General features: G+C 41.3%; 5 protein-coding genes and 1 long non-coding RNA gene across 10 annotated transcripts; 2 read left to right on the top strand and 4 right to left on the bottom strand.

Annotated features, from left to right (window-relative positions):
- The first annotated feature begins 3,645 nt into the window (after positions 1-3,645).
- Positions 3,646-48,958, top strand: rps6ka1 (ribosomal protein S6 kinase a, polypeptide 1). 3 transcript variants are annotated; one of them, XM_026152936.2, is made up of 22 exons: positions 3,646-4,298; positions 11,472-11,516; positions 38,295-38,411; positions 38,586-38,667; positions 39,595-39,675; positions 39,839-39,918; positions 40,154-40,260; positions 41,021-41,058; positions 41,428-41,570; positions 41,655-41,725; positions 42,327-42,415; positions 42,547-42,611; positions 42,720-42,822; positions 43,031-43,161; positions 44,423-44,548; positions 44,714-44,803; positions 44,900-45,058; positions 45,969-46,130; positions 46,236-46,312; positions 46,408-46,525; positions 46,636-46,773; positions 47,058-48,958. In XM_026152936.2, exons 1-22 carry the CDS (start codon positions 4,236-4,238, stop codon positions 47,178-47,180), a joined length of 2,208 nt encoding a protein of 735 aa, XP_026008721.1. In that variant the 5' UTR covers positions 3,646-4,235; the 3' UTR covers positions 47,181-48,958. The 3 variants fall into 3 exon arrangements, with proteins under 3 accessions (XP_026008721.1, XP_026008722.1, XP_026008720.1); XM_026152937.2 differs by lacking the exons at positions 3,646-4,298; positions 11,472-11,516 and adding exons at positions 34,510-34,669; positions 35,670-35,723; XM_026152935.2 differs by lacking the exons at positions 3,646-4,298; positions 11,472-11,516 and adding an exon at positions 36,648-37,145.
- Positions 48,959-62,546: 13,588 nt separating this feature from the next.
- On the bottom strand, positions 62,547-64,280 carry LOC145422416 (uncharacterized). Its single transcript, XR_013903700.1, has 2 exons — positions 63,775-64,280; positions 62,547-62,965 (listed from the first exon to the last, which is right to left on the bottom strand). It is a non-coding gene; the product is annotated as an uncharacterized LOC145422416 (long non-coding RNA).
- A 6,770-nt stretch (positions 64,281-71,050) lies between these two features.
- Positions 71,051-72,025, top strand: LOC113012696 (TMF1 regulated nuclear protein 1). The gene has a single exon (XM_080294112.1). It carries the CDS (start codon positions 71,196-71,198, stop codon positions 71,829-71,831), a length of 636 nt encoding a protein of 211 aa, XP_080150238.1. The 5' UTR covers positions 71,051-71,195; the 3' UTR covers positions 71,832-72,025.
- A 5,143-nt stretch (positions 72,026-77,168) lies between these two features.
- On the bottom strand, positions 77,169-98,460 carry asap3 (ArfGAP with SH3 domain, ankyrin repeat and PH domain 3). Of its 2 annotated transcripts, none has more exons than XM_080294110.1 (26): positions 98,042-98,460; positions 94,454-94,526; positions 91,907-92,052; positions 90,422-90,496; positions 89,547-89,596; positions 88,420-88,543; positions 87,374-87,459; positions 87,038-87,113; positions 86,044-86,130; positions 85,688-85,797; positions 84,959-85,028; positions 84,749-84,836; positions 84,335-84,383; positions 83,400-83,566; positions 83,169-83,302; positions 82,972-83,063; positions 82,659-82,839; positions 81,660-81,745; positions 81,437-81,552; positions 81,288-81,355; positions 80,371-80,478; positions 79,986-80,193; positions 79,577-79,868; positions 79,267-79,483; positions 78,951-79,082; positions 77,169-78,646 (listed from the first exon to the last, which is right to left on the bottom strand). In XM_080294110.1, exons 1-26 carry the CDS (start codon positions 98,165-98,167, stop codon positions 78,572-78,574), a joined length of 3,036 nt encoding a protein of 1,011 aa, XP_080150236.1. In that variant the 5' UTR covers positions 98,168-98,460; the 3' UTR covers positions 77,169-78,571. The 2 variants fall into 2 exon arrangements, with proteins under 2 accessions (XP_080150236.1, XP_080150237.1); XM_080294111.1 differs by having other exon boundaries at positions 78,506-78,646; positions 78,955-79,082.
- Positions 98,461-103,049: 4,589 nt separating this feature from the next.
- e2f2 (E2F transcription factor 2) lies at positions 103,050-115,131 on the bottom strand. 2 transcript variants are annotated; one of them, XM_026152940.2, is made up of 7 exons: positions 114,321-115,131; positions 107,971-108,070; positions 106,349-106,568; positions 105,523-105,684; positions 105,135-105,249; positions 104,817-105,015; positions 103,050-104,204 (listed from the first exon to the last, which is right to left on the bottom strand). In XM_026152940.2, the coding sequence occupies exons 1-7, from the start codon at positions 114,594-114,596 to the stop codon at positions 103,930-103,932; spliced, it is 1,347 nt and encodes a 448-aa protein (XP_026008725.1). In that variant the 5' UTR covers positions 114,597-115,131; the 3' UTR covers positions 103,050-103,929. The 2 variants fall into 2 exon arrangements, with proteins under 2 accessions (XP_026008725.1, XP_026008726.1); XM_026152941.2 differs by having other exon boundaries at positions 104,817-105,012.
- A 5,990-nt stretch (positions 115,132-121,121) lies between these two features.
- On the bottom strand, positions 121,122-123,118 carry id3 (inhibitor of DNA binding 3). Its single transcript, XM_026152736.2, has 3 exons — positions 122,716-123,118; positions 122,312-122,385; positions 121,122-121,893 (listed from the first exon to the last, which is right to left on the bottom strand). Exons 1-2 carry the CDS (start codon positions 123,013-123,015, stop codon positions 122,332-122,334), a joined length of 354 nt encoding a protein of 117 aa, XP_026008521.1. The 5' UTR covers positions 123,016-123,118; the 3' UTR covers positions 121,122-121,893; positions 122,312-122,331.
- Between the last annotated feature and the right edge of the window lie 871 nt (positions 123,119-123,989).

Below are 123,989 nucleotides of genomic sequence, written 5' to 3'. Positions count from 1 at the left end.
CACAATCTTAGATAGTTGTTTGTTCTTGCTGACTTTGGTGTCTGGGATTGTTTTTGTTTTAATATATATTTTTGTATAGGCATGTCCTTGGCCCACCTACTGGCCAAGCCCAAATACCTGGGCTACAACTTCAAGCCTCAACATGCTGTTTTTTTACTCGACAGTGAAGATTTGCTGTTTGTAGACCGGAGAGGTGTTCAAGCTGTTAGTGTAAAAAAAAGTGTCTGTGTCATTTAGATCTATAACCTGTCTTCTCTTCTTTATTCCTCACTCTTTTCTTGGAATAACTGTAACCCACATAATTTTGTTAGGGATTATTAAAGTATTTTGACTCTGCTTGATTTTCTTTTATAAATTTCTATGCCCAATCAGTATTGCCAGTGGGCTTTATCCTTAGTCATTCTGTCCTTTTAACTATTTCTTAATGGAAATTCCACAGATGTTTGAAATATAATAAATCTTTCTTCTCTTTGTTCATGATTTGTGCATGACACAAAGCCAGGATGTATTTTCAGTCATTACAACTGCATCTTGTCCTTCTCTAGTCAGTCAGCAGAGATTGAATAATTAGCTTTGCTTCACTATTGAGCAGCTAATTAATTTGTTCAGTGCAGTAATTTCCTGGTGTCTCTGTTGCATAATCAAATTAATCCTTTGGATTAACTACCCATAAACAGAATTATACTTAACCTTAGATTGTTGCAGATCTACTCATTGTTATAAAGCTGAGTAGGAAAGAAAACATAAAACATAACTGTTTAAAATCTATTAACCTTACATATATCATTTGGTTATATGTAAGGTTGTTCCAACATACACACATATACAAACAGAAATATACTAATACTGCTACTAATAATGTGTTGCTAACCATTTTTCCTGTGTACCTCCCTAGTTTAAGAATAAAGGAGTTGTTAGAAACCCATGTGGTATCAGTCTTGTGTAAATAAAATAGGCTATGTCTACTGTTTATTTTTATTATATGTCGCATTTCGACAGCAGAAAGAAAACGTTTAATAAATGCTGAAATACAGTAAATACAGACAAAGTGCTTGGTTCACTCAGTTGATGTTAAAGAAGCGCAACACTTCAAAATACAGATAAAAAATTGATGTACATCTATGGCACAATAGTAATGTAAACATACAAAAAATTAAAAGAGCAATAGAAATAATAAATCAGAGAAAAGCAAAGGCAATAGATAAGCAGATTTATTTTGAGATGCTTTTTCGAAACCGACTGCCACTTCACAATTGGAGTATCCATGTATTTGCATTTTAATTGCCCTGTTTACAGGGACTTACATAACACAATTCATTGTTTCTCCTTCCGCATGCTCGGTCTCGCTCTCTCTCCTTTTTACCTCTGTGATTTCAGCTCAAAATGAAAATGAGGTTAATCAACAAGGTCAGGTTTGTATCCGTTTGTCTACTTTGCAGACAGCCCTTTAGGGGGGGCCGAACAAGCCATCTACTTTACTGCTTCTTGGCTTCAACAGCTCAACAAACACGATTTAGTCATCTTTCCAATAAGCTAGTCTTGCTCCGCTGCACGTGCATATGAAGCTGTATAGAGTCATATTGCCCATTTCCTGTTGAAGGTGGGGGTAGGGCATTCCCAGAGTCACTGGATGGGAAACACCTCTGAGTCATCTGTGTAAGATGTGATATCACCACAGCATCATGAACAGAATAAGAGATTCCTTGTAAGTTAGTATAGCAGTGTACAGCACTCCTAACACAAAGACAGTCTCGACTTTCATTTGTTCGGTTATTTGTTTTATCAGGTTTGCCTCCTTTGTTGCTTATAATTTGCAGTTTACATTGTATTGATTTTAGGTCATCCGCACTCTTCCTAAATCTCTTGATGCGACCTTTCAACCCTCTAGATAATCACTTTATTTCCTCCTATAAATTGCCTTTATTTACACCCCTCACTTCCACTGAAGGCTCACACCAAAAATGTCATATAACACAGGATGAGCCGTGCACAGTGGCAAACCATCAGGATCATTCGACTGGTATCCTTGGAGAGGTGGAGAGAGAGAAAGAGGAGAGAGCGACACTTGCCCAGCACATAATGGTCAAGGAATAATGAGGAGAGGGAGGATGAGAGATGATGAAAAGAAAAGGATGGTCTGTCGTATGGCTTCACTGACAAACACCATTACGAGGTGCCATGAGCTTTCTCTTAGCAGCTCTTTTTACCACGGGAGACAAATCAATGGGTTAATGCAATCTCTGGGTGAGCTGTGACTTTCTATATTGCATACAATGTCAGCATGATGCATAATACTCCACTTAGGAAGGGCGATGTCACCTTTTGGTCACTCCTTGATGGTATGAATTTGTTACACGATAAATAGGCTACACATAACCACTGCGATATTTGAAGGGAAAAGGACAGTCAGCATATTCCCTTCCCCCCCCCCCTTTCAAACCCCTGTGTGTGGCAATGTTTGTGTGGGTATATGCATGTGTATTTTTTATTGTTGTTGTTGTTGTTATATAGTATGAATATTAATAGAAAACTGCAGTAACCCTTGAGACATTAATTAGTGTGGCAGTTTTTCTTGAGTAAACAGAAGAGGTGCTGCCAACAGGTTAGAAACAAAGTGCAGCTACACAAGAGAAGAAGCGCTTCCTTCTCTAGTTCATTTCTTTTGTGTTTAACATCTTGTAGCACTTAGATAAACAGGCTACATCAATGCAGCAGTAGAATTTTAGACCTAGATAACGCCGCCACTGAAAGAAAGGTGCCAAATTGTGAGCAATTTTCCATTCCACTTAATTTTTTATTTGTGTTTCTGTGAATGCATTGCCTTCCCCATCTTGGTTTGAATCAAAAGTTTATCAGATCCACAACACAAGGCGTTTTTTTATGCCCTCCAGTTGCCAATAGTAACCAAAGCTGGCCAAGAGCAAAATCCACTTAGCAGTGAATGAAGCGGAGAAGTGTTGAGGGTGGAGGGCTGTATTATATCGCTGAAGATTACAAGGACCTTCACAAGAGCTGTTGTCAATGAAGAGAATGCTGCATCAGAGTAATGGCCGGAAAGAATAAAACACCACCGGTCACGACCTTTGATTCTAGTCTTTTCTGCTCCCTTCTCTTGAATTCTTTACATCATTGTGTAACCACAAATGTTATGTAATGTTTGCAACGGTGCATGTCATTTTTAGACCCAGAGGAAGTGATGATGCAGGTCCAAAAGCCAGTGTGCACTAAATGTAATTTCATTGAATTAAAAATTTGAGAGGCCTGGCTGAGGAAAGCAGTGCCATTCTGGGTAGGAGAACTCTATTGGACTCTGCACTGGCAAGTCCATCTGTGATCAGTATATTGTGCAATCCAATATTCCTCCAATGCTTTTAGCTGATGGTGATTTAAAGGTTCCTCTTTGAAAGGCCAAGGATCTTTACTCCTCTGATGCACCTGCTGCACCACATCATCAAAGAAAGCAGGCCGTTCCATCGGCAGCAGGCTCCCGGTACGCATTACGTAGTTGCAGATCCACTCTCTACCAGATGATGGCGCGATCAGACTTGGGCGGAACAAGCACAGAAGGGGGCTGGATAAAATCCTGCCGGAGCCTGCCAATAACAGCTCGAGTTGCATCCCCGCTCGTACTACAGAGCCACACTGAGGTCTCTGCGCGTATCGCATAGCGTTAGGAAGCTGGCGGACAGAAAGAAGTCTTGCCGTTCTGACTGGATGAATTCACGAGCGCACAGGAAGACGTAAATAAAGATCCGATACGGCGTCGATTGCAAGGACAGCCCGTGCTCCGGATAATTCCTTTAGGTGGCATTAGACTCTCACACAGCCTCATTAAAGGAGCTTGGATCAGTGTTGCTCTCTGCGCTCTTCTCTCCCGCTTGTCAAACCAAAATCCCGAGCAAGCCAACGCTCTTACCTGAAAGGACACGCTTGCTTTGGGTGTGTGTTTGTGCTGTTTCCAACAGGATAATCACTTTCAACAAATACGCACGAGTTACCCATCGTCGCCGAAGTCAAATCACGGGGATTACGTTTGTTTGCAAAGCTCTTGACTGCAGAGACCGTATGTGTGTCCCCCTCCGCTGTGTAGAGAGCAAAGTGCTGATAAATCTCCTGTGACTGGACTCGGGACCTGAGTGAGGAGCTTCTCGGAGCTGCACTTGACAGGAGCGGTTGGGACGAACCAGGACTGACCAAAATTCGCACCTGAGGGGGAAACTGAAAAACCGGCGAAAATGCCTCTTGCACAAATCGCGGAGCCATGGCCCACAATGGAACTAGTGCAGCTCGAAACGGAGGTAAAGAGAGGTGACAGTGTTGGCACTGGGTGCATGGCTTGGGCGGATTTTTTGTGCGTTTTTGCGCATTTTGTTTTCAGATTAAAATAGCCAACATTTGCGTGTGCTTTTTCACGAACAACCCCACATCCACTGTGTTCACCATTCACTACTTTCTATAAAAAGTGATTGAGAGTAAAGTTACTTGAAACGACTGAATAAAATGTGTATTTGTAATTGGGGTAACACAAGTTTTGCAATCAGACTGACTTGTCCATTCAAAAATCTTCACTGATATTCAGGTTTTTGGGAGCGGTAAAAGAACCAATCCAAAGCTTTGCCGGGCTCCCTTAACCAATAGAAAAATGCTTCATTATTATCAGTTCATTTGAGAGCTTTGGATTTCCCTAAAAGTAGCTTAAAGACCCCCACCCCCAGTTTAATTCACCTTCTAGTCAGTCACTGAAGCTCACGATCAATTCAATTGCAAAGCTCAACTCCACAGGGTAGATTAGTTTGTCGTGCCGTGTAAAGGCTCATCTTCACACTCTCTCACTGTTATCACCTCTATAGTGGCTTCTATAGATCGCTGTTTGCGGTATATAGGGTAATCACAGTGGGAGAAGCTGTAGCCTGATTATGGTGGGTGATAGATTTCAAGTCTAAGTTTGACTCTTATAATTTAATGCTAATGAGTTGCAGGTTAAACTGTAAACATTTGTCCGGCATAGTGCACAGAAACAACCTGCTTACACGAGGGAGGATGCCTGCTATCAGATTTGAATGCTATCTGGTGTCCATCTGTAAGCCCTAGGGAGGTGCACACAATATAAAATAAGCTATAAAAAAGTGCACGATACACACCCAAGATGCATGTAAAGCAATATAATCAAAAATGCATGCATATCAGTGTTCAGCATGCTTTTTCCTCATATTTCACTTCAGAACTTATAGAATTAGGGAAATAGTGAGAGAGATTTGTAGCCACAGTGTTGTCCACCCTCCTGTAATTGTGTTGTTGCATTATTATTAATGAGCACTTCAGGTGCTGCTTGCAAGCTACCACATTTATGGTTATGAAGGAAAAAAAATCAGACTGCAATCTAGTCTAGTCTCTCTAGTTTGCTGTGTTTTAAAACAAAACCTGGCTTGTAGTAATGATACTGACAGTAGGCACAGTCTGGTTGTTTGGATTTGCTCTTTTTAATTACCCCTGCAATTAAGTGGGTAAAGTGATGTGATGCTCCTGTTTCAGGTGCCTGATCTCTACAATGAATAGCTTTGTGCATACTACTGCAAGTCTCCTCAATCAGCTTTGCGAGATCTGTCATTTAGAAATGAAGCTCATTTTTCTACCTCTCAGTCTGCATAATCATTCTGATGTGATAGCAGTGGGAATTTAACTTGGTTAGAGAAAATGTGAAGTTGTCTAAATTTGCTCTATTAACCTAACTGCAACACAAGAAATATCCCAGACAGCTTAACAAGTCTTCACAAATTAGACCCCTGCAGTTAATATGAAGATTTAGAAATTGAAAAATCTCCCCCTACAGATTCAGTTACGGCAGTTACTGTTGGAGGAGAGAAATATGAGTCTAAGAGTATAATGAATGGAAAGAAAAGTCTTTGGTTAACATTCAAACAGAGTCATCTTGACATCGTTTGTTCACGAAGGCACCACTATTGACAGTATTCTGCAGCATGTGAGTTGGCTGAGTAGCATATCACAGCTGAACAGATGGTGGTGCAGAGCCTGTGAAGAGTGCTAAGTTTAACGCTGTGAAAATGCCCTGCCTTTGGAACGTGTTATAGTTACAACTCTGTGAATCAAATCTGTGCAATTCCTGGTTTAAAAAAAAGTGTGTGTGTGTGTGTGTGTGTGTGTGTGTGTGTAAAAAATAAAAATAAAAAAAAAATAAAAATCAGGATATATATATATATATATATATATATATATATATATATATATATATATATATATATATATATATATATATATATATATATATATATATAATTTTATATGTATATCTATATTTTGGTGTTTTGTTTTGTTTTTTTGTTTTTTTTATTGTGTTTCAGCGTTGGTTACTGAAATCCAAGATCTGTAATTGGTTAGATCAGACAAACACTGCCAGTCAGGATGGGATCTCTGCCATTTATCTCCACCAACCTACCAACCAGCTGCACACTTTGGTTTCAAATAGCTTTGGGATCAGATTGATTGAGCAGAAAGCTTGAGTTTTAGACAGGAGGCCGTGCCAGTGAACATGCGAGTCATATGGGCAGATGGAACAGACAGAGATACGCACTTTTGGATGATTTAGAAAAAAAAAAAAAGGGAAAAAAAAACCCACACAGAGAATGATGTGCTCTGATACACCAACTGATGGGAAGTCTGTTTTCCCTTCATCACTCATAATAAAAGTACTTGTGTTTGGAGCTCATCACCGTGCCATGAATGGAAATTGGTTAAATTCGCTTTTGTGCTTTATTCTGCGACCAAGCAAGCAAGAGAGAAACGCGTGAAGTGAGCGATTTGGGAAAAAAAGTGTTTGATTGAGACCTTTTATGCCATATCTGTTGTGAATGAACTTCAGTGATTCATCCCTGATAAAGGCACTTTAACAAATATGCTCATGCTGTCCCAGCTGAGTCACTAGCACCTGCATGAGCCCCTGTCACTACTACGTTGAGGCAGGTCCACCAAAAGTTCTGAGTCATGCTTATGTCAGTATTTGGTAATTGTGGATTTCAAATAGAGGAAAAACTGCGCCGATCCAAATGAGTAAATTCCTCCACTCATATTCGACATATTTTCCACGTCGACCTTCTGTTTTGTTTAATTTTTAATTTTTAAGTTCACAAGATTTCCCTCTCGCTTCTGTGTCAGCTCAGGTTTAATAGCTCATAAGTGCGGTGAGATGTTGGCAGAAAGTTGTCATGTACAAGCTGGCCAGGTTGGGTTAGAATGTATTTCAGTCCAGATCTGGGCCCACATCTGTTGGCTTAAAATTAAAATGTAAACATGCGTGTTTATTTATAAGAACTTCTCAAGCCGTGGCTTACAGAGCAGGATTCCACAAGCTTATGTGGCGAAGGAGGTTAAAATAAGTAAGATTGATAGATGGAATGTGTGCTGTTTCCCAGCAAGGTGTGGTCAGCAGTGTGCTGTCAGGTTCTTGAGAGTTCATTTCACATTCATGCTTTGCTGTGTGTGTGTGTGTGTGTGTGTGTGTGTGTGTGTGTGTGTGTGTGTGTGTGTGTGTGTTCGCACTGGCGGGCTTGGCTGCAGCTAATCTGGGTGTGATCTGTGGAGCACCTGAGCACCTGGGAGTGGAGGAAGGCATGTGATAACATAACCCTCAGCTTGATAGGTTCAAAGAAAGATTGTGTTCTAATACCTTTTTTGGTTTTTAGAGGTAAATATTAATCAAGTCACTAAAGTCTGAAGTGTACATTGCACAGCCTCAGCCATACCTGTAGGCAGTAGTGCTACTCTCTATCTTTTTAAGGTTGCCGACTTCTGAAAGGAACTACTTGGCACACAGTAAAAAGGAGAAACACCTATTATCCTTTTTCTGGAACTGACTAGAAGCTGTCAATATTCACTGATGAGATTACGAGAAATTATTTCAGATAGTATTACAGGCATAGAGAATAAGTGGTTATTGTATTTCTTAGTTGCCTAGTTACAGGGCTGTACTGCTCACACTGTAAAACGTGGACTTATCTGTCAAACTCACACAGACCAACAGTGCTCTGAGATTTTTTTTAATTTGCCTAATCATACAGAGTCCTGTGAGAAAAATGTGAATTTCTGCTGTCTGGCTCAGACTTGCTTAACACGTTGGTCTTTAAATCGGTTTACAGCATGCTTGTGGTCTGAATATTTCTCCCATTGCACATTTTTTTGCTTCTGTGTTTGTATTTAAACGGCACACTTTGAGCATATTTATATGCCCTTTTTTGTGTGCCTGTGCTCTCACTAAGGAAACCCACTGGGGGGGAAAAGCACCATTAACTGGGCCACTTGGATCAGCCATGCAGTGCTAATGAGGTTGAAATGTGTTGAGCAGCAACGTCAGAAAGACGATGCGAACCGCACACACAAACTTACACAGTTACATTCACACAAATAGAATCCCCAATCCTGGTACAAACAAAGCTAGCCACACCGATATAGGGAATACCAGAGTAAGGCGGGGAGAGTTCCTTCAAAGTAGCCTGATGTGTCTATTACACCAACAGACTCTGCACTTCCTCAAGATTTCCTTTATCATTCCTTAAACACATCTGGGCCTAACTTTTGACTGTACTTCGCCATTTAATTGCTTCCATTTTTCAGTTTTCTACCCTATCCCCTCACATTACGGCTATTAAAATCTTTATGAGTGGTGCAGTATGGCTAAATTAAATCTCCCCCCCCTTGATCATGATTAAAGTCCAACTTGTAAAAATTCCTGGAGGTGTACAGAGCTGTACTATCCCTGCAATTTAGAAGTACTACTGGAATAAAACTCAAAGCAGAAAATGAGCCATCTCATTCGGTCGGCAGGCACATCCAGTCTTACAGAACGGGAGCGAATGTGTTCTGAGGTATTACAGCGACAGTAAACTAAATCCACAGTCTGCGTGCTTTCTGTCAGAGGGCCTTTTTTTTTTTCTCCTTTCAGCAAACGAGAGTAGCAAAGCTGCTCTGCTGTCGCTGCCTGTGCCTATATCTTAAAATCAAGCTGTATTAATCAGCACACACAAGAAATTTCCCCTACTGCACTCAGCGTTTCTATACAGGAACAGCCAGAACAGATAAGTAAAAGTAAAACAAAGCTGTAAGTGGTGTACTTTACAGTTAAGTGTTTAAGGAATAATTGTCTGTTTTGTCACCTTTTACAGTTTTTTTTCTCTATTTCCTCTTATTTAATAAATAAGTAAAATAAATATTTAATGTACATGGGTATATTATTGAGCAGGTATATTTATTTAGCCTTTATTTAATGTCTAATTTACAAGAGAGACCTGATTCAGACAAGCATTAAATCATAGCAATAAAAAATAAATAAAATTGTTTAATGCATGTATACATATATGCTGTTTAAGTCTACAGTTAACAAAACAATGTATTTAAACAGTATTGGGCAAAAGTCCTGAGTCACCCCTAATTTTTTCATATTTTTCCAGGATACTGGTAAATATGTGTAACCATACTTGGAAATACAGTATATAAGACATAAGCAGTTTGCACAATTCTAATAAACTTGAGAGTAAATCTTTGTTATGACTGCCTTCATTCTTCAACGCAGCCTGAACTTTCTTAGACAAGCTTTCTGGTAACTTCTTTAAGTTGTCTCCAGGAATAGTTCTCCAGGCTTCTTGAAGGATATATCAACACTGTCCATCGGATGTTGGCTCTCTTTTCTTCTGTTGCCTGTAAAGATGATCCCATACTGCCTCAATAATGTTGAGGTCTGGGCTCTGGGGAGGCCAATCCATGACTGATCTCCAGGTATGCTGTAATTGCATTGGCACTGTGTTTGAGATCATGGTCATGTTAAAAAAGAAAGTTGTTCATCAAGCAATCACATGCTTTCCAGCTGGTATTTCATGGTGGATCAAAATCTTTTGGGACTTTTCTGTGTTCATAATTACATTTTGGTCTATAAACCAGCTCTGCACTGGATAATGAGTCTAATGATCATCAGAGTAAGCACCTATAGAAAGAAACTCCCAGGGTTGTTCATTTCAATACAATTTACGTCCTTTCTGTTTATTGCTTGTCATTGTGTTGACTCCCTGTTGTGTTTTCTGCAGTCTGAGGGAAGAGGAAGACTGCATCAAGGAAGTGAACAGTCTCATTCTGAAATGGGAAAAACAAAGCATAAAGCGGAAATGGGGTGGGGAGGTTTTTTTTTTTTAAGTCCTCACTCATGTGTTTCCTTAATCACTGAAAGCATTCAGTTATAAGGAATCTCAAAAAGTAGAGTTTAAAGTACACAGGCCCTGAGCATGAAGGGTGGATCTGATGAAAGAGTGGGATCATGCAAGAAACTGAGGTCAGGTTATTTGAACCTAGCAGTGCAGTGTCACATTAAACAGAACTTAATAGAACTTGCCTTTGAGATAGAACTCTCTTCTAATGCAAAATGCAGGAGCTAGGAGACACATTTTCTGACGAGACAGCCTCTGATGAACATTAGTAATGCCGGAGTGCACAGTTAATCGCTTATGCCATTAAAATGAAGTTTGTGCCTATTGTGGGTTTTAAGCTATATCAAAACAGTTTTAAATAATAACCAATTTCATACGGGTCTTTCATTTTTGCTAAATTGCACTGACTTCTTCTGTCTCGTTAAAAATGAAAGAATGCAAAAAAATAATATGGACATATTTGTGTAGATATCGCCATAATGTCAAGATGTTATGAGTCGTAACTTTGCATATTAATGCAGTTCAGTTATTAAACTTGCATACAGTTGCAACAAATTCTAGACTGGCGTTGTGCACCTCAGGCCTGGATACCTGAGATAAAGATGAAAGAGTTTAAACACACTATTCTGTGTTTTGAAGAGGTGTTTGAACCTCATGCAAGCTCTTATTAAATGTCTAAATGCTCTTAGCCAGCTAGACAGTCGGTCTTCGTCTGCCTGGCCTCTCTGACCAATGATCCTGATTTGGACTGACATCATCGCAGCCCCTGCTATGTAAAACATTACATCACTCTCCTCTTGTTATCGTTCTGCTGTGGCTTTTTCTGTCTCTCTCTCTTTCTTTTTTTTTTTTTTTTCTTTTTTTTTTTTTTTATCTTTGTTTGCAGTGGAATAAGATCCACATCTAATCAACTAATCTGTCTGAAATCCCACCATATGTTCAAAGTTAGTCACTCACTTCTTCTGTGGGAACAGCATGTTGATTTTCACAATAGCTACCATTGAATCATTGTTTTCCAAATACCAATGATTACCCTTTTCAGTGAGACTTGCCTACTGAGGATATGCAATTGTGTGTTGGCCTTAGATTATTAGGTTTGCTAGTGAAGGAGCAAAGTGCTGGATACAGTGGACTGCTGCCGCCCACGCAGTCTTGCAAATATCGCCGTGCCTCGCTTCTTCCTCCTTTAGACCCATCCAGACACATGTGATATATGCACTTAACATCCACACTGACCGACTTTTTCTCATCTGCTTGTCTTGACAGAATGGACAGAGCACTACAGAGGATGGAGTCACAACTGCTGTCAAGGTAGGTGGCATTTCTGGAACAATGACACGCACTCGCACAAACATGCACAAATGTGACTCAATATTCATGCAGCTTAACGTCCAATAAATTACAGCGAGAACTTGGACGCAAGTCTTGTTTTGAATTCTTGGCTTTTGCGCGCGCTCTTCTGTGAAGACGAGCAGCAGAAGGCGAAATTCCATCAAAGGGCAAATTTTTGTGCGAATCTTCATTTTGAGCCGTTTCCATCTCTGTAGCAAAAAAGAAAGCCGTGGCGCTCTGTCACGTGTCAGGCGTTTGCAAGTGTGTGACTGTGCGTCGATTTATTCATTTAGCAGTCGCATTGACAGCCCTGAGAGGGTATTAGCTGGCTCAAGTTTGATGTGTTGAATATTCCCTGAGTGAGGCTGATTGAGCAGCAGTCTGGCTAATGGGTATAGTGATGAGTCTGGTTGACTAGAATAGAAAGGCCATGTAGTGTTACACATAGTGCACGTCCTGATCTGGCCCGCTTACATGCCAACATGTCATACAGGGACAAACGCACATCAGCTCGCACTTACAGAAACTCGGTGAAAAAACACTGCGTCAGCCCTTTGTGCCTCCTGGTTGGCCTCTGCCCCGTATTGTCCGGCTCTGAAATATGATCCCGCTTCCCCTTGCACTCTGTTCAGTCATGTAGCAGAGGACAAGGAAATGTTTGTTCTTGCGTAGCTAGCCTCTTCTTTTATGGCCTCACTCTCAAGGGGAAGAGCCTCTAAAGAGCGTGTCGTCTTTTCTTTCAGTGCAATGTCACAATGTGCTGTGACCGTGGACGAGCTGAATAAGAAAGGTTTTTGCTTTAGGAGTCCATGCACATATGCCACACTGGGCAAGGCAATTAACGTTTGAGGACAAGAATTTAAAAGAACAAAGGATTGTTCTTTTATCTATGAATTTTACTACTACGTGATCAAGGATTGGGGATTTTTGTGTGTGTGTGTGTGTGTGTGTGTGTGTGTGTGTTTACGCATACAAGAAAATGGCAAATCTATGCAAGTTTACTCCCCAAAAAATCATCTTTGTGCTCGAACCACTCTGTTCTGCTCCTGTGAACTACATGAGGACAGATTTGTCAAACCCTTTTTCTTTAAACAACTGATTTTTCATTTTATCTCCAACTTCCTTTAAATAATGAACTTGGAAATGATCATGCACACTGTGGATATTATCTTTGTACCTCACTGAACTTGTAATAATAGCAACCCAGACACCAAAAATGAAACCAGATTTGTCATGTCACAGCACATCTGGCCACATGAAGTCATTATTGGAAATTGTACCAATCCAGCATATTAGATTACTACATCCCTAATCATATAATGTCAATATGAGTCTCCAAAAAGTGGCTGATATTCAATTATGACTCAGTCCTGGTAAGCACTGTGATAATTTACATGTTTTGCTAATTAACCGGTGCATTCCAGTAATCTGATCAATTATGTAATCTCTTTAAATAGGCTGCTGGATTTTTCTCTCCTCTGACTCTGCAGCAGTGCTATCTTGTGCTTCTTCCACACCATGATAGATGATCATGGGTTTTTGGTAATATGCTGAGAATAATGGACCACTATATTAGGAACTCAACCTGCTCTCGCTCTTACCTGGGATGCCCAGCCGATACCTATTAATCTCCTTGATGCCTTGAGCTGTCTTTGATGCTTCAGACATAGTTACACGTCTCATCCTCCTAGCGGCATAGTGAATTCGGGTCCTTGTCGAGCTCCTGCTTGCCTTAGACAAGTTTTCATCTAAAGCTGGCGTAGTGATCTCGTAGTGCCTTCTGCATCTCTGTGTTAGAAAAACTACAATGAGAACACTAACTTGGTGGAGTCTTTAGGAGATGGGTTTGTTAGCCCCATGTAGGGTTGGGCAGTATAGCCTCAAAATTAGATCACGATATCTCATGATGTAGGAAAAAAACAATAACTTTTGAATGCAGCTGTATTTGCAAGTGTAAGGACGTAAAATACATTTTCCATCTTTTTCTCTAATGAGCTACTGTCAGCTGTCAGTGCTGACATACTACTTAATTAAAATGTTAATCTATTGGAACAAGGGGCCAGCACAAGAGGAGTCAACTGTGAGTACAAACGTATTTTAATTAAAAGTATAAACTGCTTAACACTGGAGTTCAACATTGACTAAAATAACTTGACCTTGTAGCTCGACAGGAACCCTAACAATGTTGTCCGATAATAAAAACTGAAAAATATATATATATATTTTAACCTAATTTAATGTTTTCTTTATCTTAGGCTTTGGGACTTGAACTTTTTGTATCCACACAAGTAATTTCCATCAATGTTTGCTCTTACTGTCATAGGGAGTGCAACCAGCTGGTGCAGCTAGCGAAGCCTGGCTTAGTCATTTGTGTACATTTAGGTCACACATCACAAGCTGCTGGTATCTCCTCCTTCGTAGCCTGGTTGTACTTGACGGTTTTAGTTTTTTATCATTATTATTTTTCTTTTGAAACAAATGTATTTTTTTTCCCACGTTAGGTTTGTATTTCCTAGTGAACTCTGCTTTCTTGGAGCTTGCTGAAGTAGCTCTTTAAGTACTAAATCATCATCAGAGGCACTCTTGCTCTCAGACATGCCTGGGCTTGTCTTACTGTTATGCCTACTTGAGAATTGGTATATAGTGTTAGTATAGCAATGATATCGCTGTTTGCCTGCCGTGGTTGACCCTACCAGGGCTAAATCTCCACTAGTATGGTTTCCAGAATTCAAACACTTTCCTCAAGCCTACCCATCATAACATGGTAGCAGCACATGGCCAGGAACTAAAGATGAAGAGGCTAAAATGGCTTGGCTGTGTTTTATGGATTCAGAGAATTTCAAATGCTGTCTTGAGATGGGCCAGTGTTGGAAAGTGAAAGAGGGGCAGGCCGAAGACCATCTGGTGAAGGATATAGATGGCAGAGTTGGAGGAGATTGGATTTTCACGAGGTGAAGTAAGTGCTCAAGCCCAAAACGGTTTCAAGTGGACAAAAAATATTGCAGCCATATGATCCACCAGGGAAAGCATGCTCTACTCTAGCATATTAGCAAGACTTGGAAAGCTTTTCCAGTTTCATGAATGATAGGATTGGGAAAATATTAGGAATGCTGTTTTATGTGATCATTTTAGGTGATCATTTGACTAAAGGTTTTATTGCACAGTCAACAAAGCTAAAAATGTAAGTAGTATGTAAATAATGAATCACACCGTGAAATGCTAGATGTTGGTGGGGTTGAAGGTAGACCTCATACCCAGACTGTCATAGCATCGCGCAGGCAGAGCAGTTGTAACCAGGCGCTACAGCGATCAATACTGAGCTGCTCTTTTAATGCTGGGAATCTGATAATGGCGGCTGTTATCTACTCTAGCCATGGGAGTTACCTGCCTCCAGCAGACCTAATAGAGGAATGGATGGTGTGAGAGAGGCAGGGTTTAGAGGCAACAACTGAGAAAGAGAGAGCACAGTGTTGGGAAAGAGAGCACCTGTCCTTGTCGTTCAATGATGTTAAAACCTATAACAGGCTTTAAACAATAACGTGATGGTCCTCAGCATTAAGCCGTGAGTGTTTGGGTCTGGGGGTGGTGAGCTCAACTGGGTTCTCTCTCTAATGAGCGATCTGCTCTCTCCTTTGTCTCGTTGTGTAAAAGCTGAGCGACATATGATTCTTGCCTAGTAGAGCTTCCCAAGCTATTTTTGGACCCATTAAACTGATAGTAATCATGATCAATATCTGTCTCTCTCGGTGAAGCAAGATGAAACTCATTTCTTCTTCACACTGACACAGATAATCAGTTTCTTTATTTACAAGTGGAATGTTATTAAGTAGATTGAATTAATCCTGGAGGCCATAAGATGATTAATAATAGTTAATAAGAGCAAAGAAAATTGCGACGCACTTTTGTTCAACCATCAGTCTAACATAATGATACGTTTTCTCAAGGAGAAAAGAAAGGAACGCAGCAAATCCTCATATCTGAGATTCCAAAGAGAAATAATATTTTGCTACCTAATTGACATAAATGATACATTATCTCAATTGCTACATTAGGGGAAAACAACTCTTATGAATAATGAATAGATTATTTAGCCTATACTATCAGCACTGGCCTTCTCTGTTTCATTACTTTCTGTCAAAGCAGTAAAAGTTATTTCTTGTATTATTGCATATGCTTTAGACCAGCTAAAACTAAGAATTCCAATACTTTGATGTGACATTAGAGTAGCAGTTAAAAAGACAGCCTTTGTATTGGTGTGATGATATCAGACAGCTGTGGACAGTCACCTGAGAAAGGAGGGTACTTAGTCGTGTCGTCGCAAGGGGATGATCTTACCCAGCAATTTAGTGCCTGGCAGGGTGCCAGGCTTTCAGTGATCTGCTACCACAGAAGTGATGCATTTGGCCTATTTCTAGCAACAGATCACATCAACTCCATTGCCCTTGAGGATGCCAGTGAGGAAGATTTGTTCAAAGAGCTGAAACAATGAATAAGACAATAACAACCTCAAACAGAAAAATTGAAAAAGGCATCGCATACTGTGCAGTGAGTGATGAGAGGTCTACCACAGGGCTGTCAAAAGAAGATAAAAACTAATTAGCCTGCCGAGCACGCAATAGGTCACCAAATCCATTTCAAGGAAAAAACCAACCATGCTCTGTTTCCACCTTCTCCAATGAGATATTTTGTTTTCTAGAAGTGTAAGGAAAGTAACAAGAATCTCCCATTTTTAACGACGTTCCTCTATTGGAGGAGCTGATTTACTTGCTGTGTGTGTGCGTCAGCTTAACCCTCCTAAGCTCATAACTGTTTTATCAGGGATTTGTGGGTGTGCTTTGATTGATAGCAGCCTGAAATTGACAGCAAACAACCCACAAACTGCCATTAGATTTGGACTCCGATGTCGGGAAATCATGATTGGTGCTGGGCATCATGATCTTTTCACAAACTTCAAACTATTGACACAAAAAGGCCGTACTGCTTCATATTTTTCCAAATCATCCAACTTTCATTTCAGGGGAAGCATTTGGGGATATGCTTCATATTTTAACAGTGACCTGCCATTAAAATGTATTTATGTGTATATTTTAAAAAAATATTTTTAGGTTTTATATTTTATTACCACAACAATAAATCACTGTGACCTAAAGAAGTTGTTATACTTCCTGAGTATAAGCCAAAGCAAATGACAGCCAGCCCAGCTGAGTGATAAGTAGATAACACATAATTTTCTGCATTCCTGTAAATGGTGGACATTTTCTGAGATAGTTATTACAGCCAGAGAATTTTTAATTATAAACAAAATCAGTGTGAGTGAGAGAGAGGGGGGTGAAAGATGAAAGGAAACTACTTCAAGGATGGAAAAAAATGTTACTGCCTGCAGCAAGGTGGGATGTCAGTGTTTTGTTGACATTTTGGGTCAGCGTGATTGAAGTGCAACAAAGGAGTGGCGTCGTCACACCTTAGTCGAAATTTGACTTGTAATTAAACTCGTGGGCATGACATTTAAATGTGCGCATCTGAGGAATGCACTGTGTGGTTTTCTGACATTCAAAATAAGCTGTTTGAAGATGTTTCATGGGTGTTTTATTGAAACAGTCATCCGTGGGCAAATGCAGAGTAACATTCACTATATGGTCAGGAGTGTGTGTCTGTGTGTGCACTTTTTTGTCTGACTTCCACTTCAGTATGAACTCCCACCTACCAAGCCCGAGGGCAGCAAAGCAGTAAAAGGTATTGCTTTTTCCATTGGTGTCAGTGACACTTTTTGTTGTCCCTAATGTAGGTAATGACTTTTTACTGCAGCTAGGTGCTGAGCGAGTGGTATTTATGCTTCAGTGGCCGAGGGACAAGAGGACGTAGCGGAGCGCAAGCGGGAGCGAGGAGATGTCAAGAGCGTGAGAAGAGAGGGAACGGAGGGAGGAGAAAACCGCATAGGACTGCAGAAGTGGAGTACAGAGAGGAGAGAAAAGAGGGGAGGAAACGGGAGGCACCTCCTGCGTAGCTCTTCATCAAGTCAGTTAGCTGGGGTTCCAGACACAGTCATAGTTCTGAGCTTTGCAACTAAAGAAAAACTCATATTGCAGTAAACTCAAAAGGAATCAGTGGCAGTAACTCGGCATATCAAACACACTCTCCGGGTCTTTTGGGAAATAGATGCACACACACTCAGGCATCTCCTTGTTGCAGTGTGCATTGGTGCATTGCGATCCAGTGTACCTGCGGCTAATTTGCCCTTTGTTGGATAACCACAAGCGTGCACATGCAATGCTTCTTTGCAAATATAATTATTTGTGTCTTAATATGATGGACATCCTGCAGCAATGGTGTTAAAATGTGTTCAAGACCGATTAAATATTTACCAGTGAGAGTGCGTAGGCAGGGATTGCAGCTTACATGATTTGTGTTTTGACCTCTGGGCTACTGTAGAGCTCAGCTGGGCTAGCGAGTCAGGAAATGGAAAGATGGCTGATGGCTGCGTAGCCTTGTGGCATGTGTTTGTATAACTGTGAGCCTCTGTTTGCACATGCATGTTGTAGGCATGGCAACTGCTCTCCCCATTTTTTTTTTTTTTTTGCAAAGCTGACCTTGGACTTGATTTACGTGGCTCTGCCTGTCCCCCCACATTGAAACACACCAAGCTCACCTCAACAATTCCTACACAATAAGTATAACAGATTTATTGCAGCATTTTAATTAGCAATAAAACTCTACAGGCAGTCAGACTGGTGAAGACTTAACCAAGATCCCAGAACTGCAGTGTATATGAACTGCATTGCACTGTGCTTGGATTTATGTAAGGGTAAAACATGTTCAAATCCCTGCCTCTTTGTTGTAGATGAATAGTTGTTGTTGCTACTGTCAGTCACATTAATTAAGACAATAGAAGATTCTTGTGGTAGTTGGAGCCATATATAAGCTTGGGCGCAAAGAAAAAGAGAGGAAGTGGGAGGGGAAGGAAACATAATGGGAGACAAAAAAGAGGATGGAGAGACTAAACTATACAACTCTTTCCTTTTACAGCAAAGAAGGGAGTTCATTTTGCAGTGTGCCACTCAGAACTACAGAAATATTCAATTCTTTAAAATCTCACCAACACTTGTTCGCTATGGGTGGGAGAAATTGAGTGGGTTCAGCTGGTCATTAAAGAGCATATGTTGCAGTGTAGGATAAAACAAAACAAAACAATTATAAGAACTATGGAATAGACTGCAATAAGACAGCCATCACCACTTCCTCTTTATGCTAAATATGAAGCTATTATCAGCCTAAGTTAGCATAAAGATTATAAACAAGTAAACCACAATTGTTTGTTTTACTGTTTGATATTGAGATGTAAGGGTTTAATTAGCAAGCTGCTGCAGAGCCAGGCTGAATGCTGATTACCGTTTTTAGCCTCTAAGCTAAGATGAGATAAGCTATGATAAGCTAACCATTTGTAAGCTAAAGCTTCATATTTCTGTGTTCTTTGAAAGTCTCAACATGAAAAAAATGGGCATATTTCACAAATACAAAACTGCTTTTGTTCGAAGTGAAATGTTTTCATATAGTTTCTCTTCTTGACTTCTTATTTATACTCTTTTATGGGGGATATTTTTAGTAGCCATACCATTCCTTTGAGGGCTTTCAGTCTGGAAAATTCACTTGACTCTCATCAGAGGGTGCAAATACAAAGGAGAAAGAAAAGGTAACAGCATTCCTTTTCTTAGTTCCTTGTCTGTTTCTATCTTGCTACTTTAGATGCCTCCCTTTCTCCTGGGATGGCATCCCTGCAGGGGATGTCTGCATTATAATCTCTCATTGAGATGCATTCTATCTTCTTAGACTGCTCTACTTCCTTTGGGATTTGGTGACTGGGATTTATGTTTAAAAAAAAAACAAAAAAAACATGGCCATGTGGTGTTTTGCAGAAGAGGTCTAAATTTTACCCCAGGCTCCTATTGGATTTTATTTTCACATCTGAATGCTGTGTTGCATTTCTGTTAAACTCCATGTAGTGCTAGATAGTGGAAGATTGCAACATGGAGCACACGTCAGTTTCCTTGTGTTAATTAATAACACAACGCTATCTTAATAAAACTCTACAACCATCTGTTCCATGTGTTCCTGTTTGCCAACTTATAATAAAGGCAAACAGTTATTTGCAGATACAGCAGATCTCTGATCCTGCATTTGAAAATGTCTGATTTTTGAGCTCCTTATTTCTTTTTTCAACTCTGTGTTGTTAGCATGTCTTGTCTCGTCCCCTCCTACCCTTTTTACCTTGAGAAAGAGCACTGCTTTATTCAGCTGTCCAATAAGAATGCAGACTTTTGACTGGCATACGTTACCTCTGCTTAACAAAAAAAAAAAGAAAAAAGAAAAAAAAGAAGCCATGATCGTTTGTTATTTTTCTTGGCCTTTCCAGGTTTGGAACATAAACGCCATGAAATATGTAAGAAACTCCATAAATACTTAATAAAATGGACAATTAGTACAGCAGACGGCTACTGAGCTGTACCTCCAGCTAGAACCTGTGTTTGCTGTGTTTAATTTTTCAGAGCTTGAAATGTGCATCACAAAGAGATAGAAAAAGCATTTCATATAGTGCTTTTCTATATGGGCAAAGTTTGACGTTTCTTAGAAAACTTGAGCACCATCTTGCAGAGCGCATGAAATCTTGCCAGAGGAGCAATGCATTATACCGGCATCTGCTTGGCTATGATCCCCAGTGAGCAGAGGCCTGTATTAACAAGGTCTGGACAAGCCTTGGAGCTGCGCAGAGCTAAACACTTCACATTCCACTGCAGGGTTTGAAGAAGGGGTTATTAACAGGGTAGTGCGGGTGGGGTGGGAGGGGGACTGGGACTGATTATGTCACACTCTGCTTTGGGACGTAGCCTGAAATGCACACCTGATGCTTTAGTGTGGCTGTGTAGGTAAATTCGCAACACTTTAGTCCTGAAATCAGATTAACTTTACTGATATTTGCTTTTAAATCAACTGTGTACTCTCATCTTCCTATTGCCGAATAAACACTATAATGTTGCAGCTTTCTGCATTTATTCATTTCTGTTGAATTGTAAATCTACTTTGTTTGTATTTGTGCAAATGCAGGGTGTTAAAATGCGCATTTTCCAAAATATTTGTGTTTCGTCTGAAGGATGCGACAACGGAAAGAATAAAAACTGTCCAGGTTTACTGGACTATTGATGGCAGCATTGTGACTCAGGCTCAGAGGTGACGTCGGTTCCCATCACAAATGTTTCTCCGGCACACACACACTTTTAACAACCAGGGTTGTGTGTGCATATTTGGTTTGCATGTTTATAGCACTGTTTTGCTGACAGCTCTGTCATTGATCACACTTTGTGATACGACATCTAGGTGGAAGCCTTCAGCCATGCACACACTCATACACATGCATTGATACAGCACAGACACCGATACTGTGCTGTTTGTCTGCTTCTAGTGGAATATTTTATTCTTTTTGTTTGTTTCCGTTGGACTGCTCATCCTTTTCTTGTTTCTTGATGCCAGATTGTTTCCCGTTCATACGTGACTCACAGAGTTAACAAGCCTCTTGAGTGTGATTATTAGTTGACAGAACTTATTGCTCTTTCCAGTCCTGCTCTGCTTCACTTTATTTTATTTCCTTGAAATTATAATTTTTTACTCATCATATCTCATCCCGCCTACAGCAACAGTACAACATAGCACACCACCATTTAAACTGACTAGAATAACGCACTCTCTGGGTGGGAAGCTCGCTTCCTTGACTCTCCTCTATTGAGATTTTTGCCTCCATAAACTAGCCATCTTAATTGCTTTCATTTCCAGCTTCTGCTACACCACTACTGATGATGTGCGACGTAGCAAAAACAGAATTGAAACGTAGGATTGAAATCAAGAGACGGCCTCCGTAGCTGGATCGTCTCTGGGGCCAGCTTTTCAAGTCAGGATACGATACTTCAATCTAAATACATTATCTCTACATGACTGTATGTAAAAAGCATGTGTAGAAACGTATATAAATATAACTAGCAGTTGAGAAGTAGTAGCACATAATTTGGGATTTTTTAAAAATATATATTTATATTTGTGTTTTTGTTTTTTTTTTTATGTGCAAGTCCAAAATTAGAGGAGAATGCCTAAATTTCTGTAAAATAAGCTAAGGCTTCTTGTCTTTACTGTACGCAGACTGACTGTGTACCACCGTTTACCTGAGGCCCATTCAGCAAAGTTCTCATATTATGCTAATTAGCCATGTGGTTGTGTTGCTTATGCTAGTCCTTGTGAAGCTGTGGTGAATCAAGCGTGGCTAAATCATGCTGATGTGGTAAAAGCTGTAATGTGTAACTGAATAGTAAACTGGAAATGCATCAGAATAAGCAAATTTTTTTGTTTGTTTGTTTATGATGCAGTCATGAATGCTCCATCAAAACAAAATAACACTTTTTTTTTTCTATTAATACTGAAATATTCGTACATTGGTCTTCTTTTTCAGTCAGTCAAAAATCAAATTAATACAAAGTTAAAACGGTTCAGTGTCATGATAAAGCAGAATATAGTATTGTAGCTGATTTGAGCTTTGTGGTATGGCATGTTATCCTGCTAGAAGCAGTCATCAAAATATGTATATGCTATAGTTATAAAGGTCATATACCATTGATACAGGGCGATGTAGATTCATAGATTGAGACTTATCGTATTAGCAATATATTTAAAATCTTCTCCAAATTTTAGTGACTTCTTGCGATTTGTAGCCTCAGTTTCCTGTTCTTGCTGTCACCCGGTGTGCTCTTTAGCTGCTGTAGCGCATTTGCTTCAGGGTTCTATGTATTTTTCATTCAGCGATGCTCTTTTGCTTACCATGTTTGAGTTACTGTTGCCTTCCTGTCAAGGTATTTTTACCCAGAGAACTTTACTCAGACCTACCCATCTGGCACCAACAACCAAAGTTACATAAATCACCTTTCGTTCCCCGTCTTGATGCTCAGTTTGAACAGCATGTGTCTTTTTTGTGTGTCTCTCCTTTTTTTAGGCTTTTTAAAGCCTTTTATTTGGATTTCACCACGATCAGCATTTCATTAGCTATTGGTGAATAACAAGTGCAACAGCCAAATATTTGGGTGACATCAAAATAATGATCCATTAAGCTTACATTAGAGCAGTAGGAATAACTACCGTATTTCCCGGACTACAAAGCGCACCTGAATATTAGCCGCACAAGCTAAAATCAGGGGAAAATCCTGTTTTGTACATACATTAGCCGCACCTGACCAAAAGCCGCAGGTGTTTCAATGTTGACTCATCATATGTAAGAGAATATGCACAAAGGGAATTGTCAGGAAAGAGATGGCTGTTTGGAGACACACCCTTTTATTAATATTTTGAAAAACAAGTTATGGGTACATATTTGCACATGTGCTGTGCTTCATAAATGAGTAACAAATGTATTACATAACAATAACCTACAGCACACCAGAAAAATAGATTCGGACTACCTTTTAGGCTCAGGTGCAGTGACACGGCTTTAACAAGAAGAAAAGTCAGTCATTCACCACCATCTTCCTCTTCTTCCTGCGCACTAAAACCACCAAAGTCCTCTTCTCCAGTGTCGGATACGAACAGGCTCAGGATGGCTTCGTCATCCACTCTCAGCTTCTTTCCTTCGTTGTCACTTTCAAAACCAAAGAAATCCTCATTGTCATTGTCAGTGTCGGAGTCGAACACCCTCTGAAGGGCCGTGGCGGTGTCCTCCTCTCCATCATGCAGCAGTCCAGCCCTTCGAAATCCGTTGGTGATCGTGGATGTTTTCACACTTTTCCACGCTGTCAGAATCCACCGGTGGAGTTGAGCATAACTTGCTTTTCGCAAGTTTATCGCCGCTCGTCATCCACGACTCCCGCTGAACGCGTAGCGCTACTTTGAAGTTTGTTTTTCGCGCTACTTGTACGGCACTATGTTGCCTGGCGGATGGACATGTGACCAACATACCACTCTTGAACCCCGATCCTTCCGCCAGGCAACGTAGTGCCGTACAACAGCGGAACAAACAAAACAAATCGTCTTACGATATCACAAAAATCATGGAAAATCCATAGAAAAGCCGCACCTGACTAAAAGCCGCAGGGTTCAAAGCTTGTGCAAAAAGTAGCGGCTTATAGCCCGACAATTACGGTAGTCACATGAAGCACATAAAAATTAGATGAAGCCTCTTTTTTTGTCATTGTTGGCTATATGGTAGTTATACATGGGCTATTGTGCTTGAAAAACACCATCTGATTTCCTTCAGTGTGAGGTCATCTCGTGTAAATTAATAAAGTAAAGTGCACTTGAGGCAATATATTCCAAAATTCCCATTAGTTTAATGTTATTTGGTTGTTTTTATTTATTTATTTATTTTTTACCAGAAGGGGTTAAAATGCTGGACTTTCAGCATAATTTGTGGTAGCTCTTTTAAAGGGCTTTTCGGCCACAGACTGCATTGAGATTGAGGCATCACATACTGTGCTCCTTTCTGTTCCTGCTTTTAGCGACAAAATCAGCACACTCCCAAAAGATTTATGCATCCTGTCACCCTGCTTTGCCAAAGTCCTCAAATAAAACGAACAGGCCAGCATTTTCTAACTCGCTTTGAATATGCATAACTGAATATGATGAGACTCGATAGGCTTCTGAATGGATGCAGAAGTCCCATTCAGTTTACCTTGTCACATTGTTGTGACCTTTTGCAAAAGATTTGTTTGTTAGTAAGACGCTGAATGCTAACACTTCAGTTTTTTTTCCCTTTTTCTTTTTTCAGGCCAGCGTGTGATTGCTTTGTGTGTATTTGCATAAATGTGACAATAGGCCTGTGACTTTCTTTGCATACTTTCCATAACTTACAGTTATTCTTTACTCATTCATTGTAACAACACTTAGCTTGACCCGCTGTCCTTTCTGCTCTCATAGGACTCGGTGTGAATGAATGGAAATAATATTTCATTATGTTGTTATTTCTCATCTATTCTTCTTTTTTTTCTTTTTTTTTTGGCTTATTTCTACGTGTTTAATTACCTTGGTGATATGATTTCATGTCATCTGTTGTGTCACTGTAGAGTCAGTATAAAAATGCTGACATAAAGTTGCACACTAATGATGTTACACGTCAATAAACCTCTTATTGATACTATAAAAATACATAAATGGCAACATAAGTATTATCAGCACATGATTTTTCAATTTTATCATTTTATTTCTTCAGTGGAAGTCACGAGCACATGACTTCCACATCTTGCAACACCATTTTTTTATATTCCATTTCATGCGTGATTATGATATGAGGTTTCCGTCCTAATTGAACATTTGTCTAGACGCAGCTGAAAGATAAAGGCGCAGCAGATAGATGAAACACCACAATACAGAAGCTTCAGTTAGTGTTGCTCAACTGTAAAGCGGCTCTGCCTTAGACTCTGAAGTACGAAAAACTGCAATTGCATAAAGGGGAAAGCTAAAAACCGAAGATTTAAATAATAAATTGGCTCTTTGAGGAAGGGAGTTTTGTGTGCGCGCTGTGATAAACTCGATGCGAAGACATTTAGATACATATGAAGAGATATTTTCACGTGACGGCAATCGAGTAAGATGTCAAAATAAAAACGCTGCAACTGTTTCTGTTACTATATCAACCTAATATTACTCAGATGCTGAAAAGCTCTAATCAACCTTTTCCGAACCGTGAAATTAAGTCAACTTTATGCTGAAGAACCACCTCAGCTCAGGAAACCTCTTTAAAGACGGTCGATATGATTGCTGTTTTGTAGACGAGCGGAGCCGATGGCTCTGGCTGAGGTTCCGCAATTGTCTGAACTTCACAAGTAAGCCACATCCTGAAAGTTTATGTCAAAGTCTGAGACAAGACTTTAAGCAGTTGTTGTTCCTGTGTGTTAATAAAAAGTAGCTCGGGCCTATGAGAGGCACAGCAAGTGACCTTTACGAGAAAAGAGAGGTTGAAAAGCCTGGATTATGGAATGGAAATTAAAGGATTAGTAAGTGAGCTGCATCTTGTTTTTTTATTTTTGAAATATTTAGTTCTGATTTATTTAACTGTGTACGCACAAGTGATTTGATTAATTAAAATTAGTTGTGTTTCTTTGGGATTTTTTTCCCTCTTTCTTGAAGAGCACTCTTCAAGAAAGCAACTTCCTACTACTTTCATATACTATGTATAATTATGCATGCTATTGCTGGTATATTTAAGATAGGCGACCACAGACTTGCAATAAATTGCCGCAGTGTGCTGCAGATTCACTGTGATCACGCATGCAGGCAGCAGGCACACTCATTGCTCACTTTAAAACAGAAGGTACAGTGTTGCATGGTTTAGAGTCTTTATCTAAAGTGCATCACTTCTCTGGAAGTTAATTACAGCTCCTCCTTCAAGCATCTGTTCTGCAATCGATCCCATTAAACTGCGTGAAAAAGCTCTCTAAGTGGTTGAGAATAAGGTAGCTCGAATTTTGATTTGTCATTGTCCAGAAAGGAAATACACATGTTTCATTCTTGTTTTTTTCCAGAAAAGAATTGTGTAAAAACCTTCTTATCACAAAGACTTGATCTTATCAGGCTGCCCATATGGGTGTTGGCCTGGAAATGTCAACTTTCTTTTCTTTCCCGTGCTCTCAATCTGTTTGATTTTCCCTGTTTCCTATTTGTCTCTCCACCCTGTCACATCACACATAGAAATGTGATTGTAGGTGTCATTTTCAGAGGCAACAAAGTCAGGCTCATTTGATTATTTCACCAGCAGGCCGACGCTGAACAACCGGACTTGTCAATTGCCTTCATTTCTACGTCACGCATTTTGAAAAGCCACTGTGATGATAACAAGTGCAAACAGCCTCTGGATTCTGTTAAAGTGGGCTCTGCTGTTCTAACGGCACTCTGGATGATATAAGGGAGGGAACCCTGATGACGCACACATACACGTGTGCGCATGGACGAACGCACACAGCCCTGCTAAATGAGAAAAGCACTGAGGCTTGAAGATGCCCTCCTTCATTCTCTCTCTTACTCTGCCCTTCATCATTTACCTGGTACATTCCAGTACATCATCCCCTTCCTCTCTTCCTCATCCCTGTCTTCCATCACTACTTCTCTGCACTCTTCAGCAAAGTGTAATTCATCATCATGTCTTGTAGTTCAGATAAAGGCCGACTAATGATTTGTTAAGCTTTTGTCCTTGACTCATCTCCCTTTAATCAAACTTGTGTTATGAAGTTTCTCAGTCTAACTTCTTTTCTATGAAGTTAGTTGTTTTCAAGGCTGTTTTTGCTTTTTTTTTTTTTTAAAGCGACTATGTCTAGAAGTCCTTTCTGTGACTATGAATCCTTTTTTTCTCTCTCTTCTTGAACAAGGTCATCCAAAGTATTACAGAAAGGATGTTTGGCATTGATGAGCCCGATTGAAAGGGTTCAGGTAAACTTGGCTTTCCATGAGTGTTAACAACGATGTCTGGCTCATATGTTGTGCATAAACTACTCTTGGTGTTCGTTTTCATGGCAAGTTAGTCAGTTAACAAGATTCTTTAATGGAAAATTGACTTCATTACGCAAGATGGACTTTGTGCTGAGACACAGCCTTGCACACAATCATCAGGTACAATAAAAAATGATCTATTAGCAAGGCTTATCCACACAGGCCCACGCAGACACAAGTAAACACGCAAAAGCGCACCATCATTCACGTCTTATCAAGTCCCAGTCATGCAGTTGTTTATGCAGCAGGTTAATTGAGCCTCTCCAGAAGGTTTTAATGCAAATTAAAATGCCCCCCTATTCTTTGTAGTAGCTAACAGACGCTGTTATGATTGCATGTGCAGACCCAAGGGGAAGGTGTGGTTTGTGTGTGTGTGTTTGTGTCAAGCGGGTATCCTCTTATCTGAGTTTGTCATCAGCAGTAACAGATGCAAATTGCAGTTTCAGTTTAGGTGCGTTAGAGATCTGATGAGCATATAAACAGACACACACACAAACAGAGACACTAGGAGATGTGGTTTGCAGCCTGCCTCTGTTCTAAAAGGGGGCTCTAAATCTTTGGATTTTGTCATACACATGGGAATCTCTGTTACCCTCTCCCTCTTCTTGATTTGCAACTATATAGCTGATCTCATTGCTCGGTTTTCATAGGATGGTGTTACACAAAAAGTGTTCAAGGTCCAGTTTTGCCAAGAAAAAGAAGCGGTGAAAAACACCTAAATGTTTTTGGAAGTTCAGCATATGTTACCTGAAAATTAATATTAAATTTATATTAGAGGCCTCTGTCTGCCTAATGCCACAAAAAAGTTTTTTATGTACATGCACTGCAGCCTTGAACTTTTGTAGGCATTACCCGATGGAGGTGCAGGTGAGAAACCAAATGTGCATTGCAGTCACAGTACGCATTAAACACTATTTAACCTGTGTGATTCTAGTCCACGTGATGTCTGATTGTGCCCATGTGGAAATAATCCATTCGACCAGTGAATTCATATCGAATGATTAGGCATTCTGTGCCTAAGTGCACTACTAACTTTGCAATCAATTTGAGAAGTGATTAACTAAAGTAAATGTAGTGATTCATCAAAATTACAACATTATGCATGTGTTTCACTGGCACATTGTGTTACCTAATGCAAGTTTTTTTTATGATAAAGGATCAACTGATCATTTAAAAAAATGCAAGCCTGTTCTAAACTGTAAGGATGTGACAATTAGGCATCTAGATCTGATCTATTGTACAATAGAACAATAGTTTGATAAGGGCTGTATTTCCCCAAAAGAGAAAAATCACATTTGACGTTCAGAGATGAAGAAGAAGCAATGAGATATTTTCAAAGTAAGCACTGCTCAGAAAGAGATACTTGATTAAAATGGAAATCTAAGGCTAACTTTTAACGCCTTAAGTCCAATTTAGAGTTTAAAGTGTTTTTTAGATGTGCATCTAATCGATATAGGATGTCTTGCTGAAGTTGTGTTTTTTCCATATTGTAAAACCTCTTGAAAACAGGTTTGTTATAGCTTATTAAAAATTGCATGAAAATACAGGCAGTCTTAGTGCAGTTTAGTTCATGCTACACTGGTTAGTTTTCATTATTGTCGAGAAGTAATGCAACATGTTGGAATGATGTAGAGCAGACTGTGGTGTTCATGGTCGGCCTCATGAAATCACATCTATTTCTTTAAACAAGGGATCCATCCATCTTTTCTGGTCCTTTTATCCAATTTTTAGTGTCATATTAGATGTGCTTTCTTTCAAAAACAATGTTGTTTCTAACTTTTTGGTAGTTTACGTCAAAGCTGAATCAGAATTTCAATTTCCTTATCATTCAACTTCTTTCTCCCTTTTCAACAATCTTGCCCGACCTGAAGGGTTATCATGTGTTGTAGCTGTTTCCCTCCCTGTTGATCTATACGAATGACAAAACAGATTTAAAAAAAAAAAAAAAAAAGAAAGAAAAGTCTTAACTTGAAGCAGATGCCCCTCAGATGCTTGAGCCATCCATCTATTCACTTCATCCCCTCTGTCATCCATTCATGTCTGCTATTGGCCTAGTCGTCATGGTTACTCTGCCCTCAGCGTCACTAAGCCCCAATTGTGACTTGTGCTGCCAGGAGGAGAATGATAATGCATATAAACACAAGAGCAGACTCACACAAACGTATACTTTCGTAAATCGTAATGGGTGTGCTCATTGGGATTTTCATTCATATACCAGTTGGGTTTAAAGACACACACACAGAGAAAGTGACAGTCTGTTTCTCTCTTTCTATCACATTCAGACATGGTCATGGTAATACACAGGGATGCTCTGACAGAAAGTCAGCTCCATTAATCATCCAGTCTGTGTGTGCACTCTGATACGTCTGTGTGTTCTGAAAGGTCTCTGATATTAGAGTCTCAAGCTACATAACCTTTAAAGGCCATCATCGTATATTACCTCCAAAATAAACATAGTATAATCCATTTCATGCTGCATCGGTGATAAGTAGAAGACATTTCTGGCATCAGATTCCAAACTGAAGTAGAGTGTGAACAGGAGTGCTCCATTTGTGAAGATGGAGGCTGGCAAGTGTTACCTGGAAGCATCATCTAAAAAGATGTTTCCTATGTGAATGGCCTTGCCTCTGAAACTACCTCTTGTCTTGCAAAGAGGATGCTGGGAGACGGAGACTGCAAAAACGCAGTTGCCATAGTTTCACACTTCTGCCTCTGAGGGTCAATTAAGGAAAACGTTCCGACCATTTCCACTCATCCTTTATAGTTCTCATCAATATGGATGCTGATTGTGTCGTCTCCATGCTCTGCCCTTTTGCACCTCTCTCTCTCTGTCAAGTTAACAAAAACTATCCTTTTTTTCTGTCGGTTTATCTTTTCAAGTTAAAGTCTTGTATTGGTGTCCCTCTGTTCCTGCATTTAAATACCTACAATACATACAATACAAAAAAAGCTTTGATGTCTGTCTGTATGTGAATTTTGGGGGTTTATTTGGCATTTGGTTGAGCAGATTTCTAAAGGGGAAAAACCTGGGACTAAGCAGGAAGTGCAGATTGAGTAGCACTTGAAGTTGCTATTTTAGATGTTGTAGAAATGTTTGTGTGATGACACACAAATTATAGATGAGTGACAAAATGCTCAGGAGATGTTGAGGTTTGGTGTTTCTGGCTTGTACTCTTTATTTATTTATTTTTTATATATATTTGCAACCAGGTCCAGAGTGCTACACATTTCCACCGCAGCCATGCAGCTTAGGTTTAACATCGATGACCTCATTGTGTATATTCACTCTTCCGTCTCTCATTTATCCTTCTATCCCGCCCCTTTGTTCTCTCTAAATCATTTCTGCCATTTCTTTTCGTTCTTTTCTTAATGCATTTATTGACCAAAGCTCCCACTGTGGATATTACACAAGGCCGTTTTAACCCGATGTCAACTGGCCCATTGAACTGCCAATCATCTGACGGCTATCCATGCTGCTGCTATAAATATTACAGATGCCATGACAGGATTTCCTGCAGTATCTGTGCTAATCCTATACTCCTGCTGGGACATTTCCTCTGGCCTCTACCTTCCACTTGTTCATGTGATTAGTTGTTTTAAAAGTCTATAGAATGTTTCTCCTTTTTTTTACACATTTGCTGTTCTGTTGTTACAAAAACTGCATCCAATCAGGAAGTAACGTGGCAACCAGAAACCACAAAAAGGGAAAGACATTCAGCAACTTCATTTGAGCTGAGTTGCTGATGAGCAATTGAAGAGACTACCAGTGAGATTGCAGGATACTATTGACTGACATATAACCTGGTAGTAAATACATTATAGGGTTACCTAGGCAACAGGAGGCTGGAATGTCCACAAGAGACTGATCGTCAGCTTCAAAACAACGCGTGATAAGCAAATCGCCTTCAGTGTGGATGCAAATTTAATGATGCCATGTTGTGTAGTGTACTCTGAATTTGGTTCTTAATTACAAATCTCTCTCTCGAGAAAATAAACAAATAAATACATAGCTTAAATAAGTGCTTTAATTTGGCAAACATTCCCTTTGTAGTAGGCTTCCTGGGCTGCACTGTGATTTTCTTGTGTTTTCATCATGCACTGGATCTTGTCCACTTTATCAAAACTGCAACCCTTCAACTTCCTTTTGAGGAAGAGGGTGAAGTCACAGTGAGCCAGATCTTGCAGTGGTGACCAAAGAACTGTGTTTGCAATGGATGTTGTGCAGTCGAATTTTATGTGGACAGACTAACACTTGGGGGCGATTCACAGTGCAAAATCCAGTGGACACCAGAGGAACAGATTCTTCTGGTAGGACTAATGATCTGATCTACTGCCTTTAGGACTGCACACTTTTGACTCTTTAACTAAGATCTGCTCTTTAGGCTGCACATCTGCTATATTGAGATAATCCATCCCACCTCACAGGTGTGCCACATCAGGATGCTGATCTGACATCATGAGTAGTGCACAGGTGTACCTCAGACTGCCCACAACAAAAGGCCACCCTGGAATGTGCAGTTTTTTGCGCTATTGGGGGTCTGGGGACCCAGAACCGGTCAGTATCTGGTGTGACCACCATTTGCCTCATGCAGTGCAACACATCGTCGCATGGAGTCTATCAGATTGACAATGTGGCCTGTGGAATGTTGGTCCACTCCACTTCAATGGCTGTGCGAGGTTGTTGGATATTCGTGGGAACTGGTACACACTGTCGTATACGCCGGTCAAGCACATCCCGAACATGCTCAATGGGTGACATGTCCGGTGAGTATGCTGGCCATGCAAGAACTGGGACGTTCTCAGCTGCCATCTGCCCTGAACAATGTGAACCATGATTCATCCGTGAAGCGCACACCTCTCCAACGTGCCAGACGCCATCGAATGTGAGCATTTGCCCACACAAGTCTGTTACGGCGACGAGCTGGAGTCAGGTCAAGACCCCGATGAGGACGACGGGCATGCAGTTGAGCGTCCCTGAGATGGTTTCTGACAGTTTGTGCAGAAATTGTTTGGTTGTGCAAACCAATTGTTCCAGCAGCTGTCTGGGTGGCTGGTCTCAGACGATCTTGGAGGTGAACCTGCTGGATGTGGAGGTCCTGGGCTGGTGTGGTTACACGAGGTCTGCGGTTGTGAGGCTGGTTGGATGTGCTGCCATATTCTCTGAAACGCCTGTGGAGACGGCTTATGGTTGAGAAATGAACATTCAATGCACGGGCGACAGATCTGGTTGACATTCCTGCTGTCAGCATGCCAATTGCACGCTCCCTCATTGCTTGTGGCATCTGTGGCATTTTGCTGTGAGACAAAACTGCACATTCCAGGGTGGCCTTTTGTTGTGGGCAGTCTGAGGTACACCTGTGCACTACTCATGATGTCAGATCAGCATCCTGATGTGGCACACCTGTGAGGTGGGATGGATTATCTCAATATAGCAGATGTGCCCACTACCACACATTTGGACTGATTTGTGACCACTGTTTGGGAGGGATGGTTATATTGTGTATCTGGAATGAATTTTAGGTCTCTACGTCCATCCCATGGGGAATGGGAGCAGTAACAAAGGTGTTGCGTTTATATTTTTGTTGAGTGTATATCTGTTTGCAAGTCATGGGAACTTGCTTATGAGGGTTAAAATTCGGGTCCAGATGATAGTCAGAACAGACAGTATGTGTCGAGCTTAAGGGGCTTAAGTGGTCGTGATTTTAGATTGTGGCTTGAATTCTGATCTTTTAAGTTTTCCTCCTTAAATAAGCAATAAACGATGAAGCGAGTGCAAAAAATGTCTTCTCATTAATGACCCGTAGAGGGTTGTACACTAATATTTGAACTGAATGGTTAGTTAATCACGTGCAAGTGATGGGAGTATTTGCCAATATTACTAAAACATGTGAGTTTTAAATGAAACTAGTTCTACGTTCACATACATATTACTCAGGTTTAAGTATCAGTGTTTGACAATTTTTAGACATTTTTATACATTAAAAGTTGATTTAACCTCAATCAACTGATTATGCAGCTGCAGATTTTAATGAGGGTGCAACATTTCACTACAAGGACTTTTATTAGGCATTAACAAAAGAAGCAGTTCCTGTTTATAACCTTAAAGCATTTTTATTAGAAATGCCTAAAAATATGGTCCATGCTGCCTACAGTCTCTTTTTGTCTTCAGTTCTTATATAATCTCAGACTCTTTCGTCATTGTGAGGGTACCGCTGCAGTGTGGTTTTTTTTTGTTTTTTTGTTTTTTTTTTACCCCTCTGAGTGTGTTTGCTCTTGCAGGCAAAGTCTAGTGTGGGTATTTGTTTTTACAGATGAATGTTTAGACTGCTCCGTCTCCCTCTCTGGACCTTCCCGCTTTCACTCGTCATCCTCTGTCTGTGCAGTCGGAGCTGTCTTGCAGTTGAAAACGTACAGGTGCTTGCGCTTCATTTTCCAGGAAGGAGCAGAAGCTACAGTGCAAGACACAAACACTAGGAGAGCAACAGCCTAAATTAACTCCTTCTTCCAGGCTCATGCACCATTTGACCAGTGACTTCTCTTTTCCTCTTGACTCTTCCTCTTGTCTTATTTTTTTGTAATGATTCTCTCCTCTGAACTCTGCCATCATTTCGAGCTTTGGTGCGTTGCTTTGACGCAAGACGTGACTGTTGTAGGGTTTAAACTCGTTTGACCTCTGCTGCTGTGAATGGACAGTGTTTGGACAGCACTCCAGCCTATCATCTCCCACATGCTCCCTTTCTGTCCCACTTTGTCTCCCTTACTGTAATTGGTGTCAGAGCCAACACTAGGATTTGGATGAGGCATGAGCTAACAATGTGAGCATGCCCTTACTTGGCTAAAGCTCCTATCTTATGACATCCTTCTTTGGAACACCTACCAGTGGACTGGCTGCAGACCTGCACTGGCCCCTTGTGTTAATCAAAGGGCATTACACCATATCTGTCTCTCACAGTTGACGCATCTGTTCTCTAGCAGTCTGAAAAGGTGATCAAATGTTGCATAAGCGGACTCAGAGAAGCATTTGTGTTAGCTCGTTTAAGCTTCGATTCGACCAAAGATTATCATGACTGTAGGATTCTCTTATTGTTAAACTTTTACTGTGCCCTTTTTCAGGCTTCGTTAGACTTTTAGTCAGATGATGTGTCAACGGAAATTGAAAACCTCGCATGATTGCTATCTTGAATCTCAAACTGAAGAAAAAGCATGAAGTCAGTTTCCCCACTTTTTGCCTAAAATGACACAAAAGATTCAAGTTCTTCTCATTGTTTCCGTAAACTTGTCCTTGAAGCTCTTGTATAGACTTCTGATTCATTTTCCCATTGAGAAAGAGCTATTTCCTGCTTGAGTTGAGCCTTTTCCTTCTACGCTGTCCACAGCTAATCGGTCCCCTGCTCATATGCATTTTTTATAACTTTACTTCCCATTTTGCTTAGCATACAGGAAGGTTGTATCTGTTGCGGTATTGCATACAGAGTTGTTGGCTAACTGACACAGGCTGACATAGAAGCAAGTGTCTAAGTGTGACTGTCACAGAGGTTCACTGACACCCAGTGACAGCATCAGTGACATGGAAGTATCTGGACACAGACATGTGGAGGTTCTTATTCCGCACCAAAACCCGCATGGCAGAGGCAAGTAGATGCTTTTATTTCATGTGTGCGTGTTATGAACCTCCGCTTGTTACAAAGTGGGCAGCTGCGTGTGAGTGTGGTCAGGTGAAGAATGTGCTGGGGACTTGCCGAAAGCTTTAGGGAGTGCTTGGTGTGTGTGTGTGTGTGTGTGTGTGTGTGTGTGTGTGTGTGTGTGTGTGTGTGTGTGTGTGTGTTGCGTGATATTTTGGGAGGGATGAAGGGGTTTCCTCTGTGAGGGTGGATGTGAGAGTTTTCATCTTCCCAGCTATGAATTGACGGGAAACAAAGGAGGATGTGGATGGAGGATCTTCCACCTCCTCCAACCTCAAAAATCATAAAAAATGTTATTTTCAATGCTAGGGTTAATGCTTCACTGAAGATTCTGCCTTTTCACTCAACCGGTGTAGCAAATTTAAAAGTTAGATGCTCAGTTTTTTCATCTTTGCGTTTTGGCCAAGTCATGGTATTAATGCAATCAAACTGAAACTGATCTGCAAAACCACAAAAAATATGTGTGAGGCCATGAAGTGTGAATACTCTTTTTCTTTTTCTTTTTTTTTTATCTCCCACACACCATGTGACTTCATTTCAAAAGACAGCTGTTCCTGAGTACTCTAGATTCCGGATAACACGAGAACCTTTATAAATAGTTAGTCATAACGCTGAATTTCAGCTTCTTCTCTGCAACAGCTGTCATGCTTGTAAACTCAGCTCTCCTGTGTAGTTGGTTATCTAGTTATCGAGCAGGAAGGATGTGAGATCAGTTCAAGAAAAGAGGAAGTGAGAAGTAGGAGGGAAGAGAAGTTTCCTGTCACTAATGTGGCCCTATTCTACCCTCTTCTCTGTGTGTGTGTGTGTGTGTGTGTGTGTGTGCGTGTGTGCATGTGTTAATGAGATGTACCTGCAGCAAGCCTGTATGAAGAGGTACAAATGTACCTGTTGCAAAACCCGTCATGTTTTACGTAACTCATGTTAACTGCTCCATTCAAACACTTCCTAGAACGAGTCTCATATCACCTGGATAGAGAGGGACTATGCCACTATTAGAGCCCAGGTAAGCTCTCACCACCTGTGTACTGTTGCTTTTAAATCCGTTCATTCTGCAGCTCCTCCCTCGCTAAACAAACATTACATCCTGCTTCATCCATGTCACATTGTATTTCCTTTTTCTTTTTTTTTCTCGTCTCCCCACCCTCTGGAAAATGTACTCTCCCATCACAAAATTGTTAAGCAAATAACCTTTTCTGAGCACAGGCTGCAGTGCAGGTTCGCTGCCAGCCAAGTAACGCTGCTCTTTGGTCAAGAGGAGTTGACTCATGCTCTATATACAGGCGCGTAATGGCGTATTCTCTCAGGTTAAAGAAGTGTTTGCTGTATAAACGGCAATAAAGTGAGCAATGGAGGAAAGTAAGAGGATCTCAAGACCACTTTACGAGCAGCGAGAGCTGTGTTAGGAGACAGGATGAGCAGGAACAGGACTGTTAAGAGGGGGAAGAGAGCAACATGCCTGGCCACAGACAGGAAAATCTCTGTCATCCAGAGGCAGTGAGTTGTCTGAATCCTCTCTGGTGTGTTGACACCGAGAGGGGACACATCATCCTCTCTCTGCCATCCTCCTCCACGCTGGCCTCTGTGTTGAATTATGGGTAAAGGGAAGTGGCACAGAGTTGGGTTCTTGAGTCTGTAAAATTACTGATAATGCAAGCAAATTTATTCAAGAAAGCATTTAATTGGCATTTTCTTTTTACTTTTTCTCCACCTCTATCTCTTTTTTGTGCTTCTTTTGAGTTTCAGTGTACTCCTGTTGCTCGCTTGCTCTCTCTCTCTCTTTCTCTCTCTCACTCTCTCTCTCTTTCAGCCGCACACATGTGTGTGTGTGAGAGAGAGAGTGTGACAAGAAGTTGGGTGCAGGACTGTGAGAATATAGCAGGCTCTTCCTTCCTGCTCGCTTCGGTTCCAGTTCATTTCAGCTGCAGTCATTCACCGAAGGCACACCGGTCTAATCAGACAGACACAGAGGCAGGGAGCGAGCAAGGACCGGAGATAGAATGGAAGAGAACATGAAGATGAAGCACTGAAGGAAATTTAGCAGAAGGCCTCTGCAGTCGACTAAAGAGCAGAGGCTGAGAGACTTTTCAATATTTATCTGCAGTCCACACAACGAATCCTAACATGAAAGCACAAACGATCTTAAAGTGTGCTCTCGGTGAGATGAGGTGAGATTTGAGATGATTATATGAGAGGTAGAAGAGTGTGTACCTTGTTATGGATGAAGGTAGGATGATACAACACTCTGGGAAATGCTGAGATGGAGAAGGACAAGAGAAAGTTCAACCTGACTCGCATGCTGTCCATCTACTTGTTCAAAAAGAACAAATCCTTGACTGGCAGCCCTGCTCACTGTAACACCTACAGACCCACGGCGGCAACGGACAACGACACTGGCACTTTACCTCCGCCGGAGAACCACTGGACGGTAAAGTGACACCTCCTGATATTGACATCTCGATCAGCTTTGAGTAGTTAAGTCGTCGACAGAGCGTTCAGTGGCGTCGTCTTAATGAAACTGAGTTTTAAGAAAATGAGGAGAAAAGAGGGATTCATCAGCACAGCAAAGTGCAAACGAGGTTTTGTATTCGCTCTTGTCGCGGTTGTTCAGAAAACAAGGTGCAACTGAAAGCCTGCTGTGTTCAGCCAACTCTGGTTTCCTGTTGTCAAATTAAGTCCCAGGCTGCAGTGGTCTGTGGTGATGGCGGTGGCTGTTGTTTTGTAGAAACTTTTAAAAAGCTGAAAGAAGAGACTGCTGAAAATATGTCTTTCATCACTTCTTTGAAATATTGATTATGCAACGGTCAGCTGATTGCACTTTATTTTTTGTTTGGTTGTTTTTTTTAAATAACTTGTAATTGCCAAGTGTAACTTTATTCAGGATCCATGGTAATAGTGTAAACCTGAACATGCCTATAAAGGAGAAATTAGGAGCAGGACAGCCCAGATGTTCTGCTTTCTGATCCCTGAGATTTGGATTTCATAGGCAGAAGTAGGGGAAAAGTCTTTCCCCTGAAACTGCACTGGTGAATCTAAAATTCTCCCAGCAGGGTACCTACTGTACTTTGCTTCATCACAGGGCCCGAGGTGTGAAATTCAAGGAAGATTATCAAGGGAGGGGAACACTCTTGAAAGAGAATTCTCTGCATCGTTGTTATTGTTGTTGAGTTTTGGGTGAGGCTGACACCAGGTCAGCTGCGCGTGTTCATGTGGTGGAGCTATGAGCGGTGTCAGCTGGGATCCACCCAGTTGTGAGAGTGCGCTTGCTGTGAACTTGCTTTTACACAGATCTACTTCCACTGAATATTTACACCACCAGTTCCCGTGTGCTAAAAGCAAATAAACGCATCGATAAGCAACTGTTTGTGCTCACGTGCACATCTCACTTCTTACCATGCTTCCTCTTTTTTTGAAATGTGTTATATTGACAGCAGGAGGCACCTCCACAGGAGAACTTATCTTTGCATAAGCAAGCGGCTTGTGAAATTTTTTTTTTTTTTTTGCAGCTGTGCAGTATTGCTGTCGTTCTGTGATCATTGACTGCTTTCCCTCCGTCTGTTTTCTTTTCACTCTTTAGGAAGATGGAGACATCAAAGAGATCAACATCACCCATGTGGTCAAGGAGGGCTCAGAGAAAGCTGATGCCTCTCAGTTTGAACTGCTCAAAGTCCTGGGACAGGGATCCTTTGGCAAGGTAATTTGCTTTTACTCTTTCGGTTTCTTTCTATTTTGACTACATGTCTATTTTTCTCTTCCTCCTTTGCTACTCTTACTCCCCAACCTACAAAAATCGTTGCATCTTTAACAGTGTTTTTGGTGTTTGTTATATTTTTGGGGGGAATTTTTTTGAAAAAAAATTATTTTGCAGGTGTTCCTGGTACGAAAGGTGACTCCTCCCGATGCCAACCAGCTCTATGCCATGAAGGTCCTCAAGAAGGCCACACTAAAAGGTACAGCAACGTCAGGCTTGGCTATGGTCGTGAAATTTTAAGAATTGCTACTTTTCTCTGTTTTGGCTTTTGGCTTCATTGACAGGGAAAAAAAAACAAAGAAAAGTGAGTGAGTTGGGTTTTTTTGTTTTTTTTGTTTTTTTGTTTTGTTTTTTTTTTGTAGAGCTGCACCTTTTACCTTTCCGGTGATGTTGATTTGAAAAGGCCTTGTGTTTGGCAACTTCATTTTTCAAGTGGTTGTTTAGTTTCATATAAAAGGGTGTATGAATTTCCTGTAACACATGCAGTGGTATGTGTGCATAGTAAGACCACCACTGCTTTCAGTGGGTTCCTATGAACAGGTGTTGTGGTCTCACCTTCTGCAAACATCGGGGCATCAGATTTCTTCTCATCATCTCCCAAAATCACGTGGGTGGTTCTGTGCAGCTTTGCAAATTTAACAGGGACCTGTTACTCTCATTTAAATCTCCGTGTTTTTATTCTTTAACAGCTTTTCATGACTAGCAGGTCAAATTGATCATAATTCGCCTTATTTTGGGTGTAGCTCCTCTCTGTCTGAAATTCGCTATTTTACATTCCTTCCCTTTTGCTTGAAGTCAGCTTTTTTCTGATTGGCTGCCCATGGTGAAGTTTTTAAGCAGCAGCTGAGTTAATCTACTGTGCTCAGAGTCGCAGTTGCATGCACAAAATCCCCAAATTTAGGTCATCATTAACATTCAGCACTGACCCCATTATTTAAGTTTGGCTATGCTTTAATTTGAGGATCCTCTCCTATTGCAGCTTAATGAGTCCAAGTTGAATTGTACTCTCATCAGCACCAGCATTTAGTGTGTTGTAGTACTTTTACCATACTCTGTGCTTACGTACAGACACGTTATAAATCTTTAATGCATACTATCACACTAACCCTCGATCATTGGCCTTCAGTCAGAGACCGTGTGAGGACCAAGATGGAGCGAGACATTTTGGCAGACGTCAATCACCCATTTGTTGTCAAACTGCACTATGGTGAGTCAGCCTGATGCTTTTGTTAGACTCTGCTTCCCTTCCCTCTTATTAATGTTATTTGATGTACTGACTTGATTTACTGTTTTATTACTTCAACTTCCAGAAGCTTAACTCATGCTTCCTGATTTACAGTTGAACTAAATGTGAATTTGTGCATCTGTAGCATTCCAGACTGAAGGGAAGCTGTACTTGATCCTGGACTTTCTCAGAGGAGGGGATCTTTTTACTAGACTCTCCAAAGAGGTAAAAAAAAAGAAAAAGAAAAAAAAGAAGTGACTACTTAGTGTTGTTATGCTGACCTGAGGTCAGGATTTCTTTTTCTCAGTCCTATGTCCACTTATTTATCCTATAAACTGATATGTGCTTACCCATTTATTCTGCATTGTGTCACTCTGCGGTGTTATGCTCTCTTATAGTCTCATTTTCCTTTTCTTTGTGTGTCACATCCTCTCTCTTCTTTGTCTCCTTTACCCCTCAGGTGATGTTCACAGAAGAGGATGTGAAGTTTTACCTAGCAGAACTGGCATTAGGACTGGACCACCTTCATAGCTTGGGTATCATTTACAGGGACCTCAAACCTGAAAAGTAAGAGTGGAAAACCAAGCGTTTTGCATGCCATGCTGCAGGAAATGTATAATGACAAATATATATAAAAATATACACACAGTGCATCAGTCATAAACGTCTCCAAGTTAGATTAATCCAGAAGAACAGCATGCATTTCAGTGAGTGTGGGAAAAGTGTCTTCCCTGCTGCAGACCTGTAGCCACAACCCCAGACAGCAGTGATGACTTCAAAGTGCAACAATTTCCTCCTGTCATATTTCTATTGCACTCACTGCAAAGTATTTTTTACTTGTTGAACCCTGCACCATTTTCATTAGCTTGTGTTCCCTCACTCTCTGCTGTAATTGGCACATCGGTACTTGTTATGGTACATTGCTGCCACCAGCTGTCGATGCTTGTTCCTCAGCGTGTGCTGTGCACAGCACTCGATCTCATAGTATGCATGTAAGACCCGACACCGTCGCTAATTTAAAGAGCCGGTGATTCATTTATGTGTTGCTTTTTTAAATTTTGGTGCTTTTTAATGCTAACATGTTGTATTGAAACTGAAACGTGTTTTTATAACTTTGACCACCACATACGGACTGCTTTATTAGCCTTCAGTTGTTTTTAAGGGTACCTAATGATCCGACAGCCGAGTATACTTTGACACCAAGACATACTACAACTGAGCAAAGCATACAGCAAAGAAAAGTTTACTTTGTACAATCCAGATGGGTAAAATGTTCAGACTCTGTAAGATTTTAGTTTGTCTTATATGTGACATTGTTTTCTCCTAGCATTCTTCTGGATGAGGAGGGACACATCAAACTCACAGGTGAGCCTCCTTGTTGTTTCTTTTACATCTACCTCTCACTATTCATTTTGCACACACACTTTCCTTTCCTCTACCACATTGACCTTGATTCACAGCAGTGATGGCTTTATCTCACTGACTCGTATCTCCATAACATCCTGTATATGTTCCCCAAGTTAATTATAATACTTTATCTTGAATATCTGTGATAAACCTCTTTAGAATCTCTTATCCTCAACCAGAGGAAACGAATGATAATTAAGAAGTCGCCTTAACAGAGCTCTTGTGGGAAAACTGTTTCATGTTAAAGCTTTTTGTAGCTATTATCGTGCTGCTATATAATATAATATAAGGATCCAGGTCCTTGGTTAATGTCTTGTGTGTTTTCAGATTTCGGCCTGTGTAAAGAAGCCATTGATCATGAGAAGAAAGCTTATTCCTTCTGTGGCACTGTGGAGTACATGGCACCAGAGGTCGTGAACAGGCAGGGACACACCCACAGCGCTGACTGGTGGTCGTTCGGGGTACTAATGGTAAGGAGGAAAAAACGTACTGGCTGAGCGTAAATATTACGTAAATAAATATGCCGATTACATTTTTTGTGTTTTCTCTCCCAGTTTGAGATGCTGACGGGGGCGTTGCCATTTCAAGGGAAGGACCGCAAAGAAACCATGAATCTCATTCTGAAGTGAGTACCACCTGGATTCAAGAACATCACTCATTTTTTCTTTTCTTTTAACTACTTACTCATGTCCATCAGCAAAAGCGTGTGAGTGGACTAGAGCCTATTCCACCTCACTTTGGGTGAGAGATGTGGGCTACACCTTGGACAGGAAGCCGGTAAATTACAGGGCTAACACAGTTAGACAGCTGAGCAGGCACATTCACAACTACATCTGAAGTCAATTTACAATGACCAGCTAAGTAGCTCTCAAACGTTTTGTGGCACGCCCCCCATTTGTAGGCTGAAAAAAGTTTTGGTTTTTTTTGTTTTTTTTTCTCCCTCGCTCAGGAATCCCTTTTACCAACTTATTTTAATTCAGTTGTTTTCCCAGATTGTCCATGCCCAACCTGCATAGGCGGTCAGGTGGGGTATGACGTCCTAAACAGGCTCTCAGCTTAAGAACTAACCCGGAGAGTAAATTTGCAGGCACATGGAGAACACGGAAAAACTCAATTCAACACAAAAACCTGTTGCCAAATGTACTTATTCCAACATATTCCAACTGCCTCATTCTATATCCGGTGCAATAATTAAAGCTGGAAGCCCTCTTTGTGTGTTTGTGCAGGGCTCGTCTTGGAATGCCTCAGTTCCTGAGTGCAGAGGCCCAATCTTTGCTCAGGGCTTTGTTCAAAAGGAACCCTGCCAACAGACTGGGTTAGTATCAGCTCTGGAACATGACTTTGACAAATGACGGTACACACTCTATCTGATTTCACAGGGAAAGGCTGTGCTTTACATTGGTTTGTAGTTTTCTATTGTGATTGATTCTATTTGATGTTTTGCAGGATCTAATGCCGATGGCGCTGAGGAGATTAAGCGGCACGGTTTCTTCTCAACCATAGACTGGAATGTGAGTTCTGTGTGATTACATATGTGTTTGAATTTATAGCAACCATCACAGGTGGCATTCAGAACTTCAACTGCACAGCGTGAGTTAAGCTTCTTTATTCCTTTTTAGAAACTCTTCCGAAAAGAAGCAAAGCCTCCGTTCAGACCAGCGGTCGCACGTCCGGATGACACTTTCTACTTCGACTCCGAATTCACCTCCCGCACACCTAAAGGTCGAAAATCAAAAATCAATACACATTTTTTTTTATTTAAAGGAGACACAGCAACATTGGGATGCACTAACATATTTGTGATTAGCTGTGCTTGTCAATAATACCTCAATGTGAAGTTTTTATAGCAGTGCCTTTTTTGTTTTCTAACATTACTGCAATAAACCTGTCTGTTTTTCCGAAGCCTTTATTTTTATTTATTATCCTGCAGACTCCCCTGGTGTACCCCCCAGTGCTGGAGCTCACCAGCTCTTCAGAGGCTTCAGCTTTGTTGCATCAACTCTGTTAGAGGAGGATGGTTCATCAGAGCCAGTGCAGGCCCCACCACATCCAGTGGTTCAGGTCAGTAGCTATTCACTCTTGGGATAGATAAATACTGGATACTGGAGCCTGTTCTGGCAGGACACAAAGAAAACCAAGAAATTTCCCCTATGACTCCTTTGGCAACAGTGGGAGGGGAAAAAACTCCCTTCTAACAGGAAGAAGCCTCCAACAGAACCGGGTTTAGGGAGGGGCAGCCATCTGCTGCGACTGGTTGGAGGTGATGGGAGGAAGTTAGGTTAACTGGTCATTTAGAGTGTCCAGTCAACTAAGTGCATGTCTTTGGACCCTGGGAGAAAGTCGGAATACCTGGAAAGAACAAACTCATGACATGGGAAGAAATTGCAAACACCACACAGAAATTCCCCGGCTAGATGGTGGTGAGGCAGCCGTGCCAACCACCCCACACTGTGCTGCCCGCAACATGATCAACAGTAACTCGACACACTAAAACTGAACAATGGAAGATTATAATAATATTGGCTGGTGTGATGAGTGTGAATTCGAATAGTAGGGTTTGGCACACTTCAGGCCCCTTAGTTATTCTCACATTGTATCCATCTTCTGATGGCTGTTATCAGCAGGAAAACAGACCACATCACAAGGCTCAAATCATCTCAAACTGGTTTTCTGAACATGACAGTGAGTTCATTGTGCTCAAATGGCCTCCACTGTCATCAGATCTCAACCCAATAGAGCATCTGTGCACTCGAAAATTTGCAACATGGGTGTGCAGCTGGAAAATGCGCAGCAGCTGTGAGATTAAATCATGTCACTATGAACTAAAACCGCTGACGAATGTTTTCAGTTCCTTGTTGATTCTATGCTATGAAGAACTAAAGCATTTCTGAAAGTAAAAGGGAAGTGAGCCTAGTAATTAGTACCTGATGAAGTAGTCGGTGAATATGCCCATGTACTGTAATCTAAAGGTGTGGACAAAGTTATTTCAGTGTGTTATATTTCTGTCGAGTTCTGACTGCTGATGGCATGAAATAGAGACAGATTCTGTGTGTACGGTGTGCGAAAGGCAGACAGGAACACGATTAGAAAGAAACGACTCAGATGAGGTACACGGCTTCAAATCTTGTGTAATGCCTGGCAAAAGCAGTTTTTCTACTGCGTGTGTGGTAGATTTGAAGAGACACTTTGACAAAGAGGAAGAAATTGACTCCAGAAATAGATTTCAGCCCCTTCCCCAACATCATCAACCTCCCCCCACATGAGCTCTTGTCAGTCCGTCACTCCTCCAACGCTCATCACAATTTCAAATCTTCCTCTGCAGCAACTACACGGGAAAAACGTCCTTTTCAGCGATGGCTACGTACTGAAGGAAGATATAGGGATGGGCTCTTTCTCCGTCTGTAAACGTTGTATCCACAAAGCCACCAACACTGAATACGCTGTCAAGGTATGAACACATAAACACACACACAGGGAAAAGTTAGCTTGTGAATACAGGACAGCAAAATCTAACAAATATGTTTTTCAGTAGTTCTTCAGTAAAAGAAGGAGGAAAATATGCAGCCTTTCAAAAACATGATCCTAATGCCGTTGTTGTGCTTTTGATTTCCAGATGATTGACAAGACTAGCACAGACCCCTCTGAGGAAATAGAGATTCTGCTTAGATACGGACAGCACCCTAACATCATAACACTCAAGGATGTGGGTCTAAACACGCACTCTGTCTGACAACCTTTGTTCGCCTTGGGTGTTGAGTGTAATAAGACTCGCTGATGTTTGTTTGTCTTTCTGTCGCAGGTGTACGACAACGGTAAGCAGGTGTTCATGGTGACGGAGCTGATGCGTGGAGGAGAGCTGCTGGATCGGATCCTCAAGCAGAAGTTCTTTTCGGAGCGAGAGGCCAGCGCTGTGCTACACACTATCACCAAGACTGCTGAGTACCTCCACTCACAAGGGGTGAGGACCACTAAGACCACTAGGACTTTTAGTCCTGTTTTATATGTATGTTTTGTCTAAGGAGCTTGAAAAGAAAAGCCTTTTGGACTTCTTTGAGTTTCTTGAAGACGTTTCACCTCACCTGAGAAGCTTCTCAGTTCTAAGGTCAAATGGTGGAGAGTCCCAGATTGAAGTCCTAGGGGAGTGTCCCCCGAAGAGGGTCATGAACCCCCTTGTTGATCCTCTACCTAAACGCACGAGCCAAGGTGTGAAAATGGGTGTAGGTCACAATCAGCCAAGGTTTCGGGTGAACCCGCTGTGAAACCTAGCCCCACCCTATCATGTGACTTTGAGGTCAAATGGCATTATTCTGAAATGGCAAACCTGTGAAGCACACAATGGGTTTTTTTAAAATTATTTTCTGGAGCTGTATTTGAGCAATAGTGTTTTATCAAAATAACTGCTGTGAAATAGCTCTGTCTTTTAGAAATATTAGTTAAGGTGCTATTAGAGTTTAGTTATTTGATGTTCATTTTGCTTTTTTAAGAAAACTGTTGAATAGTAGTGCCTTTGAAAACCAGGCTAAAGTCTTTACTTTTCTTTTTCTTTTTACTTTTTTATGTTTCCTGATGTTTAAAAACTTACAACACATGTCTACTTTTGTTTACTTTTTATGAATTTCTAGCTTGAAGATGTCAAACTGTGTTCATCCTTTTAATTATTTTGGTTTAGTAACAACACATAGGGGAATAATCACTTGAAGCACCTCGGTAAATAATTCAACTTCTGATTAGAATAAAATTGAAAATAATTTATAGAAGACATTTTTAAAGCAGATAAAAATGGGAAAGAATTCCACCCAAGAGTGTTTACTGACACTTTCAATCCTAATTTTCTCCCTCCATTCCACTCTTGCCCTCTTGTGTTTCAGGTAGTGCACAGAGACCTGAAGCCCAGCAACATCCTCTATGTCGACGAGTCGGGGAATCCCGAGTCAATCAGAATCTGTGACTTCGGCTTTGCTAAGCAACTGCGTGCCAACAATGGCCTGCTAATGACCCCGTGCTATACTGCTAACTTTGTAGCTCCTGAGGTGAGCAAGTGACGAGTGCGCTCGCAAGACATACTCACAAAAGTCAAGGTTCCCCCAGTCATTGTGATATATAGTAATATGTGATTCCTTCTGACTCTGCTATAGGTGCTGAAGCGTCAGGGCTATGATGAGGGATGTGACATCTGGAGTCTCGGGGTTTTGCTGTACACCATGCTGGCTGGGTTAGTAGGAACACTTGAAATCATTCTTTGAACTTTGTTCTCTCTCATTATTCTTTGCATTAACCTTACCGTCTGTCTACTTTTGTTCTCACCAGTTTCACTCCATTTGCCAACGGACCTGAAGACACTCCAAATGAAATCCTGAACAGGATAGGCCACGGCCACTTCAGTCTGACTGGTGGTAACTGGGACTCTGTGTCTGATGCCGCCAAGGTAGGAGTCAATATTTGTTAGACAACTCTTTTACTCCCTAGAAAGAATTTTTTGTTGTATTTGCGTCAACCTACAAGTTTTCCATAATATTATTATTTGGCTTTTTCTAGGACCTGGTGTCCAAGATGCTTCACGTTGACCCCCATCAGAGACTGACTGCTAAGCAGGTTCTCAAACACCCATGGATTGTCCGCAGAGACAAGCTGCCCAACAGCCAGCTCCCACACCAGGACCCCAAGCTGGTCAAGGTAACAAAACTGCCTGGAATCAGGTTAAAGGAATTCATTGATTCATTGAAGTTTTAGTAGTTGAAACTCAACATGTAGAATGATTTTTATATCATATCAGTTCCTTTTAGTGTCACCAAAATACCAATATGATTGTACACTGCAATATACTCGCATCGTGTGTTGCATTGTCGATTAGAAAACACAAGACGAGCGGGTTTTTTGCATTGCAGTAAATCAGACAACATATCAGTAATTCATACTCTCATCTGGGCTTCAATCATGATGTTGCTCTTTATGCACAGGGTGCAATGGCAGCCACCTACTCCGCCCTGAAGAACTCACAACCTACTCCAGAGCTCAAGCCCATTGAGAGCTCCTTCCTTGCTCAGAGGCGTGTTAAGAAACTTCCCTCCACATCTCTGTAGAGACTCTGAATAGCCAAACAGGTCACAGGAGTCTGATCAAAACCACACCTCCTGGCTCCAAACCACCCCGTCAGCTTGCTCGGGGACTTGGTGTCGACCCGCCAATACCAGCCAAGGAACACTGACTGTGGTCCTGCCCCCATCTTGTGACATCAGTTGTCCCGCTCTAGCTATCATCCTCCTTGTGTGGGCTCGCCAGCTGCAGCTGTTAGCCGATCTCCTTTTGCCTATCAAAATATCATGACGATGGATGGGGGCAATGAGGGCGAAAAAAAAAAAATGTAAAAAAAAATGGGTGCAGGTTTTTTGGCAGATGTTCTGGCGCCGTGTGGGTGTTTGTGCGAGTGTGTGAGCGTGTTTGTGCATGACCCGCTACAGAGTCGATGCAGCCCTGTTTTTGATGGTGACAATGAAAGTTTTCTCTTCTCATCTTTGCTGTAATTGGTTGTCATTCTCGCTGCACGCCTATCCATCTGCCTGTTTTTTGGTTTTTTTGCCGTCTGTCCGTTCTTTTTGTAGGGTTTTTGAGCTTCGTATTAGCGGTTGTGCTGCCAATTCAACCTGTGCCGACAGCACAAAACCACAGTACTGTCCAAACTGCTGTTAAATGTTTCTCAGAGAACGTTATTGATATGAATATTAAAACATTTCTGCCATAAATGCCTCTTTGGCTTTGGTACAGCCAGAATATGTGCATTCTAGAAAATGTCAGTTGCTGATGTTTTGGTTAGTGTCAATCTATGCTTGCGTTTTGTTTTATGGAGAGTGTGTGCGGACGCGTGCGTGTGTGTGTGGGCGTGTGTGTCAGTTGCATGACTTGCAGTGTGTGTCTGTACTGTCTCGCGGGATGCTGCAGAGTCATGTGCATGGTCCGGTGATGTGGCTTTCTCGTTTCGCTCCTATTCCTCTTCTCTGCTTGGTCAATCTGCTGGCAACCATTTGAGATGTCTGTTATTTTTATTACTATAAAAACTAGTAACATAGATGGCTTTCTGTGAAAGAAACCCTGCCCAAGGAACAATGTGGCATGTTAAAAATTCTATATTTGCATTGTTTTCTTTCTTTTTTTTAGTTGTTTTCACTGTGTTTCTTGGATAATGCCTATTGAATACTGTTTCCTGTGTTGGTTGTTTTTGCTGTCGATTGTTTGTTTTTTTTCTCTTTATCCAAAGAAAGTAGTGATTTAAAATAGTGAAAGACATGCTGAGCACATCGCAGCCTGTGGACTTGATGCCGCACAGGTCTCTTCTTCTGTTTAATAAGTCAGGGCTGGCTGCTGTCTTTACGGAAATAAGCACTTGTTAAAATCTCTGTCAAATCACTGGTTATAATGTCACACATACTTGCCCTTATTGTGGATTATCTTTTTTTCATTCATTATATTGGAATTCCATTTGTTGATTATCTGACTCGTTGGTATTTTATTGACACTGAATACGAGGCCTAGAGTTAAAGGTGTCTCAGTGTAAGCTTCTCCACGGAGTAGGTCCTGCTTTTAGCTCAGTGCCTAGGCCTACAGGTGAGGCGGAATGTCTTGCATGGAAAGCACACCGTAAGGATAAGAAGATGCTGTGCATGTGTAGAAGAAAAGACCTGTGTGGCTTAAGAATCTATGAAGCAGCTGTCTTACCTCAAAAGAAATCAAAGTTATATTATAATTCTTGTTTGGTGGCAAAAAATCTCCCTCCTTTGTCAAAATTTATGGTAAGATGTTATTGTATGATAAAGATGAAGATTTTTATATCTTACAATATTAAAAATCGAGTTGCTATGACAAAGTGTCTGTCTTGCTTTATTGTTTTTTTTTTTTAACTTCAAGTGACATTCAAGTGTATAAAAAAAACACAATTCCCAGATATAGAAATATGAAAAAATATCACATTTTTGAAACCTACAAAGAACACATAATACTGTAAGAGCAGTAGTACTTCTTATAACTAATAATTCTTTATGCATACAGTTTTTTGTGAGTAGCTGTTTTTCATCCACAAACAAGTATTGGTGCTGGACCCATCACTTGGTTATGCTGCTGTTGGCTCAGGCTGCTGACTTCCTTACACTGAGTACTTCTCCACTCCCGTCTTCTCACTCCCCAGTTGTTTACACAAGAAAACTGCACCCAATTAAAATGTCATCTCTCTCATAATGTGTGCCGGGGGGCTCCCATGATGCACTGAGTGTTTCCTCTTCACTGATCTCTTTCCACACTGTGTGTTTATCCACCATTTTGCATTTAATTATTAGTAACTATTAAAGTCTGACTCTCTCCTATAGTTCGCCTTTTGTCCTGTCTCCCTCTGTTCCTTTCTCATTTCCCTCACCCCCATCTGGTCGCGCTAGACGGCCGGACCTTCCATGAGCCTTGCTCTGCCAGAGGTTTCTTCCTGTTAAAAGGGAGTTTTCATTGTCATCACGTGCTTATTCACAGGGGGTTATGTGATTGTTGGGGGGTTCTTTCTAATGTTATAGATACCAATCAACGTTCCCTCTAAGCTGCGCGCGTGCGCAATTGCGCACGGCTGGCACGGTCTCTGCGCACAGGAAAAAAAAATCTAACCTGAATTGAAATTAAAATTAATACTTTAATAATTCTGTTTTGCAGTGTTAGTCAGTAAGTGACTGGCTGCTCCCGTATGGGATTAGAACGATGCCACTTTATCCCATAGTCCAGCCAATGATGCGATTCACATTCGTATATATGCAGCTAATCAACGTTGTTGACAGGCTATGACAGCGTCCTTATGTGCCGACACCGGTGTTTTAGCAAAGCGGCGTGGCTGATGTGGAGTGAAGCCACGTTAATGACAATGTGTACAACCATTGGAGACGTGAGCAGGACAGACGGAACAATTGACGGGAAAAGTGTGGACTTTATACCAGTTTTTAAATTGTGTAAAACCAGAGTTATGATAAAAAAAAAACATGCAATGTTTCGAAAGCACTCTCCGCCTGTGCCCAAAACCCAAAGAAAACCCCACCCTTTCCTATTGGTGGAAAAATCTACCATGTCGACCAATCAAAAAATGATATGGCAACATGGCATTTAGTTGTTTAGGAAGGGGGAAGTTTTAGGAGTGACGGCAGTGTTTTGAGATGTGAGATATTTGCGATGTTCAGCGCAAATCTTGTGTAGTTGGTGTGTAGTGTAGTCAATAGTTTTCTTGTGTGTGTCAGAACAATGAGGCGACTACTGAATGTTACAGGAGTGATAAATCTGCTGTTGTCAGGCTGTTGTTCTCTTTTATCTCATAGTGGACATAAATTATTTTTGGAGCGGCACAAATAATTTACATGGCATCAAATTTGATGCAGAACAGCTGATTGTTCTGTAAATAGTTTGAAATGTTTATTTAAAAAAAACTTGGCTGCATAACTCAGTTACCTTTTTGAAGACGTAATGATATAATTAACTGCCCAACATTGGTCATTATTTACTGTATTTTGCAGACAGAGTTACAGGACTCTCTCCCAGACCACAGACTCATAATACAAGTCAGAGCTTTATTTATTTATTTATTTATTTATTTATTTATTTTTAAAAAAAGAAAAGAAAAAAAGTTGTGTTTTCAAATTTGGAGCTCAAGATATTTTTACTTCCAATAGTGTTAATGAATGAAGAAGATTTTTTAAAGTTTTCATTGTAAGTGGGCTAAAGCAGTTAATTAAAAGTAGTCTAACATAAATGTAAATGCTGTAATTGGATTATTTTAATAAACCATGTGACTTGGATGGATTCGATGCTGGCGTGACCACAGTGCACACGTCTGCTGTTGCTCACAGAGGTCCAAGGGACCGCTCAGGGAGTTTAGAATAGAATAGAATAGAATTCAACTTTATTGTCATTGCACATGCACAGGTACAGGGCAACGAAATGCAGTTTGCATCCATCCAGAAGTGCTTTAGTGATATAGATATATTACAATATATATTAGCAATAGTATAGATATGTAAGTATATTACAGAAATGGGTCTATTATGGTATGTTATAATGTACACGGTATGAAGTATGTTGTGAATATGCTATAACTATAAGTATGTACAGGCTGTAGTGAGTACAAGCTATGTACAGGCTATGAACAGGATATAAATATGAAAAACTATACAGAATAAAAAATAAATAACTTTACAGAAATCTGAGATATACAGCTATACAGAAATGTGAACTATGGAAGTTGTAAACAGTTGTAGAATTAAAGATTATCGAATGTACAGAATGATTATTTACACAGAGCTATACAGTAGTGCAGTTAAGATAAGTGAGGGTGTAGATAGTTTCTACAGAGGCTATATAAAGTGCTAGTGGTTGTGAGTGGTGGTTCAGTCCATGTTATTATTGTGTGTTTGAGGGTACAGTTGTCCATTGTGGGTGTGTGTATGTTCAGTCCATATGTTAACGTGGGTCAGTGTTTGTGTGTTCGCTCAGACACATGAAAAATTAGAGGGAACATTGCTTACCATATAAAGCACATTGAGGAGACTGATGTGATTGGTGCGCCTTACAAATAAAATTGAATAGCCAGGGGTGTCTAACTCCAGGCCTCGAGGGCTGGTGTCCTAGAGGTTTTAGATATGCTAGGTCAACACACCTGAATCAAATAATTAGTTCATTTCCAGGTTTCTGGAGAACTTCAAGATATGTTGAGGAGGTAATTTAGCCATTTAAATCAGCTGTGCTGGATAAAGAACACATCTAAAACCTGCAGGACACCGGCCCTCGCGGCCTTTTCCCCCTCTTCTCTTTATCCTCATACCCCGAGTGACTATGACAAATGGCTGCTCCCCACTCTCTGAGCATTTTTCTGCCAATGGCTCTTCCTGTTCAAAGGGGTTCTTTCTTCCCTCTGTCACCATCTGCTTGATTGTTGTGAATCTAATTAAGGATGTTGTCCCTGCTTGTGAAAAACTTGACTCGATTGGGCTGGGTTGGTGCATTGATGTGTGCCTTTAATGACCTTCACTTCCTGTCTCAGCAGACCAAAGCCTGGTGTATTTCCACAGATGGTCACTGGAGGGAGATAAAGTGCAAACATACAAACATAGGTTAAATCAATCCATGCCTGCATAAGTAGATGGATTGAGGCAAAGGTCAAGGCTTGTCAACATGAATACTGTACTTCTTTATTTTTTTTATTATTCCACTATGTTTAATTATTCAAACCTCATGTTTAAAACTGCTGCTGTCACTTTTTCCCTGTGATGAAAAGCATCAGTTGGTAGACCAAATTAAAGCCACATTAAATATTGTGATTCATATTTATGCATTCGCTTGGAGACAATATCAGTGTGTGAACGACTTTCTTCTGCAGCCTCTCTCCATCTGCTCTTGCTTGTAGCATTTTAACTGTCGTGTCCCAGCTTTCCCTCCTTCAGCAATATGGCAGATTCAGCTTTATTAGTATCAGCTCTTAGTATCGCCTCATGGTTGTACTTGATGTTACCTGCTTCTGTATGCACAGATGCAATCACTTACATAACAGCCACTGCTGCTCAGCGGTTGTGGGGGAGGATGATTTATGCTGACACGGTGTGCACCATCATGTCAGAGACAAATGCAGCTATTTATTTACAGACACACATACATAGTGTGATATATTCCCACTGGTCTGTGTTTGACGTCATCTTACCAGTAAGTCACACTGCGACGAATGACTTCCTGCTCTTTTACACTTACACACACGCACACACAGACAGACTGACTGACTCAGCCTGCGGCAGCAGAAAGAAGTCACTGATATTGATTACAAAAAAACAGAAAACCATCATCTGTTTCCCATCTCAGTAGAGAATAAAGTGGTGCTGTTTTTTATCCCCATCCTGTCTCCTTAGTTTACAGCAGCTGCCAGCTGGAGTGGCTCTTCTTAGATGCTGAATTTTCCTGGGTTTTTACAACAGTGGAAGTGTCTGTGGGTGTATGTGATGATGCATTCTTGTCTGATCTGAGCTGTAAAAGAGGACACTCTGTATGGATGAATATTTTAGGTGAAATTCCTCGCTATTTTTGGATGTCTTTCTGGCTGTGTTTTTGTTTTATTCTGTCTGATGTGAGTTGGTTGTGAAGTGCTGCTTCGAGCATCTCCAGAGGTTCTGTTAAAATAAATACAAAATCTATTATTGAATCTTAATCTTGTCTTTTCTATCCTACACAGCAGCCTCCAGCGTGAATTTAAAATTTTATTGCAACAAAATAACCACATTTATAATTAGTTCTTACCTCCACATATAGATAAAAACACAAATGTGTTGGTGTGGAACGATGGCGGTATGTCTCGTCTCAGTGACTTATCAATAACAGAAGTACAGTGATTGAGTACATGTTCAAGGAGCCAATCTGAAATGACTTGAGTTTTATGATTTGGTATATTATGATGGGTAAATGATGCGTACACTTTCATCATAAAGGAATGGACATGGTCATGTCAAATCTAACCCTTGAGCCGGGCGATCGTGGCTCAAGAGTTGGGAGTTCGCCTTGTAATCGGAAGGTTGCCGGTTCGAGCCCCGGCTTGGACAGTCTCGGTCGTTGTGTCCTTGGGCAAGACACTTCACCCACTGCCTACTGGTGGTGGTCAGAGGGCCCGGTGGCGCCAGTGTCCGGCAGCCTCACCTCTGTCAGTGCGCCCCAGGGTGGCTGTGGCTACAATGTAGCTTGCCATCACCAGTGTGTGAATGGGTGGATGACTGGATATGTAAAGCGCTTTGGGGTCCTTAGGGACTAGTAAAGTGTAGCACTTACGTGGAGTTACATAAAGTACCGATGGATAATTACCAAAGTAATAAGCAATTTGGGCTAGTGTCAGAAGACTGAGAACGACTCTTAGAGCTCTGGTACACGAATGGCAGAGAAACCAGACAAACACAGTTATGTGGCTTTAAAAGTACTTTAGTGATGTTAAGCCTTGTAAAAGAAATTTGTAAACAACACAGTATTACAACAGGTTTTAACAGAATGTCAAGTATAAAAATTTCCCCCAAAGTAGCAAAAAAAAAAATAGAATTAAATAAAATTGTGCACAAGTAAAAGAATTAGTCTTTTTTAAGTCCAAATGGTACCGGTGGGGCCCATAGAATTCGTCTGACAAGGAGTGTGTGTGTGATTGTCTGTCCTACCGTACTACTTGTACAGTAGAGGATTGTAGTCCATCAATGTGCAAATGAGTGTGCGTGTACATGTATATCGTCTCCTAGGATCTTGGGTTGGCTCGCCATCCAGTGAACACTGGAACACTCTGGGTTCTGGAATCGCTGACCTGGTCTTTGGATTCGTCCCATATAAAAACCTGACCTATAAACAATGGCCAAATATATGTCACGTGCCCTTTAAGGATAACTCTCACAAATTAAACTAAAGTAGTGTCACAGTGCAGTAACTACTATTCAGATCAGCTATCATCAATTCAATCATCATCAGTTCAGTCATGTTGTACAACATTAAAATATCAAGTTTCAAAGGTCAAAGTATCAATATCCAAAATTTCACAGTATCAAGGTTCAATACTTATTTGTAACCTGCAGTAACATTAAAGATTATCTACAAGGTTTTAAACATTCAGGAATTATAGTCACCATATAATTCACTTTCATTGTAAACATTAATTACATCGATCAAAATAACTCACTGTACATATATATATCTAATCACAAATAAATAAGTATATTACCCCTTTTAAGAAATGGAATAATATGCAAATGCTTATCAGAAATTGAACAAAGTGCAAATAATCAATTTCAATAACACGTAAACACAAGGACTCAGTCCACAAATAGGAGTATTAAAATAGACGTGCTTAATCCCGCTTGTACCATAGGCCTACCAGTACAAGTGGAAATACACTAAAAATTACCTCCAAGTGTTCAATACTGAGTATTGTAAAACAACTGATTGACATCAAAATTTAAACAGGAAGCAGGATAAAGTCTGATTACAATTATCTCTCATAAAGTTATTTTTAGCTGCTTTAACCATTTACAGCTTTTCACATGTTAATGACTTAGTTAACGATCTAACTAGCATAACAACAGCGTTTCAGAGACATCGAACAACTGTACCCACACTCCGCACATCACGTGTCTGATTAGCCACATTTAGCTTACCGCCGTCGAGTGGATGCTCAGCATTTACATGGAGCCACAGCTCAGTAAACCCTCCGGTTTCGCTCTGCCCTTGACAACAAAAGTGCAAATACATAATTTGTGAAAAATATCAGTTTAGATGGTATTTCTTTTAACTCGTTAGAGGTTAATTTCTCCAGCTTACCGATAACAAAAGTTTTAGTCCGTCTGCTCTGTTCGGCTGTAGAAGCAAGAGACTGAAAACTTGGGAGCTGGTACTAAGGAGGGACAAGAGCTGCCTAGAGCTTCACCGATTGGCTGACATGTGAGGAGTGGAGTAAAACAATAGGCTCTCATCAGAGCTCATCAACCCTCTGAGAAACTTAACCCTTGTTTGACCAGAGCATATCATATATAATCTGCATCCCTTCTATGTTTAAATAATTATTTTGATCTCATTTCACTTTCATTAACCGGGACAGTAAGAACAGAACAATGAACATTAAATGTTTTAATTTTTTTTCTCTTTCTGTTTGAGATGATTTTAGGAACTGGGTTACACCCTCCCCTCTTGAATTCATGCAAGTCCCTTTGCATGTCTACTGTGAACTGCATCATCTAAGAACAATAATTCAGCTTTAGAATTTAAAGAGTCAATGAAAGCTGTGGTTAAACCCTGAAATAATGATTTGACCACAGTGACAAGGGGATTTCCCAATTCAGCATAGTCTAGCCTTTTTGGTGGCTGGCGACTTCTTTCTGATCTTCGAACAGGAATTTCTTTGCTTGTTTGTTCATCTCTCTCTTTGTTTACTGTTTCCCTGTCAAATATCAAGTCCTCTCCTTCCTCATCACTCCCTAACATGTCCGAAAGAAGTAGGATTTGTTCATCCCTCATGTCAGGGCGATCCGTAGAAGGTAAGTCTCTTTCCTTTTCAGGTTCGTCATTTCCGGGTAAGTCTCTTTCCTTTTCAGGTTCGTCATTTCCGGGTAAGTCTCTTTCCTTTTCAGGTTCGTCATTTCCGGCTAAGTCTTCCCCATACAAGGCTTCTCCATAACTCGCAATCTGATTGTCATAAGGTTGGTTATGGTCAGCATGACTGGCTGGAACAACATCGGAGATGGTGTCTGCACAAGCTGGAGCATTACCAGCCAACTTGTCTTGATCTGCAGTCACATCATCTTGACCAAGACTTGATTTATGGGTCAGCAGAAGATCTCGCTTGACAATGTACGCCGAGTCATTTGGCACTGATCTATCTGCAAACCAGTGGACTGAAACAATATCATCCTCGTCCGAGGGGTGATCTGCTCTTTCATTGTCTTTCTGAGTGGTCCGTCGCGTTCTGGGCCTTTTCTTGGGTTCTGGTTGTTCAGGTTTCACTTCCTTGGCTGCAGAGAGGAACCCACAAGGGAGTAAGAGGTCTCTGTGTAGGGTGCGTATGGGGCCATCCCCGCCCTCTGGTTTAACGGTGTAGACAGGGAGGTCTCCAGCTCGTTTCACCACCACATGGACGGTCTGCTCCCATTTATCGGCGAGTTTGTGTTTTCCTCGAATGCGTATGTTCCTGACCAGCACTCGGTCCCCGATTTCCAAGGTAGATGTGGTCACATGTTTGTCAAATCTGGTTTTGTTCCTTTCGGCTACCTTTGCAGCACTCCATGTAGCTATTCTATAGCTCTCCTCAAGATGGGATTTGAGGTCCTTAACATATTGGGAGTGTGACTTGTTTTGTTGTTCTCTCACAGGTAAACCGAAAGCCAAATCAACAGGCAACCGTGGCTGACGCCCAAACATCAGCTCATACGGTGTGAATCCAGTTACCTCGTTCTTGGTACAGTTGTACGCATGAACTAAAGGCTTTACAAAATCCTTCCAATGTGACTTGTCTTTGTTCTCCAGAGTTCCAAGCATACTTAAGAGTGTTCGGTTAAAACGCTCCACCGGGTTGCCCCTGGGGTGGTACGGCGTAGTCCGAATCTTCTGTATGCCTGCTACTTCACACAGCCCCTTGATCAACTGAGACTCAAAATCAGGCCCTTGATCGCTGTGTAATTTTTCAGGAATGCCATAGTGTACTATGAAATGGTCCCACAGACACTTTGCGACAGTCCGAGCTTTTTGGTTCGATGTTGGGATAGCGACTGCATATTTAGTAAAATGATCTGTGATGACAAGAACATCTTTCACATTACTGCTGTCTGGTTCAATGGATAGGAAATCCATGCAGACTAGCTCGAGGGGTCTTGTCGTCATGATATTCACCAAAGGTGCAGCCTTCTCAGGTAACGTTTTCCTGCGCACACACCTGTGGCAGGTCTTTATCTTTTTCTCCACATCTGAGGACATTCTTGGCCAATAGAACCTGGCTCTGACCAGATCGAGTGTGCGCTCTATTCCCATATGACCCATATTGTCATGTAGGCTTGTCAACACAGACTCTCGCAGGTCTTCAGGTAAGACCAACTGGTAATGTTTATTACCGCCTTCTCTTCGTGTTCTGTAGAGAATGTCATTGCACAGCTCGAACCTGTTCAACTCTCTCAGCAACAGGACTACGTCTGGAAGTTCTTTCCTCAATGTGGGAGGGGGTTTCTCCCCACTCTCCATCTGGGTAATAACATGTCTGATGCACCGATCAGATCTCTGGCTGTCTCTGAGATCTGCCGGTGACAGGTGGGGAATGATGTGTAAGCCTCCCAATGTTTCTTCCTGCTCAAAGCTGTCAGGTATAGCATCTCCAGAAATGGCAAGACTTTCGACAAGGGTTATACCTGCATCATCACCCAAAGCTTCAGAGGTGGTTGAATGATAAACAAACTGTCTCTCACAGATAGCATGAACAACGTCCTGATCGACTGAGTCAATATTGTCTGGATCTGACAGATGTTGTTTTGCGAACTGGCATATCCGGTCTCTCTCTTTTTGAGATGTAAGGTCATCAGGTAGCCTGCCATGAGGACGACGCGAGAGTCCATCGGCATCTCCATTTTGTTTTCCAGAACGATACTGGAGTCTGAAATTGAAGGTAGAGAGGGACGCCAACCACCTGTAACTGGTTGCATCGAGTTTTGCTGAGGTGAGGATGTAGGTCAGAGGGTTTGAGTCTGTGACAACGGTGAACTGATTGCCATAGAGGTAGTCACTCAGCTTCTCTGTTACAGCCCACTTTAAAGCCAAAAACTCGAGCTTATGTGCTGGATAGCGGGACTCACTACTTGACAAACCTCTACTCGCATAGGCGATAACCCGCAGCTGTCCCTCCTGCTCCTGGTATAAGGCTGCTCCAAGGCCCGTAGTGCTCGCATCCGTATGAAGGATGTAAGGCAGCTTTGGGTCAGCAAAGGCCAGGACTGGAGGCGACGTTAGCTTGTAAATGATAGTCTCAAATGCTTTCTGGCATGCAGGGGTCCACCGTCCATAAAACGGCTCCTTTGGATCATGATACTGATTACTCCTCCCTTTTGATTTGCAATGCTTCCTCAGTGGTGGATAACCGGACGTTAGATCGTTCAGCGGTTTCACAATACTTGAGTAGCCTTTAACAAACCGTCTGTAATATCCACAGAACCCAAGGAAGGATCTCAGCTCCTTAAGGTTCTGAGGGACTGGCCAAGTTTTAAGTGTGGCTGTCTTTTCTGGGTCAGTTTCTACTCCGTGTTGAGAAACAACATGCCCCAAGTACCGAACTGAGGACTGGAAGAACTTGCACTTCTCGGGGGACAGCTTTAAGCCATACTCCTTTAAGCATTCCAGGACTTTCATGAGTCTGGCTTCATGCTCCTCAAGGGTTTTCGAGAAAACTATGAGATCATCCAGGAAAACAACAACTTCCTTCAGATTTATGTCTCCCATGCATCTCTCCATAAGCCTCTGAAAAGTACTTGGCGCGTTTGTCACTCCCTGTGGCATACGGTTGAACTCCCAGAAACCTAGTGGACAGACAAAGGCAGTCTTGGGCTTGTCACTCTCTGCAACTTCGATCTGATAATAGCCGGATTTAAGATCGAGTGTACTGAACCACTTGGAACCTGAGAGTGCGGTGAAGGTGTCATCCAGTCTTGGGAGGGCGTATGCATCTTTCACTGTTTGTAAGTTTAACTTACGGTAGTCAACACACAGACGTACCTGACCGTTCTTCTTCCTGACCACAACAATTGGCGAAGAGAATGGGGACTCGCTCTCGCGGATTACTCCAGTTGCGAGAAGCTCTTGCAAATGCTTTCGAACAGCCTCTATGTCGTGCGGGTGAATCGGTCGGGCTCTGTGTTTGAATGGTGTCTCATCTGATAGCTTAATGTGGTGTTTGACCTTGTCTGTCCTTCCAAAATCCAGATCAGTCTGGGCGAAGACCTCTGGCATACTGCTCAGCTTTTGAGTAATGCGGTCTTTCCAGTCAGAAGGGATGGGAGAGTCGGCAAAGTCAAATGTCACACTAGAGGTCCTGGATGGTTCACACTCTGATGGCTCACTCACAATTTGTTTGTGAGATAGGACAGTCTGTATTGCACTGAGTTCTGCAATCACACTCTTTGCTGGGATGGTAATGTCATGCTCTGACTCATTGGAAACTACTACAGGTAGCTTGCACAACTGGTTATTTGGCAAGTCAAGGAGACAGGTTTGCACCAAAAGCCCCCCAGGCAGGGAAGATACTGAAGGATATTCCAACAGGGCAGATCTCTCAGTGTAAAATTCCTTGATTGATACTGTCCCCTCAAGAACAACTGTTTTCCCAGCTGGGACGTTCACTTCATCCTTGCCACGCATCCTCACTAATCCAACGTTTTCATCTGAACCTTGCTTTTGCCGCAACTCCAGTACTTTGAGTACGGTTCTGTACCCATGAGGAATGGGATGGTAGCCCTCTGGGTTTGCCTCTCTGTACATTTCATACACTACATCAAGAGTGTTTGTTCCTATCAATACACAAGACTTCGTTAATGTCCCGGTGTCTGGGACTACTAGAGCTAGCGTTTTGACTTCTAGTTCAGCACCAAGAAAGTCTTTAGGAAAGGTGATTCCAATCTCAACATAACCCAGGTAAGGTACAAGCTGCCCATTGGCCCCTTCAACCTCCAGAAGGTCATGTAGTGGCTCTATCTGTTGCTCAGACAAATACTGGTCATAGTAGGACTTGGTGACAGTGGTCACTTGAGAACCTGTGTCAAGGAGACAACTGCACACCTTACCTTTGATCGTGACTTGACCTGTACTCTTTGTGCCTATGAGCCTCTTAGGTAGTCTGAAAGGTTGTTCTCCAACATGGGATTGCCTCAAAGTGGCCTGTGCTCTTGGTTTAGCTTGACTTCCAGATTTAGCGGGACGATGTTGACCTGCTTCAGTCCCAGTTTGCCCCACAACTGAGACTGCGTCTAAAAATCCTGGTCAGCAGATGGAGTGTTTTGCATCTCCCAAATGCGACGCTTCTCTCTCAATTGCTTCCTCTTATCAGCGACAAGAGTGGGGTCTGGGTCATTACTGCAACTTGCTGAGATGTGGCCATCCTGACCACACTTGAAGCAGTACCATGGTTTTGGCTGGGTGCTCTGCCGCAAGTTGGCAGGCTTCGCACTTGTGACCTTGATGCTAGGTGTTGCCATAGCCATCTCACGTAAATCACACTCGGCCTTGTCCTTAGGCTTCGAGCTTTTCTTCTGTTTCTTTGCCATCAAATTAGTAAGCTGACTCTGTAGGGATGCAACTTGCTTCCTCAGATCTGTCAACGGGTCAGAATCAGATTGAGTCACTGCCTGTAGCTCACTACAAGTGCAAGTCTTTTGACAGTGCGCCACAACCCGCTGCCGGGTTGAGCCAAGGTGTTTCTTCATCCGTGTAGCTTTAGCTGCCAGTCTATCTTCTTCTGTCCGGAGCATTAATAGAAGTTCTGAGAATGTTGGGGGTTGGCTTTTCTTGTTTTCAAGATTAAGATCTGAGAGCAAGGTGTGGTCCCAACATCCACGACAAAACTGCTTGAGAATGTGTTTATCGGCATCCCCAGCAGAGACTCCTCCCCTCTTCAGAGTAAGGTTCAATGCGCCCTGAAGACGGCAGAGGTACGCAGAGGCCTTTTCACCAGGATCCTGAAGAGTGTTCATGAATTGGGCGAAAAGCTCCTCTCCATCTTCCACTGTTCCAAAAGCTGCATCCAACAACTGAAGGTAAGTCTCAGGTGTAGCTTCTGGGCTCAGTCTGTTGACAATGTCAGCTGCAGGGGACAACAAGCTCTCAAAGATCTTTCTAGATTTTTGAAGTTCAGACATGGCAGGGTCTTTCCTGAGAAGTTCGACATGTGAACGCCATGTGTCATAATCTGTCTCACCGCTGGGTCTGGGGATCCTGCCAGAGAATGACCGGAGTCTCATTGGAGAATATGAATGTGCAATCAAGTCATCTTTCTTCACGATGTGTTCCACAATGACTTTCTGAATTTCAGGTGGGTTGAAACTGTTTGCCGCACTAAATGGGCTCTTTTTGAAATCAACAGGTAGGTGTGGCTCCGCACCACCTTGAATCAATCCTACCTGGGGTGGATCTTCAGAAAACTGCTGGCGTGCAATCTCAGAAGTTTCAAGAGAGGGGTGAAGCTGGTTCTCCCTGTCTGGATCATCAACTTGCATGGAGGAGAGCATACATTCATCATCGGTCTCTGAACTCCCAATGATTTCACTGATCTCTGTCATCATCGACTTCAGTACCTCTTCAAAACTTTTGCCACTCAGTTTTGCCACCTGCTTTATTTCATCTAAGTAGGACTTAGTAGCACTGCCACCCACCTTGGCAGTGTAAACGCTGGAGAGAGCTCTTACATGGTATTTTACACCGGGCTTCCCTTCAACTTCATATGTGTATGGCAAAAGATCAGTTAAGGCATCAATGGCGTTACCACTTCGGTACTCGACGATCAGGTTTTTGAAAAATTCTGAGTTTGGATCTACAACTGGGACGGCTCTAAAGGTACCATACTGCTTCAAAAAGTCAAGAACCCCTTCATCATCCAATGAATTGAGTGTACCACTAACAATTACTGCATTGGGGACTTTGATACCTGAGCTCAATACAAAATCCATCTTGTGGCAATAGCAAAAGATGTTTCAATGACAATACACACTTTAAGGAGGTTTCACTGCTGATATTCATGCACCAAAGAGCTCCTGGCTGGCTCGCCACTTTTGTAGCACTTACGTGGAGTTACATAAAGTACCGATGGATAATTACCAAAGTAATAAGCAATTTGGGCTAGTGTCAGAAGACTGAGAACGACTCTTAGAGCTCTGGTACACGAATGGCAGAGAAACCAGACAAACACAGTTATGTGGCTTTAAAAGTACTTTAGTGATGTTAAGCCTTGTAAAAGAAATTTGTAAACAACACAGTATTACAACAGGTTTTAACAGAATGTCAAGTATAAAAATTTCCCCCAAAGTAGCAAAAAAAAAAAATAGAATTAAATAAAATTGTGCACAAGTAAAAGAATTAGTCTTTTTTAAGTCCAAATGGTACCGGTGGGGCCCATAGAATTCGTCTGACAAGGAGTGTGTGTGTGATTGTCTGTCCTACCGTACTACTTGTACAGTAGAGGATTGTAGTCCATCAATGTGCAAATGAGTGTGCGTGTACATGTATATCGTCTCCTAGGATCTTGGGTTGGCTCGCCATCCAGTGAACACTGGAACACTCTGGGTTCTGGAATCGCTGACCTGGTCTTTGGATTCGTCCCATATAAAAACCTGACCTATAAACAATGGCCAAATATATGTCACGTGCCCTTTAAGGATAACTCTCACAAATTAAACTAAAGTAGTGTCACAGTGCAGTAACTACTATTCAGATCAGCTATCATCAATTCAATCATCATCAGTTCAGTCATGTTGTACAACATTAAAATATCAAGTTTCAAAGGTCAAAGTATCAATATCCAAAATTTCACAGTATCAAGGTTCAATACTTATTTGTAACCTGCAGTAACATTAAAGATTATCTACAAGGTTTTAAACATTCAGGAATTATAGTCACCATATAATTCACTTTCATTGTAAACATTAATTACATCGATCAAAATAACTCACTGTACATATATATATCTAATCACAAATAAATAAGTATATTACCCCTTTTAAGAAATGGAATAATATGCAAATGCTTATCAGAAATTGAACAAAGTGCAAATAATCAATTTCAATAACACGTAAACACAAGGACTCAGTCCACAAATAGGAGTATTAAAATAGACGTGCTTAATCCCGCTTGTACCATAGGCCTACCAGTACAAGTGGAAATACACTAAAAATTACCTCCAAGTGTTCAATACTGAGTATTGTAAAACAACTGATTGACATCAAAATTTAAACAGGAAGCAGGATAAAGTCTGATTACAATTATCTCTCATAAAGTTATTTTTAGCTGCTTTAACCATTTACAGCTTTTCACATGTTAATGACTTAGTTAACGATCTAACTAGCATAACAACAGCGTTTCAGAGACATCGAACAACTGTACCCACACTCCGCACATCACGTGTCTGATTAGCCACATTTAGCTTACCGCCGTCGAGTGGATGCTCAGCATTTACATGGAGCCACAGCTCAGTAAACCCTCCGGTTTCGCTCTGCCCTTGACAACAAAAGTGCAAATACATAATTTGTGAAAAATATCAGTTTAGATGGTATTTCTTTTAACTCGTTAGAGGTTAATTTCTCCAGCTTACCAATAACAAAAGTTTTAGTCCGTCTGCTCTGTTCGGCTGTAGAAGCAAGAGACTGAAAACTTGGGAGCTGGTACTAAGGAGGGACAAGAGCTGCCTAGAGCTTCACCGATTGGCTGACATGTGAGGAGTGGAGTAAAACAATAGGCTCTCATCAGAGCTCATCAACCCTCTGAGAAACTTAACCCTTGTTTGACCAGAGCATATCATATATAATCTGCATCCCTTCTATGTTTAAATAATTATTTTGATCTCATTTCACTTTCATTAACCGGGACAGTAAGAACAGAACAATGAACATTAAATGTTTTAATTTTTTTTCTCTTTCTGTTTGAGATGATTTTAGGAACTGGGTTACAAAAGCGCTATACAAATACAGGCCATTTACCATCCAAGTTTCGCAGCAGAAATTGGGAGTAAGACTTTTTTCTTTCTATATTCTGTTGTCCAGTTTTAGTGAGCTTGTGCAAACTGCAGCCTCAGCACTTGGTGTGTTCTTCTGCTGCAACCTATTTAATCTCCCAAAATACTCTTTTGCTTTCCTTGGCTGTAACGAGTAGTTATTTGAATTACTGACAACAACAACCATGCCATGGCTGCTCAGTTTGAACCTCAGCAGGTCATCTTGATTATGTCTACATGCCTAAATGCATTCAATTGCTGCCAATTAGTAGATTCGATATTTGTTTTAACAAGCAGCTGAACAGGTGTACCTAATAAAGTGTCCAATAATGTCTGTGACAATGAGTGCTCCAGCTATAAAGGAACTAACCACCACTACTGCAGTTGTAGAGACCTAAGAGTCACCATTACAGTAGTTAAATATAAAAATAAATAAAACTGAGAATCCAGTACTTCAAATCTGTGTTCCATGTATAACCATATCCAACATTTTTGCCTTATAATATTTTCCATATCCTTAGGATCCATACTGCTACATACCCCACTACAGATAACTTGTCCTTAAGACAAACCGCAAAAAGAAGCTCACAATACTGTTATACAATTCTAATACTAGTTAATTTGACCCAAATAGATTCAGCAATCAGAAGGCACACAGATCCTCTAACTCCTCACACGTGCACGCATCAAATACAAACACAGCACACAGATTAAAGTAATCTGGAACAGAGATTGAGAACGGACGTTAATCACAATTTTAGTTTCGCGGGTAGAGGAGAGACATTGGTGAAATGGGATGAAAGATAATTGTTTCTGAGAAGGATTTTGCACTTAGACTCAATTAATTCTGTATATTCTGTGACAGAATGACTTGTTTTTCTGAGTGTGAAAAATGTGTGAGTACATGAGGCTTTTTTTTTTTTTTTAAAAAAAAGAAGCTTCCTCTTCTTTTCAGACAGGCCCCGTCTTGCCAGTCAAATTGTTCGCCAGTGATGATGGCAAAGCGCGCGTACAGCTGTGTATTCAACATTCGGGATTGGAGTGGAGTGAGTGGTTTTTAACTGTGGAATGTTACACAACCAGTAGAGTCTTCCAAAAATGGAAATCATGTTGGAGAAAAAATAAGAAAACTCCACTGAGGAATCTTTCCCTTGATCCCTAAAGGATTTACTCACACAAGCCATCGTGCTTATTGTATATATATTTCTTTTATGTATATCTAAAAGAAATTGTAAAGCATGTATTAGCTCCATATGGTGTTTCATGTAGACACTTTAACACCATGCAACATTTCCATAATAACAAAGTTTTATCCTGAGCCTTTAAATTTCTCTCAGCCCTTTCATCTCTTCCCGAAAATCACAATGTCTTCTTCAGAACTGCAATCTCTGTCATGTTGTTGTTTCAGATCTTTTTTTAAATAGCAGGATAAAAGCCTGAAGAGCATCTTTGGGGTTTTTTGGCATTTAATCTTCCTATAAGCACTTATAATCCTGCCTCCACTCTCGCTTCTTGTTTGCTTCATTATCTGTGTAATTTTCTGTGTTGGATCCTGCTCTGTCTTCTCTCTGGAGATGAGTAAAGCTAAGAGCAGGAAGAGAGCAGTTGGTGTTACTGCTAATGCATTGTCAATCCTCAGATAAAAGCAAAGAGCAGAGTGAACACTGAAATATGCATGCATGTAGATGCTCGCAGAAATACAAGTCAACCTCTGACCTGCTAAAAGCTTCAGTTGTTGATTCAATCTAGCAGAGGGCAGTTATTTAAAGCATCACTTCTTACTGTAAGGCTCTGAATGCAGCAGTGTTACCCTTTCAAACTGTCTAAGTATGCGTGTCCTTTCAGGTGTGTTTGAGTGAACTCACCCTGTGTCTTACTTTACATATACACTGATCATATCACTTGCAACCACAGGATGAAGCAGTCAATACTTGTCTAGACAGAGAGGGTGTGCACTAGGGATCACAGCAAGACGGGGTGAAAAGTCAGGGTACTCTATCACGATGATGTAACCAGATCATACTGACTAAAATGGTTAGACTAGTCATTAGTTTACATACAATACAGCTCGGAAACATGAGAGTATTTTTCAGTATTTAATGTTGCTGCATTGCAGTAAAAAGGTGAAACGTGTAGAAAGTTCAATTCAATCCAATTCAATGTGCTCGGTTTGCAGAATTGATGTTCAATTCAATTTTATTTATACAGCACCAAATCACAACTGCATCGAGGCGCTTTATATTGTAAGGTAGACCCTACGATAATACCTGCAGAGAAAAACCCAACAATCATATGACCCCCTATGAGCAAGCGCTTTGGCAACAGTGGGAAGGAAAAACTCCCTTTTGACAGAAAGAAACCTCCGGCAGAACCAGGCTCAGGGAGGCGCGATAGATAGTCCCTGTCAGTACTCTTGCTGCAGCATTTTGGATTAGCTGAAGGCTTTTTAGGACATCCTGATAATAATGAATTACAGTAGTCCAGCCTGGAAGTATTAAATGGATGAACTAGTTTTTCAGCGTTACTCTGAGAGAGGATATTTCTAATTTTTAAGATATTGCACAAATGGAAGAAAGCAGTCCTACATATTTGTTTAATATGAATTTAATAAGAATGACGTGTTTAAAATGAGGATTACAACACTGCAGCAATAGTTTAGTTTAAAGAGCAACTCTGCAGCAGAGACATTGAGCTGTTAGCCGTTAGCATGCGTCCGTACTACCTGCCCCGGGAGTTCTCGCATGTTATCGCGATAACAGCGTATGTCCCCCCCTCGGCCAACGCGGATGCAGCCTGTGACTCTCTCCACTCTGTGGTCAGCAGACTGCAAACACAATCACCGAGAGCCCTTCTCATAATATCAGGGGACTTCAATCATGCCTCACTGGACTCCACACTGCCCACCTTCACCCAGTATGTGACCTGCCCAACCAGAGTCAATAAAACACTGGACTTACTGTATGCCAATGCAGAAGAGGCATACAGTTCATCACCTCTCCCTCCCCTGGGCAGATCTGATCACAACCTGGTGCACCTTGTCCCTGTGTATGAGCCCTTAGTGCGCAGGGAGCCACCAGCCACCCGCACAGTACAGAGATGGTCAGAGGAGAGCGAGGAGGCTCTTAAGGATTGTTTTGAGTCGACTGTGTGGGAGGTGATTTGTGATGACCACGGAGAGGACATCGACAGCCTTACTACATGCATTACTGACTATATAAACTTCTGTGTGGATAACACTGTACCTACTAGGACTGTACGGTGTTTCTCCAACAACAAACCTTGGATTACCCCAGAAATTAAAACCGTCCTCAAGCAGAAGAGGAGGGCCTTCAAATCCAGAGACAAAGAGGAGTTGAAAAGGGTGCAGAGAGAGCTGAGGGGACTGATAAGGAATGGGAAGGAGAGCTACAGGCAGAAGATGGAGAACCAGCTTCAACAAAACAACGTTGGTGAAGTCTGGAGAGGCCTCAGAACCATCTCGGGCCACAAACAGCAGAACTCTCTGCCTGGGAGGGATGTGAGGTGGGCAAATGAACTGAATCATTTCTTCGACAGATTTGATTCAGCCATGAGGCAGTCTGCAACATCGGCTGCAGACTCACCCACCCCCACTGCTGCTGTTCCACCTCAGACACTTCACATCTCCTCTATTCACCCTGTTCACTCCCCCCCACCCCCAACTGCAGCATCCAATACACACTCAACACAAGGCTCCAGCCTGTCTCTCTCAACCACCCAGGTTAGGAGGGAACTGAGGAGGATTAATGGCAAGAAGGCAGCGGGTCCAGATGGCATCAGCTCGAGGGTCGTCAGGTCCTGCGCGGACCAACTGTGTGGGGTGATGGAGCACCTCTTCAACCTGAGCCTGAGGTTGGGAAGAGTCCCACAGCTCTGGAAAACCTCCTGTGTTGTACCAGTGCCAAAGACTTCACGCCCCAAGGACCTCAACAGCTACAGGCCGGTGGCTCTGACATCCCACCTGATGAAGACCCTGGAGCGGTTGGTCCTGGCTCAGCTTCGGCGCCTAATAAGCTCATCACTGGACCCACTTCAGTTTGCCTACCAGCCTGGCATTGGAGCGGATGATGCCGTCATTCACCTCCTACATCGTTCCCTCGCTCACCTGGAGACCGCTGGAAGCACTGTGAGAATCATGTTCTTTGATTTCTCCAGTGCCTTCAACACCATTCTTCCCTCGGTTCTAAAGGACAAGCTGGAGAACTCTGGAGTGGACCATCACCTCACTACCTGGATCCTGGACTACCTCACCGACCGACCACAGTATGTGAGGACTCAGGGCTGTGTGTCGGACAGGGTCGTCTGCAGTACGGGGGCCCCACAGGGAACGGTTCTGGCTCCGTTCCTCTTCACCATCTACACTGCAGACTTCTCCCACAATTCCACCCAGTGCTTCCTGCAGAAGTTCTCTGATGACTCTGCAATAGTTGGCCTCATCACTGATGGGGACGACAAGGAGTACAGAGGTCTGACCCAAGACTTTGTGGACTGGTGCCAGCTGAACTACCTCCAGATCAACGCCAGTAAAACCAAGGAACTGGTGGTAGACTTCCGCAGGCACAAGCATTCTCCACTGCAACCACTGAACATCCAAGGTATGGACATTGAGGCTGTGGACAGCTACAGGTACCTTGGTGTTCATCTGAACAATAGACTGGACTGGACTCATAACTCAGACGCCCTCTACAGGAAAGGGCAGAGCAGGCTGTACCTGCTGCGGAGACTCAGGTCGTTTGGAGTGGAGGGCCCACTCCTGAAGACCTTCTATGACTCTGTTGTGGCTTCTGCTATCTTTTATGGTGTGGTCTGCTGGGGCGGCAGCATCTCTGCTGGGGACAGGAAGAGACTGAACAGGGTGATCCGAAGGGCCAGCTCTGTTCTAGGATGCCCTCTGGACCCAGTGGAGGTGGTGAGTGACAGGAGAACGACGGCTAAGCTGTCATCCCTGTTGGACAACGTCTCCCACCCCATGCAGCAGACTGTGACAGCACTGAGCAGCTCCTTCAGTGGCAGGCTGCGGCACCCACGGTGTGGGACAGAGAGATTTCGCAGGTCTTTCCTCCCCACTGCTGTCAGACTCCATAATAAAGACTTTAACTGATCAAGCACACACATCCATACATATGCAATAATACTAAGTGCAATAATCCTTTCTGTCATCGTTGTATTTTTACTCAGTTGTATATAGTATTTGTATTTGTATTCTATTTTTATCTTATTGTATATTTATTTTATTGTATTCTACTGTATATAGTATTTTATTCTATTCTGTACAGTTGTGTACTGTATTTATTCTTATTGTATTCTAATTTTTGCCTCATAACTTTTGCACTGTCCACTTCCTGCTGTGACAAAACAAATTTCCCACGTGTGGGACTAATAAAGGTTATCTTATCTTATCTTATCTTAAATACAAAAAAATAAGAAGACACTGGCACTCTGAATGTTAGATGCTGGCTTTCAGTTCTCTTTGTTTTCCTAGTTAAATTTTTTTACCTTTGTGTTTATAAAGCACCTTTAAAAAAAGTTACAAAGTCCTCAACAATGATAAAAGCGACCGATATGACAAATTTAAGTTAAGAAATAAACACAATAAAAATGTTAAAAATAATTTCCAGTTCAAAAGAATGAAGAGTTCTTTTGTGATCTCCATGATGATACTGTTGGATGTAGTTGATGGTCACAGAATATTTTTGGTAGGCTGGTCACTCTGTTCCAAGTTTTTTTTTTTTCCATTTGTGGATAATGACTCTCCTTATGGTTCATTGGCGCTCCAAAGCCTAACGAATGGCTTTGTAACCCTTTTCAGACTGATGGATGTTAATGACTCTGGCATGATTTCTTGGTTCAACAGTTCTGGCACTAATCAGGCCTGGGTGCGGCCACTGAAATTGAACTCAGAGGTTTACTGGGGTTATCTTTGTATTATATTAAAATGTGTTTGATGATCTAAAACATCCACGTGCAACCAATGTGCAAAAAACGAAGAAATTAGAAAGGAAGCAACTACTTTTCAGTGCTGTATCATAGTGATTCATTGTGTTTTCTGTCAATTACTGCATTAAATCTTTGAAGGAGACCTATAAGTGGTAAAATTCACAAAAGTGTTTGTTCTCAAATTAATCTTTTACAGACATGAAGGTGAAGCAATTTAACAGACAAAGTTATGCAATTTGCTGGAAAGACTGCACATTCACATATGAGTAAAACAAGCGTCAGGGTGTGAGGGAGAAGTGATACTGAGCAGCAGGCAATAAAAGAAGGGAGAAACTGAAACATAACCCCCACCCCCCTGTTTTTGCTATTTTATGTCAAGGCGGTGTTGCTAGGGGTAACCATCCGAGCAAGAAAGGAAAAAAAGGAAAATGGAGAGACCAGCTTGTAAGAGGGATGGCAGCAGAGAGGCTGGGAGAATAGGAAGCAAGTGAAAGAGTGCAGAAAAAAAGAGAGCGACCTGATACTACTGCATCTCTCGCTTGAGTGAGCAGAGCTGATCAAAGCTGTGCTCCAGATGATGATGACGACGACGAAGCAAAATAGTCAAGCAGAGGATGAGACAGCCTGCCAACATCAGCAGTAGAGCGGGAGGCTGCCCAATCATCAGCTGACATGCTCATGAGTTCAGCAGCCAATGAAATGCCGCACAACCACTCAGACGCAGAGACGGCACAAGCCTGGCTCAGATCTCTTATTAATGAATGGAGCCGTTCCCAGGCTGCATCACAGCACACCTCTGCACTCCCTGCTCGGCTGCTCTCTCAACTGACACAGGAAAACTGGGAGAAAACATCAACAGTGACAAAAAGGACAGCAGCAGCACAGGAAGAGTCAAAAACTGGCTATGAAGAGACGACAAAAGAACACAGAAACCCACAATGAAGACACAACTGAGTACATGACGGAAGCCATTAAAAGCCCGGATTCAGAGCCTGATCTTGAGCCACCGGATTCTCCATCGTCATCATCATCATCTTCCCCCCCTCTTCCTCCGTTAGCCATGCCACCTTCTGGATCTGCCTCAGCTCTCCTGGCTCTTGCATCTCCAGCCACCAGGCGCTCCATTTCCATGGGAGACTTCCGGAGGGTGACAGGGGCTCTGCTAGCAGGTTCGGAACCCCCGTCCACCTCTGCCACGGCCCCCTCCTCCAAACTTGTCACCCCCAGCTCCAGCATGGAGTTCGAGGCAGCTCGGCGACGCCTCCTGGAGGTAGAGGAGCGCCAACGTGTCATCAGAGAGATGGAAAAGCGACTGGAAGAGCTCAGGGAAGTGTTTGTGCGCTCCGAGCAGGAGGTGGTGCTTCACGGGGAACTGGTGTCGCGGATATCAAGTGCAGCCCAGCAGGGGGAGCTGTACGTGGCGGAGAACAGCCAACGGCTCAAGAAAGGCCTGAAGTTCAAGAAGCATCGGCCTACCATCGTTTTTTCCTCTATGCTTGGACTTCGCACGTGCCTCCCCTGGTCTATGAAGCTAAAATAGCTAACATTTCATCCATAACTTTAGAAATGTGCTTTAAATAACTGGGAAGACAGACTTCCGTTCTTTAGCTATCACTCATTGACACGGCTGCTCTCTAGTTTCCACCTTTTCTTTTCTTGTTTCCTGAGGCTGGTCCTCGGGGGGCTTTAGAGTGCCTACAATAATCACAGTTGCTAGTAAAGAGCTTTCCTTTCAGTGTATTACTGAGGAATTTTTTTGATTAGGAAACTAATCAAGCCAGTACCAGTGCAATGTGTACAGGATGTCATTAGTTCTCTATTTTTTCCGCACACAGTTTGCTGCTTGCAGTTTGTTGTGAGGCTGGAGTTGCACAGGAGAGATTCAGATAGAATCTATCTGTGGTGCATGGATGAGTCATATTTCAGGTGATGTGCAAGGAGAGGTTTAGACTGTGAGGTACCGAGAGCTTCCGTGTATATGGCTTAAGTTATACGGCTATGAGAATTATGTAATATTTACCCATTCACAAAATGGAAAAGAAACAACTCTGTGAATTGATTTAAGAAAAAAAAAGATGAAGAAAGGATGAAAGCATCTGCGTTTTCGGCCTCGTTGTGAGGGAAGTGAAGGGCAGTGAAAGAGCAAGCTAAAGATTGCTGCAGTGTTATGTAAAACCAAGTATGCAGGAACAGGAGATGTAAGAACCAGAAAAATAGAAAAGGAACAAATCTAGAACTTAGATGGCTTTTACCTACAAAGTAAATGTGCCTTGGCTTCTCTGAGACCACTCGTCCACTACCACAGCATCTGCTTCTGGCAGCATAAACAAGGAAAGACAGCAGGAAAGAAATTCGGGCTGGAAGAGTTCCACCTGTGGCCTCTTTTTATCCAGTCACCTAGCAACCAGTTGTCTCTCTATCCTAAATCCTCTTGCGCAAACATACAGAATGTATCCAGCAGAGAGCTGTAACTACAACACTATGATTTGGCTTTAGAGATCTACTGAAGGATTTAGGCGCTAATAATTCTACTTATTTAAAAATCTACTAGAACTGCCTGCGTAGGAGGAAATACTATTGATAAAAGCTTGTGGCTAACACGGTTTATGATTTGGGGCTACACCCATGCATCTATCATTTAGAAAACTAGAGCATCACCATTTGCTGATTGTGTCTTGGTGCTGCATGTGACTGTAAGAGTTGCAGCGGCTCCCCCTGTGATTGCACTCTTAAGTTAGATAAGTAGTTCACATTCAGGGTTTATTTGTGAGATGTGTATGAACATCCAGAATATATATATTTGTCTCGTTATATTAAGCGATCAACCTGTAATTACATTGTAATCCTTAATGCACTGCAAAGCATTGTCCCATGTGCAGAAGGTGACCTAATTTTTACATATAGATTGCTCTCATTTTTTTGCCCCAGTTCTTCATTTCATTCCACCCATTTCTTTTGTCTTTGGATTAACAATGACAAAGTATCTCTTGTATTCACCTGATCCACCAATCCCTTGCTTCAGCTAGGTCTGAGTGTCCAGAATTCACAGCCAGTACTCCAGGGACATCTATTTCCGGCATTTGAAGGTTATAGCAAAGAAGCAAGCACTCAATTTCAGTGCAGCATATGTTGAAAAAAAGCATGTATAGAGCTGTGAGTTTGTGCTGGTTTCCATCTACGTGTGCTACTTTTCAAAAGAATCAAAAAAGGGTTTTCACAATCCCTGATGGTGCTTTGTTTGCTCTCCTATTATAAACGACCTCTCTGAAGAACAAAGGAGCAGGGCTCGTCATGTGACGGTGTCATTGCTTTCTGTAGGTTTCTACAAAATCCCGTGAGTTTAGGCATTCCTGTTGTAAATGTTTCAGAGATGATGCATCACAGAGTCTGTGACTCTGTAAAGTAAGGAATTTCAAAAGAAACTCGTAAAGCGTTCAGTTTCAGAATCATGCAGTCAATGTGAGGAAAAAAAACAAGCAAAAAAAACAAGATGCATGTTAAAGTAGATGTGACAACTAAAGCATAAGCTTAAATTTTATAGGATTGAAAGCAGTGAGAGAAATAGTTGGGGTATTTTCTAACTTTCCTTTTAAAGGCTTAAATGGTCTGTTTGTCTAAGTTTCTTTTCAGCACAATATAAAGGGGGTACTCCATGAATTTTACACATAAATTTCAGCTCGCTTGTAAATAGAAAACCACTAGGACTGTGAAAACTGATGCAAAATGGAGAGATTATTCAAAAATCTGATTTGGAAGACAAAGAGGTCTATCAAGAAAGCTCCTCAACTTTGTTACCTTACAGAATCACTGGAGTACCCCTTCAAGCAAAGGAAACGGCATCTTCAGTGTTACCGCTGAGCAACCGACCTTATCACTGAATGTTGACTAACTCTATTTAAGCATTCCACATGACTAAGGTATTTATCTACTGCTTGCTTGTGCACATATACCAAACGATATTCAGCTCTGCTAGTTGATAGCAAAATGCTTTGCAGAACAAAACGGTCTCATAGGCCTTAAACGTGTATTCATGGTCCTATGTATATAGCTTGAGTTATAACTGATCATCCAGCTGACCTATACTGTAGATTGCTTTCAATATGCCTTATTCAGTATGTGTGCATTGGCAGTTCCTATACCGATGGTAATGATATATGAACAGGTTAACTCATGGCCATCATAGACCTCATCCTGAAGCATCTTTGTCTGAACAGGAAAAAACCCACACTAGTCATGCACTGCTGTGGGACTGCACCTTTTGTGTTTTCTATGAATGAAAATAACAACAACTATGTTTCCCAAAGATCTCTGGGCCCACTTGCAGAATGAATGTAATGTTTATTGCTTTTTTTTTTTTTTTTTTTTTGCTGTTTGTTATCTTTTTTCTTCCAATATAATAATTACCGTACATGTATCTTTTTTGGACCTGTGGTTTGCAAAAAACAAAACAGAAAAATGCTCTTGTGTTCATTCTGTACTGCTGGAATTACTTAAACTTTTGATACGAGGGATTTTAACTCTTTTTGAAGATGTGGAAACTATTACCACAATTGCATCTCTTTACAGCCCTTTACAGACTCAGACGCTGGCCGACCACAGATCCAAAACTACTTTTCTGATTGCTATTCATCCTTAGAACGTTTTTAATATTTTGTGTTTGTTACTGTGTGGTGTGATGTGGTATAATATATATATAAATATATTTATGTTGTAAGCTTTTCATTTCCGGTAAATCAGGTGTCAAATATTCACAGTATGATATTTTTACTGATTGAGAGCTGTATATTCTACTATAGTATGAATGTTAAATCAGATTTTAGTCAATGTTATATGCTTAACTGCAGGGTTGTGGCCACTGATTTTCTCTCAGTGTTAAAAATTGAGCTGAAATGGAAGTTAATTATCTCCTGAACCTTGATGTAACTGATGTACTTTTGAAAAACAGGCTTGTGGTTTTTGCTGGAAAGTGAAATACTGAATGTTCTGCCCTGTTTTCTTATTTTGCTTGAATTTGCTACTACTTCTTTTTGCTCTCTTGACACTGTTACAAACTTGAGGCACAGAGCCACATTGTGCAAGGCTAGTATGATTTCATTTTAAGCATTATAGGGGTGTTTTTTTTTTTTGTAAAATAGCCTGAATTATTAGAATAAATGGACTTAATGATTCAAATGCTGCAGAAATAGGCTGCTTTTTTTCCTCCTTCCCCAGAACCTGCTAATATAAAGTGCTCAAATTTCAGATGGAATCTCTAAATTTAATCTGTGTTCTCGTTGCGTGGGAGGTTTAAGAACTATTAGGGTCACCTTGCAGCAGCAGCTTGCAGTAGCTCACAGCAGTGTAGGCCCAGGTCAGCAGAAAACTGCTTTTTTGACGTAACTGCTGCAGGCCAGAAAGGAACAAACTGTGAAAGCATCATCCAGCAAATACATTTAGCATGTCTTACCAGTGAGTGTGCCATTTAGCCATTTGCTTGTCCATTAGAGTCCTTTCTTAGCTCATTATGCAGTTAAGTGGAAGCTTGATAACCCTCTGTTCAGGGAAATTGCATAATTACTCAAATATATCCCACTTCTAAGTGCTCATTATTGCAAACAAGTATGTCTTATATCACTTTAAGCCAGTGATTTTACTGCTTCTCAGTTAATAAGAAGCATGTGTATGGGTTTTACACAGATTTCACTATCTTGAGTATTAGGAAGTTAGTATAATCTCCATTACATTTTATTAATTTTAAGAGTTTGCAAATTTATATTCAAACCTATTATATTTACAAAAAATTGCTTTGGAATCATTAATTTTACTCCACATTTTATAGATGCCTATAATATTTCAGTGTATTACATTAAATTATATTTGTGCATTCTTGTATTCGTGTATGTAATGATAAAATAGATAAGCCTATTAGCGAACGGATGTTTGTTATTTAAAGGTTTTCAGAAAATAATATTTTACAGCTGACATTTATATACTCTGGGTGTACTAGTACAGCCAGACAGGACAACGGATATGGGTTTACACAAGGGCTGCTCAGCCAGCAGAACAGACTAGTATGTGGTAGTGAGTTATTATCCTGGCTGTTAGTTAAGTGTTATGTAAGTGACAGGTTGGAATTTGGTCATCCTGGCTCTGGGACAGAGGGTTGGGGATAAGCAACATCTGGATGGAGAGTAAGTGAAGCTGGAATAACACAGAACTGTAGAGAATACAGCCAAGAGAGACGGCTGAAGAGATTTAGCTGTAGGAAGTCATTTAAGAATAAAATGGGGGGTAATATCGGAAAAAGAAAAAGGTGGAAAAGCAAATGTCAAAATTAAAATTCAATTTATTCTTTTTTTTAAAAAAGAGGTTTTAACCTGTTGATTAGAACAAAGTAATTTTTTGCAGGTCTTATATTAGACTCTAAAGATCTTAAATGAGTTCAGGTTTTCAGAATATGGACTATTAGGGATTAGTGTATTCTTAAGTATTATAAGTCACACATTTCATAATCTGGCAGTGTTGAGCCTAGATTATACTGTGTCGCAGCCACAGGCAGCTGGAGACAAGACAGTAAAGTGCATTTTAATCTCCCTGATTGCTGTCTCGAGTTACCATTCCACCAACTTTTAATAATGTGCTGAAATAAATGGACTGGTTTGTATATAGCACTTCCCTACTTCACTTAAGCACTCAAAGTACTTTATGCAACTCATGTCTTATATCACTTGCACACCGATTAACACATCCAGAGCGAATCGGGCTTCAGAATCTCGCCCAGTAACAGTTTGGCACAATAACTCAATCAGCCAGGGATCGAACCACCAACCTTATGATTAGTAGATGACATCCCTGGTACCAAAATATCTGACCTTATGTAAAAGTATAAAAGACATCACAGGAGTTAAAGAAGTTTAATGAGTATGTGTCAAATACACGCAATGAAATTAGCTAATCTGCTAGTTCCTACTTACAGCTGCAGTAAACTGTTGTCATCTTTGATAACCTGCTTCTCCCATGATTTATTTGCCAGAAGAAACTGTGACAAGTTTTTAGTTTAATGAGAAAGAATGCTTTTATGAATATATTATGCATCTGTGTCCATCCGCTCCCATCCACAGTCATTTAACAACTAATGAGAGGACATCAAATTCGTGACATGAAGTAAGATTATCTGTAATGATATAATCATTTATGATACATAAAATGTAAAAATGGTGTTATATACTCTGGATGAGTGCACATATATAGACATTTCAGACACGTATGTACAAGAAGTTGTGGGTTAAATTCTGTGAAATGTGTTAGATTTGAAGATTTATGTCTGGCAGTGAAAGCTCTCCCATTCTCTGCTTTCCTATCCTTTCTTTCCTAAAGGATCCTGAAGGCCACTGTGTGTGTATGAAAAGAAGTGTTCACTGAACAAATTACTGCAGTAGGATGCTATTCTTAACAAGCCCTCTTAAAGTGCCATTTTCTGGTAATACAGAAGTCTTTTTTTTTTTTTCTTAACACCATCGTTATTTCATGTTCTCCAGAGAATAGTGCCTACAGCCAAAAGAAACCGGATCCTCTGCTCTCCATGCCGCCAGAGAGCTATGCAGAGAGTCAACACGGCTGGGCTAAAGTTTCTGATCTCTCCTTGGGGTGTCCAGACGCCTGCAGGAGGCAGACTGGCTGGCAGGTTCCCGGGAAGGCGGCACTGAGACACTGAGCAGGTTTGAACCTTATATCCAAGTCACAGTATACTGCGATTCCAAACAGTTCAACGGTTTCCATTAAGAACAAAGGAAAAGGGGGGGAAGCTACATCCCGATTCAGTAGCTGGCTATGTACACACTTACAGCTGTGCCAGCTTTTCTGAAGATTCCTTCAGAGTTTAAAGTGCCTTACAGGGTTTCTGCCCTACAAGTAAATATTGCCTCTATGTACAAGTCCTAGATCAGCATAAGCAACTTCAGCATTTGCTATACAAATATATAATTAATGGTCAAATGAACATTGGACAATAAATGCACAACACGTTCCTTTTAATAGCTGTTTAGGGTTTTAGAAAGGGTGGCATGAAAGCTCTCAGTTCTTGTTATTGCCTTCTAGGGATGACTAAATGTTTAAAATCCTAAAGTCGCAATGTTCACATATCCCTTTGCCAAGAAATCGTTATGTGGGAATGTTGTCAGTTCCAGTTGTATCCAAGAAAAATAATACAGTCCACTCCTGGATAAATTCCAACTTGTGATGATCAACTTCCAAGGATCAAATGGTTGATTTTGCCATTTTGAAGAATACTGTGTTCCCTCTTCAGTCTGTTAGTTTGTGTACATAGTTTACAGGAAAGGCCCCACTCCTGGATGGATCCCCCTCTATGTGACCAGTCTGTTAGGAAAAATATATGTCTGTCAATCAAATCCCTCTATGTACTATTTCCAGTCAATTTATTTTAACTTTTATAACTTTGGTAATTAATTTTACTGTACTTTACTCTGAGTTTATAAATATACAAATCCACAAAAATGCCAAATAGTAATAACTGTTGGATTGACTCCTGAGTAAACTACTGACAGAAAAAGTATGTAGTGGGTGAATAAACAAGGTTATCTTAGACTGATGGCTGGGCCTTCATGCAGAAAGCTGCTACTGAGTGGGAAATAGGTTGTAATGAATCTGTAGTTACACTTACCCACCAGTGGGGGTCATTAGTGGCTGTGACCACAATAATTTCATCTTTGAAAAAGGCGAGCTGCTCAGAACTGACAGCTCGGCAGTCCACCAAAGCCTTGACGCGCTTCTGATGTGGCCTGCTGTTAGAAACCTGGAAAAGACATATGCTTCTGTAAGCTATGCTTCTCAGTGTGCCACCAGCAAATTCATACACTGACTGTGAAATCTCTTAAGCGTTTTTTCCCCAGTGAAAAACTCCTGAAATGGAAGCGTGTGACATAGAGAACTTGAACTTATTTAAAAATAATACAAAAAGGTGTCTTTGTCATTTGTACCATAGCATTCCTGCGAGGTCGTGGGATACAGGTCAAATCAGGTGAGGACGAAGGGGCGGGGACTGGAGCAGTAGCTGGGGTAAGGGCTTTACTATTCCCTCCTGGGGTGGAGTACAGATCCTCCTGGCTGCCCACACAGGCCGAAGACAAAACGCTACACTTTCCCTGGCTGCCTCCTCCACTGCTCGTGCGGCGGTATGACGTGGTCTTCTCCGAACTGGAAAAATAACCCAGAAATAACAAGATCAAATTATACTAAACTGTGTAGTATTAAAACAACAGGAGCTAGATTCACATTCTTCTTCCTCACCTGACAGGCCCTATGTGATTCTGAGAAAAACCTGATGTGGCACCACTTTGAGATCCAGAACTCAAACCAAGATGACCATCCCATGTCTGCCTATGCGCCCTGAGCAGGCTTGCTTGTCCATTTGGAGACCTAGGGGGTCTCCCACCTTGGCCTTGGTTTTCTGTATTTCCTGAAGGAGGACTCTGTCGTGCCTGCATCTGGGGACTGGATGAGTGATAGGACGGGTTCGAGCAGCGTCGTGGAATTTGGTTTCCTTCATGCGATGTGGCTGAGATCTGTGGGTCTGAGCGGCCTGTGGAGGGCAAAAAAAGAAGAACAAGAGCAACAATGTAAATTGATAAAACTAGCATTGGCTTAAATAACTCATTCATTTATTTTTAATCTAGAGAATCTGTATAACGTAGTTTACCTCTTTGGATGGATTTAGCTGGCAGTGGCGGAGGCATTGAAGCTCCAGAGGGGGCGCTATTGACTGGTGGATTTTTATATAGAAATTCTATATTCTCGTAAGCCTGACAAGGTCTGCTACTTGTACTAGCAGCGGAAGAACTGACACTCCAGTGTCCACCACCTCCATTTGATGACAGAGGAGACCGGCTTTTGGGTAATGGGCTCACCTGGAGTTAGAAGATAATAAACAAAACATTAATTTCTATAGCGCCGCCTCATCTTTCTTCATTAAATTTTATTTATAAACTTTCCAAAATGGATAATGTAAAATGAAAGGAAAAAGGCCAAGCTTTGACTTAAAGGTAAAGTCAGTAATGACTGTGGTTAGTGTGTGTGGCATTTACCCTCTCATCCAGGTCATCTTCACTGTCATAGAATTCCTGAGACTGCGTCTCCCACATGAACTCTACGTGTATCTGAGAGTTAAACGTCCCACTCTGCGCCAGCTCCAACTAAAAAACACAAAAGAGCACAAAAAGAATATTTAACTATCTACATTAGTACACACGACTTTATTTGATCGGTTAACTTTGTCATATCAAACCTAATTTATTTCACTCCTATGCTGACTTGATTGTCGTCTTCTCTTTATTTTGCTTGTTAACGTTTTGCTGTAATGTAGTTTTGTTTGTTTGTTTTTACTACTAATAATAGTAAACGTTGCAATCTTTTGTTAGCTGTTATGTTAAAGACAAAAATTACAGCTAGCAGGAAAAAAGGCATGAAGGGGAAGTTTGACTCTTGGGTCAACATTTTTCACCAAAGTGAAACCAAAAGTCCAAAGAGTCTGTCTACATCCTTCCACATAAACAGTCGTGTGTCATTGCAAGCTAAAAGTTGTACAGCCGATTATGCAACGCAAGAATTTTGTAGTTTACTCGTCTAACTTTTTTTTTTTTTTTTTATTGTTCCACAAAGGATTCTTTTCTAAGATTTCTCACAATCAAACAGGATGTTACTCAAGGCAGGTCTGATTCAGCAGGGCAGATGGCCGGTAAGAAAATAAAACCAGTTTATGAATGATACACACTGGGATCCAATGAGGATAGGGTTCCCTAGCTGAGCTCTGCTGCACAGGGAGTTATTTCAAGGTAGTGTTTCCAGCTGTGGAAATTGGGTCATTTTGCTTCTGGAGTTGGATTTCTGGTAGGTATTATAATGTTGCAACTTGATTCCTCAGCTGAACTTACTTCCTGCCAGTGTGTGTTCTGAGTATTATGAATTAAAAACTTTAAAAGCTAAAGGGGAAGTGAGATCTCACCAGCTCGACACACTGTTTATGCTGCAATCTCCTGGCAGTATCCAAGGCCGTCTCTCCTGCCGAGTTCACTACAGGAGAAAGAAAAAATAGCGGCTTTCTACTTGTGACACTATGCAAAAGAGAAATACAATTAACAGAGTAAAATGTACCCGTTTGAAGCGCTGCCTTCGCTTTGAGGAGTAACTTAAGAGATTCAGGCTTATGATACAAGACGCTGTAGTGAAGGGCCGTGTTCCCCTCTGCGGTTCTCTTCTCCAGACAGTTACTGTAAGATGAATGTATAGATTTGATAGCTGGCATAAAACTGTACTAAAGCAAAAACCAAACTGTCCATGCAAAGTAAGTAAAACATGCTACATATCAATGTCTGACCTGTTCTGACAAAGGAAATCCACAAGTGCCAGAGAGCTTTTTTCCTCCAGACGCACAGCAAGATGGAGCGCTGTCTCCTTGAGTCCCTTAGTGGAAAGCAAAGAAAGTCAAATTGGTGACATTTAAAGAGATCTTCCATCTGTACTACATATTGTTTTCATATTTTTTTGCATAGCTACTTCAGTCAATCACCTGAAGTGGCTGCACATTATGTTAAAAATCAGTCTTACAAATATGATTACACTAAAGCTTAAGTCAGAGGTTGACCATGCAACAACTGTTTCATGTTGTTGTGTTAAAAACTGCTAAAAGCTTCAGGCCTTATCTGTTTATATGAAGGGCAAACAGGAGGGGCAGAAGAAAGACAGAAGAGCCTGCATAATTCAATGAGCCTGGCTTATTTGTTCTCCAGAGACATGAGCTCTGAACTAAGAGCTGAAATAATAAATGAAAGCCAACCAACACAAACAAGCACACACACATGCACGCGCGCACATGCGCTGACTAGGAAGTCCATAACAGGAGGGCAGAATATGATTAAAGACTTGAAGGCGAGGCGTTGGAGAGAGACAACAGAGGAGGGTAAAGACTAAATTAAAGGTCAAAAGAGATGGGCGGGCCTCTCATGACCCACTCATAAATATATTTCAAATACTGCAACTGTTTACTTGCATTATATGAGCACTGTGTCATATAGATATATTTTTGTAAACATTAGGTGGATTTCTGTCTTTATTTCTGTCAACTTTTCTAAAGTAAAAACAACAAAGCAGCATTTTAAAACCTCTCCCTTTAAACCTGTAAACAAACTGGATGGACGACCCGGTCAGGATGTAGCTGTCATTCAAACTAAACGCACATCATTTGCAGGAATGTCAAAAGTTTAAATCTGTCACTGCGTAATAAAGGTTTATTACAAGCTTTCCCCACCCTAACAGGGCAGCTTTCTGGAGGAAATGAATGTGTGGTAATCCACTTGTGGCTTTAAGTTATCTTTACCTGTCCTTCGGGGAGTGTGAGTGGTTTGGCCAGATCTGCTCTCTCAGCATAGAGCTGCAGAAGCAAAGCGAGGTCACGGCTCCTCACGGCTTCATAAAGCAGGCTAGGATTTGCTTCTTCTCTGCGTAGGACGTAGCGACGCTCAGCGTACTTTGCCACAATGTATTCCTTCCTGGCATTCCTGGTTGTTAAGCAAATGCAATTCAATAATATAAACTAATAAGCTGGCATTGTTGAAGCCATTCTTAATGTCAAAGGAAGTGTGTATTTATAACTCATTTTCATGATCACTTAAATTATAAATCAGACTCACATGTCACTTTGTGGAAATGGTTTGACAGAGTCATTTGGAAGCCCTGCCTCCATGATGTCATTGAATCGAGTGTTGCCAATACTGACGGCCAGCTGGAGTGACACACAATACATCCACAAATATGTGACATGAAGACATTTCAAAGAATAGCACATTGTTGCATAATGTCTGTCTGTTCCCATGTGTCTATTTAGTACCAGTAGTTCGGAGGTGCTCAGCAGGTCCAGAGTGAGGGACTGGATCCTGGAGTAGTGGACCCCTAGCTCTCTGTGGATGCCGGAGCACTCAATACACGTCAGGATGCCCAGATTGGTCGACAGCCATGTTGGATCTGCGAGACACAGCTGGTGATTATTCATTATGCTCATAAAACAAATATAATTGCATGCTTGTACTTCTGTAACCATATATAAGAATGACTGGCCAACCTGGAGCTCCACAGTCTGCGCAGGCCTCATTGCCAGGCATGTGTCGAAGCTCAGCAATAATGGCTTTGGAAAGTTCCTGAAGCCCACTGTCCTGCAGGTGAAGCTGATCCCCACCCAGCGCTGTGTTCAGGGCCTCCTCCTTACTGTTCTGCAGCACGGACACCCAACTAAAGTGCAAACGATATACATTTAGAACATTGTTATTAAATTTCATATATTGTAACAATTCATTTTGAAGTTTAAACCACAGAGAGTCAGCAACACCATGGGAAACGAGAAGACTCTTTCACTAAAACATCAAAAAATGCTAAACTATTTTTTATGCATGTTTTTTGTTGTTGAATTATGAGTAATATAGAAATATGAGTTAGTGATTCTCACATCTATCATTTCTGAAGCTCGGGTACTTTTCCATTTAAACCATTTGTTATTGCACCCCTAAACTTACATAGCTCATCACATCAAAGAAACTGCCTGGAGGCCCACACAGAAGGGAAGGACAGCGGACGAAGAACCCCACTTGCAATCCCATCCAAAACCACATCAGAACACACAAAGTTCCCCTGCTTGCTGCCTGTGGCTACCAAGAAAATTCCCACCCAGAAGAGACTAGGTTTCTGTCAGACTCAAACAGTCTTTCTGCATCATTTAGTTTGTCTTACTTTTTGTAAATTGTCAGCTCAGCTTGTTCTTTACTGCATGAGCTGTCAAATTATAGCGTTTCTTGTTTCATGAAAACATGTTTAACCCTTTCCTTACAGGAACGATTTATTGTCTCTGACTGGAGTCCTGGCTGTTCATGTGTACATTGTAAAGATTCTTTCTTATACATAACTCCACTGACATAAAAAGGGTATGGCATGCAACAACTTGCTTTATAATGAGAAAACAGACAAAAATGCCAGCATGCAGCCTACAGGACTTTCAAAGCTTACATCAAACATTCCTGCTCGTCTTCTGCCTGGAAATGATATGTCCGGTTATCTATCGAGAGGGAAAAAACAAAAGTTAAATATTATCTTGAAAACTAAATTACACAGTAGAAATTGGAGCAGAGAGGCTTGAAAGACAACAGTCAATATAAAGCTTGCGCAACTAGACATGGCATAAAACAAGCGTGAAGCACACAACCAGAGGTTTGTTTAAGTTTTACCGCGCAGCACTTCATATTAATCACTGGGAATGTCTGCCATTTACACCAAAATTAAATGTCTCAGATCCTGATTTCAAATGTGAGGACCAAAGAGGCAAGTTTCCAAGTCATCTGTGCTGCAGATGACTGTTTACAGTCTGTAATGATCATATGTTGAGGGGAAAGCTTGAAGGTCAAAAGTTAAAAATAAACCTACGAGTGACAAGGTCAAAGGTCCTCCTGTCCTCGGGGTTCGGTCGCACCTGGCAGGTCAGCAGGTTCAGCTTGGCTGGGGGTCGATTGATCTGAAGACAAACACATTTGTATCAGTATGTATTTGCTCACATATTTGCTGTATTCACTGCTGACAGTTTACCTCATGTGGCATTTATTGTCTAAAAGCACAGTATCAATCATGAGTCCTCACCGTACTGTGGGAAATAGTCAGGCAGCCGAATTTGACTCCACACTTTCTCTTCTGCCAAACCTTCCTTATCCTTTGAGATGAAACACAAATGAAGAAGAAAAAGGCCAATTATTATTAAAAAAAAACAATCAAATACATGAATATATTTATTAACTCTCTGTATGATGTGTGCAGTGCATTAAGTGAAAGCCGTGTTAACAGATACCATTAGATACACGCTGCTGGCCCAGATTATTCCTATTCACAGTACAGTTTTCGTCATCTTGATTGAATCAGGTAAAACTGCTAAAGCACATGTTCTATTTTTTGTCAGTGGCCTGAGAAAAGTTTACTCCCCCAAAGCCTCCTATTTGCCCTACTGAACCACATCCCCTCTCTTTATCACACACTAATCTAGGACTGTGTGTGTGTGTCTGTTCGTGCATGCGCATGACGCAAATGTTGGATCAGCTAGCTAGCCAGTCTGCCAATAAGTTCCACAGGAGGGGCCCCTGCTTGAATGTTCATCTCACAATAATGAAGACCAGCTGGGGCAGATGAAGTTTGCATTAGCCTTTCTTTCTCTGTGCCATACTTACTTAATTTTCACCCAGCTGAGATCATTTCTGTCTTTTACAATGTTAGTGAGCACCGTTTACCCCATTCTTCTTATTCTGTATGTACTTGCGATTCCTGCAAAATGCTTGTGTTCCAACTTCATACATGACACCAGCTAATGCCTTTACACACCCGTCACTCTTCTTAAGCAGGAAACCGGATTTCTCCGTTCCGTACTTCTTGTTTCCCTGCGGTTGGTGAATGCTATACCCATTGCCAGAGTTTTTCCTGTTGAGGTACTCCTGGAATATAAACAGTGATTTAAGGATTTAACTTTAAAGCTTCAAACCAGTTGTCCAGATTATAAAAATTCAAAGCAATACAATAACAACGGTGGCAAAACACTACTGTTGTAATCAGCAGGAAACTTAAAGCCAGTGCACCTGGGCTTTTTATAGCGCTGATATTGGTTTTACACAGACAAATTAAAAGGTCTACAGTAAGCTAACTTACCAGACATAAATAAAGACTAACATAAATAAACATACCTCTTTGCCCTCCACTTGTAGAAGTGATCTAAGAGAATCCCTCAACTGTGTGAGTTGTTTTACCTCTTCATCTTGGTCTAGGCGAACCTACAAAACACACCATGAAAATATTTTTACTAAAAAAAGAAGAAAAAAGTTGGAAGAAGAGAATATGTTCACTTGATCACATACATGTTTTTCTTTTTTCATTTGTTCTGGGTGTGGAAAGACAACACACAGCTTTGTGTAACGATCTAAATGATCTAGAACAGAGTTCAGTATTTGGGTGTGTAGTCTTCTGAGGTTTTTCATTTTGAATTAAGAAGCAGAATGACCACACTCACAAGCAACACAGGCCAGTTTAACTGGGAAGTTTAAGTATTTTGTTTTCCTGGAGAACCATGACACAGATTCTATCTGAATTTCCTTCCCGAGACTGAGGTCTGGCATGTCTGAACGGCTCTGTGTTCTGCCCATGAAGAACCAGAAAAACCTCTAACGTTTCCAGTATCACAGTTAACAGTCTGTTTCCAGCAGCTCCAACCAGAAAAATGGAGCACGGCAAATAGTGCGCAGGCAGAAACCCAGTTAAAGCGGTTGGAGAAATAGATGTGTACTAAGGAAAGTATGAAAATGAATGATACATTCATTTCCATCTATTGGAAACCAGGGCAAGCATTTCTGGGAAGAGACTCCTTTAAACAGTCGCTGCTTGTGGATTCAGTGAAGAGGGGGTTGGCTGTTGCGAAAGACCAACATTGAAAAAGTAAATGCTGAAACATAACACAGGGTTTTACTGTAAAATTCTATATGTGCACAGTATTTTCCTCCCAAACATAAATGAATGAAGAAAAGTAGTCTGTTAGAATGATAGCATCAATATGTGGGGTATGTGCATATTTTGACTTCTTAGTGCAATCAAATATTCTTTTAAAATTACAGCAACACTGGGTAAGAAAAAACATGCATATAATCCAGGAGGAGTGAAAAACACAAGAGCAGCTTTCATGTGTACCGTGTGAATAGATGAAGCAAGCTTCTCGATAAAGGGAGAGAGATTCTCTGCAGCCTTCAGCCCATCCTGAAAGAAACTGAGATCAGAAAAAGAACAAATGCTGAGACAAGCTACTTTAGTTTAAACATCTGATTTCACACCAACTAAAACACCACATGCTGTAACTGTAACAACAGTTTCACTCCCACATTAAAAAAAAAAAAAAGCCTAGGTAGGAATAAAAAGTGTAAATGGTTAACAAGAACCGCAACAGGCTTTGCAAAAAGACCGACTGCTGTGCAGAATCCCTTAAAACTCAACATATCTGTGAAAGTAGATGCCAGCTGAGATACTGACCTCAGCTGAGCCTGGAAATATTTGATGAGGCTCTGGAGAAGATCAGGACCCTGACGCACCTTCAGCTCCTGGATCTTCAAAAGGTACTAAAAGAATAAAAACAGACAGTTAAAAACACCTCTGAAACCACTCTCCATAGAAAGGACCGATGGGTCTGTAAAAACATGCAGCGAAGCATGACGCTACCGTTTTTCAGTAGCTTAAATTCCACCCTTGAGTGCACACCTTTAATGTGTTTACTGCATATTTTAACTGTACAGCTCGAATGTAAAGAGTCTTTATTGATAAACAAAAACACACAAATTCACAGTATGTAATGATGAAATGTAAAAAAAGAGAGAGAGAGACTTTGAGCGATGGGGTTTTAGCTCTGTGTGGATTGAATGACTACATTGTACTCGAGTCTTTGCCCCATAAAACCTTCATCTGGATTCGTCCATCACAGTATACCTGAAACAGCTCTGTGTTGCTCATTCATGTGACATTTTGTGTGATTTACTGAGTTTACATATATGTAGGTGGAAAGAAAGATTAATAGACAGAGGGTTTAGGGTAAGCTGCAACAAGTGAAAATTTCATCTTCCCCTGCCTCTCCTCTTTGTCTCCACAGCTGGTCTCAGTCAAGATAAGACTATTTCTTTTCCTCAGGCTTTTCTCCAGCTGCATGTGCACCACCAAACTCAGTTAGGACTACACCACAAGTGCATTTTTCACCCATTTCCCCCAATCTGGTGATTGATTATGCATGATGATGCACAATTACCTGCTTCTGAATTTTCTTTGTATGCTAATCTATAGGACACCACCTATTCTGAAATTCAGTTTTGAGACTCAATAACTATGCTCATGTTTAAGTCTAATGAAATATATTTTTCCATCAAAGGAATTGGATTGAAGAGACACAAAAAGGAGTGACCACCAGTGTCCACCATGAATAGAATATGTAATCCACATAAGCAGACCACCCTGGTAAAGTAAATGAAGCCCAGCTCAGATATGCCAACGGAGTCTGGAGTATGGTATTTTGACTGGCACCAATTCCCCACCTCACACATTTGCAGCTGGAAGATCCGTCTCTCTCTCTCCATGTCCTCTGCTCCATCTGATCCCTCTGTCCTGATCAGTCCCAGCTGCCTGTTCTTTTCCCTCCTCTCCTTCTCTAGCTTCACTCTGGAGGGGGGAAGGGAATGGAAGAAAGAATGAAAAGAAGACATAAAGAAGGTTTTCCGTCTTTACTTGCACACACGATGTTTGTCACAAAAGCTAAATCTGATCAGCTCCATCTGTATGAACATGTGCAGCTTTAACTCCACCATCATGCTTCCCTTTCTCATGTCGAGCGAGGAAGTTGGATGAAATGTAATCTCCTTACAGCATTATAAAACACTTTGAACCAGAGCTGGATTGAAATCAAATAACGGCTGTAAAGTGCAAATGCTTGGGCTTGATTTCTTTTTAAAGTAACTGGAAATGACCTTGGGATATGAATCATTATCTTATTAACTTGTGCTGCCACACAAATTCCTAAACCCCACATGAGAAGGAAATATAATACATGAAGCTTTTGAAACAAACACATTCGTCACCATCTTCATCTATATTTCTGTCATGCATCAATGTGAGGCCTGTGCAAGTGGCTATGAATTTATGAGCATTTACACTTTGTGAACCCTCGTGTCTGCATTATTTTGCAAATTCACTAGAAAAACACTTGCTGGAAATGAGTGTATATATCGTGTTTATCTGCTAACATCAGACAATGGCAACTAAAACTGCATATGAAGAGGCAATAGAGCTGGAGTTAATTAATGTGAAACAAACGTTACTTTTGCTGAAGTTGCTGCAATGCAGAGGACAAGGACACAGAGGGCTATACGTGGATTAGCCATCCTATTAAAAAGGCATGAGGCTGCACTCCAAGATTACCGGCTTGCAAGCCAGATACAATTACAGCCTCTGACATACAAACATTTTCATTTCACGGCGCCGTTATCATCGCACAAATCAAAATGTCACATGAGGCTATGGCATTACTACATCATATCTACAGTGCAGCTTTTAAAAGGTTGTTTACTCTCAGGAAAACAATGAGCCAATGATGAAGAACTCTACTGCAGTCTGACTCTTACAGATGAATGTGAAGTAACAGTATGGACAGAGTATGGATAATTACATTTTTACATCATAATCCTTCCAGCTCTTCTCCATGTGTTTCTTGAGCTCCTGTTTGAGGGGAGAGGAGAGAAAACGATTAATAATATATCCCCATTGCATTACACACAGTAATAACTGTACTTTACAGCTCTTCCTGGTTATTGCTCAAGCGGGTGGAGCGAGACAGGTAACACACTGTGATGCAATTAGTCGGCTAGTCTGCTATCTGGATGAACAGGATTTCAGGGGCATTGTGCCTTCTTTCACAGTTATAATGAAGCAATATTCAGTTGCAGAGTCAGCTGTTTAAAAGACAGGGCAGAAGCACTGGCTAGTTATTATTCACTAGTGTGTTAGCATGGCAAATCAAAAGGTTAAATACTTGGCAAGACGGGTAAGTTCTGTGCTGGAACGTAGCAAACTCTTACTATTTCATTTGGATAAATAATCTTATATTAAAGAATACTTTAGTGGGGTCAACATTTAAGTGAATACAACTTCTGCCAGAGGAAATCTGCCCTAAAATAAAGTTTACACTGCAATAGTTGAATCATTCTTCCAGACAGTGATATCCCATACACAAACAGAACCTCCTCACATACAAAGCACTGCATCTTGACTATATAAAGTCATCACGAGGCTTTCGGTTGGCTCATCTGAAGATTTCTGTGTGAACTGTAACATCTAAACATCTTTTTCTATTTTATAATATTGAGCTATCCTCACATATTTGACAAAAATCTGCATTTCTTTTTTCAAAAAAGGGATTACAATCCACATATCTGTTGCTAGGTAAACAATAACGATAAAACTTTATCACATGTGAACCAGTTTAGGTTGCAGTATTTAAATGAGAATTTCATTTATACCGTAAGTAATAAAATCCAGACTCACCAATCTGCTGTCTCGAAGCTCAGACTTCAGCACATTTTCCAGAGGAAACGCCATGATGTTGTTAAGGTTTTGTACCTGAAGCATGTAAGAGAACAAAAAAAAAAAAAAAAAATCAGTGAAGAATGGAAAAATATTTCGTAAAATGCCACAGATGACCTTTAGCTGCTGTAGTATAAGCAGAAACAGATGCACCCACATTGAGTTTTACGCACTCTGACTGTCTGTACGAGCATTTCTGGGAATGAGAAATTGATAACTCACAAGCACGGTGATATTGTTATTCTGAACTAACGAGTCATCAAAAACAAAACACTGCACCACTACAATGCTCGAATCCAAGTTGGAGGATGATGCAATGACTCTGGATGAAGTGTTTGTATAAAGTAAAGTGAGATTCATTTGAGATTTGGATGAGGTTTAGATTAACGCCATTGTGGATTTGGGAAGAATGAATCACAAAACAACCTGTATAACCCCAACAAGTCGCTTTTACTGTAATACAACCAGTTCCTCCATCTAAGTACATCACATGAGTATTTTGGCATGCATGGCAACATACATTCATCATGACTCACCGATACACATCCCCAGATAATTATCATCTAGATTTTATTTTTATGGCTTCTGGTGAATTACAACCAAGCCGAACCCTGCTCTTAACATAACTAATGTCCAACCACATCCTTGAGCCGACTGTAGAGCTAACCTTGATATATTGACACAGCAGCCTGAAGAGTGGCAAGTTTGTTTTGGTTGGCAGCCAAACACTGGGGTAACCGATAGATAACACATAGAGTTCTTACACAGGGAAATTCCGGCTTCCAATGTCAACAAATGGACAGATGACATGGATCAATGGATTCATGTTTATACCCACACTGAGACAGTGGGGCACGTACACTAACACTCAAACGAGGCATTAAGGGACATGCTCAGGCAGTTTTTTGCAGTACGACTCCTTAAATCACCCTCCTTTGGGCCCACTTCCTTTAACATCTGTAAGCTGTAGTCGCCCCTGTGAGGCCCTGACAAACACATGTTAAGTGTGTGTGTGTGTGTGTGTGTGTGTGTGTGTGTGTGTGTGTGTGTGTGTGTGTGTGTGTGTGTGTGTGTGTGTGTGTGTGCTGACTCACACGTAGAGGTCTGGGATGAATTATCATCACCAAAGAAACTATCAGAGGGAGGGTTCTGGACTGCCTCAAACAAAAAGCCCAAGTATTCAGCTGTTAAAAACCACCTTCGTTCATGCAGCATGTAAGTATGTGAGCACACATATGTGCTTATGGGGAACAACAAAGGAAATTTGGCACATTTCCTTTGAAAATTCTCTGATTATATAAATATTTGTGTATATTAGAGCCATGTCTTCCTTAGTCCTAGTTCTATGCAACTAGTGTAAATGATTTCAACTCTAGTAAGAGCAGCAGAATTTAAGCAAATGTCTCCTTTCCCTTGTATTCCCATCTTTTGTCCTTTTTAACCCACCAGATTTTTGAAGAGGGATGTGACCTCTCTGGTGAACACAGCCAAGTTGAGGAACCCTGTGGAGACTTCATTGTTGTCCTGAGTCAGGTGGCTATTTCCCAAGTTCTCCAGCAGCTCAATATACTGCTCCTTGCTGTCCACATGTGCTGAAAAACAACACACATAGTAAGTATTGATACAGACCGTAAGGAGTGACTCAGAGTAATTTACAGGCACAGAAAATCTGACAAAGGCAGACTGACTTGTTGTCTTGGGAATAGTTTAACAAGGCGAGCATGTGGGACAAATTAGCACTGGTTTACACCCAGTGGAGGAGGAGGAGTAGAACATATAGAAATTCATGTTTGTCCAAGAGGCTTATAGGTCCCTTTCTTAACTTTTGTAAGCTCTCGGTCTGTTGAATATTTATGAACAAGTGCTGATGGAGAAGAATCTGGGCACGACTTTTGCTTACGTAGTATAAAACAAGGTTTCATTCTACAGGTTTTTTGGAAAGAGGATGAACAAACACACATTATAATGCAAGCTAGGAAATCTTGGATGTAAATCAACAAATATGGGCTCCTTATAACGTGGACCTGACATCTGTAGAGGCACCCAGAGCTGACTAAACAGACAGAAGTAGACATGGGGAGGAAGCACAGCAAGTTTCTGCTCCACTTCCACTTCAAGACAAATATAAAATGGTAAACTGACTGCAGATGGGAGACAGGCTAACACTGGCTGAAAAGCAGAAATGGAACATTTTGTCTGACAGAAAAATTGTGAATTAAGGAAGGAATGCAGACAAACTGCGGGATGGAGGAGATGAGATCTAGGGGTTTGCATGAAAACTGCAGAGGTTGTGGCTGCATGGCCGCTGAAAAGAAAAATTATTACAATAAACATACGTGCAACTATTAAATAACAAACAGCTGAGTCGCTGCATAGCTCAAAGGATGACGTTACAGCTGACCTTTAACTGCCAGATACCACCGGGGCAACTCTGCTTTTTCACTGCTCTACTAGAACACACACAGACTCACAGGCCACAGCATCTTGGCATAAACAAGTGCTGAGTACTTATGGGAATAGAGAAAGAAATAAAAGAATCTCTTAATTTGCAAATACGTGACACAGTAACAGAGCATCAAACCAGCACGGGGGAGGGGTGGGAGTCAGGCTTTTTACCATTGTGAGTCACACTGTTGGTCCACAACTAACATCAGGACTGTTAAATAGGTTCAATAGCATAATGAGTGAAAGGGAAGGGCCTCCCAGCCTCGGATTACTGGAACTAACCGTAATGATTCCACTTAGAGAGACAAAAACTAGACAAAGCAAACAATAATAAAATATTTCTTTATAGATGCTATAGCACAGCTGAATACATCTGGTTGCCTAACTCTGTGCAGCTAGCCTGCTGACTCATTTTACTAAAAAGTACAAGCCGATGCCTTAAAATGGGAAGCAAGGCTTGCAAGCAACTTTAGAAAAACAAACTCGGGACATGTTAAGCATTTTCTCTGTTTCTCCAACACATTTTTGAGGTGAGCATTAATGTGTTATTCATGCCCACATCTGACAGCTCTGCGGCAAGCTACAGTGACATAAATCTACACAACACACACACACAAACTCAGAAAGCACTCACTTGGTGACCTTGTGGATACTGAGGTCAATGAAGAGGGCGCCTTGTAGTTGCCGAAACCACCAAAGCCATTTACTTTAAACACAGACTCCAACGCATACACAGTCCATAACAATAGAGTGTGTTGTTTAAATAAACATCATCCCTGGGTGCCAGAATAGGGGGCCTCACTCTTAAACACAAGTCGGATGATGTCATCCATAGCAGAAATTATGTTAAGGGTCATTAGTAATTATTAAACTCTGGTTCTTTCTCTCATAGTGTGTCACTGCTCTTTTCTTTTTCCCCTTCGCCCCCCAGCTGCTTGTGGTAGATACCTGCCCCTCACTGAGCCTTGCTCTATTGGAAGTTTTCTTCCTGTTAAAGGGGAGTTTTTCCTTCCCACTGTCGCCAGGTGCTCACCCTTAAGGGATCACGTGTTTGTTGGGGTTTCTTTCTAATATTGTAGGGTTTTTACCTTACAACGTAAGGAAATGTTGTTGTGGCTGTTGTCGTGGCGCTGCATAAATAAAACTGAATTGAACTGAAGGCTCCCCTATGCACAAAGCAGATCATACAGTCAAAATAGAGGTTGACCTTTACTTGACAGCTGGCTAGCGAGAGATGGGCTATTTTACTTTCTGTATAGATGGAAATCATTATCTGGGGATTTTGTTTTTAAATTACCCTACTTTCTTCCCATTTCTGTTGCTCCCTTTTGCACTGTAGCACTTTAAATACAAACTTATGTGCAACTACAGCTTGTGTAAGCTAATTTATTGTGCTTCTGTTGCATTTTCTCCGGTATCACCTTTTTCATGTACAAAAAAAAGAGAACTAAGGGGACTTTTCTAAGTAATAAGTGCGGGTAGAATTGTTTTCTTTAACTCATAATCTACTGAGTGAATGAGAATTGCATGTGACACGCTGGCACTTACAGATTCCAGAAGTGTGTATAGCTTTGATTGTTTTCTTCATCCTCTGTAGGGCTATGTGGTCTGTCTCCAGAGACTGCAAAGAAAGAGAAATCAGGAAGAGATAAGGATGTTTGCACTTGCAGTAACTCAACATTTACAGCAAAAAGTATGCTTACTGAATTCTCCGTTACATCAGTTTGTTTGCTACGCCAGTTCGTCTCCTTGTCTATACACATATCTAAAACCGAAAATTACATGGCAGCAACCTAGTCCATTTAGGGATGTAGACATCATTAACATGACCTGCTTAAGTTCAAACTGAGCACCAGAATGGGGAAGAAAACTGATTTAAGTTCATGTGAACTTTGCTTAATTGCTGGTGCCTGGTCTGGATAATTCAAAACTGTTGATCTACTGTGATTTTCCCACCCATACGACAATCATCACCAGCCAACATCCAATGAGCAGCTGTTCTCTGGGTGAAAATGCCTCGTTGATGTCAGACTGACTGCTTCAATGAGATAGGAAGGCAAATTTAATTCAAATAACCAAGTTTAGCCAAGTAAGCAGAAGAGCATCCAAGAATGCCCAGCATGTTGAATCTTGAAACAGATGGGCTACAACAGCAGAAGACCACACCGGGTGCCACTCCTGTCAGCTAAGAACAGCAAACTGAGGTTACAATTTCGCACGGTTTCATCAAAACTGGACAACACAAGACTGGAAAAAAAATTTCCTGGTCTGATGAGTCTTGATTTTGGCTATGAAATGTGAATAGTGGGGTCTGAACATGCAAGCATGGATCCATCCTGTCTTGTATCAACACTTCAAGTCTTTGGCAGTGTAACGGTGTGGTAGATATTTTTTTGACCTATATTCTCCCCCTTACTACCAACTGAGCATTGTTTAAATGCCAAAGTATCCTTTGGCATTTAAACAATGCTCAGCAATGCTGACCATGTCCATTCCTTTATCACCACAGTGTATCCATCTTCTGATGCCTGCTTCCAGCAGGATAGCGTGCCACCTCACAATACTCAAATCATATCAAACTGCTTTTTTGATTGTGACGCTTAAAGGGCCTCCACAGTCACCAGATCTCAATCCCACAGAGCAACTTCAAGGTGTGGTAAAACAGAGATTAACACCGTGGACATGCAGCCAACAAATCTGTAAAAACAACTATGATGTTGTGGTGGTAATATAGACAAAATCTCTGAGGAATGTTTCCAGTAACTTGTAGAATCGATGCCACAATGAATTAAGACACTTCTGAATGGGATTCAATCTAATGCTAGAAAGGTGTATCTAATAAAGTGCCAGCAAGTGTATTGGTACACTTTTCAGAAAATACATTGAGAAACTGTGTTGGTTTAATTTTCTCACGATGTGTGACAAAGCCAAAACAGATGAGTAAGCCTTCACCCAGCATATGATAGTCTGCGTTTCACTGTCGTGTACAGTCCCAAATGATGTCACAATATGCATTTCACCTGTCACTGTCTGCGTTGAAACAACAGGTTTTCACTGTGAGACTAAAAAAAAAAACATTGCATAACAAAGACATGAAACAGACATTAAAATGCCTTCATTGTATTTGAACAATAACTCTTCAAAGCCCAAACTATTTGAAGCTACATATTGTTTATGCTCCTCTCGCGGGCCCTGGTTTAAATGAACTACACTTACGACACTCCACCTACACGTCACCAGAAATAGCTTTAATGAGCCAGCAATCTAGACTTAACAGACACTCTGCCTCATCGGACGGTGTTGTTTACAAACCACAGGCCTTCCCGGTCGGGTCCACTCCCTAAATGTTAGTTCATTAATTAAAAGGCGGTGCGGGTGTGTTCCGTTATGTGACGCCATAGTCAAGAAGTGGGAAAGTGATTTAGAGGAGACTGGAGATGGGAGTTGCTGGAGTTTCCTCTGGTGAGTTGGTTGGCAGATGGCAATAAACAGTGGAAACAAGCTGAGGCAGGTCAGTGAAACAGGTTGCTTTTGATGAACTAAATGTGAGAAAGAGCGCGCAAAAACTTTAGAGACAACCCACCATTCAGCTGAAATAGACTAACAATGCATGTGTACTCATGTTGATAGTGTCACTTACAGTTACTTTGCTTCATTATCTATGGCTGTGTATTCCCACTGTACGGGTGTGTGAGTAGACTTTAACATTGGATGACTTGACTGATATATGATCTGTTACAAAGTGTTAACATTTCAACACATCAACTAATTGATCAAGATTAGATTGATTCTTAAAAGCATGTCTGGGAATGACATGACCTACTGTTGCCTATTGCTAAAGAAAGTGAAACTGTTTACTTCTGCTTTTCTTCTTGTGGTTTACTCCTGCCACTAATCAACCTAGTCCTGGATGAGCTGACTGAACATGATAACTATAATCTGAGCATCTATGAAAAGAAATAACTGCCCTTACATCTGGTTGTGTTCACATGTGTAGAATTCCAGCGTGACCCTCCCTAAACAGCAATTCCAGCCATGTATTTTCCAGCGTGTCATGCTGATAAATAAGGACATGAGCCCAAGTTAAATGCATCACACAGCTGTTTAAAATGCTCTTCTTTATTCTAAAGTCTCCACTTAGTCTCACTTTCAAGCCAAGGAACTCCTAAAGAAGATCCTTCATCTCTCTCAGGCTATGGTGAGGTTTCCTCTTATTAGAGGTGGGCATCAAGATATCCAGGCTAGGAGCAGTGACTCAGACTGATGTGACTCTAACCAAAAACACAAATCCATATGGACCGCAGCAGAACCCTGATCCACAAAGTTTAGTCACAAAGAATACAGACAAATGTGTATTGACATGCACATTTGGAATATTTGTTTTATGGCCAAGTTCATAGTGGGCTCCCTCTGCTTCCTCGTTTGCGCGAGGAGCTTTGAGAGAAGAGATTTCAAACAAAACACCAATGTGCACACAGAGAAGCCTTAAACAAGTCTTCAAAGTACTAGTTATGAAGAGGGGCATGCAGACAGACTTGCTTGCAGCTATGGGCATGTGTGCATGCTTACCCTTACAAACACAATCCATCACTCTGTGTGACTCAGGCATGTTTCTGTGTCGTGTGTGTTCTGTTAGTGTCCCACCACTCTGACTCCCACTAGACCGACGACATAAACACTGTAACCTCATGTAACCTTCACTTATTTGCTGAATCAGACACTGGGGTTTATACTGAACAGATCATATACGCACTCTAAGCCTGTCCTGTACAAGTGCAGCACCCATCAATTTGCACATTTCAGAAAACATAACCTACTCCCATGTTCTAAACTGGGAACCATGAAATTCCAAAATGAATACACTGACAGTCCCGCTTTTTCCGACACAAAGCCACAGCACTTTGCATTTGTAGGTTCTATACCTTTTGGAAATAAATTACCGGTCCGTGAAACACCGCAAGTTTACTGCTGAAACCTGTGCTCACGTGCAAACTGTGTTACAAAAAGAAAATTAAAGCTTGAGTTTAAAAAAACAAAAAACAAAAAAAAACACAAGCTACAGGTAGGGGTAAAACGTCAGGTAAACAACAAAGGTGTATGTCTTCTGCACACACCTCCCCCTTCCACAACTCTCACCTCCTCCACGGCTGAAACTGTGCTCCGACAGTCGCTCATTTTAGACTGAAACGTTGAAGTCCCCGGAGAAGACAAATCCTCGTTTGTCAGGATCACAAAGTCCGAAACGCTTATTCGCTCCGGCATGTTTCGGGCGAAGCGGGTCCGACAGTCAGTGAAGAGAAAAGTGAGGCAAAGTTACACGCGCGCATGTAAGTCCCATTTGAAGTGGAAGAAGAAGAAGAAGGGCAACAGTACGGTCACTCCCTCCTTCCTTTGCGGAAACTGAAAAAATATATAATAAAAAAAACACCGTATTCATCTGAGTTTGAGTTCCTTTGAACAAAGTCTTTAAGGTGGAAAGTTGAGTCAAACTAGACTTTGCAAGTCCCGAGCGACTCCGAGGACGTGTGCGCGTGAAGGTGCACCAGCGCGCTACTGAGCGCATTCAGTGAGGGAGGGAGCAAACTCCACCGTCACGTGGGAATGTTTGTGCTTTCTGGCAAACCAGAAACAGAGAGAAAAGCGTGTGTGTGTGTGTGTGTGTGTGTGTGTGTGTGTGTGTGTGTGTGTGTGTGTGTGTGTTCTTGTCACCACCTCTTTCATTAATACTTCTCATTTCTATGCAAACTATAGTCCGGTCGCCATGGATGCAGAATTCCTCCTTCACAGACTTAACTTAAGGAGAAGAATTTCAATGGATGGGATGATAGGACAGTTTATCGACTGTCACTGAATGCTGTCTTTCAAAACTGCACTTTGCAGTTTTACCAAAACACTGGAAGGAGGAAAAGGTATTTCTTTAAACCCGAGAAAAGGATTCGGGTTTTTATGTGCGCTGCTCTTTAATTATATGGCTCATTGCGTCGTTGCACCTTGATCCTCTTGGCTGAGGCTCCAAAGCCTCCTTCTTCTTCCTTTTCATCTAATGAAAAGATATTTCTCAAAGGGGAGGATTTTTGATATCCCTCCTCACTGACATTTCCTGTAGTCGTTTGGGGAGAAAAGAAAGGGGAAAAAGGGAAAAGAAAAGAAGACCTAGTGCATCAGAGAGGTGGGGGGGAAAGGCAAGGGTTGTGTGTCTAACATAAGTCCTGCATGCCTGCTATTGTTAAGCCTGTCAACTTGAAAAAAGGAGTTGTATCAGTGAACATTGCCTCAGGCTGAGCAGCGATAAAATACACTATGAAGTGCAGATGGCTGATTTTAGTCGCTCCCTTTAGCGTTACCACAAAACCACATATTTGCCTACATTAGATACATGAAGGGAAAAACTGAATTACTGCCAATTCAACAGGTAACTGATTATCTCTATCATATTCAATCAGCAAAAATAGGATTACTTTTTGTTTAAAGGATTTTATCTGTTCTCTTTTCCCGCTTATTACTGCCGCTCAGTGAACAAGCACAGAATGGATGCAGTGTCTTAAATGTGGGCGCTCACAGTGGTACTGTGTGTGCAGTCACAAAGATAGACAAGCTCCTTTTGAATTGCATGTCGTGTTATTAAGCCAAAACACAGACAGGCCAAAATGTACATGCATAGCAGTACAAGATATCCTTGTTGTGTTGCACACACACCCACCCACAGGCACACACGCTCACTCACACACAGAGCTTAAACTGAAAGCTCAAAGGGGGGGCTATGGGGGAAAAAAAGTTCCTCTGGAGTCCAAACAAACATATCTCTGGTTTTTCCTTATGAGATAAGGCGCAACACAATTTAAAATGTGGACCAAAGTCTCTAGAGGAAAAGCTGTAAAACCCCACTCTTTAACCTTTCAATCATTGTGAAAAAATGTGCACTCTTGAAAGGAAGTGAGGGCACACATCACATAAATAGGGTTGGCGACCCACTTTAGCAGGGCCTCATTCAGTCATTGTTTGTTGCATGGCTCCAAGTGTGAGGAAGCTAAGCAGGGAAAAACAGAAAACAGATATTGTATATTTGCAACTTGCATGGATACATGCTGGCATCTATTAATGTGACATATGTGCAGCGTGTGTGATTTCATGCTCACTGTGCATGCACTCATTTTTTTTAATGCACTTCTAGCTGATGTAATGCAGGGGCTTGCAGTGTTCAAACAATACCCTCCTTCAGTTTCTTTGCAGCACTCAGTAAAGAAGCAGAGCCTTTGTATGCCAGCCAGCCTTTGAGCCCGGGTCCTATTGTAAAACTGAGCAAACCGGTCTGCTCAGGCAATGAACTAACATGTAGTGAAGAACCCAAGTCCAAGGCCAGGGTGGGCGGGAGAGAAGAGATGAAAAATTGACAGGGGAAAATTGTTTTCCTTTTTGTTCAGTGATGTTTGGAGTTTAGCAGTGAGAATTTGTGTGCAGGAAGGTCGACAAAGGTGGAATAACACAGGAATGCAGAAAAAGATCAAAGCTTTATTGGAAATGTGACTCACTTAATGTTTTCCCTCCTTGTCTCCACCCTTTACCGCCCTTTTCTTTTTAAATATTAAGAAACTCTCTTCTTCCCCTCTTAAGGGTGATTTAACTGGTTGCTTCCCTTTCATGCCACATCATTTCTTGTGTTAGAGCAAACTCCTCTCAGAGACTGCGAGCAGGGAAACTTTGGCAGTGAGGAAGTGATGTACATCGAATACAGCTTCTCTTTCTCTGTGACGCACACACGGCGTTGGAGGTTACAGCAACATCTTCCAGTTGCCCGGATTTCCCTTCTTGCTTCCCAGCAGCCCAGAGGAGCAGGATAAGGTTCTTCTATGAACCCGGCCTCCAGCCACCCTCCCCCCCTAAAAAATATCTCCCTCATCTTGCTGCTTGTTGACTCAGCTCCACTAGCACTGCTATCAATTTACTACCCCTGTCAGGACAAGGGGGGCCTGGGCTTACCGTAAAATACCCCCTCTTCTGGTTGACATGGATGACTGAAAATTGGGGGACTGGGGAGACAAAGTAAAGTTGATTTATTGCAAAACACAGGGCTTTAGTTTCCCACTGGAATAGGCATATGAGGTGTATTGAATAGGACTGGAGCTCCATTGAAACTAATTTGCCTCAAGAACCTGCATTGAAGAGCAGCTTTGATGTAAAAAAAATAAAAATAAATAATAGCTCTGACGTTAAGTGACAGCTGCTGCTTTGGAAAAATACATCATCTGTGACTTACTGACTGAGCACTGTCAGTCCAGGGCCATTCCATGCAGGTTCTCCGTGGTCTGGCTTCTGGGCAGGCAACAATGTTTACTCCACCCTCAAACAGATGCCAATGCCAGTGTACCTGTTATTACAGTTGGTATGGTAACAAAAGGTTTTGCAGAGTGGGAACAGGTAGACAGACTTGTTTGTGATTCATATCGATGTTAATTGCGTGTCATAGTGTCATCTGAGTCGTACGAGTGATACTATCCATGTAACTAATAGGTTATAAGTCCACCCAAAGTTTCCCAACCAAGCAGAACCGCTCCTCATCCTGGAGCCGTAAATAACAACATGTAGTGTTTTAAAGGACTGTGTGGGTATGTGCTGCAAACTGGTGAACATTAGTCAGAAAGAGGTATTTATAGTTTCTGCAATTAAACGATCCAGCTGACAAGATTTACTTCAGCTGATTGCTGCTGTAGCAGTAACAGAAACAAGGTAGCTTGCTCTTTAGATAGCATGCAAACCCTGCAGCCAGGGCTGTCATGTGATGCCTGACATGCTTGTTTAAGATCTCTTGTTCAGAACACGAGCTGTTCTGTAGTTTCCGTTAACAGACAGTTTGCAGAGAACCAGCACCCTCTCTCTACATTGTAAGGAGTATAAAGCTTTATAAACTTCGTGTTGATCATAAAAGTCACGTGGATGCTCCTTGGAGTTCCATGCGAGCTTAGTTATTCCTAAAGAAGTGTTCACAAACCGATCTCTGAAGAAACCTGTAGTTGCATTTCTAACTTGCAGCAATGTGCTTTGACTAAAATTAATGACATCGTTTTTCCTTGCAGATTTTTCACCCCCAACACACCATTGCAGCGTGACCCACTGAACTTTGACCTGCTGATTGCTTGCTCCCTTTTGTGAGCGGTTTCCAAAGCAACAAGCTTGTGAAGAATGATGGGTGCCTTTGTGCACCTGTCTGAATGTGTTTATAGCTGTTTCAGTTTCGTTGTAACTATTGATGCAGACTTATTGTCACTCTTTAGGAAATGTCACTTTATATTAGATCAGTGCCTGCACTGTTTAAACTTTCATATGGCTTCCACAGATGTCGAAGAATTAGCGATACATCAGAATATCAAACCAAGAGTCACGTCATACAAAGCAATTCATACGCATTCCGCTTTTTCTGACATGATTAAAAAAGAGGAACTCAAATTCATGTGTAAACAATGGCTGCAGTATATTTTATTTAATAACTTCACAATATTACAAATCATTAAGTGCTGAATGACTTACAACAGTCCAAAATTTTTTAGAAAAAAATAGGTATAAATACAAAACAAGTTATGTACAAATACCAAAAACAATAATGCTCATTGAAAAAAAACACACACACACACTACAAAATCTGAATTCACAATTCTCTAATCTACATTGTAAAAAAACCTGCACGCACAAACGCACAACAACCATTTCCCAAGCTGTCAAATACGCACCACAACACTCAATTTCAAGTTTTGATAGGACAGGACAGTTAGCTTATCTCTGCAGTGTAGAGGGAAAGCCAAAAATATACCAAATTTTATATTTCTAGAACACTTCAAAAACACTTTTTAAAAACAAACAAACAGATTAAAGTCAGAGCTACTCCATCCTCAGGAGTACATCTCTGACATGTAAAAGTGTTACGCTGCAGCAGGCAGGGAAAGTATTTGTGGGCCTAAAACCTGAACAGCAAAGACAAATTTCTCATTGTTTCTGTTTCTGCTGAAGTAACAGAGTTCATTCATTTTAAAACTAGCGGAAAAAGAAATTGCTCCTCTAATTACACCTCATTTACATCAATTAACCCCCTCCTCTCCCCCATCACCCACCCCTCTTCACCCCCCTTGCAACACAGATGCTGCATTTAATTCGTTTTGGGTTATTTCCTAAGAAATACAATAGTAGCTTTACACTAATAAATTAAAACCACTCAGTTAAAGACAACTATTAAACTCAACAGAGCAACAACTGAAACAAAGCTGCCAAACCTACAAGGCGTCGCTCAAAGATTGTACATGTTCAAAGAGATAAAAAGAAAAAAAAAATAGCCACCATTTGTCATGACCTCTGACTCGACTCTGGGTCACAGCCTGCACATTCAGGCACACAAGGCTTGACACAAAGCTTAAGGCATGAAAGAAGCAACATGAGCACCTTTGAAAACCAGTTTTAATGTCTAAAATCTATGCTGAGATCTCACCTGATGTGTATTCTCGAGCTGTAGATGCATGTCGACACTGAAGTTCATTCACAGCTTAATTTGATCAGTGGTGAAAACACTGCAAACAGACCCTGTGTGTATGGCTCTTCATGGCTTTAGCGTACTTTGATCCAGTGATTGAATCCTGTAACGCTGCATGGCAGTTAAAGCTGACATTATACAATGCTGCCCCCTATGGGCAAAAGAGTGGTACAAACAATTATTTAGACTTTGGAAACGAGGGGTAAAAAACAAATTCCTGAGTTGGTCACACTAAACAATGACTGATAAACAAATGCATCATCAGTTCTTTCGCTGACAATACAACATAAACAATAACTCCTGCTTTCTATGAGACTTACTCGACTTACTGCCCAAATTTACTATATATACAAATATTTTCACTTTATAATTTAAACAAAGAAGTTGATTCCTCCATCGGACATTAAAACAGATGGCTTCATAGTGTAATAGTTTGTCCCAAGAAGGCATTCGATTAAATATTACCCTTCTTCTCCCTGAATTTTCTCCGCCCCATCCCTTCATCTAAGCCTCAGCTTTTCAACAAATCTCCGAGATCGTAAGTGTCGAAGAAGTCTGACACTCCCTCGCTGTCCTCCAGGCTCCAGAGGTAGTCATCGTGGTCCAAAGGTGGAGAAAAACTGACAAAGGGGGTGTTGGGGTCTGACGTGAAGGAGGTGCCAGGAAGCTGGTCCTCGGTTATCTGAAGCAGGCTCGGGGGCAAACCCAGCAGACCCTCTACGTCAAGCAGAGAGGACGTGGAGGTCACAGCTGAGGAGGCGGCTGGAGCTGCTGCGGAAATGTTGGCTGTGTTGAAGAAAGCGTTGGAAATTAATTTTGTGCTAAGGGCACTGCATTAAAAAAACATTTAGAGAGGTGGTGTACTTCTACACTTTTCTTTTTAGCTTCCTAAATTGGAATAGTTTTTACATCTTTTATCCTCATACAAGTTCTATTTTTATTCTACTCTTGTGCACATACTCCCTGAGTTTTTTGTTGTTTTTTATGCTTTCAGCTGAGGGGTTAAATAATGAAAAAGTTAAAGGAACAGTTCAAGATTTTTTTGCAGAATGCAAAACAAATACAACAACCAAACAAGCAAAACTAAAGCAGATTAAATAACATGCCATTTGTTTAATTTGTCACCGATTTATCATGGCATCGCATGAAACCGCCAAAAAGAAGTGTGACCTTTCTGCTTTAATGGTGCTATTTGACCTTTGGACTGGCTCCAGCTGAAGAGGTGCAATTCATTTTTAATGTTCTGGAAGCCTTGGGATAAAATCACTTTGTAAAACTTGTAAAACTAAATTAATGCTAGTTGCAAAACTAGATGCAGTCTATGACTAGTGCACGGGTACGATCAAAGTAAGGGTAGCTCAAATAAAGGTGGTATTCTGTTCAAAACTCAAAGCTTACAGTCAACAGGTTCCTCTTTGACGCTGTAACTCGGTGGTCCTATTGGGGTTGCAGCGGGAGGGTCTTGCGTTTGAGGGAATTCCTTTTTGGGAGTGACAACACTCTTAACAGGACTAGCTTCTTCAAGACCCTCATCAGGACATAGGTAGACTTCTATGGGACCATTTCTACTCTTTAAATAGATCTGCAAAGACCCCTGCTGTAAGGAAACAAGAGAAGAAGCAATTAATTATCAAAACAATCTGACATCAGGACAAATGCACAATTTAAAGGAAGGAGGGGTTAAGGGGACAAACTGAAACATAAACCAAATCTCACCCCTGCTGTGTCTGGCACCTCAAGCTTGGTCTCTGCAGGGGCTTTAACAGCAATGACTGTCTGGTCTTGAAGGCTGCCGATGGAGCGGATGTCTTGATACGTCACATAGCCCAATGTGGATCATGAGGTTAAGGGTAACAACAGTGGAATTTAAATACACGTGCGTGTGTGCTTGTCTTTTTTTCTCTTTTATTATTTTTTGGCTATATCTGGCAAGATATTAGTAGGAATCTGATAGTAAAGTAGGGAAAGACGAACGCCCCTGCTGCCTTTTAGCATATGCGTTACCTACTCAACCAAGCAAGCTACAGCGGAACATGCCAACAAGCGGAAACGGAGATCATGAAAGAATGACGTGGATAACCACGGTGCTCTATGTAAAGGATATCTCTGACTCTCTTTATATTCAGTGAGTTGTTTGAGCTGTGTGGTGCTGGACTGAATCTGTTCATCCAGAGATCTCTCTGCTCTCTCTAGGTCTCCAAGCTCTTTCCTCAGGGCACGGGCCTTCTCCCCTCCACCCGCTCCACCTTCAAACACGTCTCCAACCCTGGAGAAACACACACATACACACAATAAACACGTCTATGAATAATAAAAGTCTGTAACAGTCAAAACAACTCCACACGTTTAGGTAGTGTCTACAACTGGCACTGCAATGTCTGCTGACTGCCACTAGGGGGCAGACAAGCGAGTACCAGTATGAAGTTTTTCTTCCTTTTAATACTTCATGAAGAATAAAAGCAATGGAGACATTTTTAGAATGCAATCAAAGCCCAGTATAAATAGACTCAAAAACAATCGGTAGGTTTTTTGCAAATGTCTATACATCTATCTTTTTTACTAATTAGTCCAGAAAGTGTGCAGCATAAAAACACTACTTTGTAAAATCATTATAAAAATCTAGAGTAAATATGTTATAAAAGCAAACTTTTATAAGATATTAATATCTTGTCTCAGCTGTTTGACACGAGCAAAAAGAACCAAGCTGCATTGCACTATGTTACACAGCTTTGTTAATAAGGCCAAATTGCTGCTGTCAACAGTCCTGCCCATGCTTTGCCCAACATTATTGTGAAAGTCTGTAAGGAACCCTAAATGCCAAGGCTTCACTTAACAGTTACGCAGTCCCTGGTTTGCTTCTGTGAGCTACACGCAGTTGATAAACCTCCCACTATTCCTGCTACTTAACCTTCTTCTGCATTTCTACTTACAGCCACTGGATGTTGTTTTTTGACTTCTTCCTGATAAGCTGGACTCCCTCTAGAACATTGGTGATGTCATAAATGCGTCTTTTCTGGACCTCCAGGACCTCAGTGGCCCAGTTCAGATCAAGGACTCCATCAGGAGACTCAGCAATGAGACCCACAAATTTCTTGGTCAGCAGGCCCAATGACGTGTCGTACCGCGTCCGCTCACCCGGAGATTTTGGAGCTGCGAGGAAACACACAGAAAAGTAGCGCATAAGACTAGAAATGTGCTTGAGTTACACAACTCTGATTTTTACTAATTCATTCAAGTGTTTTATTTGGCTGATGAGCTGGCGGAGAGATCACTGATTCAAATATTTACTGTATTAGTCATACAAGCTGTTGACAACAGTGAAACATGAAAACAGTTATTGGAATGTGTCAACTAGATTTATTTCTGCCTTTATGTTTTACTTTCTATGTTTGATATCATGTTCGAAATTACAAATAATCCTCCAAGCAGAAATATTTCTTCCTCGCACGGAAAATATGAAAATAAGAGCTATGGGTACGGTATTGTAAACCAGAAACAGCATCTGTCTCCAATGACTGTGTCTTCATATTGCTTTAATCTGCTACAGGTTTAATAATCAGTCTTGATTAGTTGGACGTCTCTGCTCCTCTGCATCAAAGAGCAAGTTTAGGTGGTTTAGGCAGCTCCAGCTGGTGGGAATCTTTGTGTAAGACTCGGGGCACATCGGAGATTATGGCCCTCTGTTGTCTTGGGAACACTAAAGTATTCTCCCAGAATACTGTGAAAGAGGTCCTGGCATCTCTGCTTACTGTGCTCTCCCCGTGACTCAATGACATATAACCACACTGGTGATAGAAAATGGATCAATAGGTCTGATAATCTTAGTAATAACATATTCTCAGGGCTCCTTAATTCCAGAGAATTGTCCATCAAACAATCATAAGACATTGCAATTTCATAACTGAGAGACACGGCAGACCGCACATTCCTCCCTGATCCGTCATTCCCGCTGAGCTGTGAGATTTGAGATGTCGTTGGGAAGGAGGCGCTAGCTTGTGTATTCTAGGAAAAGAATGTCAACAAGCCAGTTTATGATACTGGCTCTCTACTCCTGGCTACACCATTGCTTTTTTTTTTTTTAATCTGTTATGTGTAAAGCTGTACGCAACTGAGCTGCTGGTACCGCACTCTGTGCTCATATGGGTGAACTTCGCAGAAAGTGAGGAAACTATTGCGGAATACTTCAGCAGTAGTCTTCCTGCCATGTCAGTTTGACCCATAGCAAACAGGTCTGTTCGTGTTTGCTCACAACCCAAAGGTTCAGGACGCAATCAGGCTGAGGTCGTGTCATGCAAACCTGGCATTACCCACCCTGCCTGGGTTCAGATTAATGCTAAAGAGTACCGTACAATCAACTTCTTTTCATTGTTTGCTCTTATTCTTTTCTTTTAATGTTGAACTGCTTCTTCCCTTTGCATAGTACAAAAAATATTTTCCACCCACTGATGTGTACCACACCACACCAACTTTATTCATAGAGCACTTTCAACACCGTCACAGCAGACACGAAGGGCTGTACACAAACACAACAAGAGATGTACAGTCTACTCACTCCTTGGGCTTGGTATCCGTGCTGCAATGCTGCATTTTCCTTTTGGCGTACGAAACTCTGGCAGATACAGAGGGTCTTCTAAATCCAGCTTCCTCTTGGCCTAAAGGGAAGACATTTATCAAAGATTAACAAAAAGATGCAAATGTTACAAAGCAGGTGTGACTTACAGCTCTACTACTTCCTCTGTATTAACTGCTGTTTCACTACATAAGAAAATATAAAGGGTGTATAAGACTGAAATCCTTCCAATCTCAGTGTAGGCTGAACAAAAGCACATTATGGAAGTGTTTAACTCATCCTACTGACTTTAAATAATGGCTAGTTAAAAAGCTGAAAGAATCAAATAGTTTGTAGGGCAAGTCCAGACCTTTTGTAGAACAGTAGCATGAATGCTAGACGGCTAAATAGGGGCTTGTTTAAAAGTACCATGTCGTAAATGTGCCAACAACCCTCAAGTGCAGGAACAAAGCACCCCCCACACGCACACTTTCCCAAGCACTTCAACAGGGGCTGATTTTGTTTGTCTGCAGTCAACAGAAGCGGGAGGTCTATAGGCCCGACTCGTTGCCTGACATACGTCAGGAAGTCCCTGGAATCACTCAATGACCTCTCCTCCCCCCTCTCAACCCTCTTCCTTCTGTGCTTAGCACACAGGCTCCTCACAGAGACACACGCGCGCACACAAGCAGAACATTATCTGACCATAACAGCGATGCATCATACAATCAAAAGCACATGAACAACCTTTGTAACCCAATATAAAATCTTCAAATGACCATTGCTTTTTTTTCCCGCCATCCACTGGCCTACTTAGCTGAAGTGAAAGCGCTACTCTCTTAAGGATTAGGAAATTACCACCACACCCCACGTGCAGATATGCTGTCATCATCAAAAGTTCACGGTGGACGAGAACGTTTGCTGTCAGTTGGAAATCCAACAACTGCCCACACAAAAACACAATGACTGAGCTAGTGAGGCAATTTCACCTCCGCACACTCTGGCTGCTGGGTAATTTGTAGTGCATGGCTAGATCTCACAAACTCCTTTCACCGTGTCTCCTCACGAATAATCCCTTTTGCCACGACAGCGTACATGCGGCCAGTGAACTGTTTTAGTTAACAGGTTTAGGGAAATTGCTTTTTCAGAGATGGGAAAAGCAGGGAGTTCACGTTACCGCGTGTGGATGTGCCTACGCATGTGCGAGTAAAGGGATAATGAAGGCTGCCATTGTCCCCCAGTGTTCTCCCTAACACGTCCACCTGTTGTCTCGTGACATCTGGAGCAGCCCCGTGCTGTTGGCAGGCTAGATTTTAATCCCTAAAACACACAGTCAGGCATACAGAGACACCCGCAACAGGACGGTGAACAGCTACCGAAGAACAAAATGCTCACTGTTGCCTCTAAAACGACCTCTTGCACGATTCAAACTTTGAGTTTTCATTGGCCGATGGTCGTGAAAGTCGCTATCAAACACTTGGAGTCGCAGAAAGGAAGCAGATGATACCAGTTGGACTGCCTACAGCCGTGACAGCTGTGGTTTAACCAGAGAAAAACTGCCACAGCTTTCCATTGACTCAGTGTCCCAGCACAAAGAAAAAAACGTCGCATTTTTTGACCAAATAAGGCTGAAGACTTGTCATTTCTATGACTTAAAACGAGCAGGTCAACGTGTGTCAAGTCAAACTTTTTAATGCACGTGTACAATTTGAGTCATAGCCTGATGCATGATGACTTGTAAGAATGGAACCAGCGGTTTCCCCCTGCAGCTGTACATCAGAGTGAGGGCTTGGGTGCTCCTTCATTTGCATGAGTGCTTTCTCTGGTGATTCAACCATATTACGCAAACCCAAAGTCATTTAGAGGAAAGACCTTTTATTTTTTAAATTCCTCACTTAACAGACTAACAGACCACTGAAAGAAGAAGTGCAGCTATTGAGAAATGGTTACATTTTACAGAAAGTGCACAGGTATGCCGCCTAGCACACATCACTTTTAAGGTGTTAGAACACAACATTGTGAAAATCTGAATCCAAAAGCTTTCACACCCTAAAACTAGCTCTTGCATACGTATGGTGCAGCTATAAGAGACGATGGGAGAGGCCCGAGTCAGCTGGCCTCCTTATTAGCACGTTATCTCAAAGACTGGCAGTATCACGCCACTCACGTTTGCTATAACCTCACCCTGCCTGATTGCCCAGTTACGCCCATCTACTGCACGCGGCCCCTTCTGTTTGCTGTATATTATTTGGCCGGTTCCCGCCGTCTCTGCTGCTGTGCTGTAAACTCCACGCATGTAATCATAATCACGTGAAGGGCTTCTGCAGTCGGGCCTCTCCTCAAACAAACAGATCTTGCTAGTCAGGCTGCACCAGACTTAGATTCCATCCAGGCAAAGGGCAAGTTTCAGTATGCCTACAAGTACCTACCGCTCTGTACCGAGCCCCTTCACTACCACACCCTTGGACATAAAGGAAAAACAAAAGTTGCCCTACAACAGCCTCTTAAGCGGTTAAACAGAGGTGTGGATCCGTCCCCACTGTGGCTTGCCTGCCTGATGAGGGTAAGCTGCTTTGAAATGCAAAACTCCCCCTATAGAGAGCATTGCCCTGTAGGGCTGGTATTTGCCTGAAGCTGGGGTTAAATGGAAAACACACCAACAAAACAGATAATAGAGAGAATGCATACAGTTGGTACTGTGTCCAATATCCCACCAAAGCATTAGCCTGAATGGGTTGTTAACCCTAGGGGCTAAAAAAAGGTCAAACCAGAGCTGAAGGTCGGTTGCAGGAGACGTGTGTGTTCCTAAAAATTACCAAAGGAGAAAGACTAAGGCATTAGCTGACATCCGTAATCACTCAGTTGTGGTGAAACTCCGAGTACGTCACATAAACAGGGAATAAATGGGACATTGTTCCTGGTGAATATTATGGAGATGCATCCTGTTGCCATACCGCTGTTTGACTGTACTGAACTTTGCCTAAACTGACAAATTCATTCATCTGCAGTCCAATAAGAGAAAAGGGCTTCCCTGGACTTTGGCTGTAGGTCTGAATACTGTAACACATTTACATCCCTATCGAGCTGAAAGGAAGCAGAGACAACAGTTTATCAACAGTTTACACACCCTGGTTAAAATTCACATGCCAATAGCTGATACGTTGCCTTTTTCTAGAGTTGGTAAGATTAATAAGTAAAGACTGGATCTCTGCAGCTGAAGTTTACTAAAATCAGTCAAATATTAACCTTTTTTTATTTTTTTTGTAGGTAGGTGCCTACAAACGTGTGGGACTTTGTATGTGCTTAGATTGTTTGTACTTAAAAGAAATAAATGCTAAGCTTTAAAATCTGGTTTCCCAGTCAAAGTTTAAAAAAGGAAAGATTAAAGAAAAAAGCTGTGGTTATAATGTTGTATAGGTTAAAGGAAGTGAGCCGTAAGTACATGAAAAGGCCACACTTCCTGTAAACAGAGAAGTCATGACTGAACATGCACTGAAACAGCTGTGTCAGCAACACATTATTATCTTCAGCTTCTTTACTGTCGTCAATAAAACTTCATAATATCATCACATCAAATGTATCCTGCAAGATAGCTACCACCAGCCATCGCAACACATACAAGAGCAACTCAAATGTCGTGACTTTTAGTCATTCAAACCCAAACATAATGATAATGACATCCTTGTGTCAAAATCATAAATATATATTAGTGCAACAAAACTAACGTATAATAGAAGGAATACGCTCAAACATCATTAAAGCCCACTGTACCACTTATTTCTAGACACGGGAATCAAATCACTTAAAATGATAAGTTTAAAAACAGAAACTTTAAGGTGCGTTCACTCCCTTTGATTAAGTTTACCCAAATTACTGAAGTGATCCAGAGGAAGTTTCTTAATCAGAGAGCTTTTTGAAACCTCATCCGTATTTTCAACCGTGCCGTCACTTCTGTCAACCCGAACTAGGCTCCTGTTTTTCTGGTAAATTGAAACGTGCACCTGTGACAATGTGCAACAACTGAAAATATTCAAATCCCTTGAAAACAGAAGTTACCGTGGTCACAGTGTGCATGCACAAAAACACAGGCGACATGACTGCGTACACGGGGGTCGTGTCATAAAGCCTACTGAACCACATCAAATCCAGTATGGACCACTTATATGGCCAAACTTTAAGGTTGGATTTCAAGGGGAAAACCAGGTTATCAAGCGTGAATGCACGTAATATTTCTAGAAACCAACAATGCATACACACTAGGGCTGCCACAAACGATTATTTTGATAGTCGACTAGTCACCGATTATTTTTGCGATTAGTCGACTAATCAGATCATCATCCATTGGACGTAAAACTACAGCTTATTGCACCAGCAGCATCTGCTCTTATATAACTATCATTAGCTTACAGCTTTAAGTGTTTAAGGTATGTGCTAACTAAAAATAAAGACAAGATGATAGTTTATTAAATTTTAATGAAGTTTTCAGATTGTTTCGGTGGAGTTTAATAAACTCCTTGCTATCTAAAATATAACAGGACACTGGAGTATATTCTGGAGCATCTCACACTTCTGATAATCAGCTGTCTGCTTGACGTTTATTCAGCTGTGTAAAAACTATAACTTTAATCTCAGACAAACTGATTTACTCAGGAACAAATAAAATACTAAAAAAAAAAAGCCAAACAATAACATTTTAAGTTATCTAAGTGACTCATATATATTCAACCTGAGTCGCGAAAGACAGTGGTGGGTTTGAAAACGATTTGCGGGGAGTCCGGTGTTCTCACGGCTCTAGTGAGCCTCGCCCCCGGCTCGCTAACGAGCTAGTGGGTAACAGACGTCTCTGAAAACGTCGGAGCGCTTTTGAAAATATGTGGTGTCCTGATAAACTGAGCAGATATTTGAGGCTTACACAGCTACATTCTCGCCTGAAAATATGTTAAACGTTTATTTTGTGACCCAGAAAGAATAATAAGAGTAACATTAAAACTAACTATCTGCCGCCATTGTTGGAAACTGCGCTGGGCCGAGCTATGAATTCTGGGACACAGCGGCTTCTTCTTCTTCGGGGTTTAACGGTAGCTGACATCCTTGTACATGCAATGCTGCCATCTTCTGTTTCAGTCCGTTATTACACTCTTAAATCCTGCCACTTATTCCTGCGTCTTTTGTGATCTTACAAAGCTTCAAACGACGCGTCGACTATTAAATCAGTCGTCGACGATTTTGATAGTCGACGTAATCGTGACTAGTCGACTAATCGTGGCAGCCCTAATACACACTTTGACAGCAGTTAGGTTCACATTGGCACATGATATGCCAGGTGGTACCCTATTTCTCACTTTACTTATATCCATCTAATCCTCTTGAAGGGCCTATTAGGGCTGGGGATTTGACATGAGATTTGAAAACCCTGTACGCACTCTAACCCCTTTAGCGTTACTGCAATTCATTAAATCTAAAAAAAGACTCCGGGGCTGACGAGTCAGCTGGAATAAAGACACCAAATACAACAAACAACAACAGGTGTGGAGCACTAAAAAGCTGCTGAGTGTCATCCAATCTTCTCAGATCAGGATTTTCAAATAATCTTCAGAATTCGAGTTTAAAATGAACGACATTACTTAACATCATTAAAGCCAACTGTGTATGTGTTTTACAAAACAGGTTAATCCTTTACTTATTGGTGATGCTTTAGGGCTTCCGATAGTAATACTTTCACACTCCAGAAAATACACTTGTTCTGTGGTTATGACCTCTGACCTATGCTTCCTTCCCACAGTCCAACACAGACCCTGTTTTGACATAATGGGAAGTGAGGGTGGAGCATCTGTTGTGTGTGTTATCTCCCATTACAAGTGTTGGGAAGCTATGAATTTGCCTTAAGTGTCTTTCCTGCAGCTTGGTCGAGCCCCTGCATTGTTTGCTTGTATTAAAAAAAAAACTAGCTCTGCTGCACCAAGGAGGGGGGACACTCGTTATTTGGGCACAAGAGAGTGGGGCCTCTCTCTAAGCACCCCTACTGGCTCATCAAAACCATCAAACACAGAACAAGGCGTCTGGCCTTGTCTTAGCTACAGCTGGACTGCGGGAGAAGATGTCACACAGCCTGGCATGGATAAGGAAAAAAAAGAAAGAAAGAGAGAAGACACCAGTCATGCACATCAGCAGGAGCAGCCACAGTGGCCCCTCTGTGGCTTATCACGTCAAAACATATCTGAATGCACCCTTCTCAAACATGCATAGCAATGAAAAAAGTTAAATATTCCTCCCCCGGACATATGCATATCATTCGCTGGATATTAAACAGTAAGGAAACACGACCCCAGGCTTGTATTTGTGTGATTATTTACCGGCAGTCGCCCGGAGGATGATCTGATGGGTTTAACCTCGGGTCCATGGGGGGTTGAATACAGGCTGTTGGCTCTTTGTTCGGCCACGCTGGTGTTGCAGATCTGGGTGAAATATCCGGCCGGTACCGTGTTCATCTGCGGACTGGACAGTCCGGTGAGGAAGAAGTCGGTCTTCACTCCACCGGTGGACAAAAGCTTCATCTTCTGCTGAGAGCAAGGCAGCCCCACTGCCTGCCGAGCCGATGCCGGCGAGACGCCTTTAGGCATCCGCATCATTTTCCTGAGTAGACTAAATTTAACCGGACCGGTGAGGCGAAGGCAGAAGTGTGCCTGTACTTGAGCACACTGAATCGCTCAGCAAGCTTCACTTACTGCGGGACCTCTATGAATATATTAACTGCCAATACTGTAACACACAGAAACAAAACAAAAGCAACTTTCACAGCGTAAACTGCCGAATTAGCTGCAAGCCGCATGAATTACACATGCAGTACAGGCTTATATGTTATAATGTGACGTTTATCCTTAGTACATTTAACAGGCTGGTCGGTGTTGTTATCCTTTGTCCTGTAACAGTGTAGAGGAAACTTGCCTTACCAGTTATAAAGAATAGCTTCCTGAATAAATAAACTATTTCAAACGTCCAGAACTTTAAAGCTTAACTCTCCAAGGCTTTCAGGTCTCACTGAGATCCGGTTCCAGCTGGAGATTAACAAATGATTGTGACTCCCTCTGGTGCTGAATCCGACCCAGTATGCCACTCCTGTCCGTCCACCTCAGAGCTCCTCTCTCCATACAAGGGGGCAAGAGATGGGGCAGAACAGTCTTTTTACCGCCAAACTTCATCCCGCGAAATTCGGATCTCCCGCGGCTGAAAGCCGCTTCTGATTGGCTCATGACACGTTCAGCTTGTCTAATTTGCATAAAACAGTTGTGCGGGGATGGGAGTGATCTGCTTAAAGGGACAGGAGCACACATCAAGACATGGTGTTCTTTCATTGCCAGGCTGGATATGGAGACAATGACCAGCCCAGACTTTATAATCACACGTTAGAGGCGCATTATTGTTGTTGGAGCACTTTTTATTACCTTTTTAACTCCACTTGTAACCACTTACTTGCATTTTACAGCATCCCAGTTCAGTTCCTTGACAGTCAAAGATTACAAAAACGGTTAAACATTAACTTCATATGTTTATATGAAATTTGTAGTGTTTTAAAATGAAGTCTGATTCTGCAAACGGTGCAATCATGTACAGTATGTTCAAATAGTGCCGAATTGCTCTCTGGGTAATCAGGACATAATAAAATATGTGTATTAGAAATCAGAGGGCAAGAAAGGATTGGAAAGTTTTTTTCACAAGTTTTATTTTTTAAATATAATTAAATATACACTGTATGTTTTTTGTAAACAATAAAGACAATTTTGCTTTATTGTATTCCATGTGATCAAAGTGTATTGTTCTCTGTTACAAGGAGATTTATAGATGATAATTGGATTCACTCCGTACCACTCCTGCTTATTGGCTCAGAGGAGGTATTGAAAGAAAACACCCCCTCCCCCATTAGCAGCAACCAAACCCAAGCCATATGACTTGACCCCCTTGGCCAAGACAAAGTAGACTCTCCACCAAAGCAGCCCCATTGTCCAGCGTCAATCTGAACTGCATTTTGAATGAAATAATCAAAGTTGAAAGTGGTTTGAATGCACAACAAAAATGATTGTTTGTTGTGCATCTGTGCCTTTAAAAAACCGAGGGTGAAGAAAAAAGCTGACACAGTTGCCTCCTTATTACACTGGATTAGAGATCAGGAGATAATTCTTAATTGTCAGATGAAAGAAATTTGCTTTGTTACTGCACTGGATGCCCACAGAGTGCAACGTATATTATCCCCACCCTCATGTTTCTTCCTCTTTCACACAAAATCCTGCACAATTTGTAGGTGTTCTTGCATAACTAGCAATACTGGAAATTCAGATTCATGTTTCATCCCAACTGCATGACATGCAACATCTCACAGCATTCTAGTGATGTACATTTTGTACTTTTAACTTTGTTGTTTGTTTCTTTTGTTTTTTTTAAATCACTAGTGATGTTTCTCTCTGTCACATCAAAATTTGTGATGCTTCAAAATGTGTTCAGTGTATCAAACTGTGAATTTGTTTTATGAAACTCACGTGGAGTTAAATGAGTGTCTGGACAGTTACACATTTATTGTAGCTTTGCTGCCTACACCCCCAAATGGCTGTGCTATTTATAGCCATTTGTATACAGAGTCCTCTATTTTCAGTAACGGCGCAAGTGATGACTGAAGTAGAACCAGAAAACATCACTAAATGCTGTTTTTCCTCCCTTGAGACACTCTGCTAGGCCTTTACTGCAGAAATGTCAGCTGCTGCTTGTTTATGGGTCTTTCTGCATTTGTTTTTGTACTTAGTGAACTAAGTGCATGCTAGATGGGGTTGCCAGTCAGGTGACCAACTTAGCCCTTGATATCTCATTGTCTTGAGAAAATCTTGGGTACCTTTTGCTGTATGCTTTTGGGTCATCATTCATCTGTTTTGCAGCATCTGACTGAATCTGAGCAGAGAGTATAGTAATGCACATTTCAGAATTCATGCTGCTTATATCGGCATTCATATAATCGATAAACACTAGTGATCTAGTTCCACTTAGAGCCATACACCAAGCAGGCATAACAATATGACCACTGACAGGTGAAGTCAATAACACTGGTTATCTCCTCATCATTACACCTGTTTTTGAGTGGGATATTTTAAGAAGCAAGTGAACATTTTTGTCCGCAAAGCTGACAAAAACAGAAAATATGGACAAAGATTAAAGCAAGCTTGACGAGGGCGAAATTGTGAAGGCTAGAACTCCAAAATTGCAGCTCTTGTGGGGTGTTCCTGTTCTGCAGTGATCATATTTTTTAAAAGTGGTCCAAGGAAGAAACAGTGGTAAACCAGTGACAGGGTCATGGGCAGCTAAGGCTCACCGAAGCACGTGGGGACTGAAGATCTGTGTGATCCAATCCAACAGACGAGCTACTGTAGCTCAAACTGTTGAAAAAGTTGATGCTGGTTCTGATAGAAAGGTGTCAGACAGGGGGCTCTTGCTGACCTGTGTCCACTACCGAAAGCATCAACAATGGTCAAGTGCGCATCAGAACTGGAGGAGAAAATTGCCTCATCTGATGAAGCATGTTTTCTTTTACATCACATGGATAGCCCACTACGTGGTGTCACTCACCTGGCACAACAGCGAGCACCAAGATCCACTACAGGAAGAAGCCAAGCCAGTGGAGGTAGTGTGAGGTTTTGGGGAACATTCTGCTGGGAAAACTTGGGTTCTGCCATCATGTGGATGTTATTTTGACACGTACCAAATACCTAAGCATTGTTACAGACATGTACACCCTTTGATGGAAATTATATTCTCTGATGGGTGTGGCCTCTTTCAGCAGGATAATGCGCTGTGCCACAAAGCAAAAATGGTTCCCCAGATCTCAATCCAATCAAGCATCTGTGAGATATGCTGAGCAAACAAGTCCAATCCACGGAGGCCCCACCTCACAACTTACAGGGCTTAAAGGATCTGTTGCTAACATCTTAGTGCCAGTTATCACAGCACATCTTTAGGGGTCTAGTGGAGTCCATGCCTCCATGGATCAGGGCTATTTTGGCAGCAAAAAGGATGGTCAACAGAATATCAGGCAGGCAGTCATAATGTTATGCCTAATTGTTGTACATGCTCATCCCATAACATCCCCTCTACCATGTTTGGCAATGTGGTATGCTTCTGGTCATGGGTGGCTGCAGCTGAGGTTGAGCAGATTGCCTACTCGGAAAGTCAGTGCTTCGATCCCAGACTACTCCACTCTGTATCGAAGTATCCTCGGGCGAGAACCCCCGCTGTGTCAATCAACGTTAGAGCAAATGTTCGTGGTGCTTAGGTATACAGAAAAAAAGCCCTTGTAATAATGTGTTTGATTGGGTGAATGACAGTAAAAAGTGTTTTGAGTGCTCCAAGTAGAAAAGCATGATATAATACCAGTTTATTTATCACCATCGTGAGCCATTCCTTTCTTTCTCCATGCTTTTCTCTTCCCATCATTCTGGTACAAGTTAATCTTGGTTTCATCTGTCCAACATTTTTTCCCCCCAGTACTGTACAAACTCTTTGAGCTGTTTCCTGGCATAGACTAATCTCTCCTCATTGTTCTGGAGGGACACCAGTAGTTAGTTAGAAACCCTCTGTATTTAATAACAGACCTTGAGAGTGATACACCCACCTGTTTGAGAATGTTTTCAACGTGTCTTCAGCGTTTTCTGAACAAAGAAGGTTATCCTATAATCATGCACTAGTTCAGTCTTTTGGGCATTTCTATGTTATTGAGCCTGTCAGGGTATTCATTATTTTTAAGAATATACTAGACTACTGATTTGCACCTTTCACCAGCAAGTTCAACAATTGGAATCCACTCCAGATTTTTCACCTTCTGAATTTGTCACAAAATAAGAAGAGAACTGGGCTTACTTGGCCATGAGACAGCTTGTCAGTCATTTGTCCACTGTGCTGCTGTAAAGAAGAAAGATCATTTTCTAATTCTTGTGCAATCCTACATTTTGAGGTTGGCTGCTTCATTTTGACACTGAAAGCAACAGTTCTTGATGTCAGGAGGCTCCATCCTCATCCAACAGCCCCATCTAGTGTGGACTGGCAGCTGATCTTCATGTTGTTTGCTGCTTGCAATAGTCTTCTTCATTACTTAACCAGATTAACATACATGATTAATGTTTAACATTGGTGTTAAAGAATAAGTACAAAAAAGTTTGACGTGTTTTTTAGTGGTTATTTGTCTGTAGGTTTTTCTTGTTGGCAATCTTTCAGCTGGCACTGGTTAATATGTGCGTAAATTTACTGGTGGAAAATACTGGTTTGATATTTACCTGGTGTGTATTCTAATGGGTAGGAGAGCCAATTTATATCCCAAGTGACTATTTTGATGACAAGATTGTGTCCTACTTGTGTTTTCTCCCAATGTTTTTGCCAGTCAAAAGAGTCCCAAGACTTTCTAAGTGCTTTTTAAAGGTTCCAGGCAGCACCTAGTGATTGAACAGGGGAATGAACAGCCATAATAGTTTTATTGTAGATTTTAGGTGGTAGGCCAAGTGGGAAAATATTTCATAATAATAGTTGTAATTATTTTTACAGTATTGATTTGATGTTAAGAAACATTATTAGAAAAGATTTGTGTGCAGTTTATTATTTTACTTTAGCATGTATGTCTCCTATGGCTTGAGACCCAATTAGCAACAGTTAATTGGGTTAACTGCTGCCAGTTAACATCCTGCTGGAACCAGGTCCCACCACTGTCTACGTGGTTTTATTTTTTGTAATGTTTTGGCTTTTATTTTTTATTTTTTGACTTTGGTGAACAAACACGTGGGTGGTCTGCACCTCATCTCTACCACAAGCCTCCTATTTTAAGCCACCTGCTATGAGCCATCCTAACACTGTTATTTTAAAATGCATTCCTTTATTGATTCCTGTATTATCGTTCAGCACTACATCACTGATATATTGCTGAACAAAATTATATGCACAGAGAAAAACAAGAACGTCACAATAAAAACAAGACAGCGTTTAAAAAGACTGTCGTTCAGTCAAAGAAAACAAAATGAAGAAAAATAATATGTACAAAATAGAATCTACAGCTGAGGTGTGCTCAGCTATTGCACTGTATCCATGTATTATCTATTTATTATGACGCATACTGTCCACTTATTAGTCTGATAGCAGTTAAGCTGTCATGTAACCTTGTTGTCCTGAACTTCAGGCTGTGGTGCTGTTACTATTAATAATAACGTACATGAGCATTTTAAAAGTATAGAACATATATAATATTAAATATGAAGTCCATATAGGTAGTAATAATTATATTTTGTATCACAAAATATTCTCCACCGTGATAACTTCCTACGGCGAGAAAAGCCAATAACGCATTTGCACCACTAGATGGCGTTGCTATTTCATTATTAGCTGTACGAGGAAGGTTAGAATTGGGTCATCATGTTTAACTCTTCTCCCTTGTTGTTTTGTTGTTGTTAGCTTTCTTCTATTTTCAGATAAATAAATAAATAAAAACAAAGAAAGAAAGAAAAGTGCAAAAGTACAAAGCTTCCGGTCAGTGTAACTATTGTTCTAGAGAGATACCGGTAGTGTGTGTCAACATCTAATTCTTGAAATTCCACACAGATCCAAGCGTTTGTTCAGCTTTTGGAAATCAGTTGTCTACAGTCATACTTCCCATGCATTGTTTCACTCTCTAATATGATTCCATAAGGAAAGCTTCTCTGTAAAAACCATGGAAACATCTTCCTATCTTCTTTTTTAAAAATTGTATAGTGCTACCTCAAGAGTGGTAGCTTTAGCTAGGCAGCATACTGTACCTCTATACACTGGTGTCATGAAGGTGACATTTTAACAGGATTTATGAATGATCAGATGCACAGTTTTACAATCACATAACATCCTCTCTCTTTTACACCATTTAGGAAATTCAATCGCTATGAACTGGTTTCTTTGGAAAAATAGAAACACTGAGAGGAAACTCCCTTTGTTTGATTTCCAACCACTCAACCTCAAGATTCATCTAAATACATCCTGTTGTATCAGCATTTCACTGTCATCCAAAGCCAGAAAGTCACGTCAGCATCCCCATCGTCTTCAGAAGAATACGACTAGTTCAAACTCATTCATTTTTCTAGACCAAACACACCACACCAGGAAAACGGTTTCACATTCTTTTTTTTTATTTCATTACATAAAAACATACATGTACATACAAAGCAAACTTTATAATAAAGAGTTTATGAAACTCACAGCACATTGTCTGTAGAAATAACACAATCCCTGCAAACATTTACAATTGACTCTAGTATAGAGTTCTGATTATACCTAAGACACGCGAACTCCCAATCCCCCCAAAAAAACAAAAGAAAAAGAAACATCCATATTGATTCACATTTCACACCCCCAGCAGATATGTACACCTTCTTAAGAAGTTTGATTAGTTCTCAAGATTATTAGAAAACATGTGTTTTGCTTTTGGGGAAGGGGGAAAGGGGGGGGGGGTGATAATTGTGTGAGGTGATATGAGACTTGGATACAAAGTTCAGGTTGTGTGTCCACAAAAACTTTTGTTTGGAATGCAATACAAAAAGAAAAGAAAAGAAAAGAAGAACAATTCCTCCGACTATCTATAAGGAATCCCAGGTTGTTTTTTTTAAGAGGAAGGCATACAAAGCTGGTAGCTTTCACTTTCCAATCCTGGCTTCTACTTTGGTGTGTTGATTTGTCTGTCCACGGGCCAAAGAATGAGTCTCTGTTTTCTTGCTCATGCAATACTGTTGATCCCCACTCATCTAGGAAACAGTCCACTTTTTCCTCTCTTTCTTCAAGCCCTCCTCCTTCTTCTTCTCCTTCTCTCCCAAATACCTATCCCACCCGTTCTGCCCCTCTTGTCCTCTTGCCCGGAGTGAAGTGGAGACATGTGTTTCCCTGCACCTGCGTGGAGAGAAAGGAAGAAAAGTGAAGTCAGATCTCTCACCCTCCCTCTCTCCCTCCCTGCAGAGGGGAGCAGACAGACTGGCGCCTAGCATGGAACTTTCATTAACCCCAGGCAGATAGCAATGAATCCACTACACAATCACTGGCCTGTCTAATTGGCGAGCATAATGAAAGTGGAGGAGTGAAGACTTTCACTTTTAAGCATATCAGTACTTACATTATTCTCTCTGGCATTTATAGATTTATTTGAACTTAAGTAAAAAGGAGTAATTCAAGATATGATGATTTGCTTCAGGGCACATTTGCCTCATATATATATATATATATATTTATATATTTTTTTTTATTATATTATTATATATATTTACATATATATATATATATATATATGTATCAATTAGGAATATATACGTACCATAACATGCCATCTCCATCTTAATGGCACAACCGCCCTTCTTCTTTGGAGAAATTGCGACTAATGTCCGCAGTCTGAATGGAGAGGACAGAGAAGAGAAGCAAGTTTCAGAAGCTGGCAATAACAGAAGTATATAATAAATGCCTGAGCAGAGGTGTGACATCGCAGAGCACCATCTGCTGCTGTGTGACTGCGGTCTACAGCAGAACAGCAGCGCGATGCGCGCACGTACGCATGCGAACAAACTTTGGAAAATTCACAGCGCACGGCCTTGAACTTTAAATGACTCTGCAGTCCAGATTCATGCAGTGCAAATAACCAGCAGGCAAATTCCTGCCAGTGATCGTGACGAGTGACTGAGGATGTCGGAAAGCGACCCAGCATCAGCCCGCATCTCCCCTCACCTTTATTGACAAAACCATCTCCGGCGTGGCCGTGTCCTCTGCTTCCAGCGCGATCTGCAGGTCGAAGATGTAGTCAATAACGTGTTGCAGGATCTCCACCTGGCTGACCGACTTGTTCTGCGGGATGCTCGGAACCAGCTCCTTCAGCTTGGAGTAGCAGTCGTTCATGTCGCACAGGGCGCTCACCGGCTCATCCAGACAGGAGTGTTTATTCCGGCTGATGGCGAGGTTCTGCTCCGAAATGCAGCACACGGCCTTGTAGCAGCTCCTCACCGAGCGGACGGGACTGATGGCTTTCATGGTGAAAACGCAGGTGAAACTAGAGCGATTCACTCGGCTTGTAAGATTTCCTGCTGAGGTCTTTTCGATCAGTGTCCTGAACAGCTACAGTGCAGTGACAGCGGCGTACACTTTGGTTTTTATAAGGCACACGCTTGCAGACGCCCCCTTTCTCGTGATTGGCCAATGTAAAGAATAAACCTAATCCCATTGGCTGATACGGAATTGGGGAAGCGTTTGGAAGGTATGAGGAAATAAGGTAGGGATGCCTGAAGGGAATTGTCAATCGATTTTTTAAGCTATCGTTTTCTGATATTGCTCTTTATTTTAAACAGATGAAAGGTTTTAAAGTAGGTCACTTTGAAGAATACCGTGTAAATGAGGGCTTCTATTACCTATGGGGTTCTGCCTTGTGAATAATAGCAAGGAACGTGGTTTAGAGTTGGACTTTTACTTCTTTCATCACACTTTGTTATCCGTGATCACTGGCCCTTCAGGAAATGTGTCTATGTCCAGCCCCTGGAAACACCTCTCTCACAGGCTTCTGAATCGCTTCAGCACATCAGTACGGCCCTACAAAAAAGCTCTATATTAAATCTTATGAACTTCCACATTTTTAGATACACACTCCCTAACAAAGATACAAATATATTGGAAATTTATATCCGATTACAGGCAAAAGGTCAGAGGAAATTAGTTTCCAAGAATCACAGGCTCATCCACTTATTCCCCGGCTGTCCATTTAGGGTACAGTGATAGTTCACAGCCTACTGTTTAGTCTCACTGTGTGCCATGAATAACGAAAAATCACTCCTATTATTGAAGCCTTGTGTGCTTAAGATGTCCTTTAATGTAAAAATCGGGCTTCTTTTGGGCGAGACTCTTTATAAAAGTTATATTTTAACCATGTAGAATGTCGCTCCATTTTGGTTTACATCAAAGCACGCCCCATTCTGCTCCTATTTGGGTCTTATTTTCCTCTTTTCTCACAATCC

Source organism: Astatotilapia calliptera, chromosome 19 (genome assembly GCF_964374335.1).
Source record: "Astatotilapia calliptera chromosome 19, fAstCal68.1, whole genome shotgun sequence".
NCBI lineage: Eukaryota > Metazoa > Chordata > Actinopteri > Cichliformes > Cichlidae > Astatotilapia > Astatotilapia calliptera.
This window is presented reverse-complemented; position numbering and strand designations above follow the sequence as displayed.

Bases quoted from the DNA above. Each gene is read 5' to 3' on its own strand.
- rps6ka1 (XM_026152935.2), top strand. From the start codon at position 36,978: ATGGAGAAGGACAAGAGAAAGTTCAACCTGACTCGCATGCTGTCCATC. The intron at 41,059-41,427 runs GTGAGCCTCCTT...GTGTGTTTTCAG, and splicing joins GGGACACATCAAACTCACAG to ATTTCGGCCTGTGTAAAGAA. The intron at 44,804-44,899 runs GTGGGTCTAAAC...TTTCTGTCGCAG, and splicing joins ACATCATAACACTCAAGGAT to GTGTACGACAACGGTAAGCA.
- LOC113012696 (XM_080294112.1), top strand. From the start codon at position 71,196: ATGAAGAGACGACAAAAGAACACAGAAACCCACAATGAAGACACAACT.
- asap3 (XM_080294110.1), bottom strand. From the start codon at position 98,167: ATGCCGGAGCGAATAAGCGTTTCGGACTTTGTGATCCTGACAAACGAG. The intron at 88,544-89,546 runs GTAATTATCCAT...TCCCCCCTCCAG, and splicing joins AAGGATTATGATGTAAAAAT to AGTGAAGCTAGAGAAGGAGA. The intron at 87,460-88,419 runs GTGGGGAATTGG...TTATTCTTTTAG, and splicing joins TCCAGCTGCAAATGTGTGAG to TACCTTTTGAAGATCCAGGA.
- e2f2 (XM_026152940.2), bottom strand. From the start codon at position 114,596: ATGATGCGGATGCCTAAAGGCGTCTCGCCGGCATCGGCTCGGCAGGCA. The intron at 105,250-105,522 runs ATATCCTTTACA...CTCATGATCCAC, and splicing joins GAATATAAAGAGAGTCAGAG to ATTGGGCTATGTGACGTATC. The intron at 104,205-104,816 runs GTAAGCTTTGAG...TCTTCAACACAG, and splicing joins CAAAGAGGAACCTGTTGACT to CCAACATTTCCGCAGCAGCT.
- id3 (XM_026152736.2), bottom strand. From the start codon at position 123,015: ATGAAAGCCATCAGTCCCGTCCGCTCGGTGAGGAGCTGCTACAAGGCC. The intron at 122,386-122,715 runs GTGAGGGGAGAT...CTCTCCATTCAG, and splicing joins AGATGGTTTTGTCAATAAAG to ACTGCGGACATTAGTCGCAA.